This window comes from Arvicanthis niloticus, chromosome 24 (assembly GCF_011762505.2).
Source record: "Arvicanthis niloticus isolate mArvNil1 chromosome 24, mArvNil1.pat.X, whole genome shotgun sequence".
Lineage (NCBI taxonomy): Eukaryota > Metazoa > Chordata > Mammalia > Rodentia > Muridae > Arvicanthis > Arvicanthis niloticus.
The window spans coordinates 33777936-33921535 of record NC_133432.1 but is presented as its reverse complement, the minus strand read 5'-3'; the positions used below and the strand labels follow the sequence as shown (position 1 = coordinate 33921535).

At 44.8% G+C, this 143600-nt stretch overlaps 2 protein-coding genes across 7 annotated transcripts; both read left to right on the top strand.

The window, feature by feature from the left end:
- The first annotated feature begins 968 nt into the window (after positions 1-968).
- On the top strand, positions 969-13173 carry LOC143438070 (olfactory receptor 10AC1-like). Of its 2 annotated transcripts, none has more exons than XM_076923575.1 (5): positions 969-1085; positions 1415-1530; positions 4063-4183; positions 6936-7120; positions 10789-13173. In XM_076923575.1, exons 4-5 carry the CDS (start codon positions 7109-7111, stop codon positions 11251-11253), a joined length of 477 nt encoding a protein of 158 aa, XP_076779690.1. In that variant the 5' UTR covers positions 969-1085; positions 1415-1530; positions 4063-4183; positions 6936-7108; the 3' UTR covers positions 11254-13173. The 2 variants fall into 2 exon arrangements, with proteins under 2 accessions (XP_076779690.1, XP_076779689.1); XM_076923574.1 differs by having other exon boundaries at positions 10268-13173.
- A 25974-nt stretch (positions 13174-39147) lies between these two features.
- Positions 39148-136600, top strand: Rnf216 (ring finger protein 216). 5 transcript variants are annotated; one of them, XM_076923572.1, is made up of 17 exons: positions 39148-39310; positions 46033-46168; positions 52046-52176; positions 55126-55764; positions 57138-57214; positions 59450-59552; positions 61259-61423; positions 65982-66096; positions 66760-66899; positions 69150-69200; positions 70542-70679; positions 74204-74352; positions 74768-74846; positions 108944-109041; positions 116969-117191; positions 133870-133939; positions 134430-136600. In XM_076923572.1, the coding sequence occupies exons 2-17, from the start codon at positions 46102-46104 to the stop codon at positions 134732-134734; spliced, it is 2550 nt and encodes an 849-aa protein (XP_076779687.1). In that variant the 5' UTR covers positions 39148-39310; positions 46033-46101; the 3' UTR covers positions 134735-136600. The 5 variants fall into 5 exon arrangements, with proteins under 5 accessions (XP_076779687.1, XP_076779684.1, XP_076779688.1 ...); XM_076923569.1 differs by having other exon boundaries at positions 39171-39310; positions 54955-55764; XM_076923570.1 differs by having other exon boundaries at positions 39236-39375; positions 54955-55764.
- The last annotated feature ends 7000 nt before the right edge of the window (positions 136601-143600 follow it).

Below are 143600 nucleotides of genomic sequence, written 5' to 3'. Positions count from 1 at the left end.
CACACACACACACACACACAGTCTCTCACTGAAGCTGGAGCTCTCTGGTTGGATTAGGCAGGCTGCCCAGAAACCACCAGGGATCCTCCTGTCTCTGCTTCCCCTGGGATTACAAGTTGTGCTGCTGTGCCTAGTTTTTTACACAAATTCTAGACCATCAGGCTCAGATGGTTGTGTGTGCAGCAAGCCTGGGCTGGGTCCAGCCCTCCAGCCCTTTGTGACTTCTTATTTGAACTCAGGCTTCCCCAGAGGATGCTAGCCAGTGGATAGATGTCTAACCATTACTTACTGAGGATTTGTTACAGTCTGTGTAGCTCTGAATGCCCTGGAATTCACTCTGTAGACCAGGTTGGCCTCAGACTCAGAGATACACCTGAATCTGCCACCCACATGCTGGGATCAAAGGCCACCACCCAGCCTTTGACATTACTCTTAGCCAAGGTCTTCTAAACCATGAGACTCCTGACCACTTCTGAGTTCAAACTTTTGGCAAAATTTATAAAAATTTGAACATAGAAGTAGGGAGTTTTCTTTCCTTTCTCCAGGGAGCTTCTTCTCAAAGTGCTCTGGGCTACTCATTCCTCTGGGGTCCAGTCTCTGCCATCCATTCCTATTGTCATCACTGCTGGGAGACCCTTCCTGTCTCCTTGGACCAGAAGTTTCAGGCTCTCCCAAGATACTAAGTTCTGGTTTCCCATGTTCCTCTCCCTCCAATCCCTCAAGCGTCCTCCTTCTGAGACCCCAATACTCCTCAGACATCACAGTGGGGGACAGGAGGTACTAACGAGACTCTGGGGCTTTAGCTCAAGCTAGACCCTTAAGTGGGCCCTGGGAAACCCATTAAGCATCTCTTTCCTGACTTGGAGCAAGAATCTTGTCCCTGTTTTGGAAGAAGTTGGAATATCAGGGGAGTCAGAAGGTGGGGCGTGATGGGTCAGCCTGCTTCTGTTTCTACAAAAGCCTTCCATGATTGATACTGTTGTTTTATCATTTTTGCTGGCATTATTTTTGGTTATATTTGTTTGATATAGACTTTGAAGAATAAGAACATTTCCAGATGGGAAAATGATATTCTGATGTCAGAGGCACGTGCATGAGATCTGGGAGAGACTGAGGATCAGGATGTAATCATGCTATTGGAAAACTTGCCAATGAAGACTGAGGCAGAACACGGGGGCAGGAGAGAATTTGAAAAGTAGCTGTGGTGACTCTGTGTTGTGTTGGATGGGGCTTAGCCTTCTAGCCTGGATCCAAAGTGAGAAGTCTACGTGGGACTTCTCACTGCTGCCAGGGTCGATATGTGGACAGAGGACTGGCCAAGCAGAATGCTAGGAGATAGAAGGTTGCAATTCAGGGGCTTGGGGCTGGGTATCTTCTCAGGTTAATATTCCATACTCTGGTCATTCTTGTCCAGGGATGGCAGGGGAGGAGCCAGAGAAGATGGCTCTCTGCAGAGTGTGACTGCCAGGGGTTGAAGCAAAGCTTCCAGAGGAATTTTCCAATAGAAATCCATGCTTCGTGAATTCCATGGTAAACTCTATTCTCTCTCCCTCTTCCCTCTTCCCTAGTTCACCTTTTCCCTCCCTCCCAAACCCCTCTCTCTCTCTCTCTCTCTCTCTCTCTCTCTCTCTCTCTCTCTCTAACTTCTCTCATTTTGAATTTCTTCTCTGCCTCCCTAGTTCATCTTTCTCAGCCCCCACCTCTTCTATGTCTTTTTCTTTTTCTCTTTCTCTTTTCTTAATCTCTTTAGCTTTTCCCTCTGAAATATTCATGTCTCCTCCCTCTTGTCTTTTCCTCTCAAATTTCTCTTCTGTCTTTTGGTCTCCCTCCTTTCTCCCAATCTCTCCTCCATTTCTCTCTCACATGCACACATGTCCTTTTCCTACCAGACTGTCTGTCTGTCTCTCAATATCTCCTCTTTCTTCTCCCATACACCTCTCTCTCTCTCTCTCTCTCTCTCTCTCTCTCTCTCTCTGTCTCTCCCATCCTGCTTTCAAAGCCCAGAGTCTTCTGAGCCCCCTGATTGGGCTGCTCCATCAAAGGCACCTGGCTCCATCCCTCCTTTGCGTGCCATGCTTTGTGAGCAGGCATACCCTGCCTCACATCCAGCCCCCAGTCTTCCAATTCTGCATCTCTTTTGTCTCCCTGTGTACCTCAAAGTTCTTTGCTTTATTTCATTTTCTCCTAGGTAGATGGAGACATACAGACGTATGAGAGAGATACAGAGTGAGTGCAGCAAGTCCTCCCTCCCCCCAGTATCAGCATCAGGAATAACACTAGGGCAAGGAAAAGCTGTGTGTCTTCCCTTTGATAAGTCACCCTCTCTGGTCTCATCTTCCTTATCTACAAATCAGTAATAATGTCTATTACATAATTGTCTTGCAGCATCATAAGCTGTGACAGTGTAGGAAGGGATACTGTGCAAAGACAGTGCTTAAAACAACTGTCACTTGTACATTGTGACCGCTCAGTAGCGTCAGTGACTTCATTTGCATTAATGGCTGCTGTTCTCATTTTGTTCCATCCTGCCCATCAGTGTTTATAGTGAAAGTGAAAACATGGCCACTGAGGAGTAAGTCGGAAGTGATGTCAAGACCCAGGAAGGCATGGAACCGTAGGGATGGGAGTGAGAGACAAGGGCCAGAGTCTGTGTGCAGGTGTGTGTGAGCATGTGCGAGCGAGTATGTGTGTGTGTGTGCAAGTTGTGTGTGTGTGTGCAAATGTGTACGTGCGTGTGTGTGCAAGCATATGTGTGTACATGTGTGTGTGCATGTGTGTGCAAGCATATGTGTGTACATGTGTGTGTGCATGTGTGTGTGCATGTGTGTGCAAGCATATGTGTGTACATGTGTGTGTGCATGTGTGTGTGCATGTGTGTGCAAGCATATGTGTGTACATTGCATGTGTGTGCATGTGTGTGTGTGCCAGATTGTGAATGTGGTAGTCAGAGGACAAAAGGTCAGTCCTCACCTTTCACCTTACTTTGTGGTTGGGTCTCTATTGCTGACCACTGCATACAGCAGGCTGGCTGGACAGCCATCTCCTATATGTTCTCCTGTACCCAACTCCCATCTCCCTACAGAAGCACAGTTACAAACGAATCACTACTGTGTCTGACTTTTACACGGGATCTGGGGAATTGAACTTGGGCTTACACAGCAAGTGCTTTACCCATCTCCTTTTTCCAGGGCTGGAGTATTAAATGCATAAGGGTCTTGGTGTCAAGGCAACCAGAGTCTGGATATGTTAAAAGCCCCTGCCCTGCGTCCTGCTCTCTTCCACACCTTGCTCCATCTGTCCAGATAAATATTTGCGTGTGAAATGTGGCGTGTGGATATGCGGTGGGCAGGGAACCAGGGGACAACCAATCACATCTTGATGTGTCTGCCTTGTTCGTTCTTTTTCATTTGTTTTTTTGTTTTTGTTTTTGTTTTTGTTTTTGTTTTTGGTTTTGGTTTTGGTTTTGGTTTTGGCTTTGGTTTTGGTTTTTCGAGACAGGGTTTCTCTGTGTAGTCCTGGCTGTCCTGGAACTCACTCTGTAGACCAGGCTGGCCTCGAACTTAGAAATCCGCCTGCCTCTGCCTCCAAAGTGCTGGGATTAAAGGCGTGCACCACCACTGCTCGGCTCTTTTTCATTTGTTTAGAAGACAAGACTTCACTACACATCCCTGGCTGGTCTGGAATTCATTATACAGACAAAGTTGGCCACAAACTCACAGAAATCCTCCTGCCTCTGTCTCCCAAGGGCTGGGATTAAAGGTGTATCCTGCCATGCCCGACGTTTCTTTTTAACTTTTATATTTATTTGTTTGTGTGTATGTGTGCACGCATGTGTGCCTGCTTGCGTGTGTGTATGTGTGTGTGTGTGTGTGTGTGTGTGAGCAAATGCACAAGGCACAGGTGGCAGTCAGAGAACAACTTCAGAGAGTCAGTTCTGTCCTGTAAACGGGTCCCCGGGATTGGACTCAGGTTGGCTGACTTGGTGGCAAAGTGTCTTTACCCCCTAAGTCACCTTACCAGCCCTGTTTGTTTATTTAATCCACTGGCACTTCCTAACTGTAGGGACCCTTCTTGCCGGGTGCATCACATACATCATTTAAAACCATCACTGCCACCACCCTGTGAGCGAGGATGCTGCTGGTGTCTGAGAAGATGCAGCTCTCATCGTGATCTCTGATGCCTGGTAAGTGTGACCTCAACTAAATTGTAGGTGAGCCCCAGTGTCTCATCAGACCCCTCGGGTGAGGAACCTGGCACCTAGGGGAGAAATGTGACTTGGGTAACATGACACATCACATCAGAGGGCTAAGGACTTGGCTCAGTTGATAGAGTGCTTGCCTTGTGTGCACAGGAGCTAGGCAGCAGCACAAGCCTGTCCTGCCAGCACTCAGGAAGGAAGAGGTACAAGGATCCTCAGCTATGTGGTGAGTTCTAGGCTAGCCTGGGCTACACGGGACCCTGTTTCAACAACAGCAACAACAGCAACAACAACATACCACATCAAAGACCAAAGCGCTGACTCTAGTTCCAGAGCTCAGTTACTTGAGGCTACGCCAGAACATTCCAGAGCTTACTGTTACCTGAGGCTACCCCAGAGCAAAACGCAGTATGCACAAATACACATGTTCAGACAGCTACACACATTGGGATCCCTCGTAAGTGACTTTGTTTGCTTTTTACATGTATTTTTATTCATGTGTGCACACGCATACATATTCGTGTTTACATGCATGCCCTAGGTGGGGGACTCGGTTCTCTTCCTTCTACCATGTGGGTCCTAGGGACTGATCTTGGATCATCAGGTGTGGCAGTAAGTGCCTTTACCAGCCTAGCCCCCTCACTGGCTCAAAAGAGCCTTTGGATTAGTTTCATTGGTCAAAAACCCTTCTAATATCTGTTCAAAACTCACCATGTTATGCCCAGGTTAACACTCCCATCCCGCCCTGCTAATGGGCTTCTCTTTCTACATCGAGCTAATGTCTTCCCCCTTTTTTTCTTTGCTGTGGTGTTGACAATCAACTCAAAGCTTCACACGTTAGACCTGTGTTCTACCACTGAGCAACAATCCAAGCTTATGATTATTATTGTTTTTTGAAATGTATAGCTACTATATAGCCCTGGCTGACCTAGAGCTGGCTCTGTAGACCAGTTCTGTGCCCTCGAACTCACAGAGATCCACTTGCTTCTGACTTCTGAGTACTGGGATTAGTCTGTGCCACCATACTAGGCTTTATTTTTATTTTTTCAAGATGATGATGATGATGATGATGATGATGATGATGATGATGATAGTTAGCCAGTTGGTTGGTTAGTTAGTTAGTTAGTTAGTTAGTTAGTGAAACTGAGATCGGGCCTCATTATGGAATCCAAGCAAACCTGTCAAACTCAAGGTCCTCCTGGCTCAGCTGGAATTGTAGGCATGTGCCATGCCACATGCCTTAGCTTTGTTCAAGAACTCTTGAAAAAAACCAAAATGTCTTTTAAACTTTATTTTTAACAGATAAATAAAAACACAAAATCAGAGAGATGGCTCAGTGGTTAAGAGCACTGGTTGCTCTTCCAGAAAAGCTGGCTCACATGGTGGCTATCAGCCATCTCTAACTCCAGTATTAGGGGATTCTGTGCCCTCTTCTGGCTTCCTTGGGCACACCATGTATGTAGTGCATTAGATGTGACATAGGCAGAACACTCACATGGCTAAAACAAAAATCTTTATTAAAATGTAAAAAGGTATGCTTCAGCGGTGGTGCATACCTCTAATCCCAGCATTTAACAGGCAGAGGCAGAGAGGCAGAGAGGCAGAGAGGCAGAGAGGCAGAGAGGCAGAGAGGCAGAGAGGCAGAGAGGCAGAGAGGCAGAGAGGCAGAGAGGCAGAGAGGCAGAGAGGCAGAGAGGCAGAGAGGCAGGCAGACAGGCAGAGAGGCAGAGAGGCAGAGAGGCAGAGAGGCAGAGAGGCAGAGAGGCAGAGAGGCAGACAGGCAGACAGGCAGACAGGCAGACAGGCAGACAGGCAGACAGGCAGACAGGCAGACAGGCAGACAGGCAGACAGGCAGGCAGGCAGGCAGGCAGGCAGGCAGGCAGGCAGGCAGGCAGGCAGGCAGACAGGCAGACAGGCAGACAGGCAGGCAGGCAGGCAGGCAGGCAGGCAGGCAGGCAGGCAGGCAGGCAGGCAGGCAGACAGGCAGACAGGCAGACAGGCAGACAGGCAGACAGGCAGACAGGCAGACAGGCAGACAGGCAGACAGGCAGACAGGCAGACAGGCAGACAGGCAGACAGGCAGACAGGCAGACAGGCAGGCAGGCAGGCAGGCAGGCAGGCAGGCAGGCAGGCAGGCAGGCAGGCAGGCAGACAGGCAGACAGGCAGACAGGCAGACAGGCAGGCAGGCAGGCAGGCAGGCAGGCAGGCAGGCAGGCAGGCAGGCAGACAGGCAGACAGGCAGACAGGCAGACAGGCAGACAGGCAGACAGGCAGACAGGCAGACAGGCAGAGGCAGAGGCAGGTGGATCTGTGACTTTGAGGCTAGCCTGGTCCAAGACAGGAGCAAGTTCCAGGACAGCCAGGGCTACACAGAGAAGTCCTGACTTGAAAAACCAACACACACACACACACACACAAACACACACGCATACACACACACATATATGTGACTGTTTATAGCTGGGCAGTCGTGGTGCATGCATGCTCAGCACTCAGGGAAGCAAAAGCAAGTGAGTCTCTGAATTTGAGCCAGCCTGATCTACAGTGTGAGTTCCAGGATAGCCAGGGCTACAGAGAAACCCTGTCTCAAAAAGACCAAAAAAAAAAAAATTAAAAATAATTTTAAAAAAAGGTTTATTTTGAAAATGAAAAGATTCCCACAAACTCAACTTCTTATAGCGCCACAAAAAATAGCAACATATGAGAGACATAAAAGCCTGACTCTCGTTTTGCAGAGTGGACTCTGACTGAGCGTGGGAGGACTGACCTCATGATTCCCTGTGTGGCTGAGCTCTACAACATGACCTTAGTCCACCACGAGCCTCCTGTGAGGACAGGGACCAGTGGCTGAGGACGGGGACAGCTGCGGTGATGGTGGGGCTTCACCTCAGCCTGCTCTCCCGGTCTCATGGCGGAGAAGGTAGGTGGGTGAGCATTCAGAAAGTGTCCTGGGTCCCATCTGAAGCATCACATACACACACACACACACACACACACACACACACACAATGACAATCATTGTGATGATAGTGATGATGATGATGATGGTGATGATGATGATGGTGATGAAGATATTGAAGGAAAACGTTAAGGTGTGAAGGGTAAGAAGAGGGAGGAGGGGAAATGCATGCCATAGTTGACATGACCTTTGGTAGCTGAGTGTGGAAATGGACCAGTTCTAACAGTCCGGGGAGGTATCGGATAGGAAAGTGATGAGTTGACCATCCCAGCTGAGTCTAATAGTCAGTCACAGGACGTGCCAAGTGGAACAATTGCTGTGAGGAAGGGCGAGCCCAGGGGCGCTCTCTCTGAGATTCCAGGGTTGGAAACTCAGGTCGGGATGATAACTAAGGGCAAGTAGGGGTGGCAAGGAAATGTGTGGGGACTGAGGACCAAGTAACGGGTCCCTTGTACATTCAGTAATTCAGCAATTAATGCAGACAGCTCAGATTGTCCATCCTAGAACACTGAGGTTAATGGTGGTGTTGTCATGGCAACTGTAGCTTCAGAGCCTGACACCCAGCCTGCCTGGGGACAGGCATACAGGTACAGCCTTGGAGTTGAAAAGAGCTTTTCAAGATGCTATAGAGGTTTTTGTGTTTGTGCTCATTTTGTTTTGTCAGTGCTGGGGGTGGCATCCAGGGCTTCATGCCTGCTACTCTACCACTGAGCCACACCCCAGCCCCTCACTGGGGGATTCTAGGCAAGGGCTCTACCACTGAGCCACACCCCAGCCCCTCACTGGGGGATTCTAGGCAGGGGCTCTACCACTGAGCCACACCCAGCCCCTCACTGGGGGATTCTAGGCAGGGGCTCTACCACTGAGCCACACCCCAGCCCCTCACTGGGGGATTCTAGGCAGGGGCTCTACCACTGAGCCACACCCCATCCCCTCACTGGGGGATTCTAGGCAGGGGCTCTACCACTGAGCCACACCCCAGCCCCTCACTGTGGGATTCTAGGCAGGGGCTCCACCACTGAGCCACACCCCAGCCCCTCACTGGGGGTTCTAGGCAGGGGCTCCATCACTGAGCCACACCCCAGCCCCTCACTGGGGGATTCTAGGCAGGGGCTCTACCACTGAGCCACACCCCAGCCCCTCACTGTGGGATTCTAGGCAGGGGCTCTACCACTGAGCCACACCCCAGCCCCTCACTGTGGGATTCTAGGCAGGGGCTCTACCACTGAGCCACACCCCAGCCCCTCACTGTGGGATTCTAGGCAGGGGCTCTACCACTGAGACACACCCCAGCCCCTCACTGTGGGATTCTAGGCAGGGGCTCTACCACTGAGCCACACCCCAGCCCCTCACTGTGGGATTCTAGGCAGGGGCTCTACCACTGAGCCACACCCCAGCCCCTCACTGTGGGATTCTAGGCAGGGGCTCTACCACTGAGCCACACCCCAGCCCCTCACTGTGGGATTCTAGGCAGGGGCTCTACCACTGAGCCACACCCCACCCCCTTACTGTGGGATTCTAGGCAGGGGCTCTACCACTGAGCCACACCCCAGCCCCTCACTGGGGGATTCTAGACTGTGGGATTCTAGGCAGGGGCTCTACCACTGAGCCACACCCCAGCCCCTCACTGTGGGATTCTAGGCAGGGGCTCTACCACTGAGCTACGCCCCAGCCCCTCACTGGGGGAGTCTAAATGTTGATTCTGTACTGATCTTGATAAAAATTCACTATAGTTGGTGCTGTGAAGTCATTAGAAGGACAGTCAAGTGTGGTGGTGCACATCTATAAACCTAGCACTTGGAAGGCTGATGCAGGAGGATCATGAGTCTGAAACCTGCCCAAGCTACATACAGAGACTTTACCTCAAGGAAAAAATTAATCTAGAGATAACTCAGTCACCAAAGTACTTGCTTGCAAGCATGAGGACCTGAGTTTGAGTCCCAGCAGTCACATTAAAAAGCCAGGCATGGTGCCACATGTCCACAAGGCCCAGCATGGAAGGACCCCCGGGGCACACTGGCCAGCTAGGTTAGCAGAGTTTCCAAGCCCCAGGTTCAGTGAGGGACCCTGTCTTAAAACTTGACAAAGAGGGATTGAGGAAGTCACCTGTTATAGACGTGTGGTCCCCACACAGCCATGCATACATACATGTATGCGTGTGTGCATACAAATACATACACACCAACTTTAAATTGTGATGTTGTAAAAGAATTGTATTGGGAGTGAAAGGACCCATGAGGGCCTTGTGATTATCCAGGAGATAGAAATGAAGATGACAAGAGGAGAAGGAAGTGTGGTAAGAGATCCCACTGGCAGGGCACACCTCCTCATTAATACTTTTTAAAAAAGATTTATTAATTTACTTATTTTATGTATATGATTGTTCTATCTATACACACACACATACACACACACCTGCATGCCAGAAGAGGGCGTCTGATCTCAGTATCCATAGTTGTGAGCCACTATGTGGTTGCTGGGAATTGAACTCAGGACCCATCTGGAAGAGCAGCCAGTGCTCTCAACCGCTGAGCCATCTCTCCAGCCCCTTCTCATTATACTTGAAGGTGCTCTCGCATTGATCCAGGACTACTTATCTCCAGTTCTGGTCATCTCTGTGTCCAGAAGAAGGGACGTTTGCCTTGAAACCCATGAGTCAGGTCCAGTAGGACCAGAGGGGATTTCACATGTGAGTGGAAAGGCTTAGGATGCCTTCAAACACAAAAAGTGTGGAGCGAAGAGGCAACCTCCGTCCGGACACAGGCTTACTACCCACTGTGGCTCAGTTCATGAACACAGGGCTATCGCTCATAAAGACCTTTGGCTGTTCTCAGGTGACCCAAGTTCTGTTGCCTGCACCATCACTGGGCACTTCACAACCACCTGTCACTCCCTCTCTGGGGGTTCCAGTGCCATCTTCTGACGCCCACGGGTCATACTAACACGTAGATATACACAATACAAATTAGTAATAAAATGAACCATCATAAGCGTGGGTTATAGAGACCTGACACAGCATCAGTGGGTCCAGGAAAAGGAAGGAGGGCACCTGGGTGTTGGGAGGAAGGTGTCCACCATGATGCTTCTCTCTGACTTGTTCCCCACCAGGCCCCACCTTGAGCCACTGGTCTGAGCCCAACTGGACGGTGCCACAGGAGTTTGTTATCCTAGGCTTCTCAGGGTGGCCCCCGGGCCTCCGAGTGCTACTATTCTCTCTGCTCTTGCCACTCTACTTGGCCACCCTGGCTGGGAACCTGCTCATTCTGGGCCTGGCCCTGGCAGAACCCACCCTGCACACACCCATGTACTTTTTCCTGGGCTCACTGTCTGCAGTAGAGGTAGCCTACACACTGGTACTCACCCCACGAATGCTGGCTGGCTTCCTTCTGCCTCCTGGTGGCCAGGCGGTGGCACCCTCCACCTGTGCTGCCCAGATGGGTCTATTCGTGGCTCTGGGTGGCTCTGAGTGCCTGCTGCTAGCGGCCATGGCCTTGGACCGCTACCTGGCTATCTGCCGGCCTCTCTACTACCCTCAGCTCATGACCTCCGGGCTCTGCTGGGCCCTTCTAGCTTGCTGCTGTTTGGGTGGCTCGATCCTAGCCTTAGGCCTTACCACTGTTATATTCCAGCTGCCTTTCTGCCACGGTGGCCTCGTCAATCACGTCTTCTGTGATCTCCCGGCTGTGTTGGTGCTGGCCTGTGGGAACCGGGAGCTTCAGGAACACGTGTTACTGGCAGCCTGCATGCTTCTGCTGGTGCTGCCTCTAATCCTTATCTTGCTGTCCTACACCAGGGTTCTGGTGGTCATCTTGGGGGTGGGGGATAGCGCGGGCCGCCGCAAGGCCTTCAACACAGTGGCATCCCATCTCACGGTGGCCGTGCTCCACTACGGCTGCGCCACAGCCATGTACGCCAGACCCCTGAGCAGCCGCTCCCTGGAAGAAGATAAGCTGGTGTCGCTCATCTACATAAACCTCACACCACTGCTGTACCCAGCCATCTACACACTGCGCAACCGGGACATGCAGGGCGCCCTCCAACGTGTGGTCAGCCAGAGAACGATGGGGGCGGTCCAGCAAGCTGATCTTGTCTAGAGGTGGATGCCAGGTGGTATTAGAGCCACTGATGGAAATCACACCACTCCAGAGCTATCGTCCACAGCTGCCCCATCACCTGCCTGATGTAAGCTTATAATAGCATCCAAAGACCTCCAAACTGAACCAGCAGGCTAGCAGTGTTCCCACTCCCATTTAGAACGACATAGCTCTTTGTTGTGGGGGGATATCCTGTAAACTGTGATGTTCAACAGTACCTCAGGTCTATGTTCACTGGATGCTGGTGGCAGCTGCTGTCCAAGATGTGACAGACAAAAAATGATAGGGGGAACCAGGAGTGGAAGCTCACACCTGTAACTCTAGCCCTCAGCAGGCAGGGGCAGGAGGACGGAAAATCCAGGGCCAAGCTGAGCTTGCACAGGAAGACAGTGTCTGAAAAACATGACAAAAGAAAAGAAACTCCAAATAGTTGGAGGAGTTGGGGGTGGCTTATACCTGTGGAGCCAAAGTCCAAGGTCCTCCTCATAGTTAAGTGGTGTGCTGGAGGCTAGCATGGGGCACATGAATCCCCATCTTAAAAATACAGAAAAGGCCGGGCTGTGGTTGGCGCACACCTTGAGTCCCAGCACCGAAGAGGTAGAGGTAGGTGGATCTCTGTGAATTCAGCCTGGTCTACAGAGCAAATTCTGGGACAGCCAAGGCCACGCAGAGAACCTTTGTCTTAAAGAAAATAAAACAAAATAAAAATAGAAAGGGCCAGCCAGGTATGGAGGGCCATACCTTCAATGCCAGCGCTGGGGAGGCAGAAACAAGTAGATCCTAAGTTGGAGGCCAGCCTGGTCTACATAGTAAGTTCCAGCCAGAGATATATAGTAAAATCCTGTCTGAAAAAAAAAATTGTTTAAAAAAATAGAGAAGTCAAGCACGGTGATGCACGCCTTTAAGCCCAGTACTTTCTGGGGAGGCAGAGGCAGGTGGACCTCTGTGAGTTCAAGGCCAGCCTAGTCTACAATGAGAGTTCTAGGGCAACCAGCACTACACAGAGAAACCCTGTCCTGAAAAAAAAAAAAAAAATAAAGACAGAAAAAAGAAGGAGAAGGAAGGAGGGAGGGCGTGAAAAAAAGAAAATTAGTAAAATTCAATCTTTTAAATGTCATTAGAGCTTACCAAAGGTAACCTAGGGGTAAACCCAACTTCTGCTTTGATGCTCTAAGTCCGAGTCAAATAGTAGCTTTTAAATAAATGCATAAAAACACATAGAGGCATCCTTTGCACTATGAAAAGTAGAAATAAGTACCCACAAATGTGGGGCAATGAGAGGACTCAGTGGGTCTCACAACTTGAGTTCAATCCTCTGGACCCATGCAGAGATAAAGATAACTCATCCCACAATGTTATCTGACCTCTACAAACCCACCAGAGCACGCACACCCCTCCTGACACCATGTACACATATGTGCAATGATAATATATCTTTTTTTAACTATCTGCAAATGTCGATTAACTATAAATAACCTATGGTATATTTATGGAATATTCAGGTCTTGTATTTGTGACCCACTAATAAACTACTATTGTCAGAAACAAACACAAATGTCAACACAAACGTAACACCGACTCTATTAAAACAAGACACAGGGTGTACACCAAAGGATACCATGCAGGTGAAAGACAGGGACGATCCTCTGAAAATGACTGGCGTCCAGAGACTGGTGGAATACCCGGGTTGGCAAGGGATGTATCAGAAATGTTGCCTGGGTCCTGGGGCTGCTACTTTTCTTGGTTTGGGCCAGCAAGATAGCTCAGTAGATGAAGGTGCCTGCTGTCAATCCTGAAGACCTGAGTTCAATACAGGTACAGCAAGTGGTGGAAGGAGAGAACCATTTTCTAAAAGTTGTCCTCTGATCTCTATACATTCACCCCACCCCTCAATGAATAAATACAATTTTTAAAACTTTATCCAAATGCACACTGACGATGTATGCATCACACCGTATGCAAACAAGCTAAGCTGATTATGGCTGTTTGAGCAGAGCGATCCTTCCTACACCATCCACTGCTCAAACTGTCTTGTGTCCCTGGTACCCACTTGGCTCCATCCTGTGCAGATCCGTGTATTGTCCGTGATGCCCTCTTTCCCTTCTGCTACATCTATTGTCATCTAAAATCAGTCTTAGGGCTGGGGAGATGGTCCAGTCAGTAAAATGCCTGCTGTGTAATCTTGAAGACCTGAAGAAACGGATCCTGAGAACTCAATGGTCAACGGCTCCACACTCAGTGAGAGAGCCTGTCACAAACACTAATGTGGAGGGGGTAGTAGATGGCTCAGGGAGGAAAGGCGTTTTCCACACAACTCAGTTTGATTGCAACATACACACACACACACACACACACACACACACACACACTGATAGTAATTAAATTTAAATTTAAAGTATTTATCAGACTGTGTGTAGGTATGTGCTTGTACGTGCAAGTACCCACAGAAGCCAGAAGAAGGCGGTAGGTTGGAGGCCCTGGAGCTGGAGTTATAAGCCGTTGTGAGCCACCTGATTTGGGTGCTGGGAATTGAACTTGACCCCTCCGCAAGAGCAGTATGCATTCTTTTTCTTAATATTTGTTTGTTTGTTCGTTTGTTTATATTTTATGTTTATGGGTATTTTACCTGCATATATGTCTGTGTACCACGTTTACACAGTGCCTGAAAAGTACAGAAGAAGGCATCATATCTCCAGGAACGAGAGTTACAGACAGTTGTGAGCTGCCATTTGGGTTCTAGGAACCAAACCTGGGTCCTCCAGGAGCAGTCAGTGCTCTAAAGTGCTGAGCCATCTCTTTAGCCTTTATTTATTTATTTATCTTTTAAAGGGGGCAAGCTACTGAAGAAGATATCCTACATCAACCTCTTGTCTCTATAGATGCATGGGAAAGCATGTCTGCACATATATACAAATAAAATAAAAATAAAACAAAATAATAATAAACTGTAAACTGGACTTGATAGTTGATTGGTTTGTTTATTTATTTATTTATTTATTTCATGTGTGTGGGTACACTGTAGCTGTCTTCAGACACACCAGAAGAGGGCATCAGATCCCATTACAGATGTTTGTGAGCCACCATGTAGTTGCTGGGAACTGAACTCAGGACCTCTGGAAGAGCAGTCAATACTCTTAACCACTGAGCTATCTCTCCAGCCCAGTTGATTGGTTTTTGTCGTATGGCTTGCTTTTGAGACAAGGCCTTTCTGTGGAGCCCAGGGTGACCTTAGACTTACAGTCTTCTTCCTCAGCCTTCTGTGTTTTCAATGTCCACAGTTAACAAGATAACCTTTATAGTTAAGGATGTCCCATATAAATATGGATGAGCAAGATAGCTCAGCGCGTACTAAACGGTGCTTGCCTTCCAAGCTGACCGTGAGTTTGATTCCTCAGAGCCATGGTGGAAGGAGAGAACCTGATGCCACAAAGTGTCCTCTGACCTATTTCACAGGCCAGGGTGCACATGCATCTGCATGCTTGCACAAATGCACCCACGTAAATAAATAATAGATAAAACTTTGAAAATATGCCACTCAGGGCTGAGGAGATAGCACAGAGGTAAGAGCACTTGCTGCTCTTTCTGAGGAACCCAGTAAGGTTGCCCACACCACAGGGCTGTAACTGCCTGTAATTCCAGATCCAGAGAATCTGATGACATCTTCTGGCTGACAAGGGTACATGCACTCACATGCACTCGCATGCACTCACATGCACGTAGCCAGCCACACACACATGCAAATAAATTTTATGTATTATCCATTTCAAATATATATTACATAATGTACTAAAATTATTATAAAAAATCCAGGTGCAGGGCTTCCACCTGCCTTAAACCATTTATGTTCCAGGATGAAAGTCACACACAGCCTTATATTTTAAAATACACCTTAGGCAGCACACTAGCTGGGCAGCTGCCTACCCTCCATGCTGTTAGAATCTACCTTCTATCCATAACCCAAGTTATTACTTACTATGTTTTATCTGGGCTGCTCATAGCTCCAACCAGGCAGCCCTCTGGGCCCCGTTCTCTTGGCCCCGAGCCCATGGTGGCTCTCCTTTCTCTTCTCCTACACTTCTTCTCTGTCCTATAGTGGCTTCTCTCTTCTCTCTTTCCGCTCCCTCATGGTCCCAAGCCCAGGAAAACCTGAACCCTGCCGATGTCTCTTCTCCCCAGCTATTGGCTGGTGGCATCTTTATCAATCAGAATTAACTGGGAGCAGATCCCTCTGTGTCTTATGTGCAGACTCTCTTGTCTTTGGGGCAAACAGTTTTGGGGGATCCAACTTAGCATTAGACCAACCCACTACAACATATATTACTATATATATATATATATATATATATATATATATATATATATATATATATATATATCACATCATTAGTCTCATTATGCTGACTAGGATGTGTTCTGCCTAACTCTCCAGAATGACAGGATGCACATCATCTGGGTGGATGCTGGCCTTAGAGTTGTTGCTGAGGGCACACAGGTCTGCATCCCTGGCTGGGCTGTGCCCACTGAAACTGACCTCCTGTCATGTTTATCTGCCTTTGGATCCCTGTTATGGATTCAGGGGTGTGACCTGGCTTAAAGTCTATACTGGTACATTCCCACTGTGTCACCCAAGAACAGAGTCTCAAACATGAGAGAAACGAGTTCCTGTGACCACAGCACTCCTGTTTCCTCTGTCGGCACTGCGCATAAAGCCCACTTTGCTGCAGACCTCCCCACGTGGGTCCCATGAGTAGGGCTGCTGTCTGGCAGAAAGAAGAGTTCTAGTTGTGGAGATTCTTGTAAAACAATTTAAACATAAATTCATAAAACACCTTATTGGTTGGTCCTTTCTTTAAGAATTCCATACATGCATACCAAGTGGTACATGCCTTTAATCTCAGCACTTGGGAGGCAGAGGCAGGACTGTTTTGACACCAGCCTGGTCTACAGAGTGAGTGAGTTCTAGGACAGCCAAAGCTACACAGAGAAACCCTGTCTCAAAAAACCAATCAAACAAAATTTAAAAATAAGTAAAATTCTACATATTATATATACATATTAATACATACACAATATGTATTAATTATGTCTACCGCCACTCTTCCCTCCTAAAGCAGTAGTTCTTATGGTACAAACTGCTTCTAGCACAACCAGTGGTGGCTTTTCAATAAGTAGCGGGAAATCCCCCGGGCAGCTTCTCACTGACCACAGAGATAAGATAAATCTAAGGCAGGAAAACTGTGGTTAGTGGTTTTCTTCACGGGCTCCCAGAAGCAGAGAAAATGAACCAGATCTGGCGGTGAGCTGTTTCCCCACATCTAAAACACAACCCAGGTAAGGTTTTGCTTGTTGCAGAACTGGGGATTGATCCTCTGGCCTTGCCTAAAACTACAGCAGCCCCCCTCCTCAAGTTCTTTGTAAATATTTTAATTAGGCTTGATGGGCATCTACCTGTCTCTGTCTCCAGTGGTGGAATTACAGACAGGCAGCCACTCGTGGCTTTTTAGGTAAACATGTTGAGGGTTCAAACTCAGGGCCTCATGTCTGTGCAAAGCAAATGCTTTTCTCTGCTTGAGCCACCATCTCCGCAGCCTGCTCACCTGCCCTTTTAAAGCCAGAAATGACAGATACACCTCACGAGGCCATCGGTGACCTCTGCAGCTCTTGGGCTATAACCCGTCTTGACCAGCTACTGACTAATTTACTTTCGGTTCTTTTTGTATGTGTAGATGTGGGTTGCGGGATGTTCACGTGTGCATGTCTCTGAGCGGGTGTAAAGGCATGTGCGTGTGCATATCTGAGATCCAGGGTAGACACCAGGCTTCTTCCTGAATCTCTTTTCACCTTAGTTTTTGAGACAGGTTTCACTATCCCGGAGCTCATCACTTTGTGTAGATGGCTGGCCAGTGAGCTTCAGGAACACCCCTGTGTACCCAGATGACAGGTGCACACTGCACCCTGCTGGAGAACAAACCTCAGATCTGCAGGTGGGGCGTGAGGATGCCCACCTTTAATCCCAGCACTTGGGAGGCAGAGGCAGGCAGATTTCTGAGTTCGAGGCCAGCCTGGTCTACAGAGTGAGTTCCAGGACAGCCAGGGCTACACAGAGAAACCCTGTCTCAAAAACAAAATAAAACAAAACAAAAAAAACCAAAATAAAATAAAAAATAAAATGTATAAAATGTACAAAAACTCTTGGTTCATTGTCCGTAAAAGTAGTAGAAACAAAAAAGAACTTAAAATATGTGTGAGGTCTTAGACATTAAACAGCCCTGTTCTCAAAAATAAACTCAAGAAACATCAGGTACACATTAATGTCATTTTATATTTATAATTCATTTATTTGTGTATATGTGTGTGCCCGTGCATGTGAACATGCATGCCACAGCTCATGCATGGTGGTCAGGTGTAGGAGGCACAGCTGAGAGAAAGCTTTGGAGGAACCAGACTCCTTAAACATGAAGGGAAGAAAATGTCTGACGCCCTTTCCCCAGAAGGCTGGGGTGCTTGTTTTACAGCCTGTAATCTTTTGCTATTCTGTGGAGCCAGCCTTCCTGGATCCCCCAACATACCAGGCATTGTTTAGACCCTTATCCTGAGCTGTGTCTCCCAATGAACGGAGCCCATCCTTAGGAGAGAGTCCCATGTGCTCTGCAGCCTCCATCAATACAATCCAGCCAGATGCTGTTACAAGTCCTTCCTCCCTAGGCCCTAGCCCTGAGCTCTGATTATCAGGCAATACAACTCGTTCTTAAAGGTCACAGGGGCTTTGCTCCTTTGTAAGGGAATTTAGATGTATCTAGGCCTAAAGCTTTGTTGTGGTAGCTGTCACATGGCCATCTCTTTCCAAAGTTTTACTGTGCTTAAACGTGTAAGACAAATAAACCATGAAGTCAGTCAGACTCAGAGTTTTGACCTTGATAAAATGATGCTGACCTGAGTTTCATTCCTTTCATCCTGCAGATTGTTTCTCTGTCAACTGTGAGGCTTGCACAGTTCCTGACAGTCAGGAGAAAACTGTAGGAGTTGGTTCTCTTCTTATGACTGGGGCTCAAATTCAGGTAGTCAGGCTAGGTTGCAAACACCTTTACCCACTGAGTCATCTTACCAGTCCCCATTTCACACTTTTAAAGGAATGTCTTAAATCTTTATCAGAGTCAGGATCTCCACATGTATGCATAGCTTATTCAGGTAGTATGTTGGTTCTTAGTAATTTACAAAATATTAGTATTTCTAAAATAGTGTCCTAATTAATTTTGAATGTGTTGTATTAAATGATTTCTTAACGTCAAAATGCTAAGGGCCAGAGACATGACACAGTAGTTAAGAGTACTGGCTCTCTTGCAGAAGACACAGGTTCAATTCCCAGCCCCACTCAAAGTCTGTAACTCCAGTTTCATGGGATCTGTCTCCCTCTTCTGGTAACTGAGGGCACTTTGCGTGCGTATGGTGCCCAGACATACATGGAGGCAAAGCACCTATACACATTAATTTTTTGGAGGGGGTGGGGGGGTGAGACAGGGTTTCTGCCATCCTAGAACTCACCCTATAGACCAGGCTGGTCTTGATCTCACAGAGAGACACCTGCCTTTTACTCCTGGCTGCTGGAATTAAAGGCTGTGCCACCACGGCCCAGCTGACATAATTTTTTTAATTGTAAAAACTATATTTGAAGTTATCCTATTTTTCTTGGCCAAGAATAAGTTTATGTTTGCCTCCCCTGATACTTTTGTTTGATGTTTCTTATTTGAGGCACTCTTGTTCCATCACCCAAGCTACCCTGGAACTCACTCTGTAGCCCAGGCTAGCCTGGAACTCAAGAGTCTCTTCCCTGAGTCTCTCTGACTTAATGATTGTGCAAGTGGATAGAATTCAACTTCCATGGGCTACATGTCTGGTTTGTCTGTTTCTATTAGTTTTAAAAACAAACCAATTATATTTATTAATCTCCAACTTGTTCTAAGAGTTTCTTTTATTTGGACACCGTTGGGGTCTGGAAGTCAGTGCTCAAACCATTTGTACATCAATCTCATTTAAGAGAAAGTTGAGACAGGGTTTTTCTGTGTAGCCTTGACCATCCCAGAACTCATTATGTAGACCAGGCTGGCCTTTTGCCTCTGCCTCCTGAGTACTAGGATTAAAGGCATGCACCACTAACTCCTGGCCCCACTATCCTATCACCTCACCTGCAGGCCACTAGCATCTCGCAGGCATTCCAGCACAAAAGATTATCAGTCCTTAAGGGATGTCTGCTCCATCTCTTTAGTCTCTTTAGTCCTCACAGGGGACCTGTGTAGCTACCACTCAGCTCCGAGCATTCTAATAACTGAGACAGCGTGGTTCATTTCTGGGATGGCAAAAACACAGAGCCACCAGGTTAGAGCTGCTACACGCTCACACAATAACCCCATATTCCATCACTGGAGATGCCAACAGAGAAGGCAGAGCTGCTAGAGAACAGCTTCCCAGGAGAGCTCTGGTCCACGGCAGTTCGGCACCGTTTGGCCTGTCTGTAAAACAATAGGATGTTTTTGTTGGGGTTCTGAAACTTGCCATGCAAATTGTATGTATAATCATATCTCAGTTAAGCAAGAATAGTTTATTGAATGCACACCATAACACTGGACATCCACACATGAGCTCGTACTTAGGTGCAGGAAGTGCAGCCCAGTGGTTAGCTCCAACTCGAGCCATTTTAGACATAACAGTTCATATTGACCTTTAATTTGATGGGTCCTACGTGAAGCTTTGTGGAATTTTTTAAAGATGAGCAAACTTCACACAGAACGTTCAGAACAGACAGAACAAAACAGGGTATGTGGTCATCATGTCCTTGAGCCAAGTCACTTCTCTGTGTCAATGACTTGGCATGACCGGAAGGCATGTTACAGCAATATGAAATAGCTGGCAGACATGGAACAAAATGGCTACAGTGACTCTGGAGGCTGGCGGGGTGGGGTGGGGTGGGGCGTGGGATGGAGAGCAGGCCATAACAGTTTTGACATGTGATCAGCCTCCTGTGAAGTACTCTGAAGTCACTCAGTTGGTAGAGCATTTGCTTAGCATGTAGGACACACTGAGGTTAATCCCTGGCACTCAATAAATGAGTGTAATAATAGCACCCCTGAAGTGGAGGAAGGAGGATCAAGAGTTCAAGGTTATCCTTGACTGCAAAGTAACTGGAGGCTAGCCTGGGCTACTTGAGATCCTGTCCCTAAAATTTTTAAAGGAGACCATCTTTGTCTTGTATACATACCTGGTGACTTCTTCGTCTCTCCACATGGGACATAAGGGGACAGTGTAGGTGAATACTTCGGTGTGCATTTTCTGAAAATGAAGACATTCTACCACAGCACTGTGACCCAAAGCAAGATCTCAGCATGGAACACCGCGTGAAGAAGCCTACCCTGGGACCCCAGTCACATCTCACTAAGTACCCTGATAGTATCCTTCCTGAGTAAGGGAAATATCACATCCCAGACAGCACTGCTTTTCCTGTATCTCTGATCCCTGTACCTTTGACCTCCATTTTTGTCTTTTGAGCTATCTGCATTTAAAAGAATTACGGATTACTCATTTTACACTTATATTCTTCAATTTAGGTTGATACTCTATTATAATTAGACTCAGATAATACACTTGCATCTCTTTTCTTTCTCTTTTTTTCCAAGACGTTTCACTGTGTAACCTTGGCTGTCCTAGAACTTACTCTGTAGACCAGGCTGGCCTTGAACTCACAGAGATCCGCCTGCCTCTGCCTCCCAAGTGCTGAGATTAAAGATGCAGGCTACCACTGCCTAGCACATCTGGGATTTTTAAAAACCTCTTCTACTGTGTCTTTAATTCTCTTTCTAAAATTTCCAGCTTATATCTGCTTCTAACACTTGATATTTTTGCAAAAGGCTGAGAAGTGATATGCACATGTCTTTATTTAGTTAGTTACTATTTGAAAATGTTTTTTTAATCTAATCTGATAATATTAACTTATCTCATATACTTAAAGCCCTGGGTTGGACTGTCTAGAACCACAAGAAAGAAAGGAGAAGAAAAAGGAAGAGGAGACACAAGGAGGGAGAGAAATAAGAGGTGGAGAGAGCAAGAAATGGAGGTAAGGAAGAGACAGCATGGTGCTGTTCTACGCCCATCCTTGGTCAAACCTTGTCATACCAAACAAACAGAGCCAAATCCCCACCCCACCCCCATCACGCTCCACCTTGACCGCGCACCTGTCTTTGCCTTAAATGACCAGCATACATGGGCTTCAGAGGTGGCTCAGTGGTTAAGAGCAGTGTCTGCTCTTCCAAAGGACCTGGGTTTGACTCCCAGCATGGACATGATGGCTCAAATCCATCTGTAACTCCTGTCCCAGGGTATCCCACATCATCTTCTGCCCTCCGAGGGCACCGCGTGTGGTACACAGACATGCCTGCGGGCAGAACACCCATACACGTAAAAGGAAAAGAATACTATACAGTATAGGCGACTGAGGAACTGAATCAACCGCATTTCGCCCCTGGGAGGCACTTTAAGACTTTAGCTAGGTTAGGTTTCTGTTTAGAGTAAAGTTAAGTTTCTGTTTCTCTGAATTGGGCTGTGCCCCGCCCCTGTCAACACAGATCCGTAATAACTGTTTTAGGAGGATTTCTTTAACTGCCCTGCTCTTGCTTCTGTAACCATGCTTGCCTGTAAAACCCCCCACCTTGCGGTTCTGCCCTATAAAAGAGGCTTGAGAAATTGTTCTCCTGAGCCCTGCCTCAGACCGAGACAGCGGCAGATTTGGCTCTCGGGTGTGCACACGAAAGCTTCCTTTGATCTGGCCATGATTACAGGTTTGTGGTCTTTCTCCTCAAGTCTGTGTGATTAACACGACCGTCCCCCCTCCCGCCCCCCCCCCCCCTGCTGTTCATCTCAATCTAGCAGATGAAGCTCGCTTACACTGCCCACTACCGCTGGCTTTACAGATCCCAGATCCATCTTCCTATTCCCTTGTTGTCCTCTCAGATCTACCTGCCACACGTCTACCCTGATTTAAATTCAAATATACAGACGTCACTCTCCTGAAGAGCGGAGCCGCAGGCTCTGCGTTTACTGCTGACTGCAAGATGGGGTCAGCAGCAGCCAGGAAAGATTGTGGACGAAAGGAGCATTCTCTAAAAGGATGGGTCCACGGCCTTTCCTTAGCGGCCCCTTCTCCTCATGGATATCCAGCCATAGGAGTATTCAGGAGTAGCGTTCACGTGCCCGGATGGACTCCGAAGCTACAAGTGAAGGGATAGATCCTTGGGAAAGAGGGAGTGATATCTGGGCAGTTTTCTGAAGTTTGTACTGTCATAAAACCTGTGGACCGTGGGCTCTGAGGAGGAAGAGCTGAAGGAGAGACGGTCCCTATACCAGCTGCATCACTCAATCCGGACCGGGCACAACACAGCCAGCTCTGCAGCAGCCGGCAATCAGCAACCGTACTCTGCACAACCAGAGAGCAGAACTGTGCTTCTGGGAGCAAATGGGATAGCAGTTGCCTGGAGTCCAGAAGTGTGCACTTGGAGTCGGACCCCTGAAAACAAGCCTTAGAGGGCCCCCTCACAGTACGTGAAGAAAATACAACTCCCCAAGGTCACCGCGGCACATTGCGGCAACGCACTTCCGGTCATCAATGATACTTTTTTTGCTTACAACCTCGGGGGTCCCCATTATAAGATCCGGTCCCCCATCCCTGTTAGCTGTGTGACCTGATCAAAAGACTCTTTCATGGTACTCCTGGTCCCGGAAGTTGTGATGTTCCACATGGATACCATGCAGACTGGCCCCGGAGAATTAGCTGTAAAAAGATCTGAACACTAGGGGGTAGTAGAGCCGACTGAAAGGGCTAATCCAAAGTTACCGTTCTCAGACTTCCTAATGCTGCAACCCTTTAATACAGTTCTGTGATCTCATGCTGTGATCTCTAACCATAAAATTATTTCGTTGCTACTTCATAACTGTAATTTTGTTACCGTTATGAATCATAATGTAAATATGTTTTCCTAGGCAACCCTTGTGAAATGACGACCCCTTGAGGGAAACCCTGTGAACCACAAGTTAAGAACCACTGGTCTAGAGCACTTAATGCTTTGCAGAAGACCTGGGTTCAATTGTCATTCAAAACTTCAGTTCCAGGGGATCCTATGACCTCTGTAGACACTGGGTAACATGTGGTGTATGTACATGCATACATACATGTGGGGAGCTGACAGAAGGCGGCTATCATCCTTGCAGCCATCTTGAGCCATATACCCTGAAAAGAGACTAGATTACATCAGCCTGCAACAGCTGAGCACACTCTGATAACATCTTGCTTTAGATACCCAGGATTTTCCCTTGGGTGTGTGAGACTTAAAGGTGTATGGCTTAAGGGCGTGACTTAGAGATCAGATTTAGAGACAAGACCTAAGGGCATGGTTAAAGGTGTGACTTAGAAGCATGACTTAGAAGTGAGACATATAAAAGGTGAGAGGCAGGCAGGAGAGTTCAGAACAATTTGGAGTATCAGAGAATCAGACACTTGAGAGAGTACACTTAGAACTAGGAATTAGGTTAGACAGTACAACTTAGAGTATATCTTGGAACTAGGAATTAGGCATTGAGGAATAAGGATTATTAGGCACTAGGCACTTGGAGGAAGAACTTGGAATTGGACATTAGGCACTTAGCACTTGGAAGAAGTAACTTGGAACTTGGAGGCACTAAGGACTAGGAGCAAAAGACTAGGAACTCAAGACTTGGACTTGGAGAGAAGAAGAGAGACTGAAGAATAAATGGGATTGAATCACACTCTGCCTTGTCTCCATTCCTCAAGTCCATCCTCATTCTCTCTCTTGCTGAACCCCGACCCGCAGACCAGAGCTGCTTGGGGTAGTAACAAGTTAGTCCCCAAGGCTTTTGGCAGTGCAGGTCCCAACACTGACAGAACAGTCAGAGACATTTTGGCCCCCAAACGTGGGGTAGTGCAGTTCTCAACATTTCTGGCCCCCAAATGTGGGGCAACTTGGGCCGCAACACATACATACATACATACACACACACACACACACACACACACACACACACACAATAAAAAATAATTTTTCCAGGACATCCAGAACCACAAAGGATGACCATGAAGAGGAAAGCGGGGAGGAAGGAAGTACAGAGAGAGGAAGCAGGATGGGTGAACAGATGGACGCAGACTGAGTGCAGGAGTGTTGGTAATCCCAGCGCACAGGAAGCTGATGCAGTTACATCTGGAGTACCTGGCCAACTTTGTAAGAAATAAGTTGAGGAAAATGAAGACTCTATTTTAAATAAATACAAAAGAATAAATGAAAAAGTTAGATGAATTAAAATAAAGAAACCGAGTCATAGGCTTTAAAAGACGTATTCAGAGCTCATAGGAAAAATAAAACATAATATGCTTCAATGACAAAAGACAGCGGGAACAAACATGAATACATGCCTGTTCTCGGATAGATTTAACTTCCTGAGGACATCCATCTTCTCTGGATGCATCAATAAACCTGTTATGAGCTCAATAAAAATACTGTTCATTTCTCTCGTCTTCAAGTTCGAGACAAGCTGAGTATCACTTGAGAAAATATTAAGGGAAGCCAGGCAAGTCTTGAAAGGCAGTGGGTGGCCATATATTGAGACATATTTTAAGCTTTTGTCATTAAAGCGAGACACTGTCATTTGCAGACGCCACAGGGAAGCAGGGGGGAAAAAGCAAATCTAGAAATAGAACCAGACACAGATGCAAAGCCAGCATGCAGTACAGACAGCACCTCAAGCCAGAAAGCCGGATGAAGGACTCCAGTGTATGATGGCTGGATAGCTGGCTGCAGCAAAATGACATCTAGTCTTTGTCCCATCCAGCTGATACATTTGAAATGAACCAAAGATTAAAATGGGGAAAGAAAAAAGAAAAGAAACCAGAGGCTGGAGAAGTAGGTCAGCATTTAAGAGAGTTTGCTGCTCTTGAAGAGGCCCCAAATTTTATTCCATACCTACAGTTAAGTGGCTCACAATGCCTGTCACTCCAGCTTGAGGGCATCTCACCTCCTCTTCTGGCCTCCTCTGGGACTTGTGCTCACATGCACATACCCACACATACACTTAATTAAAAGGTTTTTTTTAAACTTAAAAAATAAAACCATATAAAGAGAAAAGCAGCAGGGCAGTGGTGGCACACACCTTTAATCCTAGCACTCAAGAGGCAGAGGCAGGTGGATCTCTGTGATTGAGGCCAGCCTGGACTACAGATTGAGTTCCAGGACAGCCAGGACTACACAGAGAAATCCTGTCTCAAAAAACCATACCAAACGGAAAAACAACAAATAAAAAACAAAACAAAAAACAAAGAGAAAAACAAATATGTAGAAATTCTCCTACAATTTGTAACAGAGAAAAGTTCTTTTTGTTTGTTTTAATGTATTTAAATACAGCTGTCTTCAGATGCTCCAGAAGAGGGTCTCAGCCCCATTACAGACAGTTGTGAGTTGCCGAGAATTGAACTCAGGCCCTGAGGGAGGGTAGTCCAGTGCTCTTAACCTTTAAGCCATCTCTCCAGCCCTAGAGAAAGAGTTTTCTTTTTATTGTTGTTTTCTTTGAGACGTGGCCTCACATTTCCAAGGCTGACCTTGAGCACTTCTGTGTAGTTAAGGATGACTTTGAGTTGCCAGGCAGTGGTGGTGCACGCCTTTAATCCCAGCACTTGGGAGGCAGAGGCAGGCGGATTTCTGAGTTCGAGGCCAGGACTACACAGAGAAACCCTGTCTCGAAAAACCAAAAAAAAAAAACAAAAAAAACAAAAACAAACAAAAAAAACAAAAACAAAAACAAAAAAACAAAAAAAGAGAGGTCTTAGCTCACAACAGACACAAAACAAAACAAAAACAAATTAATTAACCAAAAAATACCAATGTTTACCTATGGCTCATGGGAGCACACAAGCAAACACACACACACCTATTTCTGTAACCCACTTCTGTACTCAGGAGCCAGAAACAGGAGATTGTGAGAGCTGGGCTATCCTGGGCTACCAAATGGAAAGCCAGCCTAAATAAGTAAATGCCAAAGACAAACATAAGGATAAGAGAGAAGAGGAAAAGATGAACTGACCAAGGGCCAGCAAGATGGCTCAGTGGGTAAAGATGTTTGCTGCCAAGCCTAAGGATCTGAGGTCTATCCCTGGAAACCATAGTAGCAGGAGAAAACCAACTTCCCTAGGGTGTCTTCTGACCATCACAAGCTCACACAGACATGTACATGCACACCACATACATACCCTCAAAACAAATAATAAAGAGAAATCTGTGGCAAAGCCACTCCTGACAGAAAAGGTGAGGATGTCAGTAATTGCCTTAGCAACAGAACATGCTGTGCATTTGAATCATCTCATCCCCATGGCAACGCAGAATCACAGTCCTTTGGAGCCAGGTAGCAACAGTGCCTGTTTAGGCCAACCTCTTAGATGAAAACAAGAACTGAAACAAACCAAGACAGACCTGCCTCCCCTCCCCCCATGGCTTTCAAAGCCTGTTATTCCTTTGGAAATACAATGAAATGTTGATACAAAAAAAAGATGAACACGGGAGTAAACACTTCACTGACTCTGTCTCTTGCCTGACCAGTACTGGTTAGGCCTGGCTTTTAGGTGGGTGCTGGGAATTGAACTCAGGCTGCAGTAAATGGTCTATCCACTGAACCACTTCCCAACCCCCACTTTGCTGATTCTTCAGCTAACTTAAATCTATAGCTTGATTAGGAACAAAGGAGTTTGTTTGCTTGCTTGCATGTGTTTGTTGATTGACAGAGGAGAAGCAAGCTTGTCAGGGATGAGTGGGGAAGTGTTAGTATTGGAAACCACAGAGCAAGAACCCCTGACTCATTTCTCCCTGAACACAAACAAGGTTCCACCTTTCTCTGTATGGAAGATGTCAGGCAAGGCAAAGTGTGCTTCCTCCTATCAGCTCGAATTAAGAATTGTAATAGGAAAATATTTTCTCTGCAATCAAGACACTAACCTGTGGCCTGGAAGCAGGTCAGGTGTTTGTTTGGTTATTTACTTACTTAATTACTTATTTATTTTGAGACAGTAGCCCCAGCTAGCCTGGAACTTGCTATGTAGACCAGGCTAGTTCAGAATTCACAAAGACCCAGCAGGACTTGCCCTCTGTGGGCTGGTGGGGTAACATTCTTGGAAATCACCACCTTGTTCTGAAAGGGTTAAAAATTTTCAAAAACTCCTAGCAGGCTGAGCAGAACCAAGAGTGCAGGTCAGCTTGGTTGTGAGCTCTGTGTTTCAGGAACTTGGCTGACCACAAGATTACAAATAGGCTCTTAGAAAATAGCCTATACAAAATGTTCCCCATGACTGTTCCTTGGACCCTGTTACAAACTGAATAATGAGCTGGGACTTTCCACAGGTGCTCTCCAATAACCGTCCTTCACTCCCCCTGGGTTGTGGTTTCCCCCCTGAGTTGTGGTTTTTGGCTTTAAATTCTCTCTGTCTCCAAAGCCCAAGGGTCAAACCCACTGCCCCTGTGTGGGTCATGGGTCTTGACCTCAACATGTTGATTGAAATATACCTCTTGCTGATTGCATCAAGTTTGGTGTCTTGGGAGTTATTGGGTGGCCTCGAATTCCTGAGGCTTGGGTGAGGTCCTCCCTTTGTGGGGGCCTTACAGTTCCAACAAGCAAGATGGTGAACATGCTGGAAGCTTACTCAGCCAAAATTTGTTAGAGGCCTGAGGCAGGAGAGACACCCAGAAAATTGACAGTCACACTCACCTGAGCAGAAACTCTGACCACAGGCAGGAAAACCTGATGAGTTTTAAGACAAGTTGCTGGAGTGAACACTACCCTAAGGGGTCCTGGCTGCTGGGCTCAGGACTATCTTGTGATGTGGTGTAGCTGCCTGCGGCCACGGGTCAACTAGATTCACCTGAAGGGGGGCTGGGAATGACGAAAAGGGACAGAGGGCAAGAAAAGATGAAGCCAAGACAAAGTTCTCTAATCAAGGCTCCAAGATTTAAAGTTCAGCTTCCAATTTAAAGGGAAAGGCCCCACCAAAACCCCTTCTGGTTTAAGCCCTAGATGGGTGGGATAATCCATAATCCATTCTTGGCCACGGCCAGAGATATCTCAAGGCAAGCTCAGGGGTAGTTCTTCTTCTAAATTCCATGCAGCCAAGGTAGGTAACTCCACCTAGATCCTATCATTTGGTCTGTTGTGGTAAACAAGGTCTTTCAAGCTTGCTCAAGGTTGGGGGAATGGCACAAGGTGGAACCTCTGGGAGCTGAAGCAGGGTCAGACAATGAGATGCAGATCGGGGGGCGCTGGGATGGGGGAAGCCCTCCTGAGTCTACAGGTGGGAAGGACATTACAGAGCACCTGTTCTCAAAGCACTCTGCTCTCAGGACTGGCTGACCATGCCCGCTGACTGTGCCTAACCTGCAGGGCTTTAATCAGAACCCTCATATACCTGGAGAAAGGAGGGAGGGGGAGAAGCACAAACCCATTGTCATACACCCCCACCCCCTTTACTCCCAAGCCATCCATCTCCTCTGTGATGGCCGCCACCACTGTCCATAACTGACATCGGAATATAACTTTTTGGTCTTCCAATAAGGACCAGCAGGTCTTCCAGAATCCTCCAGGCCTTAGGTGTCATATTGGGACTGTGGAGTCACCCAACCTCATGGTTAGGTGTTCCTAACCTCTCCAGACTGCAGACTGCAATTGTTGGACTAGCCTGAATCAAGTAAGCCAATCTAATAAGCCAATTTCAGCTGCTATTCCAGCCACCTGTTGTGAAGCTTTTGCTCCACTATTGTCGTCTCAAACTTGATGGAAGCATCAGCCAAATTAAACTATCTCTTTTATAAGGTCGAGTGGTGATGGTGCCCGCTTTTCATCCCAGCACTTGGGAGGCAGAAGGAGGTGGATCTCTGAGTTTGAGGCCAGTCTGGTCTATAGAGTGAGTTGCAGGACAGCCAGGGATACACAGAGAAACCTTGTCTTAAAAAAAAATGAACAACCAAAAAAAAAAAAAAAAAAATGCTGGGCAGCGCACACCTTTAATCCCAGCACTTGGGAGGCAGAGGCAGGCGGATTTCTGAGTTCGAGGGCAGCCTGGTCTACAGAGTGAGTTCCAGGACAGCCAGGGCTACACAGAGAAACCCTGTCTCGAAAAAACAACAACAACAACAAAAAATGAACAAAAAAAAATTTTTTAAGTTGCCTTGGTTATGATGTCTTATCACATCAAAAGAAAAATGACTGAGACACTGGGTCTCTTTGTCTCCATGTGGCTTCTTACTATGCATGAGGCTTTTCCTGGCCTTTAATTCTTTTTTTTTTTTTTTTTTTAATTTTTGTGTGGGTGCATAATGTCTGCATGTAGATGTGCATGTGTGTGTACACATGCATGCAGAGCAGAGGTCAGAGGTCAAATGGCAAGTGTCTTCCTCATTTTTTTCTTCAATTTCCTTACTACATTGTGAGTGTGTGTGTGTGTGTGTGTGTGTGTGTGAGAGAGAGAGAGAGAGAGAGAGAGAGAGAGAGAGAGAGAGAGAGAGAGAGTCAGCAAGCAAACTTGTGAGAACAAAGGAGCTGGTTCTTTTTCAACTTTGTTGGTCCCAAAAGTCACGAGGTTTAGTAGCAATCACCTCTATCCCACTGAACCATCCCCCTAGCCCCTACCTTGTCTCTCACTGAACATTGAGATCCAGGGATCCTCCTGTCTCTGCCCTACTGCCACCCCCATGTTAGCATAGGTTACACACCACACCTGGCTTTTTTTTTTTTTTTTTTGGTGTTTTGTTTTGTTGTTTTGTTTTCAAGACAGGGTTTCTCTGTGTAGCCTTGGCTGTCCTGGAACTCACTCTGTAGACCAGGCTGGCTCAGAACTCAGAAATCCGCCTGCCTCTGCCTCCCAAGTGCTGGGATTAGAGGCCTGTGCCACCACTGCCCGGCTGCTTTTTTTCTTTTGATTATCTGTTTTTAAGATGGAGAAGTGGTTCTCTATGTAACCTTGGCTATCTTGGAGCTTGCTTGCAGACCAGGCTAGCCTCCAGCTCAGAGATCTGCCCACCTGTCTCCCAATTGCTAGGATTAAAGGTGTGTACCACCACTGCCAGCCACATGGGCTGTTGTTGTTGGGTTGTTTTGTTTTATTTTAACATGGATGCTGGGGATCACACTGGGTGCTTTGTGTTTATGTGGGAGGCATTTTACTGACGGAGCCACCTTCCCAGATCTGTACACTTAGCTTCTTGACATAGAACCAAAAATATGCCAAAGAGACAAAGTTGCCCTTACTTCATGGGGCCCAGCCTTGGAAGTAGCATGATATCCCTTTCATTGCCTTCTACCAGACCAGGCTAGCCACAAGTCAAGCCCAGGCTCAAGTGGAGGGAAGTAAACACTATCACTTAGTGGAAGTGTAGCAAAAGTCACTTTGTTAACTGCTGAGTCATGGGAGAGGAGTGGCCCCCAGGGGAAGGGAGTTCTTGTAAGAATCTGGTGACATCATTTGTCCCTCTGAACAGCTGACTCTACTCTGAGAAGACAGCCCACAGAACTTCTGCTCTGCTGCAGTGCAGACATGTATGCTTAGACCCAGAACAAACGATGCCCTTTATTCCCAGTTAACTGGAGCATGAAAGAAATCGAGACAAATTATAAGAAGATTTGATTTGTTTTTTACTTTCAAAAAAATGGGATATTAAAGAGCAGGTAGGGGGAAGTGGGCCTGTGAGCCGGCTCAGAGCACAGGCACTTGCTGCCAAGCCTGATGACCTGAGTTCCATCCCCTGAGACCCACATTGTAGGAAAGAACTCATTCCTGCAAGTTGTCTTTTGGGTTATATGTATGTGTTACCACACTCATTCACACACACACACACACACACACACACACACACACACTTAAAAGGCAGAAGAACAAATAGAGCTAAGTGGTAGTGTACTTGTCTATAATACACAAGGCTCTTCATTCTATTCCTGACACCACAAAAGGGAGGGGAAGTGGTGCTGGTTCAGTGGTTAAGAGCACCTGTGGCTCTTGCAGAGGACCTGTGTTCGATTCCCAGCACCCACGTGATGGCTCACAGCTGTGTGTAACTCCAGTTCCAGGGGATCCAATGCCCTTTTCTGGCCTCCAAGAGCACTAGGCAGACACTGTGCATGTGCACACAGGCAAAATAATTATACATCACAAAATGTTAGAAAAAAATTAAAATTTAGTTAAAAGTAGCAGTTTGGAAACCAGTATAATGACCCCTCTATATTCTTAGTTTTTAAAGTTTTATTTTATGTGAGTGAGCACTGTGCCTGCATGTAAGTCTGTCCACCACCTGTGTACCTGATGTCCATAGAAGCCAGAAGAGGATGTCAGATCTCCTGGAAATGGAGTTACAGAAGACTGTGAGCCACTGTATGGGTGCTGGAAAAACCCAGGTCCTCTGAAAAAGCAGCAAGTGTTCTTAACTGCAGAGCCATCTTTCTAGTTCCACTCCTAATTTTTAAAAACTCAGAAGTTATCATCAGGGGGTAGGGAGCTGCCTCAGTAGCTAAGAGTGGAAAATGACAGAAAAAAAAAAAAAAAGATGTCTGATGTTGACCTCTGGCCGCCACACATACCTATGGGCACATATGCTGTAACAAAACAGAAATAAATCATTGAAAAATGAAAATCATCTCATTATGTACAAATGTGAGTGGTTAAAAGGAGCTTGCTATTATAACAAAATCAGAACACTTCTTTCATCTTAGTCTCCCTGGAGTTAGGAACAGAAGCCAAACACAGATGTAGTCTAACAAAAGATGATACTGAAAAGTATAGAAAATTCTTTAAAAGGTATAGAAAGTTTTCTCTATGCCCCCTAGAGCTAAGCCAAGAATGTAGGCCAGCTGGTTCTAGCTAACCACAAAGGAAGATGCAAGTCATCTGGGTGGTTCCAGGAACTAGCTGACCACAAGATAAATGGTTGAACAAGATTACATTCTTGAGAAAAATGTGCATACAGGGTGTTTTCCTCATAACCGACTGAATAATGGGCTGGGACTTTTCACTGTTTTTATGATGTTCTCTTGTTTACCCCCTCACCCCCCTGGTTTGTGGTTTTACCCTTTATAAAGTCCTCCTCTCCCCAGGCCGCTTTGTCAATTCCTCTGCTCCTGCATGAGTTATGAGTTGACCATCAGCCAGCTGATTCCCAGATTAAAGCCTCTTGCTGTTTGCATCTAGACTGGTGTCTTGTGAGTTATTGGGTGGCCGTGACATCCCGAGACTTGAGTGAGGGTCTCCCCTCTTGGGGGGGCGGTCTTTCAATACCAGAAGGCTTAGCTGGGGAGTGGTGGCACACACCTCTAATCCCAATACTTGTAAGGCTGAGGCAGGCAGATCTTTGAGTTTTAGGCCAGCCTGATCTACAGAGTGAGTTCCACAGAGAAATCCTGTCTCAAAAAGACAAAACCAAACCAAGCCAACAACCAGACAAACAAACAAAAAAACAAAAGGGGAGGAAAAACAAAGAAAATCTGATTCCAGGGCTGGCAAGATGGCTCAGTGTAGAGGTTGATGAAGTGTAGAGGTCTGATCCCTGAGACCCACATACAGGATGGAGGAACTGACTTCTGCAAGTTGTCCTCTGAACTGCGAGAATGCACACACACACATTAAATAAATAAGCAAAATGTAAGTTGAAGCCAGATCCTATCAGCTCTTTCTACTCTGAAAACTCTGAGTTTTCTCTGAGAGAGCTGAGAGGGAGCTCTGGCCAGGAACATAACCAAATACTTATTTCTTATGTATAACCTAATCACAGTAGCTTTGTTGAAATGCCGACAGATTTCACAAGATGCCAGCAAGTCACATCTGTTGCCACCCTGCTGTCTTAGCAATGAATCCAAGTAATGGGAAGTGGTCAAGCTTGCAAGGTAGATGGAAATCTCAGATTCTAATCCTTCCCAGAAAGCTCAGATGTTGTCATTGGAAGCAAATACAGCTGTTCCGATAGAAGACATGTTGACAAAAAAAAAAAAGTTGGAATTGGCATAGTTTATCATAGTTGTTTTCTTCCCTCTAGAACCATGTGTCTTGGGGAAAAATTAGTTCCTTGCACAACTCAGATGATAAGTGCCCAAATCCTTTTCTCCAGAAACCATTGTGTTTTGTGACTACTTCCTCTCCAGGTTTTTTTTTTTTTTGTTTTTTTTTGTTTTTGTTTTTGTTTTTTTTTTTTTTTTTTTTTTTGGGTTTTATGTGATGAAACACTCTGATCAAAAGCAACCCAAGGAGTAAGGGTTTACTTTAGCTCACCAGGTTACAGTCCATCAGAGCAGGGAAATCACATGATAGAAACTTTAAAAGAAACCAGTCATGGGCGGGGGGAGACAGGAGATCAGCAGTTAGGAGCACTTACAGCTCTTCAAAGGACTGGGGTTCAGTTCCCAGCACCCATGTTAAGTGGTCCACAACTGCCTGAGACTCTGGTCCAGGGGAGCCGATACTCTCCTGCATTCCTTAAGTACCAGTCCTCATGGATAGTCACACATATGTACATAATTTCTTAAAAAGTCATACACATCCACAGTCAAGGACAGAGACAAATCAAGACATGTATGCACAGAGCTCAGCTTGATTTCTCCTCTTTTGGAACTTTTTGTTTTGTTTTGTTTTTGGTTTTGTTTTTTGTGTTTTTTTGTTTTTTGTTTTTTTTGAGACAGGGTTTCTCTTGTGTAGCCCTGGCTGTCCTGGAACTCACTCTGTAGACCAGGCTGGCCTTGAACTCAGAAATCCGCCTGACTCTGCCTCCCAAGTGTTGGGATTAAAGGCGTGCACCACCACTGCCCAGCTTGGAATTTATTTTTTAATGTGTATGCATGTGTGTCTCTGTATGTACAATGTATGGCACATATGTGGAGATGTTTTAGAAGCTAGAAGAAGGCTTCGAATCCCTGGAGTTACAGGCAGATCTGGGCTACCAGACATGGATGCTGGAAATGGGACTTGGGTCCTCTATGAGAGCTTTGAGCACTATTATCCCATGAGACATCTGTCCCCACCCTCCTTTTCTATACAGTTCAGGACCTGAGCTCAGGTAATGGTGCTGCCTGCAGTTGGCTAGGTCTTTCCACATCAATTCTGCAATCAAGACATGCCTCCAGGCCAACCTGATCCAGACAATTTCTCACTGAGATCATACATGTGTATAATGGTTCTTATTCCTTCCTTTCCTCATTGCCCCCCTTTCTCCCTTAAAATGTCTTTCTTCTCCGTGAGTCTCCCTTTTAACCTCCATGTATTTTTTTTTTAATGTGTGACCTTCCGAGTTTAACTAGAATTGTTGTATGACTTTAGGTAAGAGGTTATTTACAGGAGTGTGGTCAACTTATCAGTGGCTACACCACCGAAGACAATTATAACCTTTCCCTCGGTTACGATTAACTGAGACCCAGTCTCTTGGCCAGTATGTTTCAGAGACCTTCCTGTCTGTACCTAGATGGAGTTACAGATGTTGTTGCTCAGCCTTTGCTGGGTGCTGGGGAACTAGTAGACACATTAAGGGCCGAGCCAACCCTCCAGCCTCTGATCCCAGTCCTGATTGTGTGCGGTAGTTTTGTGGGTTTGTGATTTGTTGAAACTGATAGAAAGTACATTTCATCTGGATGCTGTGTTCTGTATATAAATTATACCTTAATAACATCAATTTTCTTTTGTGTGTGTGTGATAATGGGCCAGAATGGCAGAAAATTGCTGCTTCTGAAAGCAGATCCAGTCTGGGTCTAGTTTCCTCTGTGACAAGAACCAAAGAGCCTCCCTCTGCATTAAGCAGACAACAATGCTCTTAGGAGCAGGGAAGGGCACACACTGGACTAATGGCAGCCCTGTACTACCGAGACTGCTTTTATAGGCTGAATAAACATTGATGTGAAAGGGAAGAGAGGTGAAATTGGGGAGCACTGAGGAGCTGGGGAGATGGCTCAATCAGTGGAAATGTAATCAAGGCTCCCCCTAATAACCGCAGGTATTAGCATTACAGTGTGTCAAGGAGAACAGCCCCAGAAGGTGTCAATACCTAAAAGCATTATCTACCTCCCTTAAGAGCATGGGTCAGGAGGATGAGCCCATCAGGCCCCATATCCTTTGCTATGGTTTGGACTGTAAATGTCCCCTAAGGCCCATGTGTTAAAGATTTGGTTCCTAGGGTGGTGCTACTGACATGCAGAATTAATTATTAATATTTTTTAAATTATTAGTATCTTATACTTGGTGACAAAATACCTTAAGAGGGGAAGGATTTTTTTTTTTTTGTTTTGTTTTTTTGTTTTTTCGAGACAGGGTTTCTCTGTGTAGTCCTGGCTGTCCTGGAGCTCACTCTATAGACCAGGCTGGCCTCGAACTCAGAAATCCGCCTGCCTCTGCCTCCCAAGTGTTGGGATTAAAGGCGTGTGCCACCACTGCCCGGCTGAGGGGAAAGATTTTTAAAACATATTATTTTTCTTTTATTCACATATATGTGTTTGTATGTCCATGTTCATGCAGGTACCCACCGAGGCCACAAGAGGATGTCAGCCTAGTCTCCAACCGGTACTTCTCTTTTTAACTCATTATGTCCAAGTACAATTGGGTAACACTGCAGTTCCTTCTTCCCCCCAGCTTTTTTTTTTTTTGTTTTTTTTTGTTTTTTTTTTTGTTTTTTGAGACAGGGTTTCTCTGTGTAGCCCTGATTGTCCTGGAACTCACTCTGTAGACCAGGCTGGCCTTGAACTCAGAAATCTGCCTGCCTCTGCCTTCCAAGTGCTGGGATTAAAGGCGTGCGCCGCCACCACCCGGCATTTCCCTCAGCTTCTTGTTTGCTTTGTGTTCCCATCATTTTAAAATGTTATACAGTCTCCCTTTGGGGATACAGTTCAGATCCTGACCTGGCTGCCTCTCTGTGTGCTCAGAAAATAAAGCTTTTGTTTTTAAATGTTTGTATCTGAAGTGAGTTTTTTTGGCCTCCACCTGGAACCAGACAGTAAGGTCCCCATCCTTTACCTCTTCCTTTTTTGTTTCCTGGCCCTAAGGTGAGCAATTTGCTCTGCCACCACTGTCATTTGGATCACCAATCAGAGAGCAAGGATATGATCGGCCTGATCTTAGATTGAAACCTGGAAAACTGAAAGCCTATATTAACCTTTTTTCTTTTTCTTTTTGTTTTTGTTTGTTTTTGTTTTGTTTTGTTTTGTTTTGTTTTGTTTTTCGAGACAGGGTTTCTCTGTGTAGCCCTGGCTGTCCTGGAACTCACTCTGTAGACCAGGCTGGCCTCGACTCAGAAATCCACCTGCCTCTGCCTCCCAAGTGCTGGGATTAAAGGCGTGGGCCACCACTGCCTGGCACCTCTTTTTCTTTATAAGATGATTTAAGTATTTTGTTATACCAACAAAAAGCTGAATAACATACCTTTTGGCTTTTTAATTGTTTGTTTTGTGCCTTTTGTTTGATTGGTTGGTTGACTTTTTTCAGACAGTCTTACTCTGTAACCCTGACTGGTCTAAAACTCCTAGTACAGACCAGGCTGGTCTTTTAACTTATGGTAATCCTCTTACTTCTGCTCCTGAACCCGGGTTCACAGGTATGTTGTTGTTTAACAGTTTCTTCCTAGATTTAAATAGTTTATCCTGCAGAAAAGCTCCCTAAACAGAAAGGCAAACAATTCAAAGAGCTTAGGAAGTCCTCGAAACTGACCAGATTCAGTTAGGTCCTTCCCTGCCAGAGTAAGCAATAAAAGCTGAGAATTCCTCTTAGAGAAGCAGAGACTAAGCTGCAAAGAAGAGTCTCAGATGAACAAAGCTACAAATAAAGATTCTTGAGACCAGATCAGCTTCCTAGAAGAAGCAGAAACCAAACAAGCTGCCAGGAAGAAGTTTAAACCAATGGAGGCACCTGGAAAGGACACTCTGAAACCTGGTGAGCTGCCTGCAGGCTGTGCAGTGTGCTCCAGGTTCCCAGCTTTGTGAGCTGTCACCCATGCTGGGGTGGGCTTTGGTGATGCCGCTGTCTTTGAGTCATTTCTCCTCTTGTAAGTGACCCCTCACCCACATTCCTGCAGGTAACCTCAATAAAATTCACTGGTTCACCAAGATGGACTTTGGTGGTATCTGTACTTTGGTCTGCCATAGGCTCCTTATCTGGGGGGAAGTAGATGTGTGGTGTTGTGTCTTTCCAGGAAAAGTTTTGTCACATAATGTATGTGCCACCCATAACATATTAACCACCCCTGTTTTACTGTGTTTTCCCAGAATCTCTCTCCCAGTTATGGTGATATATGCCTACAACCTAGAAATCCCAGCACTTGGGAGAAAGTTGGAGGCTAACCTGAGCTACCTAGCTAGATGCTGTCAAAACAATAGCAATAAAAAAGTAACAACTGTATCCTAGAAGCATGACCATAGGCCCTGTTACCCTCCTCCTTACACCACTGTTGGCAAGTCTTCTCTTCTGGTATGGTCTGACTATGCACTCTAAAAGTTCATGCATTCAAACTTATTCCCCAGTTCTGTATGTTATTGGTATTTGGAAATGGAGCTTTTGTGGTTTGTTCGATGAGGTCATGAAGGTGGGGCTCTCACAATGACACTAGTGGCTTTATAAACAGGAAGAGACACCCAGGCTAGCACACATACTCTTGGATAATGCAATGCCTTCTGTTATTTTATGATTCAGTAAGGAGTTTCTCTTCTGATTCATACCACATGCTAGCCTTTGGACTTCGCAGCAAGATCACAAGGACAGGCTAAGCTATGTAGTGAATTCAAGGCCACTCTAAATAACCTAGTGAGATCTTGTCTCAGAATTTAAATAAAAGTGAAAAAGAGGACTGGAAATGTAACACAGTGGTTGACAGCTTGCCTAGCATGTGTGAGGCCCTGGGTTCAATCTCAGAAACACACACACACACACACACACACACACAAGCACATCACACACAGTGCCTTAGGGTTTTTTTTGTTTTGTTTTGTTTTTCGAGACAGGGTTTCTCTGTATAGCCCAGGCTGTCCTGGAACTCACTCTGTAGACCAGGCTAGCCTTGAACTCAGAAATCCACCTGTCTCTGCCTCCCAAGTGCTGGGATTAAAGGCGTGCCCCCGTGTTTTTTTATTTAAAAAAAATTTTTTGAGACAGGATTTCTCTGTGTAGCTCTGGCTATACTGAACTTACTCTGTAGATCAGGCTAACCTTGAACTCATAGCTCTACCTGCCTCTGCCTCCCAAGTGCTGGGATTAAAGGTTTGGGCCAGTATTGCCTGGCTGAAAAAATTTTAATTTCTATTTTTTATTTTGATTTTATGTGTATCCGTGTTTTGCCTGCATGTATACTGGTGCACAACTTGCATGCTTGGTGCCCACAGAGACCAGAAGAGATTGTCGGGTATCTTCTAGAACTGAAATTAACGATCACTGTGAGCTGCAATGAAGGTTCCATAAATTAAATCTGGGTCACTGCTGTTAACCACTGAGCCAGCTCTCCAACCTTGATTTAACAGAGCTTGAACTGAATTTAAGAATGCTTTATTCTTCACCAAATACCTTTGGAGGAGAGTTGGGTCATCTTACTTGTCTCACCCAGTACACAACACCACCCCAAGAAGGGACAGATAAGTGGTTAATCGGTTGATTTCATGGCTAGCTGGCCTGGTGAGGATACAGTGACCATGGAGTTCAGCTGTTCTTTTGTCTTCCCGCAGCAAGGAGGAGTCAAGGCTCTGCAGTTGTGGCGCCTAGATGGAGGCCGGCTAGGCCCCCATCTCTATGGTCTCGCTCTCCAGGTCCCTCCTCCCCGGCCGTCCGCATCCCTCTATGGTTCTTCCTGTCATTAGTCGGGAGGGGGCGCTGCGCGCAGGCGCGAGGTGAACGCAGTGGCGAGGCCGGAAGGAACGCAGTAGCGACCTCGGCGGCGGCGGCGGCAGCAGCAGCAGCAGCAGCAGCAGCAGCAGCGGCGGCGGCAGCGGCAGCGGCAGCGGCAGCGGCGGGGAAGCTTTCAAGCGGCTGTTTCAGGTGACTTGAGATTGAACTCCGGGGCGTCGTGCCGCGCTGGCGGAGCCGGGCTAGCTGCGTGGCGAGTACGTGGGCGCGCGCGCGTGGTCCCCCGTGGCTGCGGGTCGAGCGAGGAGAGTGGCCTCCCGCCGGGGCGCCACTGGGGTGGGGGCGGGGGCTGAGGGGGACGCGTTTGCGAGCCCCGGGGGTCCGTGGAGCCGCGCAGGGGGTGTCGGGAGGGGAGCGACGCAGACGACCGCTGGCCTGCCGGCTCCCCTCCCGCCACTTAAGGAAGTTTCTCCGGCCGGCCTGCTGCACGGGGGGCGTCGAGCCGCAGAGAGACGGTTTGCTGGCGGCTCGCTCTGGTGGCCGCGCTCCCCACCGCGGCCTGGAGAAGCGGAAGAGGCGACCGACTGTTGACTTTGAACTCCAGCCCGGGCCAGTTTGGGCCCCTTGGAGTCCGAGTTGACGCCTGTCATCCCAGTCAGAGCCCCGGAGCAAAGGGGACTCGAAACTCCTGCAGTCGGCAGTCCTGGTGCGCGGTGGGTGAGAGCGCTCCCGTGGCGCGTGGCGCCCTGGGTGAGCGGCAAGATCCACGCTCGAGTGGACCCTTGTGGGGCTCATGGATCATCCCAAACTTCCTGCCTCCCTCTAAAGGGTGCAGTGACCTGGGATCCTCTCCTCCATTGGTTAAGTGTCTAGGCAGCCATCTCCGCTGGGGTTTGTCTTGGATTTTCTTTTCTTTTCTTTTCTTTTCTTTTCTTTTCTTTTCTTTTCTTTTCTTTCTTCCTTCCTTCCTTTCTTTCTTTCTTTCTTTCTTTCTTTCTTTCTTTTTTATTTAAAAAAGGAATTTTTCTGCATAGCCGAGGCTAGCCTGAAACCTGAAAAGTGGCCAAGGTTGGCCCAAGGGACATCCAGCCCTGGTATTGGCCACCATGTCCCGCCACTGTGTTGTTATTGCTATTTTAAGATAGAGTCTAACTGTAGCCCTTGCTGGACTAGAATTTAGATGTCTGCTTGCCTCTTCTTCCTGATTGTAGGGATTAAAGGCGTGTGACACCTTGCTCGACATTTTTCTCCTACTCACCAGCTGCTCTACCCCTGAGTGCCACACATTACCCTTGCTGGATTTTTGTTTGGTTTGAGCTGGTTGTTTGGCTGAGACTAATGGATTTATTAGGTTTTCATACAGAGCAAGGGTAAAAGATTATGTATGGGAGCTTGTGTGCTCCTGAAATATCTGCATCTGGGCCAAGTTTTACCCCCACCCTGGATGGTGACCCTATGAAAGCTCCGCCTGCTTGTTATTTTAACGTATACAGAGAAGGGGCTTATCTCTGCCTTTGCTTGAAGGGAGGGACAGTATTTTTATGACCTTAGTTTAGTTAGCTTATCAGAATTAAAAAGTAGCCAAGCTTTGCATTCTGTTTGTATCCAAATAAACTGTCTAGAGGGTAGAGAAGGATGGTAAACTTGAAGAAATGGCTGAGGCTCTTGAGCCTGGTTTTTGGACACCTGTGGGCCTGTTGCCTTGGCGACTTTAGACTTTTATCTAAAAAGGACAAGAGCAGCTGGTAAAAAGCTCTCCAGGAGAACTCTAATCAAGTTGTGGCTCAGGGAGATTGAAAGTTTATGAAATCTGCTGAGTGTTTACTAACTACAGTGTGAGGTAATGCTTTCTGTGTTTATTGTACTCTAGGCTTTACCATATTCCAGATCCTTCCAGACATATGAATTCTCATTTTGTTGTCACTTTATCTGTACAAAATTATCCTGTCTGTCTATGTGAGACAGGGTTGCTCTGTGTTTCAGAGCCTTGGCTGTCCTGGACTCCCTTTGTAGACCAGACTGGCTTCAAAATCACACAAATACTCCTACCTCTACCTCCTGAGCAGGGGCTATTCTTCCAGAGGACTTAGGTTCAATTTCCAACACCCACATGGCAGCTCACAAATGTCAGTTACTGCATTTTCAGGGGATCCTGTACCTTTACACAGACACAGATGCGGGCAAAACACCAATATACATAAGTAAAAATAAATCATTAAAGAAACATTTAATGTGTGTATGGACACTTGAGGAGAACTTTTGGAAGTCAGTTTTCTTCTACCATGTGGGTTCCAGACGTGCTGCTCAGACTGTCAGTTGGGTTTGGCAGCCAGTGCCCTTAACCTATTGAGTTAATTCACCAGTCTTAGCTGCACAAAACTTAGTGCTGAGTGCTAGATATAACTCTTCTTTGTCCTGTCAATGCTGGAGGCCTCTGATAGCTTCTGTGGGGGATGGAGGAGGTGTTGAAAAACAACTTGATACAAAGGTTCAGGGCTGGTTCTAGAACTCAGTTACACAATTTTTGATATTTTTTAATTACATTTATTCTCTGACAATTTCATGTATAATGTATTAATGACTCTTACCCCATTAACCCCCCCCACACACACACACAGACACTTCCCATTCCCACAGTCACGACTTTTTGTTTGTTTTGTAATCCACTGAGTTTAACCAGGGCCATTTACATAAGCATGGGTGGAAGCTATCCAATGGTTAGATTTTTTTCCATTAATTTATTTATTACATCCCTTTATATTCCGATCTCTGCCCTCCTCTCCTCTTAGTGCCCCCCTCACACAGCCTATTGCCTCATTCCCCTCTCCCCTTCACCCCTGAGAAGGGGGAGGTTCCTCCCAAGGAACCAACCCACCCTGGCACATCAAGTCACTGCAGGACTAGATATATCCTCTGTCACTGAGGCCAGACAAGACAGCCCAGTTAGGGGAGCAGTATCCACATTGAGGCCACAGAGTCAGGGTAAGCGCCCATTCCAGTTGTCAAGAGACCTCCATGAAGACAAGCTGCATACCTGCTGCATATAGAGTAGGGATTAGGTACAACCTTTGTAAGCATTTTAGTTGCTGGTTCAGTCTCTGGGAGTCCCCAAGGGTCCCAGTTAGTTGACTCTATATTGGTCTTCTTGTGGAGTCTGTATCCCCTCCACGTTCCTCAATCCTTCCTCTAACTCACAAGACTCCCTGAACTCTGCCTAGTGTTTGACTGTAGGACTCTGCATATGTTTCAGTCGTCTGCTAGGTGGAGTCTCTCAGAGGACAGTTATAGTTACACAGTTCTTGCCCCTAATTATCCTGCTGTACATTCACAGTGTCTTTTAGATCAGCTTCTTGGTGCCTTGCCTCCAGGCTTTGGAAGCTTTAAATAAGGTGTGGTGTTGTGCATTTGGAACTTAAGTCCCAGCAGAAGATGTTAATGTTAAGTATGGTTTCCTAGATAGTCGAGTTGAAATGACCATATGGTATTTGAGGGACTGAGAGATGTTTTTGTGAATGAACATGGAGCCAGGGGCACTTAAGGGATGCTCAGGAAAGGTTTTTCTTTGAGGAAGTGGAGGATTGGGGGATGAACAGAGGTAATTCGGCTAAAGAGAGGCAGTCTCACTAAGAGAATCCATCCTGAGATGAGTATAGTGAAAGTTTGGTCTGATCAAGGGACTAACTCATTTTGCTAGAGAGGGGCAAAAGAAGTATCAGGTGACACTACTTAGGTCAGCAAAAGTCTGATAAAGTATGTTTTTTGTACTATGGTAAGGACTTGGGGGCTGTCATGGTGACATGTGTACTTTAAAAAACAGCCAAACATGATGGTACATGTCTTTAATACCAGCAGAGCCCAGTGTGGTCTACATAGTGAGTTCAGGTCAGTAAGGGCTACTTAGTAAGGCCTTGTCTGGAAAGCAAACAAAAACAACCCTCAGTGCTGTATGACGAGGTCAAAGTATGGAGCCTAGAAGGCAGGATTTGAGCTAAAAGTAAGAAACAAAGTGGGATAAGCTCCTAGACATGGATTTGTAAGATCTTTGAGGGTTAGGGCTGTAGCTCAGGTGTATGGCACAGCAAGTCCAGCACTGTACCCCACCATCAAAAACAAATCAAAGGTGTGAATGATAGTGTGTTTACTTACCTGCTCCCATTTCAGAATCTATTTTCTAAGAGCTAAGAAAAATCTTAGCATTTTATGTTCATTTTTTTTCTAAAACAGTTTCTTGTAGTGCAGACCGGCCTCAAACTCACAATGTCTCCCAGGATGACAGTGAACAGTATACTGTTCATTCCGTCTCTCCTGAGTGCTGGAATCAAAGATCTGCACCACCAACCAGGTTTATGTGGTACTTGGAGTCGACCTCAGGGCTTCCTGGCTGTCAGGCAGCAAGCACTCTGAGTGAGAGCCACAGCCCCCAGCCTTAGGTTAAGTTCTAAAGCTAACTTTGGCTGCAGGACTCTGCGTCTGCAGCAGCAGCAGTAGCAGCAGCAGCAGCGCTTCCATAGCTGGTCTGGATTTGGGTTCTCAGCACCCATGTGGGGCCCATAAACCTCTGTAATTCTAGTTCCAGGGTTTTCGGTGCCTCCTTTGAGCGTCTATAGGCACTAGGTACATATAATACATATACAAATATGCAGACAAACATTTGTATGCATAAAATAAAAATAAGTGAACCTTTACAAAATATTTAGCTAACTAACCTGAGTGAATTTAGTTTTTGGTGTGAATCCTAGTGTAGAAAAACATTGATAGTAGGATTTCTAGATTTTATTTAAACTGCTTAAACTCATTATCTACAAACTAATATTTATAAGTATGAATGTTATTGTACCTTAATTATTTCATTTTGTCTGTGTATTAAAATTAATATACTGTATTTTTAAAATTCTGAACTCATCATCTTGTTTGTTCTTAAGGGCTTCGCCTTTCTGCTGCAGCCTGGTCTCAGCATCTAGGTCAACTTAGACTCTTTTCTTTCTCTTGCCCTGACAGCCAGTTCAAAATCCCACTGATTCCGTTCTCAGTGCCTTGTGCTCCCACCCCCTTACATACCATTATCTCTAGTTCAGGCTTGACTGGCTCTTGTTTGCTGAGTTTCCTGGCACAAAATGTCCCTACTTTTCCCCATTGCAGCAAAGCTGATTTTCCTTATGTGTAGCTGTCATTGTTCTGTTTCCCATTGACTGGAAAATATAATTTGAACTCCAGTTCAGCTTCCTATCAGCGGCACAAACTACCCCCAAAAAGACTTAACACCACAGTTTAATCTGTTGACAGGAGTGTGCATTTGTTTTGAGTCTGAGTCTTGACATGTAGGTCAGGCTGAAGTTGCTGTGATCCTCCAGCTTCTACATCCAGGATGCTAGAATTATAGGGAAGCACCACCACATCCAGCTTTTTTACAGTCTAGAGATTAAAGAGGGCTCACCTAGCACACATTGTCAGCCAGGATGGCCAGGATGGCCACGATGGGATGACCAACAACTCCTGAGATGGTTTCTTCACTCACATGCCTTGTCAGAGGTTAGAGACTGCTGGAAAGTTTGGGTTTTACTGTCTGTAGTGCTGGGGGTGACTCCAACTGACCATGCAGGCTTCTTAGGAGATCTTGGCTCCCAGATCTGTAGTTAAAAGATCCTATGCTCTTAAAGCTAAGATAGACTCTGGTACAGAACTCAAAAGTGGTTGGCTTTACTAAACTGTCCCTGTCTGTCTGTCCTGTCAATGTGTATATACAATGACATGAGCAAATAATTGACGGTACAGTTGGACCCATTGCCAACTCAATCTGTCTCTGCCGGTGCATGTAATTGACTCATGTAGTAGATTACCCCTTTAAGCTCCGGAACACTTCTGTTGCCCCTCCACCCCCCAAAAAGTTGCTTCATGTTATTTGTGGTCACCTTTCCTTCCACAAAGCAGCTTTTGACTTTCTGTCATTATAAATTAGTCTCTCTAGCTAGTCAGACCTGTAATCTCAGGTTTCAGAATGTGTTTCAGAAATGAGATTGAAGGATTGCTATGAGTTCAACGTCTACATTGGGTACTGAGTGAAGCCCTGTCTCAAAAAGAAAAAACAAACAAAAAAACCTACATAGTGGTACACACCTTTAATCCCAGCACTTAGGAGACAGAGTTAGGAGAATCTCTTAAGTTGAAAGCCATACAGGGATACATGGTGAGACTCCGCCTTCAAAAACAATTTTTTAAGCCAAAATAGAGGTGTATATTTTTGTATGTAATGGGGGTGTAGTTCAGTGGTAGAGAGATTTCTTGTCTAACACATGCAAGGCCTTGAATTCTCTAACATTGCAGTTTGTCAGTCAGTAATTTTAAAATTCAAAGTTTGTTATGACACCATCTGATTTTATTAAAACACTTAAGTAGTAAAATTTAGTCACATTGTGAAACTACTGTAGCATGCAGGATGTGGTGGGGCATGCCTTTAATCCCAGACTGGTTTATAAAGAAAGTTCCAGGATAGCCTGGGCTACACAGAAAAACCCTGTCTCAACCACCATCACCACCGGAGGAGGAAGGATGGACGAACAGACTATAATGCAAAATTATTTTCATTATATTTTTTGGTACTAAAGAGTGAACCTAGACTCTTATTCCTACTAAGAATTCTGAGCTCTATCCAAACTCTGTGGTCATCCTGCCTCAACCACCCAATTGGAAGGATATTAGGTCTGTACTTTATATGTTTTTTGTTTGGTTGGTTGGTTGGTTTTTTTGTGCTTGAAGACAGGGTTTCTCTGTGTAGCTCTGGCTGTTCTAGAACTTGCTAATAGACAAGGCTGGCCTTAAGAGATCGCCTGTCTCTGCCTTCCAAATGCTAGGACTACAGATGTGTACACCACTGCCTGGCTTGTGCTGCCCCTGGTAATGCTGTCTATTCTTCTCAGACCCTGCAGAACAGATGAGCACTATGTTTGGATACTAGCAATCACATATGTTTATATCTGAATTCAAAAATGGCAGAGGGAAACAACAAAGAGGAGGTCATTCACTTGAACAACTTTCACTGCCACCGGGGAAAGGGTAAGTTGCTTGTCCTTTCTCCCTTTACCCAGTGCTTTTTCTTCAGTGTGGTGGCAGCATCTTCTTTGAAATGAAGCTGTTTTGTACCATTTATTAGCCAGAGAGTGATTCCACTGTTAAGATTGTTGGGCATAAAGTGTCAAACTAGAGTTATGTCAAATAATGATACATGTAGCATAAATGAAATGTAATGACTCAGCTATCATACTGTAGGGATTTGCTTGTGCAAGTTTTTGAGGGAATGGCGATCACACAGGAGCACCTGGGGGTGTGACAAATTGAAAATACCATCAGCAGTGCTAAGCATTCTTGCACTTACAATACTTCATTTCTGTTCTTTTTTTTTTGCTATAAAATTCTGGCTTAGCCTTGTTGCTAATGTTAGGACATAGTTGTTTTATAGCCCTTAAAATATAGCCCTTAAAACTTTGACAAGTTTGTTCATTTGCAAAGAGCAGAGTCCTGCATTCCCATAGCATTCCTAAATGTATGTGAAATTTTCTATCAAATTTGAATGTATATTTATTTACACTTGGTCTGAAGGGAAAAAAAAAGTCATATTGGTGAATAAAGAGAGTTCTTATATTTGCTTCTCATGAATACAAATTCCTTGAAGAGGCTAAGCTAGTTTTGTTTTTTTCTTGATATTTTGTAGTTGTGAAGATGATTTTTTTTTCCTAGTATGAAATAAGTCATATAATTGCCTCCAGTATGTTCGAAGTCTAAGAAACTTTGTTAAGTAAATTTAGGGGCAACAGAATCTTGCAAACTATACAAGTTACAGGTACAAAAGAAATACTGAGTTTATGATTTTGTTAATATTGTATTACAGCTTGGTAGTGATAGCTTGTTGTGATTCAGAAAGTTAGAAATCTTAGTTGTGATTTATACATACACATGCTCATTTCTGACTTTTGTATATACATATTGAATTAATGTTAGAATTTTTTAATTGAGCCTTAAATATAATTGAACAGAATTTCCTTCCAAAACTACTAGGCCAGATGTGGTGGCACATGCTTTAATCCCAGCACTCAGGAGGCAGAACCAGTTAAATCTCTGTCAGTTTAAGGCCAGCCTGGTCTGCATAGAGAGTTCCCGAACAGACAAAGCTACACAGTGAGACTCTGTCTTAAAAAAACTAGATAGATAGAGCTACTTCCTTTTGGAAAATTATTCACTTTGAAGTGTATTTTTTGTTCGACAATTATAAACATGTTATATACAGCGTGAGGATGTTTGTCAGATATGTAGAGTTGGTTTATGTCAGCTGCATTAACAAATTTACTGTGCCAATCTCTTAAGAGTTCTGAAAAATGAACACACAACCTTAGAATTGTGACCATGCCATTTCTGCCCCTATGACGAATCTGCTGTGCCTCACTCCATTTTGACCTCAGGAGGCCACGAATCGTGTTACTATTCAGTTTCCTATAAACAGAACCATAGTACTCTTTTTTTTTTTTTTTTTTTTCTGGTAGAATTCTTTTGCCCAGCATATTGGAATTAAGGAATTAAGACATAAATCATAAAAATTTATGTCTTAATTATAATAATAATAATTAATTTTTTTAATTTTTTATTTATTTATTTATTTTTTTGGTTTTTTTTTTTTTTTTTTTTTTTTTTTTTTTTTTTGGTTTTTCAAGACAGGGTTTCTCTGTATAGCCCTGGCTGTCCTGGAACTCACTCTGTAGACCAGGCTGGCCTTGAACTCAGAAATCCGCCTGCCTCTGCCTCCCAAGTGCTGGGATTAAATGCATGCTCCACCACCGCCCGGCTTAATTATAATTATAAAATTAAATTTTATAATTAATTAATTAAAATTATAAATTTTATAATTAAAATTATAAAATTGTTTTAAGATTGATTGATTGATTGATTGATTGATATTTTATTTATATGTTTGGATGTTTTGTCTGCATGTATGACTGCATGACAGAAGAGAGCATTAAATCCTATTATAGACAGTTATGAGCCTGGGAGTGCTGGGAATTGAACTCCAGACCACTGGAAGAGTTGCCAGTGCTCTTAACCACTGAGCCACCTCTCCAGCCCAAGTTCTTATTAAAAATCCTTGTATATGTGAAAGATAAGAATAGACTTCAGGCTGGGCAGTGGTAGCACACATATTTAATTCCAGAGACAGGCAGATCTCTGAGTTTAAGACCAGTGTGGTCTCCAGAGTAAGTTCCAGGACAGTCAAGGATATACATAGAAACCCTGTCTCACAAAACATAACAAAAGACTTCAGACTAACCCAAAGGAAATCCATGTTTTAGAGAAAACATAAGGCATAAAAATGTGTATGTATTCTGTATCAAAGCTGGGGAAATAGGAGTACAAGTCAGAGATTGGGGAATGTTAAGGTCCAAACAGCAGACCATGTATCTCTATTGCATCAACTTAGCACTACAGTGTTTCCTAAGATTGAACATATGCTTACCCTGTGACTCAGCAGTTCCATTCCTAGAATGTTCCCAACTGAAATGAGCACCTCAAAGCATGTGCATAACAGCAGTATTCAAAATAACCCATATTAGCACCAACTCAGATGTCCATCAAAGAAAGAATGAATTATTTATGATATTCTCACAGTGCAGATTCATATGCAGCAAAGAGAATGTCATCACAGCAGTATGGATGTATCCCAATCATGTGATTTACAAGGAAGTGAGACTAAGAGGAATCCCAACCAACCAAAATTCAACCCAAGAGTTAGAAGGTTCTCCCTTTGAGGAGGATAGAGGGCAGTGATGGAAGAGGCACAAGAAGGCTGCTAATGGTCTAGAAATATTTCCTGAGGTTGTCAAAGTTACATGGTCATTTTGTGACTATTCATGGAGTTAAACCCTTGATTTGTAGTGTTTGCTTGCTTAGAACACAATGGGCTCCATACTAGTGGGAACTACCATGTAAGACCTTGTCTAAAAGGAGAAACAGACATAAAAACAAAGTTAGGGCTAGGGGTAGATCTCAGTGATGGTGGTCCTGCCTAGCACTCACCGAAAGCTCTGCAACCCTGCGAGATGCCTCAGTGAGGACAACTGCTTGCTGAGCAGGACCTGAGTTTGGTTTCTCCTCTCAGTCCCCCAGAATCCACATAAAGCCAAAAATGATAGTACGTGTCTCTAATCCTGGCGGTTCTACAGCAAGATGGGAGATGGAGACAGGAGAATGTCTAGAAGCTTGCTGGCCAGCTAATCTGGTGTATACAGCGATGAACAAGAGATCTTGGGCAAGGAGGAGGCAGGGACTAATAACATCTGATGTTGTCCTGTGCCATAATACATGTGTCCTGGTGTCACTTGCACACGAACTCCTGTGCTAATGTATACCACAAAGATTAATTTATTTTTAGGGCCAGGCATGGCAGTATGTTCCTAGCGCTGGGGATTTGGAGGCAGATCTCACTGGCTAGTCAGTGTGGCTGAATCAGAGTTCCAGGTTTAATGAGTGACTGTCTTCAGAAAATAACATGAAGAGTAATTGAAGATGATACCTGATATTCCACCTTTGGCCTTCACACATAGTGCTTGTGGGACTTCACAATCAAATTCAAAACAACGAAACAAACAAACAAAAAAAAAAACCCACCTTTTTTTTTTTTTTTTTTTAAGAAAACAATAACAGATAGGATTCAAACACAGTGGGGAAAGGTTGATCCACACGAGCCCACAAAGAGAGAGCAATAACTATTGTCAGCCCTCTTCGTCTTCAGAACTGGATCTTTGGGTTTAACTAGTTGTAGTTACATATAACTTTAATTTTTCAAACCTTATTTTTAATGATGGTTCTTAGATGCTTTAACCTCCCTTGTAGCCCACCACCCACCAGAGGTAGTGGAAAAGAAAGGATGTGGGGGGAAGGGACCTGTTTAGAAAGATTCTTTGGAGCAACTCCAATCTATTTTGTCTGGAAATTGGCAGCTCGATCCATTCACCTACAGCACCTCACAGATACACCAGCAGTCGAGTTTGGTAGAGTCGGGTTAGGAACAACAGTGACACTACCTAACAGAGACAGCCAGGCCTCAGCCACAGCTGAGTCAGCAGGAGAGACCAACAGGTATAACTAAGAGAAGTTCTCAGTTGTGCCTCTCTCAGGGAAGCGAAGATCAGTGAAGACATGAGACCCACAAGTGTTACACAGCTAGCTGTATCAGCAAGCCAAAGTCTGTCTTCGTCACTCCGTGGAGTCCTATTTATACCCTCCGAACATCCCGTATCCTCCACGTGCCTTGCCTCTGCATGGCTCTTGCCTCAGTATGTGCATCCACAAGTTTGCAGAAGCAGCAAGAAACTGTAGCACACCACCAGAAGTTTTTGGGGGTGTTTTCTCTCTATGGCGTCCCAACAAATGCAGCTCAACTATGCAATATAAGACAGACCAATATATGCATGTCATTAGCAAAGAATCCATCACGTGTCCTTTCACATGCTTGCTTTAGCAGAACATCCTCTCTCCTGTGTCTGCTTCAGCAAAATGCTCCTTTACGAGTCTGCCTTAGCCCTTCACATCTGTGTCCACTTTAAGGAAATCTTCCTTCACATGTTTGCCCCGACAAAACACCATCCAACCGATTTTTCCAAAGAATCCCTAAGTTTTCACTTCAGTTACATTTAAAAGGAGAACAGGTAGAGCTGGAGAGATGGCTCGGTGGTTAAGAGCACTGACTGCTCTTCCAGAGGTCCTGAGTACAAATCCCAGTAAACACATGGTGGCTCACAACTATCTGTAATGGGATCTGGTACCTTCTGGCCTGCAGGCATACATGCAGTCAGAATGCTGTATACATAATAAATAAGTCTTTTTTTTTTTTTTTTTTTTTTTTTAAGGTAGATCATTTCTTTAAAAAAAAAAAAAAAAATGAGAGCAGGCAAGTTAAATTGCCCAGTGTCAGAGATGCCAGGTGATTGCTCTCTGTAGATGCTGAGTGTTTGATTCAGATGGAAATGTTTGCTTAAGTAGTTTCTGTGGAAAGGAAGCTGATTTTTAAATCTTAAGTGAGTATATTACTATTTTTGAGTGATGATTCTTTCAGATGTAGTTGTTTAAATTAACAAACCAGTCTCATTTCTACAAGGAACAAACATGGGGAGGCTAAGAAACTGGCAGTTCTATAACAGTGTTATAATAAAATAATTTCATTTGAAAAAATTTTACAATTGACCTGAGGACATAGCTCATTCAGAAGACTTGGTTTTGTGTTTGTTTTTTGAGGCAAAGTCTCCCTCAGGTTGGCTTCTATATCTTTCTATGCTTAGAGGATGGCCTTGAACTCCTGATCTTCCTAGTGCTAGAATCTGAGGCATGCACCAAGGTACCCAACTAAAGAGATTCTTATGCACAGATTAAATGGCCCACATTTCTAATGCTTGAGAAGCTGAATGAAGTGGAAAATTGTCAGATCTTAGTCTGGTCTGGTCTGGTCTTCATAGTCCCAAGCCAGCCAGTCATAAAAGAAAAACAAACAAAAAACTCTTCAGATTTCTCCCACCTACCATAAGAAAAGGTTGATACATCTTGAGCATTTTGCCTGCCATCTCTCAAAGTTATTGGCAGAATCAACATGAAAACAGTTCTTACTGTTTGACTCTGTGTGTGTGCACTTAATTTTTTTTGTTGTTTTGTTTTTTTGTTTTTTTGTTTTTTTCGAGACAGGGTTTCTCTGTGTAGTCCTGGCTGTCCTGGAACAACTCCCTCTGTAGACCAGACTGGCCGCCTGCCTCTGCCTCCCAAGTGCTGGGATTAAAGGCGTGGGCCACCACTGCCCAGCTGTGTGTGCACTTAGGTGATTAGTTAACTGTTAAGGCTTGGCCAACTGAATAAGCTCCTGCTCCCCCCACAGTGATGATGTTTTCTACCTCCCTGTAGAGTGGATGGCTGTCAGAGAGGGGCCCATCACCATATCTGACTCTTCTGATGAGGAAGGGATTCCAATGCTGGTTACCCCGGCTACTGAGCAACAGGAAGACGACCTGGATGATGATGTCATCCTGACAGAAGTGAGTGTTTTCAAACTGCCCATAATGAAAACAGCCTGTTCCCATCTGTCTCTTGTGTCTTAGCTTTAACGCTCCATGTGGTCTGTGCCCTTTGTCTGTTAACACATTTGCAATTAAACTGTATTATATATAATGTGCTTTACTATAATATAGAACTTAATTCCTTTATAAAAGTTCTCAGTCATCTGTACTCCCACTTACGCTATTCTTTATAGTTTTTTTTTTTTTGGTTTTTCGAGACAGGGTTTCTCTGTGTAGCCCTGGCTGTCCTGGAACTCACTCTGTAGACCAGGCTGGCCTCGAACTCAGAAATCCGCCTGCCTCTGCCTCCCAAGTGCTGGGATTAAAGGCGTGCGCCACCACTGCCCAGCTATCAAGGCTATCATTTTTATGAACTTGGTGCTGGCTTTTTAAAAATAGTTTGAGTTTTATTTCTTTATAGTTTTGAATATATAAATAGAAAAGTTTAAAGCCTATTTTTTTTTTTTGCTTCTGTAGATTTTCCAGTTTCTTTTTCTATTTTGATTATTTTAGTTCCCCTTTGTCTTTTTCTTTTTCTTTTTTCTTTTCTCTTTCTTTTAAGGCAGGATCTCATTATATAGTTGGGTTGACCCGGAGCATGTCATGTAGAGTAGGCTGGCCAAGCAGTAACAGACTGGCCTAGCTGTGTTCTGAGTTGAGGAGTGTGTACTACTACACTGAGCACTTCTGTCTTCTTGATTGATAAACTAATCATTGTGTCCAATTCCTTTCTTCTTTTTAGTAATTTTTCTTAAGATTATTTTTAATTTGTATGTGTTTGTCTGTGAGGATGAATGCCACATGTGTGCAAGTGCCCTTGACCAAAAGAGGGCATCAGATGACATTTGTAAGCTGTCTGATGTGGGTGCTGAGAACCAAACTGGTCTTTTGGAAGAACAGCAAGTGCTGTTTAACAGCCGAGCCATCTTTCCAGTTCATTCTCTTGGTTTTATTTATTTTCTTCACCCAAGAAACAACCTGAAATTTACCTAGTGGTGCTTGCGTTTGTTTTCTGCTTTGGTAGTTTAGCTCTGCTTTACCATGCTTGACACCCTTCCTTTCTTAGGTGGTTCCTTTTCTGCTTTAGCTTTTCATTGTGTGTTCAGCCTCCTTTTTTCTTTTTCAAGACAGGGTTTCTCACTAGATCAAGCAGACCTCTAACTCCCAGAGATCTGCCTGCCTCTGCCTCCTGCATGCTAGGATTAAAGACTTGCACACACAGCCGCATGTTTTTATTACACCTCATTATAACTTAATGACTTCAAGCATATTGTGCATGCTTTTAGATCACATAAATGGTTTCAGTGTAAATTGAGAATTTTGCAGGTATCTTGTTTATGTATACAACCAATAATGGTCTTTTGAATTGTAGCTTTTGAGTAGTTATTCTGTGAACATTCATGTAAATGTTTGTGTGTTGTTGAGGCCCAAGCTCGAGTCCCTGTTCGGGTGCCAAAATAAATGTTGCAGCCCAGGCAAAATGTTGAGGCCCGGGCCGACCCACGTTTGGGCGGCCACTGTATCCCGGCCCAAGCTGCTGCTCCGGTCTGCGGGTCGGGGTTCAGCAAGAGTGAGGGTGAGGGCAGACTCAGAGAATGGAGACCAGACAGGGTGTGATTCAATCCCGTTTATTCTTCAGTCTCTCTTCCTCTCTAAGTGTCTCCTGTCTGATTCTCCCTCTATAGTCTCAATCTCTACTGTCTGCCTCTGCCTTTTATATGTCTTACTTCTAAGCCACGCCTCTAAGTTACACCTTTAATCATGCCCTTAGGTCTTGTCTCTAACTCTGATCTCTATACTTCTAAGTCATACTCTTAAGTCACACACCTTTAATCTCACACACCTTTAATCTCACACACCTTTAATCTCAAGGTATCTAAACCAAGATTATCAGAGTGTGCTCAGCTGTTGTAGGCTATTGTAATCCAAGTCTCATGTCAGGGTATATGGCTCAAGATGGCTGCAAAGCTGATAGCCGCTTTCTGCTAAAAGTCGGCCCCCAACAGTGTGTGACTATTTTATTTTTATTTGTGTATACCAAGAAGTAGAGTCACTGCCTCACTTAGAAACTGTTGTATCCTGTCAGCAGCTATACTATTTTACACTCTCATTGGCTTCTAATTTACTCTATGTTCTTACCTATGCATGTTTGTTTGTATGAGTGTGTGAACCAATGTGAGGGTCCATTTATTTACATGCACATGTGGAAATCTTAGGGGATTGCTGTTTTTTTCTCTTGTTCTCTACCTACTTTTTTGAGGCAGCATCTGTTAGTGAACCCAAAACTCCCCATTTTGGCTAGATTGACCAGCCAGGAGGCCATTGCAGTCTACATGTCTCTGCCTCCTTGACATTGGAATCACACATGCACTGTCCCACCTAGCGTTTTGTCTGTGTACTGAACGTTAAACTCAAGCCCTTGTGCTTATGTATCACTAACTGATGAGCTGTCTTTCTAGCCTCTATTTTGGATATAATCAATTTTCAATATTAAAGTAAACGTGAGTGGTATTTATGATGTTGCACACCTTTAATCCCAGCACCTAGAAGGCAGAGGCAGGCGTATCTCTGAATTCAAGGCCAGCCAGGAGTGTGGCATGAGACCCTCCCTACCTTAAAATAAAGATGGGATAGTTGTTTCCCTTAGGATGCTTCTGGTTTTGTTTCTTTTCTATCTTTTCACTATAAGTCCAGAAGCAGGCATAGATACAGGAAGGACACTGAGTTTTTATTATTAAAATTTCATTTTTTTCTTAGACACATAAACCTCAGACATCCCGGCCCAATCTCATCAAACCAGCTGCCCAGTGGCAAGATCTGAACAGATTGGGAGAAGAAAGGCCTAGAAAACCTAGAGCAGACTTTGAAGCAGATATCCACAGCTATTTTTCCTTTTGTAACAAGTCATTGTTTGATTCTGGGGCACAGGATGATTCTGAGGATGAGTATGGTGGATTTCTGAATCTTGAGAGTGGCAAAAAAGAAGGAGAAGCCAAACCTGGACCAAGCAGTAAGCAAACAGCAGATAATATTGTCAACCCCATATTGGAGCAGAAAGTCATTATATTGGGAGAAAATGGTCTTCTTTTCCCAGAAATTGAGCCTTTGGAAGTGCAGAACCAATCATCTGAAGACTCAGAGACAGATCTCTTATCAAATCCTGGAGAGCCAGCTGCCTCAGGAGATGACCAGCTCATTGAAGAAGAGTACTGGCTTGACCATCCGTACTTCCAGTCTCTGAACCCACAGCCTCAGGAAAGAACAAACAAGCGTGTGCCCCAAGAGCGACATTCTGAATCAGAATTGGGCCCAATGTTTTTCCGCCATGATTTCCCAGAGCCAGCTTTTCCAAGGCCAGAACCCCAGCAGGAGGGGATTCCAGGTCCTGCTTCTCCACAGCCAGCCCATCCTCTAGGAGAGCTTGAAGACCAGCAGTTAGCAATTGATGAAGACCCTGGGCCAGCCTTCCCCCTGCCAGGAGCTCAGGAGGCCAATTTGGCAAACATGTGGGGACAAGAAGCTGCTGAGGTAGATCAAGAACTCATCCCACTATTAGTGAAAGAAACGGTATGTTTAATTCTTTTTATTAAATAATGCTACTAATACTGATACTAAGAAGTACATATCTAGGGTGAAAGACAGGAATCCAGGTAGCTATACAACCTTCAATCCAGCCTGTGAACTCTACCTCCAGGAAAGGCTCTTGGCGCTAGCTCCCTAATGCTGGCATTATTGTAAACTCCTGTTTGTCAAAGGCCTTATGTCCCTGTTTATTGGATTTCCTAGTTCTGGGCCATCTAATACAGCAGCCAGTAGCTCCTGTGGGTATTATAAATCTCTGCTAACTGAATAAAGTAACATTCTGTTTTCAGTGCATCAGTCATCTTAATAGTTATCAATGCTTCTGTAAGATACCTGCAATAGAGAGAAAGCAGGCCTTTGTTTTCTGAAGCTAGCTGCTGTTTGCCTTCCCTGAGTCTCTTAACCTTCATTTGCCAGGTCTTTTTATTTGACCCTGTGGGGTGTAAGCTTGAAGGCAGGCACAGGGATTGTGCCTTTCTTATCTCTGGCCTGTATACTCAGTATTTGTAGGAAGGATGGAGAGTGCAGCTATTGAATGAGACAGGATAGATGACCTCTACAGGCCTTTGTAGGTCTCATCCATGCCCTCTGATCTGGGAACTAGGAACTGATATTGATTGATAGATATATATGAGATTTATTTTTATGTTATGTACATTGGTGTTTTCCCTGCATGTATGTCTGTGTGAAGGTGTTGGATCCCCTGGAACTAGAGTAATAGTTGTAAGCTGCCATGTGGGTGATGAGAATTGAACCTGGAACCTCTGGAAAAGCAGCCAGTGCCTTTAACTTGACCCTCCTCTCCAGCCAGCCTATCTATCTAGATATCTTTCTGTCTGTCTGTCTGTCTGTCTGTCTGTCTGTCTATCTATCTATCTATCTATCTATCTATCTATCTATCTATCTATCTAATAGTTGTTGTTGTTTTAAAACAGTGTTTTCTCTGTGTAGCCCTGGCTGTCCTAGAACTCATTCTGTAGACCAGGCTGGCCTTAGATTCAGAGATCCACTTGCCTCTGCCTCTAAAGTGCTAAGTAAAGCCAAGCACAGAGCTGCTGTCCAACCATTCTCAGGTCTTTAGGCATTTTGTATACTTTCTGCCATTTGGTTTTTATTGCCTTTTTTTTTCTTTTTCTTTTCTTTTCTTTTTTTTTTTTGGTTTTTCGAGACAGGGTTTCTCTGTGTAGCCCTGGCTGTCCTGGAACTCACTCTGTAGACCAGGCTGGCCTCGAACTCAGAAATCCGCCTGCCTCTGCCTCCCAAGTGCTGGGATTAAAGGCGTGTGCCACCACCGCCCGGCTTTATTGCCTTCTAAAAGCATTCTAAGGAACAAACAATTAATATTTGCTCCTTTCTAGGAAGCAAGATTTCCAGATGTAGCAAATGGATATGTTGAAGAGATAATTCATCTGAAAAATTACTATGATTTGAATGTGTAAGTATTCTACCTGCCTGCTTTCCCTGTCTCTCTCTTTCTTTGTCTTAATTAGGGTTTCATTGCCATGAAGAGACACCATGACCACAGCAACTCTTATAATTGGGGCTGACAGTACAGTTTCAGAGGTGTAGTCCATTATCATCATGGCAGGAGGTAGACATGGTATTGGAGGAGTTGAGAATTCTTTATCTTGATCCTCAGTCAGCAAGAGAGACTATTACTGGCCATAGTTTGAGCATAGGAGACCTCAGAGCCCACCCACAGTCATACACTTCCTCCAACAAGGCTACACCTCCTAATAGTGGTACTCCCTATAGGCCAAGCATTCTTTTCTTTTTTTTTTTTTTTTTTTTTTTTTTTTGGTTTTTGGTTTTTGGAGACAGGGTTTCTCTGTGTAGCCCTGGCTGTCCTGGAACTCACTCTGTAGACCAGGCTAGCCTCAAACTCAGAAATCCGCCTGCCTCTGCCTCCCAAGTGCTGGGATTAAAGGCGTGCACCACCACCGCCTGGCTAGGCCAAGCATTCAAACACATGACTCTATGGGGGCCATTCCTATTCAAACCACCACACTCCCTCTTTCTCTTTTTGGGGGTAAAACATAGCTAACATTTTGGCCATTTTTGAGCATACAGTTGAATGGAATTAAACACATTTCTCATTACTGTTAGCTCTCTCAACTGTTGATCTCCCGAAGTCATCTTATCTTCTGAAACCACCCTCTATCCATTGAACACTTCACTTCCTCATCCCCTTCCCAGCCTCAAAGCTCACCATTCTTTTAGTCTCAGGGAATTTGAATAAGTATGAAATCATACAGCCTTTGTTCTTTTATGACTGAACAGACTGGGAAAAGAAAGACCCTGAAGTAGACTTTGGAGAGATGTGTGCAGCTGGTTTTTATGCCTCTTTAATGATTATGGTTTTTGATTTGCTTTTTGAGGCAAGATCTTACTGTGTAGCCCTGATTGGCCCGGAACTCAGCTGCCTCTGGCTCCTGAATACTGGGATTAACAGTATATGCCACTATATCTAGCTTCTCATTGTCCCCAACACACGATCCCCCTGTAGGTCCTCTCACTGGCACCTTGATGAGAAGAGGATCCTAGAAAGGGACTTCTTTTCTTTGTTCTCTCTGCCATACTGTTAGAGGACACATTACTGACATTGGACAAGAAAGGGAACGGGTGGGAGGTTTAAGAGAAGGGATTCTACACATCCACCATGACAAGGACAGGAGAAACACACAGGAAACCTTAACTTCCTGTGAGCTGACACTTTCTGGTACTGAGCCCCACCCAGGCCAACCTCACCACTGACTGCTGTGCCGACTTCGGTCCAGCCTTCTGATTTGGCTTAGTTACTGAGTGAAGAGCCTGGATAGTTGACTTTGCGTGAGTCTCCACACTTGATACATCGTCATGGGTTAGTTTATGCTATCTTATCTTAGATTTGAAGTATTTCAAGAGTGAATAGAGAAAACCTGATGGGTTTGTTATGAAGAGAATCTGTCCTAGAAGACATGGTCTGCTAATCAGTCTTGGAGTTAGCTAATAAGCTGAGACTGACACACTAGCTAGAAGCTTGCTTTACCACACGATGCAAAGGACATTGATGTTTTGGAGTTCATTTATTTGCTCAGCAATGAAACCTCATAGCAAATGTGTTTGATTATGAGTGTGAATACACACTTACTTGTGTTTATATATGCTCATAGTTTTCTTGAAGAATGGCTACTTTCCTTCTATACTCTCGTTCCATGCAGTTTTAAGTGGTACTCTTTACTGTGTCTTCCTCGTGAAGGTAAAGCTCAGCGGAGTCTGCATTTGTCAGTGTGCTCAGTATTTTTGTTTTGTTTGAGCTAGAGTCTTACTGTGCTGGGGTTATGTTTGTGTGTCACAACATCTAGCAAAGTGAAATCAGAGGACTAATGTCGTTGTCTTTATTATTTGCTAGTTTTTCATTCATCTTCCCTCCCCCAAGTTGAAAGAGTGTCAAGTTTGAGATTCTCCTGCTTCAACCTTCTGAATGTAGGGATTACAGGAATGTACCATCACTGGTACATCTTAATTCTTTGATAATTTAGTTGTCATGTGTCTCTAGAGACATTCCTCCTCTTTCTCTCTCTCTCTCTCTCTCACACACACACACACACACACACAAGTATTTTATGATTCAGTGAGCAAGGATGGGATTTGGAAAGTACTATGTAACACTGTATGGGTCTTTTTGCAGACTTTGTAATTTTCTTCTGGAAAATCCAGATTATCCAAAGAGAGAAGACCGAATAATTATCCACCCCAGCAGCAGCCTGCTTGCCAGCCAGGATGACGTGAAGGCAAGTATCCCTGTAGCTTTGCCACTTGGACCTGCTCTGCTGCTGCCTTCCTTGTCATCCTGACAGCAGCAGAGTGCTGTTAGCACAGGGCTTTAAAGGCAAGGAGGGAGAATGCATTTCATGATGTTTGCAGATTCCCTGAAGACACCTTTTTCTAATCTTCCCATTCCCATGAAGAATTAAGCAAATCCTCATTCCTTTAATCCTACACAGCAAGTTAAGGGAGAAGAATTAGTCAAGATTATTTGTGTTGTTCTAATAGTTTATCTTTTTTTTTTTTTTAAAGAATTATTTATTGTATGTATATGAGTATACTGTAACTGTCCTCAAACATACCAGAAGAGGGCACCAGATTTCATTACAGATGGTTGTGAGTCACCATGTGGTTGCTGGGAATTGAACTCAGGACCTCTGGAAGAGCAGTCAGTGCTCTTAACCATTGAGCCATCTCTCCAAGCCAGTTTGTTTTTCTTAATGTTTTATAATTGTGAATTTATATAAAAATTGAATACTTCACATTAATTGTTGGTATACCTACTACTAGTACTGTTAAAGTTTTCATGTAGCTACTCTCCTGTACCTCTGTCTCTTATTGCCATTTATTAGAATACTTTTTATCTTAAATTACAAAAGCATTACTGCATTTCCCTTTCTTCAGCCTGCAGATAGCCATTCTTTTTGTTAAAGATTTATTATGTACAATGTTTTGCCTGCATATATGCCTACGTGCCAGAAGAGGGCGTCTGATCTCATTATAGATGGTTGTGAAGCCACTATGTGGTTACTGGGAACTGCTCTCAACCTCGGAGCCATCTCTCCAGCCCACAAATAGCTATTCTTAAAAGATTTGTGTTCAACCCATTGAACCAAATCCCTTATCAAAATAGCAAAAGTTTCAAGACTTTAATAATTAGTCCATGTGATCTACGCTAATGTCAAGTATGTTTGTGGTAAAATCCTCCACTCCCAGGTGATTTCTTAATGTGGAGCCTCTGCTGGCTTTGCCCTCACCTAAACCACCATCACCAGCACTCACCCCCGCCTCAGCCTTCTAGTGCCAGAATGAACAGATATGTACCTTTTCTTCACTTTTGTTTAGTCTGGTCACCCTACAGAGTAATTATGAGCCCAAACAAGATTCTTTCTCTTAATACATACTTTTTTTAAAGATTTGGTTGGTTGATTGGTTGCTTTGCTTTGCTTTGCTTTGCTTTGCTTTGCTTTGCTTTGCTTTTTTCAAGACAGGGTTTCTCTGGGTAGCCCTACCTGTCTTAGAACTAGGTCTGGAGACCAGGCTGGCTTCGAGCTCACAGAGACCTACTAGCCTTTTGTCTCCTGAGTGCTGGGATTAAAGATGTGCGCCATCACTACTCATCTTATTTGTTATTTTTTGTGGGGTGGGGACTCTGTGTGTGTGTGTGTGTGTGTGTGTGTGTGTGTGTGTGTGTGTGTGTGTACACGCACGCGAGCGCACCATGGTGTATATACAGGTCCATGGGGACCAAAAGATAGCCTTGGATTCTCTGAAACTGAGGTTACAGGTAGCTATGAGTTACCTGAGGTATGTCGTATTAATCAGACCCAGCTTCTCTGGAAGAACAGCAAATGTTCTTAACTGTTGAGGCCTTCTAGTCAGTTTCCATCAGCCTCCTTGTAAATGAGTATGGCATCTCACCTCTAACTTTATGCTTTTTGTCTCATTTCAGTTGCCTAAAGTAGACTTTTTTGACTATTCCAAACTGACTCCACTTGACCAGCGCTGCTTCATCCAAGCTGCTGACCTCTTGATGGCTGATTTCAAGATGCTGAGCAGCCAGGACATAAAGTGGGCCCTGCATGAGCTCAAAGGACACTATGCAATCACCCGAAAGGTGCACCCTGGGGCTTCTTTTTGGGGTCATTCCTTGATTCTCCTGAAGAGTCAGGAGAGGTACAGATTACAGAGATTGTGGTGGCTTGTGATGGCAAAGCTTCACAGTTTGTCAGGGGAAGTAGCTGCTGATTAGGAATCACTGAGTGAGAAGTGCTACTTAGAAGCAGGAAATCTTAAGTCTCTGTAAGGCTCTGTGGGATGATGTTTGTTCTGTGAAAAGCTGGGTCCTTGCTGTGTGACTACTTGTTTCATAGTTTGTTCCATTATACCAAGCTCCAAGTTAAGAGTCTTTGATTGGTAAGTCTTTTTATTTGTAGGTTCTCAGCGTCTCCTTCCTGCTTTATTTTTTTTCTTGAAGTTTGTTGAAGAAAAAGAGTTATTTATCCTATAGGTTTCAAGAGTCTGGATTTTTGTAATCTGTATCTCTGGATGTTATTATCTGGTCCCTTTATCCCCTGCATTTTCTCTAAAATTGTAGATCTTGTATCTGATAAAACTTAGGGGAGATTAGTTTTCCCCCCTGAATTTAAATACACCACCATCTGAGATTTGAGCAGTGTCAGGTAGACACCGAGCTTCAGTTTCTTGCAGTATAGAAAGTACATCCCTTAAAAAAAAAACAAACAAACTAGCTATGATCTGGTACCTGGCTTATGTGGTTTCAGTAAGCTACTTAACATACTTTATGCCTGTAATTCCAGTCCCAGGGGATCTGGTACCCTCTTCTGGCCTCTGAGGGCAGTGCATGCACATGGTGCACAGACATGAGTGTAGGGAGAACCTCCATAAACACAACATAAAAGTAAGCCTTTTATGTAGTTTTAAAGTGGCAGGCTGAGGTTGCTTCTGCTCTCTTGAGGCAGCTCAATTCTTTGATCTGCTTTGCAGCATTTGCCTTCGTGATTTGAGCACGGCTTGTGTTTAATCAATTATTTTGAAACCTGTTTTCAGTTCTCTCATTGTGATAAGAGCTCTTACACATAAACACATCTCCTTTTTTGAGACAGTCTTGCTGTGTAGCCTGGAACTTGTATAGACTGACTGTCTTGACATTCCTCTGCGTCTACCTCCCAAATGCTGGGGTTAAAGGAGTGTACCACCTCACCCTGCTTGCTTGCTTTTAGGGAGAGAGAGCTCACTGTGTAGCTCTGGCTTGCCTGAAATTTGCTTCTAGACCAGGCTGGCTTCAAACAGATTCTCCTGCCACTGCCTCTGAAGTACTGGGATTAAACCTGGCTCACACACCCTTTTTTATACATGTACTTTTTAGAAAATTTCTTTTTTTCAGGATTTACTTTGGGAATACATTTGCTGTTAAGACAGGTGGTGTTCTTTCTTGAGTTTTCAGGGGTTTTGTAGTTAAAATTAAGGGGGCAATGGCAGCAGGCTAGATGCATTCTTCAGCAAGTTCAGAGGCCAGAAGGCAAAAACCAGGAGCTTTTTTTGGGGGGAGTGAGGGAGCATTACTGGAAGGCACTATCCACTCTGGGGAATCTCAGTTAATTTCCCCTCAAATTTCTTCCAGGAAATACCCTTATATATCTGTTCAGAGGCTTTTTGGTGGTAGTGTTGATTTTAGATTCAACCAAGATCGACCATGACAACTTCCTTGTTTTGCATACTCAGGCCTATGAACTTCACCAGCTTGAAATTTTGATTTTCTTTTCAGTTGTTCTGCTGTAATGTGACTATCGTTCAGTTTGTTCGTTGCTTGCTCATGCACCAGGAATATCAAAAGAACATGTAAACCCTTTAATAGAGCAGGCCATCATTTAATCTATTCTATAAGTTGGTCTCTCTCCTGGTGTCCATTCCCCAGGCTTCATAGGTTTCTTCTGTCGTGTGGCTTTAATAGTCATCCTGGTTTCTGCAGGAGTGCCATGTCCCCACCTTTACCTGTCCTCTCTACAAGACTCAGGGCTCTTCCTGTCCCCTGGATTCCAAGGCATCGTCATGCCCATTGCACCATCCCTCATTCATCCCCCCCCCGCCCCCCTGCAGAGACCTCCCATATAGCCTCCTTTAGCTTGAAACTCAAAATCCTCCTGCCTCAGCAGCCCTCGGCCCCAAGTGCTAAAAATACAGGTGTACACCACTAACCTTCTGGCTATCTCTCTTTCTCTCTTTTTTTTTCTTTTCCTTTTCCTCTTCTTTCTTCCTTTCTTTCTTTTCTTTTTCTTCTTCTTTTTTTTTTTTTTTAGATCTTCTAGGTATTTCTTAAGGTAACTTTGGCCTTTGTTTTCAAAGGTTTCAAAAACCTTAGTAGACTGACTGACTGACTGACTGACTTAGAATTATTACATGAGTGGATGTTTAATTTATAAATGTAAATAAACTGAGAAAAAAGATTAGACAACTAAAGGAATATTTTTGAGCTCCTACCATTCCTAGGCAGGTCTTTTTGACTCTTTACTTACTAGAGTGCACCAACCAGGCTGATCCTTAAGATCTGGGAATCAGTAGAACAAGAAGCTAGGGGTTAGAGTGGAGCTCAGTGGGAAACTGTTGGCCTGCCTTGTACAAGGTCCTATGTTCCATCTCCCGCACTATTGAAGAAGGAAGAAAGAAAAATAGGACACAGAGTAGCTTCCTTCCAAAGAGCTTTTGGTCTGTTTGGGGCACTGTGGTAAGTGCTCCAAAGGCAAGTAAATAAAGAGAGCTGGGACAGACATAAGGACATTTACAGCAGAGCCTTGATGGAAAGATACTTCCCCACAGCCTCAGAGGCAGGAAAGTAACCCGTGTGCCTTGGAGCACAGTGCTCACAAGGCAATCTGATTATATCTGGTCTATAAAGTTAGGCAGGCATTTTGCCAAGTGTAATAGAAGTACTGATCACTAACACAACTGTTACAGTGAGAACTTGGAGACTCCTTTAACTGTATGACATTTTAAAAGATAATGGTTTCCTGACAAGTACTGAAAGTTCATTTTAAGTGGGACTTTCTCAGTGCTATGCAAAACCAGTATGTAAGTGGAATAACAATCCGCTTAGGGCTCCAGGCTAGAACTTCTTCCCTCTCTTCAACCCCAAGCCAGTGCACCACCACTCAGGATCTCTGAGCTCAACTTCCAAATAACACCTCTGCTTTAATGACTGAATCTTTAATTAAAAAAAGAAAAAAGTGTATGAGTGTTTTCCTGCATATGTTTCTGTGCACCACATGTTTACCTGGTCCCTGTAGAGGCCAGAAGAAGGTGTCAGATTTGTTGCAGCCAGAGTTATAGACAGTTGTGAGCCTCCATGTGGGTGCTGTAAATCAAATCCAGGTCCTCTAAGAACAGCCATTGTTCTTAACTGCTAAGGCATCTTTCCAGCACCTGAGTACTAGATTGTGACTTTAAGGTTAGTGCATTCGGATTTGGAAATTTCAGAAGGAAGAAATAGATTGGAAAGTCCACACCCAGAGAAGGTGATTAGACAGATAGCATGATGGATGTTACCCTTAGTGGGCTTTGAGGTTCTCCAGATCTGAAGGAGGTAGCATTGTCAAAGAAGGGAGCACCAATTCCTAGGCTGTACTGTCAACAAATCTAGCCTTTTTGAGGTTTGACTTGGGCTAGCCCTTCCTCTAGAAACCTATGCAACATTAGAAATGACATGAAGCAGAGAAGCAAACAAATAATTATGCTCTCATGACTGAGATATACTCTGAAAGAAGAAAAATACAGTATGTTTATAGAGGACTTAACAGTAGGCTTAGAAGAATGTAGTATTGCTAGAGGAAGGAAAACTCAAAAAAAAAGAAAAGAAAAAGAAAACAGGCTTGTAAGGAAAGAGGAAGATGCCACTCTAATGAGTAGCATTTGTGAGACAGCCAAATATTACATGTTTGAGTAGACAGAAAAGGTTAGAAAAATGGCTAGAGATGGGATTTTGAGAGTTACCAGTTTTCAGAAGGCAAACCTGCATTGAGATCCTAGGGTATATTTGTAGAGTGGACTCACAACGTGGGGGAGGGAGGGCCTGAAAGGAATGGGGAAGGATGAATGGGAGCTTTAGCACATGCCTGTTTCCAGAGAGATCAGGGAGTGAAGAACTCATGTGGAAGGGTGTGTTTGCCTCCTTGTTAGTGTATGGGCTGAATAGAAGTTGGGGTGGAAGCCTGGCTTCTTAATTTTGTTCATGCCCCTGGAAGAGTATGGGGTGAACTAACATCTGTTGGCTTTTTGACCACAAAGAGGTAAAGGGGTGAGGCTAAGAGTTGAAAGAGGAATGCGGTCTTTTTAAGTGCTGTTAGGCAAGATCTAAGGTTTGGGAAGGAAGGAATCAGAAACTGGTTTAAGGACTTGAGGCTGCAGCACACAGTATAGAGCCTTGGTGTGTAAGGAAGGAAGCTTAGTGGGGCTTAGCAGGGACTGCTACCAAAAACACCGTAGGCTGCTCACAAGTATATTACGGGTGGATATGCTTTCATTTCTTTGCACCACCTTTTAATCTGTTAGAAAGCTTTTTGGTGGCGTCACACTAGGCATTGTGAGGGAAGATGACGTGCAAAGATTGCCTCCTGTTTACTTGTTCTTATGATGGTAACCTTTCCCTTCTCAATTTTTAGGCCTTTTCCGATGCCATTAAAAAATGGCAGGAGCTGTCACCTGAAGCCAGTGGAAAACGGAAAAAGAGGAAAGAAATGAATCAGTATTCTTTCATAGATTTCAAATTTGAACAAGGTAAAGGGAAGCTGAATGTTGGTGATAACATGTAAAGTTGAATTCTAGTATCTTCTTTCTTGAGGTCTCTGAAGTGGGGCTCATTATAGCCTGGAGTTTACAGAAGCTGGACAGGCATAAGATTAACTGATGTGCTGTGGATCACAATGAATAAACAGTAGCTCCAGTCGTTGGTTCCCCCTTCCCTAGGTACCTGAGAGCAGATGGATGTGTGCAGTAGGAAATACTATGTATAGACTAACAAGAAATGCTGATCACGGACAGACCTTGCTTCTGAGATGTCAGAATTAGTTATATACTTGCTTGTCAGATTGACCAATAAAAAGACACAGGCCATTCTAGTTGTATCTGTAATAGTTCAAAACTGTAATGCCACTATCCTTGTAAGGCTTATGAGGTATGTGCTCACAGTGCAGTGCTGCCAGAACAGGACAGAGAGGCTTTACAGTTGGTGCTCACAAAGAAAAATGAGGAAGGAAAAAAGTTTTACCAAAGATTAAGCATGGTGAAGCATGTAGTCTCCGGTGGCAAGATGAGTTGTGGGAACCTATAGTGTCCTGCTACAGGGCTGGGGGAGTGCTAAGTTGTTGATGACAGCATGGTTGGCCTGGATTCCTAGTGAGTAGTTGTCCCTGTAATTTCACTTTGTGATATGTCTTCTAGGTAACATTAAAATAGAAAAGAGGATGTTCTTTCTGGAAAACAAGCGTCGACACTGCAGGTCCTATGACCAGCAGGCCCTCCTTCCAGCTGTGCAGCAGGAGCAGGAATTCTACGAGCAGAAGATGAAAGAGATGGCAGAGGTAGGAAGCTGTGCTCCTATCTGGGAATATGGTGCGGGCTTCTAGTTTGCTCCCTGTTAAGAGTGTGGTACATGGCTGGCTTTATGAGTTCAAGCCCCTTAAGTCTAACACTGAAAGCTAAAGCAGGAGAGTCTTATGTTGGACGGTTAGGGTCCAGGCTGGTATTGATGCTTAGAAATCCTCCTGCCTCAATACTCCCAACTGCTTAGGTTAGATGCATGAGCCACCACAAAAAACCAAAAATAAATAAATAAATAAATAAATAAATAAATAAATTTAGAAATAATAAAAATTAAAAAATAAATTTAAAAAAGTGAAAAGAAAAACTACTTTCACATGGAAATATCTTTGATATTCCAAGCAGTCCAAGGTAATGTTTGTTGCTGTTTTCCGGCAAATTTAGAAGTAATTCTGTGAAACAAAATGAGAAGTCCAGGAGTACTCCTACACCATCCAGACATAAAAACATATCCTGAAAAGAGGTACTTGTCAGCTGAGTTGAGAATAGCTGAATCAACATATTCCTCCTCTTTTTTTGTGGGGGGGGGGGTGAGGGGGGTTTGTTTTGGTTTGGGTTTTTGTTTGTTTGTTTGTTTTTTCAAGACAGGGTTTCTCTGTGTAGCCCTGGCTTTCCTAGAACTCTCTCTGTAGACCAGGCTGGCCTCGAACTCAGAAATCTGCCTGCCTCTGCCTCCCAAGTGCTGGGATTAAAGGCATGTGCCACCGCCACCCAGCAACAGGGTCCCTAGTTATCCTGGAGGCTGCCAACTAAGTAAGGTTCTCCGATCAATGAGTTCCTGTCTCCTGGGTCCTACAACTGAGATTACAAGCACACCCCTCCTTAATTAACCTCTACCACCACAGAACATAGAAGAAAACAACTGACAGACAAATTACTGATTCATTAAAATTGAGTATTTGGATATATACTCTCTCAAAATGAAGTGGTGATTATATGTGTGTGTGTGTGTGTGTATATATACATATATACACATATATATATATACATATATATACATATATGTATATATATATATACACACACACATATATATGTATATGTGTATATATAATGTACCTCAAGTAGACATGAAAGTGTCTAAAGAAAGTGTTCATCTTGATTTATCTATCACAGAATCACATTTGTTAATACCACCATGGGAGATTGCAGAGATAGCTCAAGGACTTTGGCTCAATTCCCAGCACCCACATGATAGCTCACAACTGTCTGTAACTCCAGTCCCAGGGCATCTGATAACTTTCTCTGGCCCTCTATGGGCACCAGACACACACGCATTGTACACAGACATGCATATAGGAAAAATACCTATACATATAAAGTTAAATTTAAAATCGCAGAGCTAACCAAAAAAATGATTTTTAAAATGGAGGATTATCTGTTAGCCATTATTAACTTTATATCTGAATTGTCCTTCTGACCAGTGGCAGGCAGCCCCTTTGTCCTAATCCGGTAGTCTCTGACTACATCTTTGCTTTCTGGCATGGTGAAGTGGTCTGGTTTCTCTGGTCTTGTCTTAGTAACCCTTCTGTTGTTACTTCTATAATAAGGAAGGGTTTTATCTGGTTTATATTATTACCATATAACCATTCATCATCATGGAAGTCATGACAGGAACTAAAAACAGGGCAGGATTCTGGAGGCAGGAGCTGAAGCAGAGTCAAGGTAGGTGCTGCTTACTGGCCTGCTTCTCATGGCATACATACTCAGTCTGCTTTCTTGTAGAATCCAGGAGCACAAGCCCGGGGATGGCACCACCCACAATGAGCTGGGGCCTTCCCCATCAAATCACTAGTTACATAGTGAATTACTGGTCTACATAGAAAGTTCTAGGACAGCCAGGCAAGGACTACATAGAGAAGTCTGTCTGGGGGAAAAAAAAAATGACTGTTGAGTTCACACCACCTGCCTCCTTCACAGTCAGGTATTTTCCGTCTGCAGCAATACACAAATGCTGTTTGTTTCCCAACTTAACCTGCAAATTGTGTTATCAAACTTCTTGGTTTTGGCCCACTTAGCTTTCTGTTTGCTTATGCTGTTCTGTGCTACTCCAGAGTCTTTTGTATTGGTATGTTCCTGTATGCACTCTGTAGATTTATGCCCTGGTAGCTTTTTCATCTACTAAACAACGTTACCTGAAGCGATATCTTTAATGGTGTGCATGGATGAAATCCATGCTGATGGTTTCCTTCTGCATTTGTATCTGAATGTGTGATTCTTTTGTTCTTCAGCATGAAGACTTTTTGCTTGCCCTGCAGATGAATGAAGAACAGTATCAAAAGGTATTTTGAAATTTTAACAAGTTAATTTATTCTGGTTTTCTCATTTGGCCTTTTGAAAGCAAACTTTTTGAATATAAAATCACGTGTTGACTTGTCAGTTTGCAGTAGAGAAAGCTGTCTCTCTACAAGACCAAAAGCGGAACAAAGGATAGAGATGATGTTCTTAAAGAGCATGATCAGAAACCCACAGTGTGAAAGTGTTCTATGTGCTCGGCCCTTTAAATGACCCTATGTTCTTCAGTGACAGTTGGCCTTTGGACTTCTGGGAACAAGAGAGGCTATAAAATCGAGCAGAGGCTGAGGGGAGGAGGGAGAAAGGAGACGGAGTGAGTTGTATTAGTATGCAGAAGTCCAGGAGACAGAAGGGTAGGTCGGAAAAGAAGGAGGAAGGTTGAGTTGGGCTAGAAAAGAGCAGAGAGAAAATGAGAGACAGTTGGAAGTGAACTGGGCTAGCAGACTGTGAAGACAGTTGGTGAAGGAGAAGCTGAGCTGAGCCAGAGAAGATATTGTTTGGAGACCGATAAAAGAAAAGCCCATGAAGAGCCCACAAACAAAATAGCTATATAAATTTATAGAGACAAAAAAATTATAAAACAAAAGTGACATTTTTACATTTTAAAATTTTTACTTTTTCCCCCCCAAAAGCTACAGAAATTTACTAGTTAGTTTTAGATGGAAATGTAGAACTCAGATTTTCGATATGTAGCCATGGGCCAGGGGTTTCTATGCTGTATCTGCCAACTTGCTTAGTGGCCTTTTCAAGCATACTGAGAGTGAGCAGGCTGCTGACTGGCTCTGTCTCATCAGTGAACCCCGACATCAGGTGCATGTAAGGATGTGACTTAAATTGCTTTCCTCAAGTCTCTTAACCAAAAGCAAGGGCTGGCTTTGAAAAGAGGAGCAAAGTCCAGCTTTAGCAAGCCTCTGGGCTAATGTGTCCTGCTGTTAGCCTTTTTATAGTCACGTCGGCATCTATTGGATGCCACACCACTGTCTGTAGCTATGGTGTAGTGTTATACTGATATCCTGAATTAGGCTTATATATTTTTTTATTTACCTACTTTTTGAGACAAGATCTTACTCCATAGGCCTGGTTGGCCTCAAACTTTAGTTTCCCCTTTCTCAGTGTCTTAGTACTGTTGTTCTCATACATACATTGCCATGGCACCCAGTTTCTGAGCTAGGTTTAGACAGCAATAACATTGTTTGTTATTTGGAGTCTCATAGGAGGTGATGTTGACCTCATTGTGTGTCTGGGGCAAGGAAGCATGTAAGGCTATAGATGAGACCTCAGTTCTTGAAGGTGGTTCTAGGGGTATTAACATATCTTGTGGCTTACAGGATGGCCAGCTGATTGAATGCCGCTGCTGCTATGGAGAGTTTCCATTTGAGGAGCTGACACAATGCACTGATGCTCACTTGTTCTGCAAAGAATGTCTCATCAGATATGCCCAGGAAGCAGTGTTTGGATCTGGAAAGGTAAGTGTGTGGCACACAAATAGGAAAAGTGACCATGCTTATGAACAGATACACTTGTGTGGCAGCACAGTTCTACTAATATGCTAATGTATGCATGACTTGATTTGTGTCATGTTGGTTTTGAGTACAGTAGGTTTCCTGACTCACTCATGCCCCGTGTCTAGTTCCCAGGGCTCCTTCCTGTCTCAGCACTCACCTTGCTGAGCACAGTTAGATAAAGGGTGAGCTCAGGACGAAGCTTTATTTGGTTGGAGAATATGAAAGTGCTTTAGCATTTTTTCACATACTTTAAAACGGTTTTATAGCTGCTTTAAAAAGACACGATAAATCTAAGATCATATTTCTTTGTCCAAAGTCCATTTTACTCAACACCAACAAAGTAATATTAAAAGGAACTGTGTATTATTTGTATTATTTTGTATCTTCTAGCAACCATAGCAAAGTAAAAGTGAGCCACGGGAACAGGCCTGTAATACAGCTGTATATTAGACCCAGGCAGGAGGGTCATAAGTTCAACCTGAGCAATTTGGTGAGACTATCTGGAAGGAAAACTAAGTAAAGTAGGAGGACTAGGGCTGTAGCTTAGCAGTAGAGGGTTTGTTTGCCTAACATGTTTAAGGCCCTGGATCCCCCAGTACTGACAAAGAAGTGAAAGAAGAGAAGAGACAGGAAAAAAAAGACTAACATAGTGATTCCGAACATGGCCATGGCCTTTTATTTTTACAGATTTTCACACGTGGTACTATATTTGCATCTCACGCATACCCAATCCGTCCAGCCTCTCCTATACCTATTATTCCTTAAATTTTTGGCCTGTCATTCTTTAATTGTGTGTGTGTGTGTGTGTGTGTGTGTGTACAAATATTATCTGCTAAGTTAATGTTATATATGTGTGTTTAAGGGGTTATCCCTAGAGAAAATTGATTCTCTGTCAGCAGCCCCTTACATGAACCTCTGAATTTCGGGGTAGGACCTCATGAAATTTCTCCCATCTATGTTGGCATGGTGAATTTTTCTGACAGTTTCCATGTCAACTATAGAAGATGGTATCTTGCAGCTGACATCTGGTACTGACTTGTACTCTGACTCTTAGAACCTTTCCACATCTTTTGTGATGTTTCTTTTGCCTTAGATTAGGGGTTGTGTAACAGATGTATCATTTAGGACTGAGTACCCTAGGGTCAGTTGTTCTCTGCATTTTGACCAGCTATGTCATGTCTGTCTCCTGTAAAAAGACTTTTTTTTTGGTGGAGGATTAGAGGTACAAGGTATAAGGATAAATATTTAGAATGTAATTTGGAATTATGCTGGTTCAGTCAAGTGGCAGTAGTAAGTTTTCCTCTGGTGTCCATGGCCTTACCAAATATAGGTAGTAGTAGTTTTCAGTATCAGACATAAATTCTCTCCTGTGGAACTGGCCTTAAGTCCAATTAGATGGCTCTTGGTTATCCCTAGGGTAAAGATACCTCTGTTGCACCTTCGAGAGCAACTTTTGTTGTCTTTTTTGTCATTGTTGTCATAGGCATTACTCCTGGTAGGACTATTGATTGCTTTTTTTTCCTGGGCAGCTTGCATAGCTCCATCAGATACTATGAAACCAGTCTTCAGGAGGAGGGTTCCAGGTCTGATCCAGCTAGATTCCCCCAAGTCTTCTGCCATAGTGTGTGGTCTTCAGCAACTCACTCTGTAGACCAGGCCAGCCTTGAACTCAGAAATCCGCCTGCCTCTGCCTCCAAAGTGCTGGGATTAAAGGCATACGCCACTACTGCCTAGCTGTCCTTTGAATTTTTAAGGAGTCTTTATTACATGGATAAGATTGAAGTATCAACAATTTATAGAAATTGCATTAGATAAGAGCCTGATAGACTAGGAAAGCCACCAAAGCTATTCAGATCCTTCCTGGCCTCTCTGTGGTATGACCCCATTTGAAATTGAAGGTCTTAGTGTGCAGTCACGTATCAAGTTCAGAGTATTGCTTTATGGCTGGCTCCAATACAAAAGACAGGAAAGAATTATATATATATATAGTTTTTTTGGACTGTGGCTTGAAGAGAAATTTTGTGGCCTGCCTTGGGGAGGAAAAAAGAACAGTTGTAAGAGGGTCATGAAAGGGTCAAAGGGACTGTTTTCTCAGGCTGACAGTACCCAGCATTATAGCAAATGATTGTCTCTCAACTATATCACTCAGAAGTTGGTTTGAAGGTGCCCTAGTACTAAGGACAAAAGGTCAAATACTTTAACCTTACTGTTCTAGTCACTGAGGAAGTAATGGGGGCCATGGGAACCATGATTGAAAAATCAAAATATATATACAGTTTGGAAGAGACCAAAGAGGACTCACAGCTAGAAGCCATGTGGGATCCTAGAACAAGAAAGGCATAAGGAGAAAACCTGGTGAAATCATCTGCCTCAGCTTCTTCCCCTGGAAAAGGAAGATGCTCGGGGGATTATTGGGAGCATGAAGTAAAGTCGTTTCCATGTGTTCACTTTGGGAACTACCCTATTCCTCAGATGTCTAGCATGGTCTCTCCCCTCCCCCCCCCCCTTTTTTTTTTTTTTTTTTTCCATTTTTGGTTTTTAAGAAACACAGGATTTCTCTGTGTAATAATCTTAGTAATGATGTGTTTGAAAGCTTTTTTGAGCTGTGGCATGTAGGCCAAATGGTGACTTTTTAGTGCCTGAGTAGTTAGTGTTTCATGTTGTGATCCTCCAACGACATTCTCAGGCATTTTCACTGGATGTGGACATGAAATGGCCTTCATCCCAGCCAGAACTGAGTGGGAGGATGAGATGGGGCATTGCTTTTCCATGTGCAAAGTCTGCTTCAGGTCTGCACTCGAAGCCACACTTGAGCTCTGCTGGCCCTGTGCCTTTTTCCTTTCTATTGTTTTCCATCCAGAGAGAGTCAGAGTAGAAGCAGGAACCACCACGCTCCCCCATTTCATATATAGTCCCCACCCTGACCCTCCCCTCCCAGAGGCTCTCCCACTTTGCAGACTCTACAAGGGAAGGAGCTTACTACAGACCCTGAAGCCAGCTTCTTCCAGCTCACTGAGCTGTGTCACCTTAGCCGCTGGTGTTCCTTCTTTATAGATTATAGTTGGGCTGCTGGAGGTCTTCTGAGAGGACCAAAGAAGGCCGTTATGCTCTTACTTACGACTTCCTAGTTTAAAGAGTGACTTCTTGTCGGAGGTCTTTGCAACCTCCATATCTGTGTTCTTGTCCCTTCCCCCCCCCCTTTTTTTTTCTAAAGATTTAATTTATTTATTTATTTATTTACTTGAGTACACTGTAGCTATCTTCAGGCACATCAGAAGAGGGTATCAGATCCCACTACAGATGGTTGTGAGCCACCATGTGGTTGCTGGGAACTGAACTCAGGACCTCTGGAAGAGCAGCTACTGCTCTTAACCACTGAGCCATCTCTCCAGCCCCATCCCTTCCCTTGAAAGGTGTGTTTGACATACTTTCCTCCTTGTTATTCTGAATCCCTGGTTAACTTACTTATGCTTACTTTATTCTAGTCGGAACTCAGCTGTATGGAAGGCAGCTGCACATGTTCCTTCCCAACCAGTGAACTGGAGAAGGTGCTCCCCCAGACCATTCTGTACAAATACTATGAACGGAAAGCTGAAGAAGAAGTCGCCGCAGCCTATGCCGATGAGCTTGTCCGGTGAGTTCAGAGTTACTCACTCTCCACAGTAAAGTCTGCTTTACCAGGCAAGAAGACTCTGTCTGGCTCTTCTAGTACTTCTTACTAAGAAATGAAACAATCAGTTTATAGTGAAAACATCTATCTATAGAATCTATCTATACATCTTACTCATTACCTAATATTCTAGCCTGTAGCTAGGAATCTAGGAATCCCTGAGAGCTGGAGGTATGCAGTTGGCGGTAAATCCGGACTTTGGGCTAGCCTCTGTGTTTTCCGTGTCAATGCAAGTGTAGGAGGCAGCTCAGGCTATGGTGTAGTGATAACTAAGGGATGCAGAGGACTGTCCGCCTTGCTGAGCCCCCTCTCTGGGTAGCACAATCCTCTGAGACACACTTTAGCCAACTAGAATGATGCTTCTTTCCTGCTATTCCAGGTGTCCCTCCTGCAGTTTCCCTGCTCTGTTGGACAGCGATGTGAAGAGGTTCAGCTGCCCCAACCCACGCTGCCGAAAGGTGAGGAAGGCGGTGGGGGCTTCTAGCACGTTGCTTGAGTTGTGGCTTGCACTATCTGGGTGGCCCCTGTTGGTTCTATGGTCTGCATTCTGATGCATGAGAAGTGTTTGCTTCTTTTCATGAAGCAAGATTTGTGATGGTGGTTGGCATAGTTACAGAGATGAAATTACTTATGGAATTCCAGTTGCAGAGCTCAGGATTTTTCATCTCTGTAATTTTATAAAGACAGATGCTGTGATACAAAATGTGTTTTCTTCTGCTGTGCTATACATTTTGCTTGTTCTTTCCCTGTCCTGTGCTCAAATACAGCACATACACACACACATACCCTTCCTATAACTTTGAAAAGTCCAAGTGACACTTTTTTGATTAAAAGCTAAGCACCATGTTAGCATCTGTGTCACATCTGGTAGTTTTTTCACTTGAGTTTTCTCTCATAAGAATCAGTCGTTTCAGGAGAGGCCCGAGCTGTGCAGTGGCCTCACTGCTGAAAGTGTGCTTCTTCCCCTTTAGTGAGACTTTCACTTTGAATAAGGATGTGTTAAAATAAACCATTTAGGGGCTTCTCGTGGCTAGTGCCTTCCCTGAAGAGGACAGGTGTGTTTTAGGGCATTTTATAACACTACATGATCAGAGGTAAGTATTTCCTTGTTGTGGCGACAGTGAAAAAAACTCTGAAATAAAGGTTAGAGAAGACTCTAATCAACTAAAACTGTACACCATTGCTTTAATAGGAATATTTCTCTGTGAAACCTGTATGCATCCTTAGAGTTGATGTTAGAGTTGATGTAGCCATTTTGTAAGTTGTCCCCATTCAGGTTGTTGCTGTACCAGTTGTCCTAACAGTTCTGTTCTCTTGGAATAGAAAGGCATAGTAAGATGTCCCTGTGGGTGTCTGAGGTGTCAGGCACTAGAACACTCGAGCAGGTGACACCTGAGCTAAGACACAGAAAGAAAACATAACTAAATGGAGTTATGCATTGCATTCTGAGTGAGGGAGAGGTAATAACTGCTAAGAGATGTCTCAGCAGGTAAGATGCCTCACTAGCTGCTATTCTAGAGGATCTGGGTTCAATTTAAGAGAGAGGGGTAGGGAGGAAGAGAGAGAAAAAGAGGAGACCGAGTGTGGTGATGGTTCATACCTTTTATCCCAGCACTCAGGAGGCAGAAGCAAGCAGATAACATCTCAGAGTTCAAGGCCAGACTCATCTCTATAGCAAGTTATACTTGAGCCAGTAGTAGTTTGAATCAGGACAGATGAAAATAAGATATCTGCTTATACAACATTTTGCTTATGGCTAGCAGTTCATAATAGACTTCACATCATGTGTTCTCAGTTTTTGCAAAGGACAGCCATTTAGTTTACTTTGTGTTCCCCTACTAAGATGGATATAAGCCATGATACACGCACGCACGCTCTGGTACTACTAAGATTCAGGTTTCTCTCAGCAACAGTTTCAGATCCCAAGGATCAGAACTGGCTTGGAATCTAGAGAAGCGGAACAGGCTTAGAATGGTCCCAGGTCAGGGTTGTATAGTATATGTATATGGAATGTGAGTATGGCAAGGTGTGGTGAGTCTTCTGCTTTGATACACTGCATCAGTGATGTAATGGGAATCTCAGAAGATTTCAGCAGGAAAAAAAGTTGATGTTGCTTTGAACATGTAGGGATTTCAAGATAGAAGTGAAGTATCTAGACTGTGTGTTTGCCCAGTGCCTACCAGTAGGGTTCTCAGTGCACATCTGCAAAGTGACTGGGTCACCCAGTCTGAAGAGACTGAGGTTGGAGAAGGAACTGGGAATCTGGAGTTTGATGCAGTTTTGAAAGGACAGTGGCCCAGTGGATAGCTGGTTACTGTGCAAATGTTGGATGGTTCTATTCATCTTACTTACAGTACCCACATACTGTAAGAAGAGCTGCAGCATAGGGTATCATAGCTCCCGGGACCATGTGCTTCAGAATTTAACCTTTACCTATAGATAATGCCACTCATGCTCTAGGTTCTTTTTCTGCTCTTGGAGGAAAGGGTCTGTGGGAGATACAATACAAACCAAACCTATAATAGAATGCAGAGAGGTATCCTTGCTAGGCTGTTTTGTGTGAACTGTGGAACAGTTGCCACTAGATGGCACTAGTATTCCACAAGAAAAGTGCCTTCTCCCTCTTGGGTGTTTCCAAAATAGATGTGTCAGCACAACTCTGTCTTGTAAGCAGAATTGACAAAATTCTTTCACGTTAGTGCTAAAGCAAACTACCGTGTGCATTCAGATTTCACAGCAGAGACGGCTGTACTATTAGGACATCTGCCATTTCCTTTGTGCTTGCCCCAATTTTATAGGTGGCATCCTTTCTCTTAAACAAGATGGCTGAACTACCAGTTAATCCTTGAGGATTTTGCATGTGTAAAAAGTGAGCCTTGAGTTAATTTTGTACTATGTAAGACCAAAGGCATCTGCTTTCTCATTGCAGTATTTGCCAGTAAGCTGCACTGCAGCTGGAGTTTCAGGAAGCTGTCACTCTGAGATAAGGCTTTGATAGTGATGCAGTATCTAAAAGAGGCTTGGTGCCCAGAATCCCTGAGGACTGAGATCTGAGACTGTCTTGTGTGAACTAGGCAGGCTCTCGTGGATGTGTTGGGATGTGTGTCTGGGCCTTCATTTCCCCAGTGTGCTCTCAAAGCATTCATCAGCATGATTCAGCATGTTGCGTCCAGCGGTGGTTTAGTGTGTGTTTGATACGGAAAGGAAGAAGGTAAATTTTGGCAGGTTCTGTGATGGTTTCCAATATTCTATGGAATATTTTTTCTTAGGTTCAGATATTTCCCTGATAAATTTCTTTCTACCCTCTTAGATCCACAAGTCTGCTTTCTATTCCACGGTACACATAGAGCTTTCTAAGATATTGGCCAGAATAATGAGGTCTAGATTCACCAGTCCACAGTAAGCGAGGACTAAGGAAGGAAAGACAGCCAGTGTAGAGAGTTGTATGAAAATAACATGAAGAAGATCTTGTTTGGATTCTTTCTGTGGACACTGAGAAGGTGAATCAGTTGTGCAATCAGTCATCCATCTCTGCCCAAGATCACTTGAGTTTGGCTTATTTGTCAGTTTCCACCCACACACCCTCTTCCTTGCTTTTTTTTTTTTTTTTTTTATAATTGTCAGGCTCTATTCCATCCTCTGTTGTAGCCTTCAGTGCTCATAACTCTAATGTCTGAAATGTTACCAAAATTTACATCTGCACTAACCAGCTTGTTGGTTTTCTTTAAAAAAATAAATAAATAAATAAGAAGAGAAAGCAGGAATCTGCAGCTGCCTGCAGTAGCTGAGTGTCTGTGTGAGAGAATGTAAATTATCCAGCTGTCATTGCCAAGACAACTCCAGCTGTGGTACCAGGCCATTGGCACTTACTGGCCACATACTAATGGAGGAACTTAGCTAGTCTGCTGACTCCTGGACTAAACCAAGCCTTGACATTATCCAGAGATGGTGAAGCTTGGTTTTCATGTTTCTTCTCTCAGGGAGGACCTTTAAATCAGGAAGTTACAGTGACAAGAACCAGAAGTCTTGGTGACAAAAAGACTGTTATGCCTGTAGGTGAAGGCTCACTCGCTGGAATAAAATATGTTCTATGTTATTGGTGTCAGAAAAGAAGGAGTTAGAATAGGAAGTCCTTGTTATGGATGTGGCCTGCTCTTCCTGCAGGTTCCAGAGAGAGCCTGCTGAAGAGCTTCAGGGCTCTACTACTGTGGTGTTACTGTGCTTTCTGTGTGTTCATTATGGGTGGAACAGAGCGCTTGACTCACTGCTGGTCACTACAAAGAGACTGCTAAGTGGCCACTGAAGGGTGACATTGGGTGATGTACAGTGGTAGAGCTGGAACCCCAACGGAAAGCCCAGGGTGTACCCCCAAGGCCATAACATGATTATCAGACATGCAACCACCAGCACAGTAGCAAAGGGTTTCAGAGTTGCACTGGTTTTGCTCAAATATTTTTGTCAAATTCCACTTTTAAATTCCCTCTAGCAGTCATTAGAAAGGTAGCTCAGTACTTAACAGCACTTGCTGCTCTTTCAGAGAACCTGGGTTCAGCTCCTGATGCACCTTTGAACTGTCTGTAATTCCAGTTCTAGTGATCTGATGCCACCTTCTGGCCTCCATGAGCACCAAGCACACACACAGTGTACATGCATATACTGCAGGCAAGATACTTCTGTGCATAAAGTAAAATTAATCCTCTGTAAGAACAGGACCGTACATCTGTTCTTTATCAGTTTCTTGACCCTGGAATGATATTTGACAGATACACATAAGTGTGTCTGCTAACTGTAAATGACTCTTAGCCAGAGAACAGGCGTTTGTGTTTCCAAGAGGGAAAAATGCACCAGTGTGTAATACTGCTTACCTCACATCCCCATCTTCTTACTATTAATTAAATAAATCCACATTTGCTGTTATTTGCAGTGACTGCCTAAAAGGGAGAAAGATAATACCCTATACAGGAGAAGAAAGTATAAATTAAACTTTTGTTATTCCCACACCCCCTTAGCCCTAAAGGAAGTTTCCATTTTTATATTTCACCTGCCTTTTCCTATCTAGAACCATCTATACAAGCTCAGCAATCAGCAAGAAATCTTCCTGCCCCAGGGATCTAGTAGCCGTTCTCCTGAGCTTTGATTATTTGCCCACTTCCCCAGGAACTGGCATCTCTCTGGTACTTAATTTTTCAAACCCATGAATTAGCTTGAGATGATGGTTAAAGTGTTACCACTTCCCAGGAGACAGATCACAGAACCTCTGTTCCAGTCAGTCAACAAAGCATATCTTTTTCCTCTGTCAGCACTGCACAGCACAAGTCCTTTTGGCATGCTTTCTTGGTAAGCTATCTGTTTTGAGAGTTGTCTGGAAGACTGTTAGTGATACAGAAGTTAGTATTCGTTGATGGAGTTCTGTGGGTTCAGCCCTGTATCCTGGGTTCTTGTGAGGGTATGGAAAGGCAAGCTCATGGCTGCAGAAAAAGGGAAGCACATTGTTTATCGTGAGGGGCTTAGATTCCAGTTCCTCCCCTTCCTAGAATTGTGATGTACACTAAATATTCCTCTGACCACATTTCCATTATCTGTAAAATGAAAACTTTGCACAGCACTAAGAAAAACAAATGATATAATATAGACGCTAACGTCCAGTGTCTGGCGCTTTATGTAGTGCCTGTGAGTTTGAGGGGCCAGTGAGAGACAAGCCCAGTAATGAGAGGAATTCTTAGAAAGTTGGGCCTTCTTCCTGGTTTTTTGTACAGGTTACTGCCATGAGGAAGTTACTTCCCATTAGGAAGCAAATGTCTCATCACTCACCTTGTATTTAAAATTGGGTTCAAAACACTCATTTCTAATCAGCTTTCAGTCTGTAGCAACATAAAAGGGATAGGGTAGTCTGGGTTTAGTTTTGAGTCAGGGACTCTTTATATACTCACCTTGAACTCACCTCAGCCTCCTAATGCTAGGATTACAGGCCTGTGTTACCAGAATTGAGGAAGACTCCGCGGACTAGGCATATTATATAGCTCAGTAGTAAAATGTTTCCCCAGTACGGGTAAACCAACACCGTAAAGGGGGAAAAAAGGAAGGGTAGATGTGATTCCTACCTACCTACCCCCACCAACCTAAATTATCCGGGCTCCAAGAAGGCACGGTATGCCCAGGGACAGCTTTTTCCTGAAGAAGGCTGCCTGTGGCCTGCTGCTGTCACTGATGTCTGTCCTGTCCCTAGCTTTGCTCTGCCCTCTCTTGCATGGCTCAATTGTTTCCCCACTGGTGTCCAGAGGAATTGGAATTTCAGGGCCTGATGTCCAGAGAGGTATAGGAAGGACCAAAAAGAAAAGTTCACAGCATACTTTGGTGGAGAACTCAGAATTAGTTACCAAAAAGATAAAATGTGTTTGTGTGGCTTGTTGGTCACATTTTCTTTTAAACTTAATGGAAGGCCCTGACCTTTACTTGAAGTTCAGGCTTCTTCTGCCCCACAGTGGGAGGCCTGCAAATCAGGCTGCTACTCTCACCTTCTGCTGTCCTTGGAGCAGGACATACCTGCTACCTCTTGTTTTCACTATGGGCTACTTAGAGAAAAAGCCTGGATTTTTATCGGGTCTTTGGCTGTGTGGTCACTGGCTTGGCTTTCCAGACTCATCACAGCCCTGTCCCATTTGCATATTCCTTCGGGATCATAAACTTCTAGGGGCATCTTTTTAGAAACCACACATTAATTTGCTTAGCCACTTTTTATGTTTTGCTAAAGTTATTTAATGGAGCTTTTCTGTGCTTATGGCTTCACTGAAAGAAAAATGTGTTGATTTTTTTTTTTTTTTTTTGAAAAAACCCTCAAAAATTTCTATCAGCAAACTGTCTTTATAAACAATGATTTAACCCATCTTATCTTCACACTAAATGTGAATTACCAGGTATCAGCACTTTAATTTGTTTTAGTGATCTCATTGCGATGTCCTTGAGCAAGGGCTCTGTATGTGAGAGTGCGCATGTGCAGAGAGGGTGCCAAAGAGAACATGAAGAACATGAACGATCAGGTCCCTCCTCTGCATTCTCAGCACAGAGCACTGCAGGGTTTCCTGCTTTGCCAGGTAAAAGAGATATTGTTGCTATGGCAATACCAGAGGCAGGAAGCTCCCCAATCCTGGATGGGCTGTGTATATCAAGGCAGAGGACATGGGAGGAAAGTGATAGCAAAAAGATAGGAGAGCATTTACTGAGCAAAATGGGTACAACTCAGAGACCATAGGTGCTCCTCCTGGATTTTGCATTTACTCTGAATTCAGGGTTCTTTCCCAGTTGCAGTGTGGTAGCCATGAAATGGAAATGGCCTTTGACCCTTTAGTCCTCCATGAATTAGAGACAGAAAACAGAGTAGGAACAACTGCTACTCACTAGCCCCCACATGCTCTGTGACCTTTCCGTAGGCCACAGTTAAAATACAGCATATCTCTGGCCTGCTACCTCATTCTGAGCAGGGTCAGCTATCCTGGCCTGGAAAACCTCACTGCCCACAACAGGGGACGGTGCTAGTTTCTTTGAAACTGCATTGCACTGTGTGCTCTGTGTCTGCACTGTATGGTAATGAACCCTGTGATGACTTGGTAACCTTGGTAACTCAGAGTAGTAGTAGAGAGAAACAGACTCTCATCTGCTGAGGTCAGGGCCCGGAGTACAAAAAAAACAAAGAAAGACACAGTTAGTGGGGCAGCGCCTCTGTTAACCCAGTATATGTAGTCATGGCTCCCTGACTTGGGAGCTTGACACCATCCTCAGGCTAAAGTCCAGATACATATCTGATGGAGCTCTCCCCTAGTGAGTGTGAGCGACTTTATGCTTTCTTTCAAGCCACACAGCAGCAGGTGATATCGATGGGAGTCAAACCTAGAGCTTCTAGTTGCTCTTTGTATATGCCTGGGAAGGTTTTATTGTTTTAGTTTTCAGAGTCTTTATCTTTTGGAGATAGTCACTAAAATGTTTATAAATGAACCAAGTAGTCTGGAACTTATTTGTTTCATGACTGTACAGTAGGGGATGGAAGAAGATGAAGGGGCCAGATAGCTGGGATTGGCCAAGTTAATTGGCTGGGTGCATGGACTTCTTTATATTATTTACCTTTCCTTACCAGTTGTTGCTAAGTGTTGCAGGTGTAGCTCTGTGGTAGATCACTTACCTAGCCATGTCCAAGGACCTGGGTTCAAGTATAAGAACTGAATAAAACACCAAGTAAACAATTCCATGTCCTCCATTTTGTTATGCCTGCTTTGCTTTGCATCCCTCACAGGGAATGGAACTACCTTCCTAAACGGCTTGTCCTCAGGTTCAAATCAGTACTTTTCTGAGATGAAATTGGTTATAGGAAAATGGCAGCAACTGACTGTGCTAGGGCAAATGGCTCATCATCCTGAAAGAAGAGGGTTCTGTGTCAAGATTCTACAAGAGTCTGTTCTTTGATCAGTACCTGAGAGGTGGAGCAGGTGGAACCTCTCAGAGCTACACACATGGAATTCATGCTGGCCCAAAGGGCGTTAGTGTGGACAGCAGAGAGGCTGCTTGGAAAGACTGTGCATTAGGTGTGGCCTCCTCTTCCTCCTTCCTTTCTTACTCCTGTAGGCTCTGATGTGACCACACTGACTGTTCCATCTCCATGACAACTTGCATGCAGGCTATTCTATCTGAAGACCAGATAAATTTTTGAGTATCCTTCCAGCCCAGATTTAATGGTTCTTAGAAAGCTGCGATTGGCATTTGCTTTTCAAAAAGAAACAGACTAAGTCTCTCAGATTAAATCCCAGTAGCCTCATAAAAGTAGTTTTTTCTCCCAGATTTATTTCCCATCAGAGGTTCATATGAAAAACATTTTGGCTTCAAAAGGTCCCTGAAGTTGATCCAGATTCTAGCCCAAAGCAAGTAAAATATTACAGTTTCTTTATCTTTGACTAAAGCTTGTCTTTTTGCCTTCCTCTCCTTTCCTGTCAGACTAAAACCACTTCTGGTTTCCACTGTCCTCTCAGAAACTTGAATCTTTCTCCTTACCCTATGGAAGCCTCCCCTTTACCTCCAGACCAGGGCTTGAGCTCTCTTCCAGGGCTGCCTTGCCACTTGTTACCTAGACCGGCAGAGCTGCTCCCCTTCTGCACAGAGGCAGTGGAGCACCACAGTTACAACAGCTGTGTTGGGAGGAATGCTGTAGGCCAACTTATCTAGACAACAGTGGGAGATAGTTGGACTCTCAGGAAGAAAAGATCACCAGGGTTTGTCACACTGAGGAAAACACTATGTGTGAGTTACATCTTGGCCTGACTATGCTACAGTAAGATCTAATGGGTGGAGACAGAATTTTACTATGGGGCCAGAGAATTATGTGAGCTGAGCTGTATTCAGAGTCAGCCAATAGACCAGTATGGCCACAGTGGAAGGAAGTACAATTAGGCAGAAAAATAAACTCCAGATCATGAACTATTACAGCTTTCACCTTGGATTCATGGTGCTTTAGAGGGAACCTTTAACTCTGAGAGGAAGTAGCAGATAGAGATCCTCAGGGAACCTTGTCAGAGCCTGAGGACACATGGTCTTGTAATCCTAGATAAATCTTTTTTGTTAACAAAGCTCTGAGTATTTACATGGGTAGTTCCCAGTTCCCAGGAGGCTGAGATGGGAGTGGCTTGGGGGAGTTGTTGGGTTTGGGATTGTTGGGGGTTTTTTGGGTTTTTTTGTTTGTTTGTTTTTGTTTGTTTGTTTGTTTGTTTGAGACAGGATTTCTCTGTGTATCTCTGGCTGTCCTGGAACTCACTCTGTAGACCAGGCTGGCCTCGAGCTACCTGCCTCTGCCTCCCAAGTGCTGGGATTAAAGGTGTGCACCACCATTGCCAGGCAGCACCAGTCTTTTGGAGTTTGGTTAAACTGGAGGTGGCCAAGTAGAGTGGCTTTGGGCCGTACAGGCCAGTCCACGTCTGTCTGGGATATAGACTCCACATTGGTGTAGTTGTCACTGAAGAAGATTCCTGGGCAGTTGGTGTGTCCCTACAGTTTGACAGGCCAGCTCCCCCCCCCCCCCCCCAACTTGGGAACTTTAAATGTGGAAGAAACTGTGCAAGCATCACATTTGTGTGCTCCCTACCCCCATTTTAAAGGCTTGTTTTCCAGCTGAAAGCATGTTGTATAAGCTTAATTTCTCTCACTCAGATAAGCTTAATTTCCCTAACTCTTGATGTGCCTACAGAGAATTGCCTAATTCTTCTTTTGCAATGTGTATCTGCAGCTGGGAAGCCTGCTTTTTTTCTGCAGGCCTCTTGACAGAAATGCAAACAGTTTAAGGCCCTCTATTGCAAACTACTGCTTTATCAGCAGAAAGGCCTGGGACATTACTTTGCTTTCATGGGGTAGACTTATCTGCAGTGGGTGGCTGCTTTCTTAGCCCTCTGTCATGTGAGGTTACCTCCCTGCCAGACTCCAGTCTCAGTAGCTTGTGCCCAAGGTACATGGATCAAGTGATTGGAACTCAAACCTCTGGGCATCTCTACTTAGACCTTTCACATAAAGCAAGACTTTTTTTCATGCCTTGTATTATAAAAAGAACATTTCCACAAAACCAACACTCACTACTCCTCAGAAATGGCATGTCCATTCACAGGCAAAGTAAGAGAGGGTACCTCCAGCAGTTGGCCAGGCCTGTCTTCTTCCTTAGCAGATGCCTGGTATGTACCATCTAGCCAAGGGTGACTGAAGGAAGAACATTATTCTTTGGCTGACAAAACCACAACAAATGACAGCTTTCCCTTCTGTCATCTCTGGGCCCCAATGCTGGGCAAGTAATTCATTTTTCTACCATAAAAGGGCAATGAGATTTTTCTGTAGCGACCATGCCTGCTGCATCATGGGAAGAAAGCAGAGACAGGCAAGGGGTGCTACTTTGATTAGTCCTGGTCTTGCTTAGTTCAGGCTCCAGCATGAGAGTAGAGGCAGTAGGAAGACGGGTCTGTTTATTCTCTTCCTGCAGTAGGACTCAAACTCTGCCCAAGTATGTATTGTTGACATTTGGTTCTCATGGCTTATAATGGTAGATACCCGGTTTTTAAAAGAGACCTGGAAGATCCCATATGTCAGATACTCTCAGTGCTCTTAGCCGGGATAATGAAGGTTTTAATTGGTGAGTTTCTGTTAATCACTTCAAGCCTTTGGAAAGGATAAAATCTGTGTAAAGTGTTATCCGTTAAAACCCTAGGATCTTGTCAGTGATAATAAATAATTATTAGAATCAATATACAATTAATAAAGAGTAAATGCTCATGCCAGATTAGGTCGGGCACATCTGCAGCCTTAGCACTTAGGTCAAGGCAAAGGCTATCAAGGAGTTTTAGGAACCTAAGGCTACATGAAACCCTTAGCTGGGGCTGGAGAGATGCCTCAGTGGTTAAGAGCAGATTACTCTTCTAGAGGTCCTGAGTTGGATTCCCAGCAACCACATGGTGGCTCCCAACTATCTCTAATTGGATCCAGTGCCCTCTTCTAGTTTGTCTGAAGACAGCCACAGTGTACTCATAAATAAAATAAATAAATCTTAAAAAATATTTCAAAAAAAGAAGGAAAGAAACCCTTAGCTATTTTGACACCATTATAATACTTTGAATGAGAATGGAAGGCTGGCTTAGTGCCCAAGAGCATGTACTGCTCTTGTAGAGAACCTAAGTTCGATTCCCAGCACCCACGTCAGGCGGCTCACAAACATCTGTAGCTCCAGGGGGAGTCCCATACCTCTGACCCCCACAGTCACAGTACACACATATACATTAAAGTTAGTAAAAGAAATACTTTTAATAAAGTACTTTTGAGATAATTGTTGTGAAGTTTCTGCTCTATGCTCCCCAGCCAGAGGACTAGCTTAAGCTAAGCAAGTGTCAAAGCAAACAAACAAACAAACCTGCTTCAGCCAGCACAAGGGTTTCTTTTTTAAAGATCTGCACATGGCTTTGTCTTTTAAACCTCCATTCTGACTGGTTTCACAGCGGAAGCTGGAGCTGAGTGGAACACATTCTTAAGTGAATAAAGGTCAGCCAAGAATCTTGCTGATCCAGAAATTTGGGAGGAGAGCAAAGCTCTCCAAAGTTGCGTGTTATTACCCAGATAGTGCTGGTTGGGTCTATTCAACTGGCTCTCATTCAGAAATGAATCACAAGTCATTCCTGAAAGAGAGAGTCATTGAAGAGGCTGGAACAAGTTTGGTGGGAGTAAAGTATCACTAACCTAGACCTAAGACTAGCTTGAAGCCTCTGTTCTGTCCGGTGGAGCAGATGGATTGAGTAGCCTGAAAGTGGAGGCTTCACAGAGCTTTGTTATTTGTTTTCTCTTTAAGACTTTCCTCTATTCCTTCTCACTAGCCCTGCCTGAGGCTTTGCATAAGCCAGCTCTTGATACTTTTCATCTATTAAATTGCTGATTAATGTGATAGCTCTGGCTTATCTCAAGACCTGTGCTGCTCTGGGAATGCACAAGAGGGTAGGTGGCACATTTCAGTGGTCCACGTGGTCTGCTTCTGGAAGCTTTTGGAAGCAGTGATTTCTCCACTCTCTCCCCATCTCACTATATATCCCAGGCTGGCATCAAGCTTGTGTGTGCTGTCCTGCTCCTCCACTTGAGTAATGAGATCATAAGTATCTGCTACCACACACCTAGCCTTTTGGGAACCATCACCCCCCTTTATTTTATTTTTTTATTTTAGGTCAACCACAGCAAGAAAAATTATTAATTCTGATTAAGTCTAATTTTTAAGCTTGATTTCTCAAGCAAATAGCATTTCCTTCTGGTACTGATACTCTTTCCCCATCCGTCACTGTCTCTGCATGCCTGTACATCCTGATCATGTGGCGACTACTTAAGAGATACCAGCCAGCTTGTTTCCTAATTTGGTTACGGTATGCTCCAAGCAGTCTTGCCTAACCTTAGAAAAACACAAACACAAGGAATAGATCCCACAGAGCAGAGGGGAATTTCCTCTTATCAAACCCACAGTTCCCTTCTTACTTCCTCTACAAAGAAGAAGTAACATTTTGAAGAGGTGGTTGCTCTCTCTAAAGTTCCCTCTTGAAGCTTGGCTGCTGCTTCCTCATCCTTAATTCTTCCTAAGTTTAAGTTTAATTTTATTCTTAAGGACCTCCATTTTCAAGACCAAAGTTAATGATACATACCTGAAATCCCAGCACTGAGGAGTTAGAGGCAGGAAGAATTTGAGGCCAACCTGGCTGCATAATGACCTTGTTAAAACAAAAAGAAGGGGGTGAAGGGAAGAGGGAATGATCCATTTTCTCTTGGGATAGTTATGAACAGAGAACATGTAGGTGCATTAATGCTATGGCAGATGGTAGGCAGGAGGCAGCAAACTTCCTACAAGAAGCAAAAGAGTAAATATTATCATAAAAGTAACTAGATTGCAAGTAAACTAAGTAGGGGAAGGTCAGATGTGGCCAGCATCTAGCTGCCTTCAGTACACACTAAGGGAGAGAACAAGGACTAGGGTGATGGGTGCAGCATGCTAGTGTCGGGTCTTGGAAAGAGACCAGACAGCTTGTGGCAATCCAAGTCTCCCTGGGAGTTTTCAGGCACACACTGTTCCTGCAAGGGAAGGCTGACCACCTTGGCTGCTCTCCTCCAGGATGCACTGGTAGGGCAGCCATCTCTCATGGCTGACTATCAAACAGAAGGAAGGTGGACGCTGACGGCACACAGCTTATTTAACAGGACTCATGTGAGAAGAGCTCAGCTGCTGGGTGCTGGGGGCCAGAAGGAAGGGGTCATTATCTGCAGGTTCAAATATTTAAGTCTTTAAAAGTAAATCTGTGAGGGCTCGGGGTGTAGCTCAGCAGCCAGTCACTTGCCTGGACTTAGGGTCTTACACTGAAAAAGAAAGGAAGGAGAAGGGGAAAAACTGTTTATTCAGGCACATTTTTAAAGCTTAGTATGGGCCAAGATTGTATCTGCATTCTTCTATCAGTTTCTACAGTGTATGCTTCATGGAATTTTTTACATAGTTTTCTACAAGGTCAGGACAGAAATACATGCTAATGCTACAGATTTTAAAAATGCACATTTTGAAAGTGTTTTTGCTTTTGTCCAGGCCTTCTTAGCATACATATTTAATTACAAGGCATGAGGATTAATGGGGCTTTGAATATTTAAAGCTCTTCTCCTGAGATTCATTTGATTTAATTACTCCTGAGATAGGCATTTGCTTCCCATTTGGATGGGAGTGTAAGAGGAAAGGGGAGGAAGCAGTGACTTCTGACAGGCTCAGCTCTGGGCTTTTTCCTTCCCCAGAGCGCCCACTCTCTAGCTTTCAGCATGCATCTCTCTCTCTGTCTGGGGAGGAGAGGAAAGGGTGAATGAAGAGTGCCTTTATGGGGTTCCTCTCATAGCACGGTTTGCTACAGCACTAGTGCTTAGTGTGCATGCCCTGGCCCTGGGGAAGTGGGCAATAGAACAGTTTCTCTAGCCCCATGTCTTCTTTCCCTGTTGCTGCGATAAAAAATAATCCCAACCTAAGAAAGAGTTTTATCTGCTTGCAGTTGGAGGGTCAGTCCATCATGGCGGGTAAGACAAGTTGGTGAGAGCTTGAAGGAGCTGTTCACATTGTACTTAGAAAGCTAAGCATGATGAGTGCTTGCTCTGTTCAGCTTCTTCTAGGACTCCAGCCTAGTGCCACCCACTATCTCAATTCATGTAACCAAGGTAATCCCCCACAGTCATGGCCAGAGGCCCATCCCAGGTAGTTCTAGACTGTCAAGTTGACAGTTAATGCTAACCCCTTGCTCTCCCAAAGGCGAGTGCTGGTGTCATAGAGAAGGGACTAACTTTTTCCCAGTTCATTTCTGTCTTTCATTGTCCCTCTGTCTGTAGTGGTGTAACCATGGGGAACAAAGCAGCCAGAGGTCCACTGTGACATGAGCAGCCAGTAGCCAATACATAGGGCTGGGGAAAGCAGAGGACTGGGCAGGAGAGCCAGTGCTTTCCAGTGCTATGGCTCACAATCCATAAGAGACTCCAGGTACCTTGTCACTTGGAGACCTATGCTTTGGAAAACCAGGCCCATAGTTGCTGAACCTTTGCCCTATTCAGTCCCATGTCCTCTTGAACTGCCCAAAGGCCTATGTGGTAAAGAAGCCTCAACCCTTCGCAAACTTGTCTGTGTACCAGAGCTTCTTGCCCTCTTGGAGAACCTTGTAATTTACCTGACTTAGAGAATGTCTAGGAGCACATGTATTCAGAAAACGCCACATCAGGAATCTTTGATCCCAGCTTTCTGGAAAGAATCATTTGAATTTGAAGCCAGCATGGTCAACATAAAGAGTTCTCGGCCAGTCAACTTGACAGTGAGACCCTGCCTCAATAACAAAGGTTTAATAATGTGGCTGGTTTACTGCGTCCTCCTGTGTCTACCTCAGCAATAATGAGACTTATCTTTCCGTTTATTAGAGGGCAGAAGCCACAGAAGTTTTAGTTTTTCTTTCCATTCATGAGGTGCCTTCAACAGCAATGGATGCCCACTGAAGCAGGGGCTATGGCTGCTCAGATAGCTGTGCAGTGCCTTTCTCTGTGTAGCGTGTGAGGAAAGCACTAGCTATGGACTGGAGCCATGACATAGGCCTGTGAGTTCATCTGCTGCCCAGAATCTTGGAAAGTGCGGGTGGTACCTCTTAGTCCCCAGGACTCCTCTCTTCTTCACAAAAAGGCTTCCACAAAGCCCAGCCACAGATGCATGTGCTGTGCCAGAGCCCGGGGGCAGCTTTGTTGCTTCTTTGTTCTGCTCATGTCTCAGTCTACTTATCCTCACGTCAACCTGGTCTGCCTTCTCATCTGACCTAACTGTGACAGAATGGCACTGCCTGTAAATACAAGCAGTGCAGATCCCAGTCCTCTGCAGGAGCTGGAATGCAGTCTTGTTGGTTTCTTCTCCGATATAGCTAATAGGTTGGGAACTGCTTAGTGATCAAAAACATGGGTTGACTACAACCCTGTCCCCATAATAAGCTCGGAGCTTATCTACTGCTATGCTGTTGTATTATTCTAGACTACTTAATGGGAACACCAAGGTCCTAAGTTAAGAGCACACTTAAGGTGTAGGAGGAGCTAAGGTGGGAGGAGTAAGGAGAGGAAGAAGAAAAGGAAGAGGAGGAATGAGGTGAGAGGGAAAGAGATGTAGGAGCGATCGAGAGCCACGCAGGTATGGAGAGCAGTCCCAGGAACAACTTATATTTAGGTTAACTAATTGGGAAATGTCTCTAATTGTATGGACATATTGTTATTGAGCATTACCAAACATATAAAGCCTTTGATTAATATTTAAGCTTTAGAGTCTCATTTTCTACCAGGCCCGTGTGGATGGTGGGATGGTCTGGGTGCAGTCCAGGTTTGTAGAGACAGCATGGAAGATTGGCAGAGCCATCTCCCACTCTGGCGTCTCGTGGGTGGCAGGGCCAATGTCTCTGGCAGCTTGAGCAGACGACATAAGCAGTGGTGATATACTGCCGCCACTCGTGGCTGCAGGCCTAGGCTAGTCGGGAACATGAGGGCTGATTAAGAAAAGCATGATTGAATGCTGCCGATTTTAAATATCTCCCACAACATTAAGGTAGTACTAGAGAATTTCTTTGTGCACATTCATTCAAATGTTACGGTGGTTAAGTTTGGTGTGTCCTGTGTGTGCAGCTACATGTACAGACAGATACATAACATTTTCCTATTTAATCTTTGTGCTAATCATGCTAAGATTTTGTTTTTCCTGATGGTGGTGTTATATGTTCTTGTGTATCTTCAGTCTGTTTTTCAAACTGCTGTTAGAATATTTCTTTAAAGAAAGGCTAGGAGCTGACTAGAATCACAAAGATTGGGAAAGATTACAGTCCAGGGTTGCCATGTCAGTCCAGGTCTGAAGTGGTGCTGGCTTCTGACCTGGGCACAAATAAGGGATCTGAGATGTATGTAGGGATGGAATAGGAAGAGCTAGCTAGTAGATGTGGTGTTGGGGCTGAAGGAAAAAGAAGCATTAGGGCAGTTCACTTGAAAGCTGGGTTGTAGCCTTTGGTGATCCAGAGGAGAGAACAGTTTTGAGGAGAAACCAGCATACCAGAAACTTAGTTTCAAGCTGTATTGGTGTACCTGTTGGAATCTACCCAAAAGTGTTAAGTATTCATTGAGCTCTAGAGTAGGCCTCAAACTCCAGAGAGAGGTATACACTAGCTCTGTCCCATCTGAACAGACACAGACATAAGGGGGCAAGCCATGTTCTTTGCAGAGGCTCAAAATGAAGTAACCCTAACTCTGGTACATACAAGAACCACCATAGCAGTAACCTTCTTGTTAAACATAAAGGCCTTTGAGAGCAGGGTAGGGGACTAAGGAGGAGCCGTTTTTAAAAAACAAACAAAAAAACCATGTTGTGTAGAGCCCTGGGGTGGGAAACCTCAGTCACTGTGGTGGTGGGTGGTATGCCCTTATGAAGAATGTAGACAGCTTCCTGTGAGCAACATCAAGGATCTGGACCATAGAAATGACAGGATCAGTCTTAGTTATTATTTTTTTTAATTACCTGATAGCAATTTGATGGAAAAACTTAATCCAATTTGATGGATTAAGAGACTTTTGGAGACCTGCACAAGGTCCCCATTTCTTATAAAGACCTTTGTTCTTAGTGGGAACTGTGAAGCTACATTTCTCAATTGCCCTGAGACTCTAGCTGCTCAGTAGAAAGACTGATCAGAAGGTTCCCAAGTTGCTAGAGTAAGGCTGGCTTTGTCATCCAAGCATGCTATCCTGACTACTGGAGTCAGTCCTACCATAGTAACTGTCCTTACTCCCATGAGAACAGTTATGGACAATGTCAGCAGACTACCAAAGGCCTCCTGTCAGTAGTCAACACCTGTGCCTCCACCTTTCTTCCCTCACCCCTTCCTAAAACAGTGCATTCCCCAGGCAGATTCCATAGCAAGGATATTCCATCTTGCTTGTTTGATTCCAGGGTCTTAATTTTGTGGTCCATTGCCATAGCTCCAGAACACAGTCTTTATCAAGTGCTCATCTCATGAACTCTTAGACTCCAGAAACAGAAGGCAGGAAGACTTTCAAGGGCTCCCTGATTAGCTTTCCTGCTGCCAGTGTCCTTTGCCAAGTTTCCCATGGTACACCAGCATCCTGGTTAGCTCATCATATCTTTGCATTATGTCAGTGTCCACCCATCACCTACCCACTTCTGGAGCCGATTTGCCCCAAATTATGGCACTAAATGGAGTATTGCAGGTCCTTTGTTCCAAACCTTTGGCAAGGACTGGCTGAGGTCCTGTTGCCTGTGATTGAATGACCTTCCCTGGCACCTTGAATTTCAGCTACAGTTAGTTCTTCCTTGACCAGGCAAGGACTGTAGCAATCCCTGAAGAGGAATGAAGACTGATGGCTTCTGTTCAGACCTAAGCCATTCCTTAGGAGATGGCTGTCACTGTTCCTCTCATTGTCCCAGTCTTTCTGCTCTACTCAGTAATCTGTAAGGTACTGTCTTACAGTTTAGCATGATGCTGCATTTCTGTAATCCCAGCACTGAGGAAGCAGAGGCAGGCGAATCTCTAAGTTAGAGGCCAGCTTGCTCCTACATAGTTAGTTCCAGGAGCTACATAGTTTTTTTAAAAAAACAGACAGAAAGATACTATCTTCCTGTGGCACTGGTAAATTTCCATGCTGCTCTCTCATTGTCTGAGTTGTTGGGGGAAGTCATTGATGAAGTAGCTCTTGCTATATTTAGTTCTGTGTTGTTTGATCTGCAGACCTATTTGCAGTTCTTTGGTCCTCTTGCTGTGCCCTTCTAGAAGTTTCTTTCTGACTTTAAGTCATGTGGTCTAGTTCTCTCTTTCTTTCTTGGTGGGCTGGGTCTGTCCAGAAACAATCTGTTCCCATCTATATGAAGAGTGGCCTCTCCAGCTCATGACATTGAGCAGGGTCACTGTACTAGGAGAGCAGAAGGCCCAGGAGCCCAGGCTAGCATGCATGGTGACAGCAGCAACTGTCCAACAACAAATAGCATTTCTTAGTCTCTGCTGGGGGCAGCCATTCTGCTGAGTGTTGATCAGCTCATTTTATTCGTCTGCTTACTCAGTCGGGGCTGCTGCTTATTTGGTGGCTAAGGATCACTAGGCTCGGGCCCAGACTAAGTGAGCCGTAGAGTCTGTCCTGCAGGATGAGGTTGTTGCATTGTGTTTGGCAAGATGGTGATGCCCCTTGGTTTTTAATGATAGTTAACTTTGTTTTTTGTTTTTTCTTTAAGCCTAACACAAACTTTATTCTTCTGGAGTCCCATTATAAAATGTAAATAAAATGTTTATCTTTCAGAAAATACCATAGAAAGTATATTAGCACTATAAAGCTGTCTTGCCTGTTTCAGTGTGTTTGAGCATTGAGAATCAGGGGAGCGCTTCAGAGGTGGTGGCAACAGGAAGTTGTTTTGTGTTTTTTTGTTTTTGTTTTTTAAATCTAAGGAAGAGTTGACAGTTACTAAAAGCAGCCAGCAGAGGGCCTTGGAGCCTAATAAACCTACATTCCAGGATAAGCCTGGCTTTCACAAGTCCCTGCAACCAGTGACCAGCAGTTCTCACTTGCGAAGAAACAGCAGTACCACAGAGAAGATAGGTGCACATAAGAAACATGTGCAGGAGAAGATAAACAAGAAAGGTGGAAAGGGAGGCAGATTCCAGAGGACTCAGTCCAGATGCGAAGTATAAGCATGAAAAGCAGGCAGGGGAACAGTTAGGTGAACGTGGCTCTGAACATGCTGCTCTTAGTATAATCTGCCAGAAGCTAGCTTACATATATGTAGTGGCTCTGCATGTCTTCCCTCTATCATTTTTCTGCCTGTCTCTCTCTCGGGGGGGGGGGGGGGCAGCTTGAGACAACACCAAGAAAGTTTTTTAAAAAACAATTAAAAAAACATGGTTCTCTGAGTAGCAATAACAATCTTCAAAGGGGAGAGAGAACAACCTGTTCTTTTATCTTTAATGACAGCATGTGTCATTGCCCACGCTGTTCACAGAGCAAAGGGTAGAACTTCCTAATGAAAGATGGCCAAGGTCTGGAGAGATGATTCAATGGTTAAACGTATTGGCCGTTCTTCCAGAGGATCCAGGTTCAATTCCCAGCACCCACATGGCTACCTAAAACCACCTATAACTACAGTCACGGGAGATCTGACTCCTCCTTCTGACCTCCATGGGCACCACACACACATAGTGCACAGACATGCAGGCAAAATACTCACACATATAAAATAGAATAAAAATAAAATCTCAAAAACAATTTTTTTTTTTTTTTTGAGGAAGGTGATGTTCTTTGCTTGAGACTGAGCAGCCTCCAGATGAAGGGCATCTACATCTACTTTGACTTTTTTGACCATATCAGTAGAAAGTGAACTCTGGATCATTAAACTGGATGTTGTGTCACAGGCTTGTAATCTCAGTACTCAGAAAGCTATAGTGTGAGGATTGTGAGTTTGAGATCGGCCTGTCTCAGAACGGAAGCAGAGGAATGGCATTATTACTATAAGCCATACACACAAATCTCTTATAGGATGTGTATAAATCTCTTATAGCCTGTAGAGTATATTACTGAGATCGGGCCTGTGTTCCTTAAAATCATTTCGTGTGTCTTGGTTTTGTTATGATTTCTACCCATAGGAAATAATGGACTTGGATGATATTATATCCGCACCCCTGGTCCCACATGGGCCCACACCTGTTCAAAGGCCCAAGGCCAGCCTGTAATTAGAAGCATGGGACAATGGCTGGAGAGGAAGTGCCTGAACCTTGAGGCCAGTGACTTGTGTGTGTGTCATGGCTCAACTGTACCAGGTGTTTAGGGGTCTTTTCTTTCCTTCCCAGTTGTTAGGCCAGAATAGGGCCTCAGATGGGGACAGACAGACAGATATATACCTCCCTTCCCCCCCCCCCTCTCTCTCTCTCTTTCTCTCTCTCTTTCTCTCTCTCTCTCTCTCTCTCTCTCTCTCTCTCTCTCTGTGTGTGTGTGTGTGTGTGTGTGTGTGTGTGTGTGTATTCCCCTACACCTTTTCAGGTGGTCTTTTGTGTTCCAAGAGCTGCTTGGGAAGGCAGGGGTTAGCTAAACAGCTGAGCATTAGGACGGGACAAGGAAACTGAAGAGTAGCCTTGAGCACAGCCTTAATTGCTGCCAGGAGGTACTGCCACTTTTCTGCTGATAGAGCTTCACTTGGTTTGGAACCTTACCATTTACACCTACTGTTAGACTCATACTTCCATCTTTAAGGTCAAATAAAAGGTTAAAGTATATGTCATTGAGAAACAGAATCTCTTTGAAATGGGAAGAACTCACTAAGGGGCACCCAGGCCTCACCTGCATTGGTTTGGATGAAGAAGGATGTGAGTCACAAAGAGGACATGCTGCCACTTGGGTATCCGAGGTAGTGTATTGTGGGAACAGGCTGGTGTCCTTAACCCTGTAGGGAGGCCAAGCAATCAAAGTGGAGCAGGAGAACATTCTCTGGAATGGTGCAAATGTAGGAGAGTCTTGAGGCTAGGTAAGGGCTGCAGCAAAGTGCCATGTATGTCCATAGCAGCTCTGTGTGTATGTGTACACTCAGAGCCATGCTATTCAGGTCTGCCAGAAAGTCCCTAGGACTCTATAAAGTGCATATCCACAGATGGTAACCTAGGCCTCTATGCATATGTACCCTGGGTCCTACCAAATGTATTTGTTCCTCACTAGTAATATATAGCATTGTAGTTACCTACAACACATGAAACCAGATTTCACACAAAAAATGCCCAGTTTCTAAATCTTTTAACTTTAGAAAATGGAAATGGATCCTGCCTGGTAGCTGCTGGCCATGCATGTTGTTACAGATTATCAATTGCTGTTGCTGCTTTCCCATACAGGCATTTTGAATTGATGCATGTTGATGTAGACACTGCTTTGCTAAAAGTCAAGAGACAGAGTCTTGATCACCTTTAATTTCTACTTCTCAACTGTGTCTGACTTACTTGAATTAAATAAGTGCTGAAATAGGTACTTAATCACACTAAGTACCAAAACTACAGATTTAATTCAACATAAATTCTGTGAACTCTGGAACCTTCTCTGTCCTCAAAACATGATCCACAGTCAATTGTTGTTGAGGTAAGTCAGCCAGATAAATTCTGTTGTCAGGCACCACGTTAGATGTGTAGTGTTACTCTGAAGTCTGGACGCCTTGGCTTTCTACTTCACTTAACACACATAGCCCTCCCCCTCATCATAGCATTTTTTTGTAGGCTGGGATTATTTGCTATAAACATCAGTGGAGACCAGAGTAACTTCCAATCTCAAAATTGATACTTTGAAGCAAACATGTTTAGAGGCAGCTGCTTCCTGGAAGCCTGTGCTCACACAAATGGAAAACAATTGCCATCTATCTTGGGTTTGGGAGGATTTACTAATAATCTCTACAGGTAACTTTCTGTCATTACCAAAATTGTGACAGAGTATCTTCCACATGGTTCAGGACTGGAAGACATAATACATGAAGCAAGGAGCCCAGCTTCTCGACCTTACCACCCTTCAGCTGCCACTCAGGGCCCTAGCCATATCTTTTCTCAAAGCTTTAAAGGCTAGAAATCCAAAATAAGGGGTTGGTTGTCCCCTTGGTTGCCAGGTTGTCCCTTTCCCTAGCCAAGACAGGTTTTCTCTGTGTAGCCCAGGCTGGCCTCAAACTCAGAGATCTACCTGGCTCAAGCCAAGATTTAAAATAAATATATATATTATATTTTAATTACAGGTATTTATATGGCAATGTACACATGAGTGCAGGTACTCACAGAGGCCAGAAGAAGGTGTCATATCATCAGGACCTGGAGTTATAAGTGGTTGTGAGCTACCTGATATGAGTGCTAGAACTGAATTCTGGTCCTTAATCATTAAGCTGTCATTCCCCACCCTGAAGCTATCTTTTTTACTTTTTGAGGTTGCTCAGGCAGGTTTTGACTTTGAGATACTCTTCCACTCCAGCTGGTCATTGCTCTTATATGTGCCTCCCTGGTATCTTATTTTGTGTCCTGATTTGTCTTCTCATGGGAATATAGCTGGACTGGATTAGGGCCACTGTGCCAGACTCATTTTAACTTTGTACCTTTTTGTGTATGTCAGGCAGAGTATTGAACCCAAAGTCTTGAACATACTTAATACACACTCACTGAGCTATATCCCTTGTACTTTAAGGGTCCAGTCTCCAAATATATTCATGCTCTCAGATACTGGAGTTCAAAGCTATAGGGACACGCACAGTTTGGTCCCTTGACATCTACAAACCAAGATTTTATCTGTTTGTGGTTGGGAAACAACATAAAGCTAGCATGATTATATTTAGGGCTACAGTTGAGCCAGAGGAAGCTATAATACATCAGCACCTTTCCTGACTCTGTTTGTGCTTCAGCCTTTACACAGGGACACAGCAGAGCTGCTGAGCCTGAGTGGCATTTAGCCAGGGCTGTGGGCAAGAGTGACACTGTTCTTGGTGACACCTTATCCTGTTGTCCATCTGTGTCATTCTGAGCTATTGCTGTAGGGAAAAAATAAGGATGAAAACAAAGAGACTGGCAAAGGGGTCTGCAGAGTCACTCTGAGCCTTCTCCCCTGAGGAAAGACTCAACACAGGCTCTGTTTGTGACAACAGTTTATAGCCCAAATGGGCCTGGAGTTTACTATATAGACCAGGCTAGCCTGGAACTCATGTTAATCCCCATGCCTCAGCTCCCAAGTCCTAAGCTTGGTCTATATTAGAGTTCCAGAACAGCTAAGACTACATAGGGAAGCCTTGTCTTTTTTTTTTTTTTTTTTTTTTTTTTTTTTTGCCAGGCATGACCATGTACACATTTATTACTCAGGCCAGCCAGAGCTACATAATACTGTGCAGTGGTGACATATGCTTTTGATCCCAATACCAGGAAGGCAGAGCTCTTTGAGACCTGGCTAGACTACATCGTGAGTTCAGGAAAGCTAAAGCTATACAGTTAGATTATATCTCAACAATAAAAATAATAAAATCAAATCAAGGTCTTGCTGTTAACTCAGTAGACTTAACGGGTGAAAGTTTATGAGCATTGCATGAATAAACTAGAGATGAACTATCTCTAGCCACTTTTGAGAAGCAGATCTCAAAAGAGAATAAGCTAGCAGCCCATCAGGCTTGCTGTTGGTACTGAATTGCCAGAGAGGTAAAGACTTAGCTGTCAGAGGGGCAGAGCCAGACCAGTCCATGAAGTCAGAGTTGAGGACAGCCTGCTGAGTCAGGAGCTGTTCCGTCACCGGTGCCTGTGCTGCCCAGAAGGTAGCAGAGCCAAGACAGAGAACTCCAGCTTGTCCCCATGGCTAAAGCCTGAGCTCCTCACATATGCACATTCTGTTTCTGTTCCTCTGGAGATTGGGCAGCAGATGGGGGTGGGGGGGACTTGAACCTCAAAAATAAAGTGGAAAGAAAACCAGTGGGACTTTCCCGTTCACAGCCCCAAAATACACCTGAATCAGGACTCAGAGCCCGTGACTGCAGAACATAACTGTTTATCATTTCTGCCTCCAGTCTGTTCACCCAGGATGGGGAATAGTAAATATACTTCATAAAACACACCTATCTGACTGTGTGTCTCAGGGAACAGCAAGAGAGAGAAACTTGGGCAAGTGAGATAGCTCAGCAGGTAAAAGCACTTGCTACAAAAACCCAAGAACCCATGAGAAAAAGTGGGATGCAATGGTAAGTGTCTGTACTCACCATGCTCCTGCGGCAAGAGACAAGACACAGGGGAGACTCAAAGCTAGTGGGCCACCTAGCCTGGGGACACAGTGCAGCAGAAACAAGACCATCTTCAAAAAAGGTAGAAGAGACAACCCCTGAAAGTTTTCCTCTAAACTTTGCATGTTTGTGGCATATCACCCATACATCACACTCAGATCACACCCACACGAAAAGGAAAGTAGAGGGGTTTTTGTTTGTTTGGTTTTGGTTTGGCTTGGGTTTTTTTGTTTGGTTGGTTGGTTGGTTTTTTGTTTTGTTTTGTTACGTTGCTTTTTTGAGATGGGGTTTTCAGTATAACAGAGCCATGGTCATCCTGGACTGGATTTGTATACCAGGCTGGTATCCCACTCACAAGATATCCTCCTGCCTCTGCCTCCCAAATGCTGAGATTAAAGTCATGCACCACCACGGCTGGCATTGAGATTTCATTTTCTTAAGGCTCAAAAGAAAAAGTTGAGTGGGGATCATGGTCAGGTAACAGGAGAGCAGGCTCAGCCAGGACAGTCTTCTTTTCCAAAGACCAGTTCTTAAAGATTGTCAGTAGAAAAAGTAAGATGGGGTGTGGGCCTTCACGATGCACACAGGGTTAGTGTGGTGGGCAGGGCGAGAGTAGCCCAGGCAGATGAGTAAGGAGAAACTCATGTTATACACATTTCCAAGAACTAGTTCTTCTATCCCATGTTCTTCCAGAAATCAATAGCATATCAAAAAGTTAGGAAACCTGCAGCTACCAGTTTTATATTTGGATTTTTCAGCCTAAATACAGACAGAAGTTCACCTGTATCAGTAGGATAGTTGTTAGTTAATATATCCCAGTTAGATGTCTATCTAGCAGTGCCTTGTTTTACGTTTTGTAAGTTGGAGCTGCAGCTAATTTATTTTCTTACCTTACGTGACTGCTGCAGCTCTAACTCATCCAGGATCACAGAGTGTGTCCCAGAATGGCCAGTTAGTTCTCTTTGTGTCTGTGGCTGCTCAGGAAGCTCTGTTCTAGCAGGGCTTTGGGTCATACCATTCTCTCTGCCCAGAACACTGACTGACACACACACACACACACACACACACACACACACACACACACACACACACACACACCCCTACCTACCTGTTGGTAGAGTGCTTAACTGGCATGCACACAGCCTTGCTTCCTATCACCAGTACCACAGAAACTGGGTGTCGTGGCACTTACCTGTAATCTTAGCACTCTGGAGTAGAGACAGGGATTATCTTTGGCTAAGTAGTTCAAAGCCAGACATATGAGACCCTTGTCTCATAAAATAAGCAAAACACTCTTCTCCGTGAGCCTTTTTAGAGAAGGAAGATCCTTATTGTGAAAAATTGAGTTAATGAAATGTTTTGAGTGAAGTCACTAGTGGCCATGTTGTAGGGCTATTTTGTGAGCAACACTGATTCCCTCAAAGGTAACTGACCTGAGTCTGCATCTCTTGATTTACCTAATCATACAGGACAACTTACTACACAGACCCGCATGAGAGGTTGACATGCCACTCGCTGTTACTGTCAAGATACTATCTCATTAATGGTTTCCTATTTAGTATTTTTTAAAAGATTTATTTATTTTCTATTTATGTGAGTACACTGCAACCGTCTTCAAACACATACTAGAAGAGTGCATTGGATCCCATTACAAATGGTTGTGAGCCACCATGTGGTTGCTGGGAATTGAACTCAGGACCTCTAGAAGAGCAGTCAGTGCTCTTAACCACTGAGCCATCTCACCAGCTCCTTCCTGTTTAGTCTTAATGTTTAGATTTTGTTCTGTTTTGCTTTGACAGTGTTGTGAACATAGACCCTAAGAAATTGTTATAAGCCTATTCATACCTGGGCACTAGGTCCAGGAAAACCAATGCATTTCTAGAACATTACTCACGTTGAGTGTTGGTTAAAACCAATAAAACAGCTCCCAGCCAAGTACACTGAAAGGGTATCTACATCTTCCTTCTCCCCAAGATGTCAGGATATGCCCATATCCTTGCAGCCAGAGGCCAATGTATAGGCTCTCCCTACCTTCACCAAAGTGGGAAATGGAAACATGCAGGTTGAGAAGGGTCAGTCAGATCAAGCTGCTATTGTGTGTGCCTTTCTCATCCCCACACTGAGCAAGACCCTAAGCTGACCAGGTGGTGGAAACTTCAGGTAGTCATCCTCCAGCCCAACTCTGATTTTCTAAATCTATTCCCCTTAAACTCTAAACATTCTGTATGTTCTTAGATATGTATCTTGATAGAATATGTATCTTCTCAGCTTGTGTGGGGGCTTTTTTTTTTTTTTTTTTTTAAGAAGGATGGAATGTGCTGTGGTTATTTGTTTCTTTTGTCCATTACACTGTTGGGGTTAGCATGACTTTAGTATGGACTGTAGGCTGCCTTCTAATATAGGCTGTAGACTACTGTGACTTGTTCCAGAGTGGTGCCTGTTTGCAAACATAAGTAAAAGGCCTGGATCATCTTTCTCCTTCTGGATTATGATAGTGGAAGCTGATCAGGGCAAGCTGAGTTTGCTGGCTTCTCCTGCCAGGCCTAGATTCGCAGCAGGCTCTGGGAATCACAGAGTAGCCTAGGCATTGAGCAGAAGCAGGCTTTGTGGTTTTTTTCTCGAGTTTAAAGTTTTTGTTATTAGTTAGGTCCTTCGATTCCTACCACACCCCTGCTCCTTTGCTGCAGTTAAGCCTGTGTTCCTGTCTGCTGTTCATGCAGAATTATTCTACTTTCTCTCAGTGATCACAGTGATTTCTCAGTATGTGAATGAGCCTCAGCCAGGTGGTAGTGAGATCCAGGACAGCCAAAGCACAGAGAAACCCTGTCTCCAATGAATGAATGAATGAATGAATGAATGAATGGTGATCCACTGATCATAATCTTGTGGAATGATTTTATAACCCACCAAAGTGTTACAGTTTTTAAAATCATAACTACAATGACTTTGAGTCTGCCAACTCCAGCTATGTGGAGCCTATGTCATAAGCGGATGCCTTTAAAAGGGCCTGAGTCATGACCTCTGCCCTCCTGCCGTTTCAAGACTATGAGGACTGAACCCTTGGGTACCATGCAGAGGTGAGCAAGGCCTCAGTCTAGTGGAGGTTTGGCAAGCCTGAGAGTATTCCCCCTTGAAAGGGCAGCCACCAGACAGAGGTTCTTTAGAATTAGCTTATACATTCAGAGTTACTATGGAGAGACTCTACCCTCTGCTTATTCTGGGTCCTAGCCAGTCTTTAGTTATCACCTGCCAGACCCAGGCACCCTCATGCCCTACATCCCCTACTTGATTCTCTTGACTAGTCATCTCCCTTCTCCCAGTTTCCCAAACACCACAAAATATACCACCTTGGCCTCTGTACACCTTCACTTCAATACAGGTCTTCCCTGCCACCTACCTCATGACTGTGAACTTCAGCCCTCTACCCTAGTCCTCACAACCTTCCTTCCTGAATCTATCTCCCTTAATACATATAATGCTGTCTTATTTGTATTTCACTTACAATCCCCCTCCAGTGTAACTTCCTGGCAGGCACAAGATTCTTCATATTCCCCAGATTAGGACCTGTAGTGCCTAGAAGGAACTCGGATGGATGTCTAAGCTTCTATGCCCAGGTGTTGTAAATCATCTGCTAAAGGGCCTCAGAAAAACCAGACTCAGTAATTGGTGGATTTGACTTGAAGTCAGTTCTGATAAAGGCAAACTGAACTGTTATTAATGCCAGGAAGGCTTTGCCAGCCACTTTAACTCGGACCCCTGATCCCAGCCATACAGAAGGAAGCTGTCCCTGTGATGCTGATATCACTAGAAGAGCCAGTCTCTTAAAGTAGGGTAGATGGAAACCAGATTGCTCTTACAATCTTCTGTTCCTAGAGGGCAGCATTGGGGCAGAAACCCAGATCTTCCTGAAAGAGGTGCTTGACTTTCTTGTCTTATGGGGAGTGATGCCGAGTGGTTCCTTTCCTGAGGAAAAACAGGGCAGTGTCTATTTAGTGCACACATTCTTTAGCTTTAGTGTGTGTTAATAGAATTTCTAAGAGAAATCCTTTACTTCAGAAGCCTTTTTGTTAGAAGCTAAAGATCATTCTAAGAGTCTCAGCACTTAGCTGGCCACACCCAGGTTGAAGTTCTGAGAGATGGTTTGTATTGAAACAGGAAAAAACCCCTGCATGCAGAGTGCAACTTCTGGAAAGGTGTGAGGTGGTTGTCAAGTACCGCTTTTTAGAAAGAGTGGGAGAAGAGCAGGGACATAGAACCTGTAACTTGGGAAGTTGGGGCTTGATACAAGGCCAGCCTGGGCTACAGTGAGACCTATTCTTAAGTAAATAAATAGGTGCTGGAGAGATGGCTAAGAGCGCTGACTGCTCTTCCAGAGGTTCTGAGTTCAATTCCCAGCAACCACATGGTGGCTCACAACCATCTGTAATAGGATCAGATGCCCTCTTCTGGTGTGTCTGAGGACAGTGATGGTGTACTCACATACATAAATAAAATCTTTTAAATAAATAATGAGAGATAATAATGATAATAAAAAACTTGACCATACCAGGTGGTGGTGGTTCATGCCTTTAGTCCCAGCACTCAGGAGGCAGAGGCCAGCCTGGTCCTCAGAGTGAGTTCCAGGATAGCCAGGGCTACTTGGAGAAACCCTGTCTTAAAAAACCCAAGAGAGGGAAAGGAAGCGGAGAAATGCTGTAATAGTGTGTAAGCCAAACACCCCAAGAATTCAGGGGAAAGGAATGTCTTTTTTCTAGGTCATCAAGGTTTCCCAGACTCTCTGGTATTTGAAACAGCTATTCCATGGGTAGATGTAGAGGATCTGGACACTGGCAAGAGGCTGTGGGCCTTGGCCACAGGTGTTGGCCGGCCAGCCAGTCCTCCAGACGCCTCATTCCAGGTCTGGATCGCACCTCAGTTTCTCTTCCATTCTCTGTGTATGCAACAACTTTCCCAGATAACCTCAGGGTCAAGCAGCAATGCCCTCCCTTGCCTGGCCTGACCTCATTATACTCAGTTCTCAGGGGGACCCCAAGACCTGATAATGGCCCACCACCCTAGAGGAAGATTCTCTCAGCCCTTTGCAGATGCCCTGACAGATGGATTAGCATTCAGTAGCACTGGAATTAAAAGACAAGAATGGCTGAGTGAAGAGTGTTTCCATTCCTTTCAACACAAAAATCATCTCCATTTCGAATATCACCCTGAACCAGAACTTTGACCCAATTTATGATAGTAAATAATCACCAGCAAATCCTGACAGCTGGGCACAGTGTCACATGTCTTAAAGTCCCAGGACTCAGGAGGCAGACACAAGGACTGTGAGCTATAGGCTAGTCTGTGCCATATGGTGAGACTCCCAAATCACAAAAATAAAAAATCCTAATGGTCAGAGTCCTAGCCACTCTTGCAGGACAATTGATGAGTATTCACAGGAAGGGTCCAGGGTTGTTCAGTCATGAGGAGTGACTGGCTGATCCTTGGCTCTAGTGTGGGACATCGTTGAGCCTGTCTTTGTACATGCTTCTTTCTATTGCCCCACCAGATGTGCAGAGTCGCCAAAGGTGGGAAGAACAGCAGGCTCTATGATGATCTTAAAAAAGAAAAATAGCTTCAGATTTGATCCCATTCCATCCTGTTGTTCACTGGGTCATTCTCAGCTCTCATGGCTTCCTGTGTCTTCACACTCTTTAAATCAGTATCCTTCTAGATAGATCTCTTGGCATGTCATAAAGCCCATGTGACTTTGGGGGTGAGGGTATGGGTGGGGAGGACTGGAATCTTTCTCAGCTGGAGGACTCAGGTGGCCTGTGGTCCCTAAAGTTGACTAAGCATTAGTGAAGTCTCATGTTTCACCTGGAGGCCTCAGGGAATTGATAATCACATCCATGGTGGCTTTTGAGTGCCTCAAATGACAGCAGAGAGATGGAGTTTCTCATACTGGATTTAGCCCTGTTGCCCTATAGTTGGGTCCGCAACTTCATTTCTCCTGGCAAGCAAGTTGAAAGATTAAGCTGGAACAATCAACCAAAAACAAGAGAGCAGTTTGCCTGGTGTTCTGACTCTGAGATAGGCTTGAAGACAGGGCAGTAGAATCTGAATGCCCAGAACACAGGCAGCAGCCACAGTGGCCTCATTGGTTTGTCTTTTGATGTTGTTTTAGGGACAGAACCTTGGTATATACATAATACATACTGCCCTTGAACTTGCTATATAATCCAACCTGTCTTCGAATTGATGACAATCATCCTGTGTGTGTGTGTCTGTCTGTCTGTCTGTCTAAGTGCATGGGAGTCTAAAGATCAGTCCCTAGTGGTATTCCTACATATTGCTTTTTTTTTTACAATGGGCTCTCTCTTGTTGAAGGCTTGCTGATTACAGTGGGCTGGCTGGACATAAAGCCTCCAGGATCAACCTGCCCCTTCCTTTCCAGAATTAAGATTACATGCACCTTTTACCATGCCTGGCTTTTTTTTTTTTTTTTTTTTTTTTTTTTTTTAAATGTAGGGTCTAAGGATCAAACTCAGATCCTAATTAGCAACTGTGCAATCCTGGCCACCTGTGGTTTTTATATTATGTGACATCTTAGGATTTCAAGGGTCCACTGCCCAGTAAGACTTAGGCAGCAGGCTCCTAATGACATAAAAGGCAGCAGCTGGTAGCAGCTTCTTTAATGAGTTGCCTGGGTTAGCCTGCACCTGTGTCCCCTTCACCTAACTTCCTCCTGGGCTGAAATCACCAGGAAAGGGATGGGCTGAAATGCTCATGCCTGGCTAGGTGGGCATGTTCTGTGCATCATGTTGGTAGGTTACTTTTGTGAGGGTGTTCTGCCCTCCAACACAGCCTCTTGCATCTCTCATTCTCCCCAGTTAAAGAACATGATTGTCTTTACAGTACTGAAGCTTCTTGGAGTTGAGGAACAAAGCCTAGCTGAGCTTGGGAGAAAAGAATTACAGTTTAGTACACACTATTTAGAGATGATGCAGAGAGCTCCACACAGTAATTCTGCCCAGCCTACTCTGTGTTTGTCTTATTTTAATTGTGGGTTTCAGTGTCTGGCTACAGTGCTTCTTCAGAATACAATCGAGGTTTATTCTATGGGACCCCTGGGTCCTTCACTGTGAAGAAATACAACGGACATTCTGACCACTATGATACTTAATTTGAGTCAGAGGACTTCTCTCTAAGCCACATGAACCATGGGCTTCAGTGTGGACAGGCAGTTTTGTGGGCTTAGGCAACTTAGTGGGGTTTCTTTACTTAAGAAGTCAGGCCATGATTTAATGACTGACTCACCAGGACCGCTCAGAAGTACTGCTGTTCTGCCTTCTATTGTTTCCAAGCTGCTGTTTGTGGTGGGCGGCTCTGTTGGTTTTGTTAGGAAGATAGGATCCAAATACCAGCTCATCTATTTTCCAGCTGTTGTTTATGCCACTTTCCTGGAACAATTACAAGGTCTCTTTCTTTCTTTCTTTCTTTCTTTCTTTCTTTCTTTCTTTCTTTTTGGTGTTTTTGGTTGGTTGGTTGGTTTTGTTTAAAGATGGGGTAGCTCTGGTTGTCCTGGAACTCTATATATGGGTCAGGCTGGCTTTGAGAGATCCACTTGCCTCTGCCTCGTGAGTGCCGGAATTAAAGGCATATGATACATGCCTGGCCACACAGTGTTTTTTAAGAACACTTTTCTGCAACTACAAAACTATTGTTTTTAAATACTCTTCTGATTTATCTCTGTGTTCTGAATGAAATGGCAGCAGTGGAGAGAGAGACCATCTCCATTCCTTGGAAGCAATGACACTGAGATGTGTCCTATCCCAGGAACTCATCTTTCCCCCAACACCATTGATTGTAGCCTTTGGGCCTCATTCCGCTAAAAAACAAGCATGTTCCAGACTTCCATAGCTAGGAGGTAGGCCTGGAAGTTCATGAGCCAGCTAGCTTGGAGTATGCAACAGTGAACAGCAAGAGAGACCCTATCTCAACAAGATGAGAGGCGGGTTTGTCCTCTGAACTCTATACACACATGCTCACTTCTGTGCAGTGGTAGTGTCTATACTTCAGTTACCATCTTAGGCCTAAGGAAATGTTTCTAGAATTGCCTTGAAGCTCTAGTATAGCTGAGCAGCATCTGCCTTGCCCTCTCCCTACCAATTGATTCCTTAACACCACCAGATCAGTCTGCCTCCTACCACCCAAGTTAGGTCAGTGTTGTAGTTACTAATATATTCTTTTGCCCACATCAGAGAAAAAAAAAAAAAAAAAGTGTTCTTGGAGCCTACTCACATACTCAGACCTGCTGAGCTGGCTTTCTCAAGTTTCTTCCATGTTAGTCAACTTTCAACTTCTCTACAAGGTCTCATGGACCTCCATGGTTTAGGCCTGCCTTCTTCTCCTGGCTGGATGGCCATACTAGCTCCCAAACCTGTTCTTTTTTCTCCTCCCAGATTATTTTGTGTTCATAAGTGTTCTGCCTGCATGCATATAGCAGTGCCACATGGTATGGCTGCAGAGGTCAGAAGGTATTGAATCCCCTGGAACTGTAGTTATAGAAAGTTATAGGCCGTCTGTCATGTGGGTGCTGGGAACTGAAGCAATAGGTGCTTTTTTTTCCCTCCTTTGATTTTTAGAGACAGGTCTGTGTAGCCCTGGCTGTCCTAGAACTCACTCTATAGACCATGCTGGCCTCAAACTCGAGATCCACCTGCCTCTGCATCCTGAGTGCTGGGATTAAAGTTGTCTTTGGAATACTTCAGTGTCTTCTCCCTCTGATCTGTTTCCCACCAAGAATGCTCTAATAAAAGTCACAAATCTGCTCATGTTGCCTCTATGCTTTCTGATGCTCTGGTTTCAAGATGAAACTGTTAATTAGGTCTCACAAGACTCTACATGAACTGGCCATGCTGGCCTAACTAGGCCTGCTTACATCATCTGTACAAGCAACAGTACCCAACAGCCCAACTTTGTCTATCTTCAGCCTCTACCCTCTGGCCAGAATGCTGTTTTCTCCAGTTATTTCTTCAAGTGTCCCCTGCCTCCTTAGACAAGGCCAGAGCCCAGTCAGCGGAAACACACCATCTTCTTGTGCTATTCTGAACAGAATTGCAATTTTCACTTAGGCTCATGAACATTGGCTTAGTGTTCTTGTTATTAGTACAATATAGTTTCTGTAAAATAAAATAAAATAAAAGGCAATGATGTATAGCTACAAACATGCTCCCAAGGCAATCACTTTCCCAACTGAACTATCTCCCCAGCCCTGAGGTGATGACATTTCAGTTTGTATTTGTAATGAAGTGAGACCATTAAAGGTTGAATGAGAGGTGACAGAAAGAATGTCTTCCTCAGTTCCCCTTGGTCATCATATTCTAGACGATTCCTCACTTCTGTGTCAAGAGCCCTGTGTAGAAGAATTGTGGAAGGGTAAGATTCTAACAGACAAGCCCTGGGACAGCTCACAGTATTTTACAAGTCTGCATTCTGTCTACTACACTGTTTCTAGATGGCTCTTCAGCATTTCAGATCAAATGATGAGAGCAATGCTTTCTTTTAATGGAAAAGAGAAACTGGCCTGTGCCTTCTGAGCGTCTGCTGTTGCTCTGTCTTTAGAAACAGTTTTATTCATTGGGACAGCAGCACTCAGACTCTGAGTCCCAAAGGAGTACATTTTACAAGCATTTGTGAACAGGCTTGAGTGACACCCACTTACCAGGAACTGTTTTTGTATCTGTCTTTTGTCCTCAGGAGACCTGTAGGAAGTGTCAGGGACTCTGGAAAGAACACAACGGCCTCACCTGTGAAGAGCTAGCAGAAAAGGATGACATCAAGTACCGGACATCTATGTGAGTAATGTGCTGGCAGCTGAGCCTGCCAGGAGCAGAGGGTTCTGTGGCAGGTGTCAGCTCAAGCCACCCCTGCACAGGGGACTCCTAGGCAGGGCCCTAGTCTTTGTTTCCACCGCCCATAGCTATTCCAATGGTGTATGGTGTCTGTGGAAGGTCTGGCTTATATACACTCAGTAAAAATCAGCCATCTTTCTCCTTACTTTCTCCTTACTGTCTGTCTGGTCAGTAAGCAGGTAACAGATCTTATTGCACTGATGTTGCTTTTGCATGTTTCGGGATACAAGTGGCCTAAGATAGTGAGTAGAGTTGCCAACTTCCAGAAGGCAAAAGATTATCAGGCACTGTGTAGTACTCCCTGTGTGGCTGAGCAATTTCTAAATGTTAATATATGGTAAGACAGTCACCTAAGTGCTACAGAAGTCTGTTTCTCTCATAAAGATCCATTAGATCCCTTAGAGATCCAGGTCCTTTATCCTCTGACTGCTACTCCCTATGGTTGGTGTTATCCTCTACATGGTTGTGCTTGGGTCATTGCTACATTTTTACTTCATCATAGGTTATTAGTTAGGCAGGCAACTTTTCCTCAAATTGGAAGTAATGTAAAAGATGTATACTACATGGGGACAGCTGGCACTATATGTAGACTCTAGGTGGATGATTTCATGGCAGTCCTAAATATGGGGTTGGGGGTGTTTAGATGATGAAGTGGATCATGACAGTTGAAGCAGTTTACAGTCTCTAGGTCTGCATCCCGGGTAGGTCCCTTTGTCCTCACTTTGCAGCTGAAGCAACCCAAGTAGCTTGACCATTGTCACACAGGTAATAAGTGGTATAGGAGGAACTTGAACCCAGGCACATGGCTATGCTCTGTGTCATCATGACCCCAATGATGTACTTGGGGTTCCTTTCAAATGTATTTGAAGTTATGGACCTTGAGATGATGAAATTCTCAGAGTGAACTCATCTGATTGGGTGTTCTTGAACTGGAATATTTTCTGTGGAAGTAGTCAGAGATGCTATAACTGGACTTGAAAACATGAGAACTTGACCATGTGTTTTTCCCTTTAAAGATGTAGGGAGGGGCCCTTGGCCAAGGTTAAGTAAGGTAGCCCCTGAAAGTTAAGGGCAACCCTTAGCCTGCAGCCCCCAAAGAAAACCTTGACTCTCAACATCTAGGATCTAAATCTTGCCAACAGCCCTGCCATGTAGCCTGTAGACCATGAGTGTTTCTCAGAGTCTGTGGTGGTTTTAGAATAGAAACTCCATTCTCTGATAGTTTTAGGCACCTGAAGTATGTAGAACCTTCTCAGCTTCACGGTCCTCTAAAGCAACAGACCATAAAAGTGGACTGTCTAATGCAATGTCTGTCAGTTCCGGAATCCAAAAAATGCCTCTCAAGTATGCTTCACTGTGTGTGGAAGAGGGTGGAAGTTCACAGTACATACTTGCTTTTGGGAAGGCTTTCTTAATATAAACCTAGACCTGGCCTCCAGACTATCAGGGCTTTGTAGAGATGATACATGCCACTATCCCATATCAATGCATTCTAGACCACCTGCCACTTCTGTTCATCAGGTCAGATCTGTGTGTCACTTGAGTCACAGACTAGTCTATTGTCTTGGTGGGTGACAGATAAGATCCTTGTCAGCTGCTATTCTCTACCATTGGACAAAGGAATAAAAACAGTTTCCAGATCAGAAACTGTGTGCCAGTTGCCAGGAGCTGTTTATTGCTACAGTAAGAATAGCATCTGGAGCAGCAGCTGCAGTTATTCAATACCTGATGAGGCTTCAGCAGTGTACCTGGCACACTGCTCTCTTCAGCCCATTCTTCTCTACAGGCCACACAGAAATAAATAACCTGGGAAAACCAACATTCTAGAGCTTGAAGTCAGTGGTAACCGCAGTTTCTGAGATGCCTGTAGGAGTTGAGTACTGTTTTTAGGTAGCTTTAATTTTCCCTCCTCGCCATGTAGCCCTTTCTCAATTGACCCAGGGCATCCTGTGTGTTAACCAAGTAGCAAAAATAAGAAAGCTCACTGTGTAATGATAAGAGGCAGTGCTCTGTCTGGGTACCCTTGCAAGAAACTATTCAGAGCTGTGTATGGTGGCACAGGCCTCGGTAGCCTAAGGTATTAAGAGTACTATAAGTTTGAGTCTGTACTGACCCTGTTTCAAAATATAACACATACACACACATACACACACACACACACACACACACACACACACACACACATACACACACACCACTGTGTGGCAGGCTAGGACTATAGCTCCACTACAGAATACATGCCTGTGTTACATGAGGCTTCGGGTATAGTTGCATGTTCCTCCTGAAGGTTCATGTGCCAGAAGCTTTGCTTCTGATGTGGTGGGACCTTAAGAAGTGGGGTCTACCAGAGGGAAATTAGGTTATAGAGTGTGAGTGCACCTCTGGACAAGATTAATTTAGTTCTCACAAAACCAAGGTAGTCCCATCAGAACAGCTATTTAAAAAGAGTAAGCTTAACAACAACAAAAAATAATAAACTTCCAATGAGACTAGGATTTGTGGCACAGTGGGAGAGTACTTACCTAACATGCAGCGAGAGACAAGAGGGCTGCCTAGAGTTCATAACTAGCCTTGGGTACAAGTGAAAAGACAGTCCAAATAAGCTGAAAAAAATATTTACAAAACAAACAAACAAACAAAAAACCCTGTCTGCATTATGGTGCGTACCTGTGATATCCCAGCCATAGGGAGACAGAGGCAAAGAGAATGATGAATTCAAGGCCAGTCCTGCATAGACCCTGTCAACCAAAGAGGAGGGGAACCGTGTGATCTGTTCTGCCTGTCTCCCTGCTGCTGTGAACCACTCACCTCAAGATCCTCACCACAGCCAAGTAGATGCCATTGCTGTGTTCTTGAACTTTCAGAACTGTGAACAAAATAAACCTCTTTTTCTTTATTACAGCAATGGGAATCACCTAACATTGTAATGATGAAAGCTGTGATAGCTTTTTTAAAATGTTTTTATATGTACAGATGGCTTGCTTCTGTGTATGTGTATGTATGTGTGTACACACACACACCCAGGAGAGTCTGAAGAGGGCTTGGGATCTCCTAGAGCTGTAATTATTGATAGTTGTGACTCACAGTGTAGGTGCTGGGACTCAAACCCAGTGTCCTGCAATAACAAGTGCTGTTAACCACTGAGCCATTTCTCCAGCCCACGCTGCTTTTTCAAAATTCACTTTTCTCTATCTTGTGAAACTATGTAAGCCTCTGGCTGACAGCTCAGTTCATCGGTTGCTTAGACGTGAGGCCTGAGCGGGTGATCAGCACACGTCAGGTGTTCACAGTAGAAACACTGGTGAGGAAGCCCCAGCAGTTGTTCTGCCATCCTTGTCTGTCTGTTGATCTTGTTTAAGGCCCTTTATATTTTCAAGCAAATCTGTCCTTGGCACTGTTTGTTTCAGCCCAAAGGTCTTAACTCTTTCTTTTCATTTGCCACTGTCATCATTAACAGAATTTGGCAGTGATTCTGCAGTCCCCCAGTTGAAAGAACTCCAGACTGATCGGGTCCATAGAAGGTCTGCTTTTCACATGAGCTCACCATACAACCCAGCTGGTCCCAGACCACCCACAAGTCCTCCCGTCTCTGCCTCCCAAATGCTGGCTCAGCTCATCATCTTGGTGCCTTCTGACAGCTTGCAGAATACTTTCTGACATTGACTGCTTGTGCCCTCTTTGTATTCCCCCTAGCCTGGAGTAAGCTAGGTGTCACTGTCAGGACTTTGGTGTGATTTCACAAAGGAGCTGAGGTGCTTAGTGTCTGGCCCACACTTACATACATAAAGGCAAAACACTTAGTACACATAAAATAATGAATAAATTGAAGAAAATGATGAATCATATTTTTGAAGATTACTGAACTGACATTGTCCAATTGGGAAAATGGGGAGAAAAGAATAAAGAAAAGGCATGTGTAGACTCTAAGGGACCTATGGCCCATTATCTGGTATATTTCTATTAAGATGCTACAAAAGGGGCCAGAGAGAATACTTGAAGAAAGAATGACTGAAAACTGCTCAGATTTAAGAGACAGGAACCAGTGTTTTTAAAAGGTCTGAAACTGGGGCTAGAAAGATGGCTCAGTGGTTAAGAGAACTGGCTGTTCTTTCAGAAGTCCCAGGTTCAATTCCCACTTCCTACTGGGAAGCTCACAATTGTTCCAGGAGCTCTGATACCCTCACACAGACATACACCTATGCAAAACACCAATACACATGAAATAAAAATATATTGCTGGGCAGTAATGGTACACACCTTTAATCCCAGTACTTGGGAGGCAGAGGCAGGTGGATTTCTGAGTTCAAGGCCAGCCTGGTCTATAGAGTGAGTTCCAGGACAGCCAAGGCTATCCAGAGAAACCTTGTCTCAAAAAAAAACAAAACAAATAAACAAAAAAAAAAAAAAAAAAGAAAGAAAGAAAGAAAGAAAGAAAGAAAGAAAGAAAGAAAGAAAGAAAAGAAAAGAAAAAAAAAAGGTCTGAAACAAGACAGTGAGAGTCAAACTGCTAAAAACCAAGAAAAAATAGAGAAACAGGTTGGGTTGTCCGGGGCAGGTATTCATCTGTTAGCTGATTCTCAATTCTAGAAATTTAACCTTGGGCATTACACATGCCTGACAAGGGTTCTCCCCCAGAGCTAGTCTCAGCCCAATCATGAAACCACCAAGAGACTGCAGCCAAAAATAGATCATTTCAGTATATATTTCTTTAAGAAAATAAGCCAGGAGTCCTGGCAAAGTAGCTGTAAGGGTGGCTACCACCAAAATGATTGTTTGGTTTTGTTTCTGGGTGCAGGGGCGGATGAGTTATGTGTTATGTATGTATATATGCATCTTCATTAGTCACTCTCCATCTTTTTATAATTAAAAAATACTTTTATTTGGATGAGATAAATGTCTCAGCATTTAAGAACACACTGCTCTTTGTCCTATTGTTGTGACGAATCACCATGAACAAAGCAACTTGAGGAGGAAAGGGTTTATTTGCTTTACATTTCCATATTCATTCATCATCAAAGGAAGTCAGGAAAAACCCTGGAGGCAGGAGCTGGTGTGAAGGCTGTGAAGGCGTGCTGCTTACTGGCTTGCTCATCATGGCCTGCTCTCTTACTGAACTCAAGACCACCAGCCTAGGAATGGCAGCACCCACAGTGAGCTGGGTGCTCCTTCACAGATCATTAAATAAGAAAGTGCCCTACAGCTGCCTCTTAGAAAGGCATGGTGGCTCACTACCTTCCATTACTCAAGTCTATGGGGATCAGACTTTTTTCCCTAAACTTCATGGGCACCAGACATGCACATGGTGCACAAACATACTTATAAACAAAACACTTATATACAGAAGATTAAATAAATCATATTTTTAAAAAATGATGTGCAGGACATCTCTAATCCCAGCTTTAGGAGGCAGAGGCAGATGGATTTCTGTGATTTAGAGGTCAGCCTGGCCTACATACAAAATTCAAGGCCAGCCAGAACTATACAATGAGACCCTGTCTCTGGTTTTTTGAGACAGGGTTTCTCTATGTAGCTCTGGCTGTACTGGAACTTGCTCTATAGACCAGGCTGGCCTAGAGCTCAGAGATTTGCCTGTCTCTGCCTCTCAGGTTCTGAGATTAAAGGCCTGATGAGACCCTTTCTCTTAAAGGAAAAAAAATGCAGAGACATGGCTTATGATGATCAGAGAACAACTTTCAGTAATCACTTCTCTCCCTCTACCATCTGGGTCCCAGAGACTCAGGTCCTCAAGATTGGTGGCAATCGTAGCCACACTATGAGCCATCTTACCAGCACTTGGCCCCATTTTTTGAGGCATGGTTTCTCACTGAACCTAGAACTCAACTCATTCAGCAAGACTTATTTATTGACCAGCAAACCCCAGGGATCTTACTGTCTCCACCTCTCCAGTACTGAACTGACAGACATGCACTGCCACACTTGGCTTTTTTGTGGGTGCTGGGAATCTCAGTTCAAGTCCTTGTGCTTGAATATGGCAAGCACTTTACCAACTGAACTATCCTATTTCTTAAGCTTTTTCTTTTTTAAGAATTATAATACCAGCACTCAAGAGAAAGAGACAAGTCTCTATAAATTTGAAATCAGCCTTGTATACATAGGGAGTTATAGACCAGCCAGGACTGCAGAGTAAGTTTTTGGCAGGGAAAGAGAAGGTGTGGGGAGAGTAGGGAGAAGGAAACACCCAAGATTACATCCCATTGTCTTTGGATAGTAATGCACAAGTGGTGACAGACTCATGGGATGTCACTGGCTGTACAGAGGATGTCCCTTAGTCTTCCTGTTGAACATAAGGTCAGCAGACAGAGACAGCCTCAGCTTAGGCGGAAGAACATCCTGTGAGACTTTCCTGCCTAGTTCTCAATCTTCTTGCAAGACCACTCTAAAAAAAAAAAAGCAATCTTGGCTTCTCAGTTCCATGAGGCAGCACATTCTCACAGTGGCAGTCCATTTTTATATAGGCCCATTCTGGCCTTCTCTGTTTTGTTTTGGTGGTGGTGGTGGTGGTGGTGGTGGTGGTGGTGGTGGTGGTGGTGGTGGTTTTTTAGGACAGGGTTTCTCTGTGTAGCCCTGACTATCCTACAACTCAGTCTGTAGACCAGGTTGGCCTTGAACTCAGAAATCTGCCTGCCTCTGCATCCCAAGTGCTGAGACTAAAGGTTTGCACCACCACTACCCAGTAGCATCTTGAGTCTTAAAAAGCAACATCTTCACAGTTGCTCAGTAACTAAACGTGTGCTACTCTAAGCTGGCAGTAGTAATGAAGTCATTTTAAGTCTAGTCTCCTAGATACACTCAATCCTAGTACAGGAGGCAGACACAGATGGATTTCTGATTTTGAGGTCAGCCTAGGTTTTGTGACATCCTGATTCAAAAGATTAACTAGTTAAACTTGCTCTCCTATTCAGCAAAATTTAGAAATCATTTGTTCTTCTGTAACTTGAATGGAGTGTAGATTTTTCCCAAGCTAAAGTTGTGCTTGTCTCTATTTCAGGTCACTAGCAGATTGGGCCTTAGTAAATAGCAGCCAGTGTTGTATTGCACTGTACTGTTCTTAGGTACACAGTCTGGTGTCTGAGTGACAGACTGCTGCAGTGTGAATAGCTGAAGTGCAGGCAGTGGAAGCACTTGCTGCCTAGACTTGCCTTTAGATCACAGCACATCCTGCAGGACACCATCTCTAGTTCAACTTGTAGCTGGCCACCCTTTATCTCAATAGCAAATCTGTTTTGATCCTGCCTCCCTTCCTTCTGCCTTCAAGGCCCTCAGTGTAACAGAGAAAGGTGAAGGGTGTTGGTTTGTAGTTGGGAGCAGCAATACAAAATACCAACACAGTGAAGTTTCCTGGCAAAAGTAGTGTGCCCTCCTTATCAATTCAGATGCTTCTAGAAACAGTCTCCCTGTTTGAGAACCATAGGAGTGTGAGCTTGGGAAATATGCTCCTTCAACAGAGGAAATAGTGACTGACTGTAGGATTGCCCAGAGTATATAGGCTTGCTTTCCCAGGTCTTAAATCACTAGCTTTGCATAAGTTAGATTTGGTTTAGGAAGGAGCCAAGTTTCTTCTTCCTGTTGTCAACCCGTAGGAGTCCTAGAATGAAGAAATCGTTTTTCTGAACGTTGAGTGCCACACATTATGTCAAATGGCTCTATATCTCATCTGAATTCCAAAACTACCATTAGAATTTTATGCTCTCAATTTAAAAGTGAGGAAACTGGGTCTGCAGGCAGTTGGGAAATTTACCCAAGGTAGTACAGTTGATTAAAAAAAAAAAAAAAAAGTGCAGTAAATCTTAATTTTTTTTTTTTTGACCTCACCTTCCCTGCCAACTCCAATTGGTCTTTCTTTTCTCAGTGAAGAAAAAATGACTGCTGCTCGAATTAGAAAATGCCACAAGTGTGGGACTGGCCTCATCAAATCCGAGGGCTGCAACCGCATGTCTTGCCGCTGTGGTGCCCAGATGTGCTACCTCTGTCGAGTTTCTATCAACGGCTATGATCATTTCTGCCAGCATCCTCGGTCTCCAGGAGCCCCTTGCCCGGAATGTTCCAGGTGCTCCCTCTGGACCGACCCCACTGTGAGTAAATGCATGTCATTCCGTTTCCATAGTGCGTTTCTGTAGGGAGATACTTTGTGTCTACATGACAGGTTCAGACTCATGGGAACATACAAACAAATCACTACAGGGAGAACTGAGAATGTCATCAGAAAATACTCACCATGAAGTACAGAGTGTGGTGAGCATGCCCTGTAGCCATTCTCAGGAGGCTGAGATAGGAGAACGACTGAGAAAGAGAGGTGATCCCATCCGAAAAAGAGTCTTGTGGACAAATCACTTCAGTCCCTAGGGGATAAACATTTTTCTCTACCATCTGAAGTGTTGTGCAGAACAAGGTACAACACACTGGTGCCACCAAAGCCCCACAGCTCTCACTGGAAAGAGTGCTACAGAGTTCTGGGGAACCTACAGACAAACATGACTACACACCTCTAATCTCAGCACTCAGAGGATGAGACAGGAGGGTTGCAAGTTTAAGGCCAACCTGGGCTATGTAGAGGGACCCTATCCAGAAAATGTTTCAAAGGAAAGAAAAGCCAAATAAACGTTGTAATTCTAGGATACAGTATGTTGTAGAAATGCAAGGGTAGTTTAATATTAGCAGCTTTCTTAATGTAATTCACCATACTGATGCAGTTAGATGTTAACAGACTGAAGGGACTCAAAACCTTCATTAGTGATTTAAACTTTGAAAAACACCATCATTAGAGCACATGCCTAGCATGCAAGAGACCCTGCATTAAATTGCCAAAACTACAAAAAAATAATAGAAAAAGCCAGGTGCTGAAATAAACTACACACCTCTAATCTCAACACTTAGGAAGCACATGACAGGAAACCAGCCTGGTCTACAAAGCAAGTTGCAGGACAGCCAGGGCTACACAGAGAAACCCTGCCTCATAAAATAACAACAGCAACAATAGAGGGCTAGAGAAATGACTCAGCAGTTAGCATGTGCTGGTCTTACAGAGTACTTGTTCAGTTCCCAGCACCCAGGTGGATCCGATGATGCATCCTTCTGACTTGTGGGCATCAGGAACACTGTAACACAGGTTACAGATACAAATGCAGGCAAAACCATCACACACAAAGTCCTTTTTAAAAATTTTAATAATGCCAGACATGAGAATCTCAGTACTCCGGGAGGCAGAGCAGGCAGATCTCTGTGAGTTCAAGGTCAGCCTGGTCTACAAAGCAAGTTCTAGGACAGCCAGGGGGGCTATACAGAGAAACCCAGTCTCGTGGAGCAGGGAATTTAATAGTGTTGGAGAGCACCCATGCACCTGTACTCCACCACTGAGGAAGGAAAAGGAAATCAGAAGTTCAAGGACATCTTCAGCTACATACTGGTTCCAGGCCCTCCCTTAGGATTATGTGTGTGTGTGTGTGTGTGTGTGTGTGTGTGTACACACACCACAGGGAGACTAGAAAAATGGCTCTGCAGTTGAGATCACTGGCGACTCTTCAGAGGACTTATGCATGCCCAGCACCTATTTGTTGGCTCACTGCCTTCTGTAACTGTAGCTCTAGAGGTTTCTATACCATCTCTGGCCATGGAGAACACTCCACACCTGTGGTATACAAACATACATGCAGGCAAAACAACCATACACATAAAATAAGGAAATCTTTTTAAAAATAAAATGACCCTGTCTCAAAAAAAAAAAAAACCAGGTATCTATGTCAGTTCACATATATAATCCTAGTATTTAGGAGGCTGAGGGAAGAGGGTTGTCTGGACCACATAAAAGCCTATCGCAAAAGAACAAGATAAAACAGGTTGTGTTACCGAAGTGGTGACACATTTATTCATCAGCTTGGTTCAGCTTGGTTTTTGAGATGGGTCTCATAGCATAGGCTAGCCTCTACCTCTCAAGTGCTAGAATTATAGACGTGAGCCATTTCTTCATTCTTTCTTTATTATTATTTTTATTTTATTTTTGAGTGTTTGCCTGCACATATGTGTGTACACCACTTTTGTGCTTGGTGTCTGTTTGCCAAGGCTGGAAGAACATGTTAGCACCCATGCAACTGGAGTTACACACACTTATGAGCCGCCATGTCAGTACTAGGGGCTGAGTCCCAGCGGTATACCAGAGTAGCAGGGGCTCTTAACCACTGAGGCATCTCTGCAGGGTCCATTTCTTCACTTTTAACTAGGAAATGGTGGCAGAGCCAGTCTGTTGAGCAGCAATGCCCTAATAGAGTATGAAACAATGCTGCATGATTTTAGTTTCGGACTAGTCAAAGTGAGCGAGAAATAAATCTAGCAAAGCTAAGGAGCCATAGAAGAGGTGCGAGGCCAGCAGATGTAGCCCTCGGGGGCCAGAGAAGAGATAGGCGGCCCCATGATCACTGTGGCAAGTGAGGACGTCTGAGTGGCACTGGACATAGTGTGACCGGTCACATTGTCTGCTGTTGGGCTGGGGGTGGGAGGTTATACGTGGTATGCAATGCCTGTCCAAACAGTAAGAAAGACCCTACTTAGGATCAGACTAAGAAAAAAATTGATGGAACCAACTTCCAGGTTTTCCGCTGACATTCAAGCGTGCCCTGTGGCACACGCAGCTTACACATACAAATAAGTGAATAGTTTTGTTTTTTTAAGAAAATGTAAATTATCTTTGACAGAAGACACTACATACAAGATAAATGAAAAAACTGAAAGAGAGTTAATGATGTAGCTAATGAGGAAAGAGCGTGCTGCACAAAATTCAGTCCCCAGAACCTACCAAAAGGTGAAGGGAGAAACTGACCTGCACACCACACACACACACACACACACACACACACACACACACACACACACACTCACACACACACACAGTAATTACAACCTAAAAACAGGGAGATTCTTACAGCTTGTGCAATTCACCAAAGTGTTCTTATCTACAGTAAAATGACATAGTCAGTCAATAAATGTTGTAATATTAAAAATTATAAGCTGGGCACTTGGTAGCTTATGCATTTAATCCCAGCACTTGGGAGGCAGAGGCAGGCAGACCCCTGGGAATTTGAAGCCATCCTGGTCTACACAGTGAGTTCTAGGACTGTAACACAAGAGAAGACCTGTCTCTCAGGGAAAAAAAAAAAAGAAATTATTGACTTAGAACTAGAGAGATAACTCAGTTTTTAAGAGCACTGGCTTCTCTTCTGGCTCAGTTCCCAGCACCAACACAATGACTTATAGCCAGCTATAATTCCAGTCCCAGAGAGATCTGGCCTCTATGGGCACTGCCCACATGTAATGTCCATACATACATGTAGTCAAAACAGCCATATGCATAAATGATAAAAGTTTTTTTAAAAGAATTATCAACTTTGGAACTAGAGAAATGGCCCAGCAATTAAGAACATTTGATGCTCTTGTGGAAGATCCAGGTTTGGTTGGTCACACCGTCTGTAACTCCAGTCCTAGGGAATCTAGCTTCCTCCTTTGGACTTCATAGGCACCAAGAACTAGTGTAGTGCACAGACATACATGCAAACCACATATATATATAAATCAGTGTTTTAAACTTAGGTATAGGTAACAGCAAGCCTAAAAATGGTGTAAGATGCTCTAGTGAGACAGCTCGATGGATAAAGGAACTTGCTGCTGAGCCTGGTAACCTGAGTTTGATCCCAGGAGCTGTATGGTAGAAGAAGAAAACCAGCTCCACTAAGCTGTCCTCTGACTTCCACGGGTCATACACACAGTGAAAAATAGCAGTGATAACAATAATAAAATAACAAAGGCTAGTTGTGACTTTAGCTTCTCTCAGCTTATCTCCTCTTGCCCCGGGAAAGACAAATGTTCTGCTAGTGAGTTAACTTTGTTTACTTCCACTGGGAGAGATAGGTAAGAAAGTGAAGAGAGTTACAGGAAGCAGAAAAACCTGGGCAAAGCTGCCAGCTTTCTGCCTAACCACAGCCCATTGGTTATGGTAGTGACACCCCAACCTAATCACCTAGTATATATGATGGCATATTGCCTGTCAAAGTTTATTAAAGGATTGGGAAAGTGGGCGGGGCATGCACACTGAGCTACCATAACCTTTGTGGGGACAGCAGTGTACAGAGGGTGGTGTTGTTGTTGAGGTGGTTTCTCACTGTGCTGCCTGTGTGGCCTAGACCTTAGCTTAAGCCTCCCAAGTAACTGGGATTATGGCCACATGCATGTTCCCAGCAGAGTGGAAATTTCAATTTCAATTAATATGCTTATCAGTTCAGAAAGGCCTAGAAAATTGCTATGTACTACTTTTTTAAAGATGATGTATTTAGAACCACATTTTTAAATGCCCCAAACAAGATGTATGTCTTGTTTTATATATGCTCAGATTAGAACAATACCCCCAAAATGCGATATGTATGTCAGTTTTCTCCAAATATGGAAAATAATGTGAAAGAATGATGTGTAGAAAAAAAGAGTTATGGGTAGCTGGGACCACAGACCAATTGCCACAAGGCCAGCCGGCAACCAGGACTGAGGATTGTGAGCCAGCATGGCATGGGAAGGGTGTGGCCTATTTCAGGTGCTTCTTTCTACTTGGCACTTGCTGCTGGTCTCCTCAGGCTGCTTAGAGTTGCCACAGCTTTTTCCCACAGCCTTTTTCTGTCTCTGGTGTGAAAATGTACAGCATACAAGCCACAAGTAGCAGTTAGGTCACTACTGGCCACTCTGGCTATGGATAGGGTGGTCTTAAAGACTGGCTTGAGTCTATGTTAAAAAAAAAAAAAAATTCTCAGGCTGGAGAGGTGGCTCAGAGATTAAGGGCACTGACTGCTCTTCCAGAGGTAAATTCCCAGCAAGCACATGGTGACTCACAACCATCTGTAATGGGATCTGATGCCTTCTTCTGGTGTGTGTGTGAAGACAATAATTCATATGCATAAAAGGAAATTTTTTCTCAGAGCCACCTCAGTGGGAAAACAGTGATGCTCTGGGGGCTGGGTATGCCTACATCAGCAGTGCTTTGTCAGGAGCAGGTTTCTATGGCTCTTGTGCTAAGGTGAATGACCACCTCAGGAATTACCTGGTCATGCAGCTCACAACCCAGTGAGACCTCCAGCAGGGAGGTGAATCCAAGGGGGGGTCTATGGAACAAAGCGGAGATTCTGTGTGTAGAAAGTCTAGTTTTCCCAAATTGCTAGTTGTGGGGAGGCAGCCAGCCTACAGGGAAGGGATGGAAGGGGTATGCCTCAGGTACTTAGGTCCTTTGATGTGGTCTGGTCACTCTACCAGCTCCTGTCATTGCCTGTCTAGCTTGCAACAGGTTCAGGAGGAAATGGAGTCTTTTTCCTAAGCTGGGCTCTTTCTAGACCCCTACTCAGCTCTAGAAATAGCATTGTGTGGGCATTGCCACACGAGGTCAGGAGTTTAGCAGCCTGGGCTGAGCTTGTTCTCTCCCCCACACCTCTTCCCCCACATGAAATTCTGTTTTGCACCCTGTTTATCTTCCATAGCAGTTACCTGTCCCTGTTTTCTTGTTGAATTGCCATCTTATAGCCTGAGGAAGGAAGGTTCTGTAGCTTGAAAAGAAGGTCAGACAAATAGCAGTCCCTCTGATTTCCTCTGGACCATAGTGGAGATTTTGTTCTACTTGTCCCATTCCCATCAAACCAGGGATCAGCCTGGTTTCCTTGATTCTCACCAGGAGACGGATTGAATTCCCACCCAGCATCTGCTGAGTCCTCTGAGAACACAAAGCCATTCAGACTCACAAGAGACAAAGCTTGTACTGTCCTGCTCCCGACCTCGGCTTCATTAACCAGCAGGCCAGGAAGAAGCTCGAGTTGTCAGCAGAGAATTGTTCCTGCACAGCTTGGGATGAAGAGAAGTTTGAGCCCTTAATGACTAGAGGTAGTTTAGGAGCCTGAATGGACTCTGTGCTAAGGGCTTAGATGGCGAATAATAACTCTTTCTCTGTTTGCTACCACAAATACCTTGTAAGGAGCATGCCAGAAACAAGTCATGAAACAAACTGTCTTCTTTAGGAAGAAGGGAAAACAGGCGTGTTATGGGACAAGGGACACGGCTCAGTGGTACAGCGCTTGTGTAGCCTGTTGTACAAGGCCCTGCGTTTAAACCCCGGTGCTGCCCAAAAGAGGGTGAGGAGCAGGTATTGCTCTGCAGTGGAGAATTGTGCAGGGGCAGAACTGAGACCCAGAGTTGAATGCTGGTTGTCTGCACATGGCTGGGAATGGGGCAGCCAAGACCAGGAAGCTGTATCTGACTAGAGCTGTGTTCACAAGAGCATCATCACTTGGCAGGCTGCATTCTAGAAGACTGAGGTTGATGACATGCTCTTTAAATACCAACGTGAGCCCTGGGATGTAGCTCAGTGGTTGCCTAACATATGGAAGGCCCTGGGTTTAGCTCAGAGTACCACCCACTCCACCCCCAAAAGGCCAAAGAAAATAAGTAAAAGTTATTGGCATGGTAACGTGTGTTTTTAATCCCAGCTCTCAGAAGGCAGAGGTGGGCAGATCTCTCTCTGAGTTGAGGCTGGCCAAGAATAAAACTGAGAGAGAGAGAGAGAGAGAGAGAGAGAGAGAGAGAGAGAGAGAGAGAGAGAATGAATATGAGAGAATGAGAATTTTAAAAAACAACTTTTTGTAAATAATAATAATTACTATTTTATATATAGATAGATATATATTTGTAATGAAAATGGATTTTAAGAATCAGACATGATGGTTCCTTCATACCTGTATGAACTCAGCACTGAGGAGACAGAGAGGAGGATCACCATGAGCTAGAGACTGACCTGAGCTACAGTGTGACACACTTTCTCAGAGAGACCCCAAAATCACAAAGTCGGGGTTTTTCTTGGGTTTGGGTGTTGAGTTTGTATGGAGTTTATAGTGCTGGAGGTGGAATCCAAGGCCTGAGACCTGCCGAGCTAGCACGTTACCTCTGAGCTACAGCCTGAGCGCTTCCGGGCTTTTAGTTTGGGGGGTTGTTTTTTTGAAACAGAATCTCATTTGACATTCCTACTGCCTCGTCTCCCCAAGTGCTGGGATGACAGGTGTGAGCATCACACCAGACTTCTTTGAAAATATGTGTTTGGGACCTCTTCTGAGAAAGCACTGGCTTTCCTGCCAGCTCCTGGGGAGGACCACAGCACCAATGCACTGCTGTGGTGATGTGCTGAGGCACCGTCTGGTCCCGGGTCCACAGATGAGGCCTGTTAGTTGTTAATAAAGGAAACCAGTGACCAGCAGCTCAGCTTCTGTGCCCACTCAGGTCAGCTGTCCCCAGGTCCTGCCTTCTCCCCTCAGAGCCTGCAGCAGATTGGAGACTCTGGTTCTAGTAGTCCTCAGAAAGAGGACTAGGGGCTGCAGGAGTAGATTCCAGAAGATTGAAAAGAAAAAGAAACCCAGCAAGAGAGCTCTCTCATGCTTACACCTGGGAAAATGAATGCTTCGCCTCAGCACCCACCACCACTGCCCTGCTCAGATGGTCAGAACTGGGTTTACAGGAGGAGCATACCAGGAGCTAAACCCCGCTCTTCTACAAAAACTAAGCACTCTTAACCTCCAGGCCATCTCTCTAGCACCTCATCGTTTTCTACAAAAATCAAAAGGGCTTAGAATGTAGGTCAGTTGATAGAGTACTTACCTAGCATGTGTGACCTTCAATTCTGTTCTCTTCAGAACTGAGCATAGTGGGGTGTGTGTGTGTGTGTGTACACCGTCAGTCGACAGCTACACAGTGAGTCACAGGCAGCCCGGCTATTTAAAACCCTTGCCTCAGAAAAAAGAAAAGTGACCCTTCTTCCCCACCCCCATAATAGTGGTGACAGTTAGCCAGGGCCATGCCTGTTTGTTTTATCTTGTTTTGTTTTGTTTGAGACAGAGTCTTTATTATGTTACCCTGGCTGTCGTGGAACTTGCTGTGTAGACCAGGTCCACCTCAGACTCACAGAAATTCACCTGTCTCTGCCTCCTAACTGCTGGAATTAAAGCAGCAGCCCAGCTTTATTAAGCTGTTTTTCAATATTCTTGCTCTCTTACACCTGTCTCTGCACACAGGCCCTAGGCTTACAGAGTCCTTCTCACTTCCTTCTCTTTGGCCTAGAATCAGATAGTCTGACTGCAAGCATGTACAATAACTACCCATCAATCATGTGGTATAAAACCTCCCCCTTCTGAGCCTGCTAGTTGTGACCCGTGCCTTTAATCCCAGCACTCAGGAGCCAGAGACAGGTGAATTGCTGAGTTTGCAACCAGCCTGCATAGTCCAGGACAGCCAGGGCTACACAGAAAGACTGTCTAGAAAAAAACAAAACAAACCGACAAAGCTCCCCCTTCCTGTAAAATGTAAGAAAAGAGATTCTACTTTCTCCTCAGAGCCTCACAGTGTTACTGTCTGTCCTCTGCAGCACTGAAGTCTCTTACCGAAATAACAATCGGCCTTCGTGTCTCTCGAGAACCATTTTAAAACCTTCTAGCTGTGTATTGTGGCACATGCCTTTAATCCAGGCACTTGAGATGCAGAGGCAGGTGACTCTGAATTCGGGGCCAGCCTCATCTATATAGCAAGTTGTAGGACAGCTGGGACCCTGTCTAAAAAAAAAAAAAAAAAAAAAAAAAAAAAAACAGCAGCAGCAAAAAATCTTGTAGTCACCAGCTCTGAAAGCTGGCTCTGACTTTTGACTCACTGTCTTTAACCCCATTGTTTTTGTAGAACAATACAAAGAGGAGCATGGGAAGAGTGGGCACCATCATTTGAAGTATTTATGAAACTTCCTCACAGTACAACTCTTTTGGAATGTTGAGTGGGACTGACAGCATGGCAGCAAGGGGCATTAGTTTCCCGTTTTTGCAGATTAGTAAAACTATCCAGAATCCTAGATTTGTTAAAGCTGCAGTAAAAGCTCAGGTCTTCTGCCATAAGGCTTCTTCCACAAATAGATGTGCCCACAGGGTCTCCGTCCTAGGAACCAAGTAGGCTTTACAGTAGGGTGGGGACTCACTGGACACCTTGTCAGCTGAGCAAACTGCAGCTGGTAGGAGAGGCCTGCAGCTGCCCCTCCTGATGGACTATGAGGTCCTGCAGGACTCAGGCAGGGCAGGGCAGGTCCTTGTGGAGGAGTAATCTCAGTCAGAGGTGTTTGGGTGCTTGGCTCTGAGACTGAGAAGATGGCTGCTGAAGCTAGAGGCTGGTCTGGAGGCTGTGTAAGCTTTGCTCCACCTCAGCACATTTCTGTTTCCCTCCGCACAGCATGTGCCTCCCTAGCTGGGCTTTCCCCTCCATGCTACACCCCCCCCCCATTTCCTGTTGTAGGGAGACAGCTGGGGTGGGGGTTAGGGGCTGCTGTTCTCATCTCATGCAGTCCCACAACTGAGCTGGGAATAATTTGAAACTAAATCTCTAGCCCTTTGGAAGCCTTTCAGGAAATCCTTGCTAGTTTATTAACAACAGCTGTGGCCACACATGACCACAATCATGGGGGAAGGGGCTGGGTCAGGCAGCAGCAGGCTTGCCTGTCATCTTTCTAGGGGGAAAAAACACAGGAACCTGGCCAGCAGGCAAGCAGGTAGACTGGGTTTTGGGTTCATAGGGTCTTGGAAGGGAAGGTCGTAGCAAGAACAGCTCTGTGCCAGGTACTCAGGCATGCATCTTAAACCCACAAGCTGTGTCTGGCAATAGCTGTTAGGAGCTGACCTGCAAACCAGCCTCTGTCTCCACGCCACGAGTTGCAGTTTCTCTTCTGCAGCTCCTTTGTACAGATCCCACTGCATGGACAACTGTGGTGCTTGTGGTTCAGGGATTCTTTGCATTTCTGCTCTTAATGAAAACTACTCTGGTGATTTCTACCTTACTTCCTGTGAATTTCTAGAACAGAGGGGCCCTGCTTTCCCCCTCAAACTTTGGACCCAACTCCCCACCCACCTGCCAGCCCTGTAGCCTTGCATGTAAAACAAGCCTTTTCTGGTGCCTTCTGTGTCCTGCTGTACTCAGAGAACTCAAGGATGGGAAATAAAAGCTCTCCTGCCCTCCTCTTCTCCATTGAAAGCACTCTCCCAGGGATCTACTAGATGTGAGGCCCCACATTTCACTTTCATCTTTTGTCCTTGACCCTGCCTTGGGGTGCTCTGCCCACCCTGGGGTGCTTCCCATACTTCCTTCCCCATTCTCACCAAATTCCGGTGATCTAAGGCCTTGCTTCTTAAGATAGTTGTAGGTGTCAAAAAGGTACTTCATGATTCACTTCCATGACAGCCTGGTATGTCTTCACCCTCTCCTTAACACTTCCCTATCAGCTGTCCCTGAAAAGAACACAGACAAACTTCTTCAGGCCTATAGTGCTCTTCTAGAGCCCCGGGAGCCAGAGAGAGCATTGCTGGACTCCTCCCCACTGTTGCCTGTGACCAAGGCAGGCAGGTTGGGAGTGGGTGTCAAGATAGCCTGAGGCCTGTAGTGCCCTGGGATCTGCCCTTGAGTGCCCTCTGACTGACCCTGCCAGTCCCTGGGTGAGAATAAGGAGCTGTGGTGCAGCCTTTTGATGTGAAGTCTAGAATTTTCAAAGTCAAGCCAGAAAAGGGGGGGTGGGGGGAGCCCATTAGAAATGTACCAGAATGTTCTTAGGAGTTAGTTACTTCTGGTAGGTTTTTGGTTTTCATTTGTTGCTCAGATTGAGGATTTTGTTTGTTTCCTAGTTTATTGGATTTTGTTCATATTTTCAGAGCTGGAGATTAGACTCTGCTCACTCTGTACCCCACTGTGTTACTGAGCTAGACTCTGCTCACTCTGTACCCCACTGTGTTACTGAGCTAGACTCTGCTCACTCTGTACCCCACTGTGTTACTGAGCTAGACTCTGCTCACTCTGTACCCCACTGTGTTACTGAGCTAGACTCTGCACCTGAGCAGCTGTGTTGGTTACTGTGAACAAGACCTACTAGACTGTAAGACCTACTAGGGGACCTTCAGCTTGGGGCTTCAGACCCAGTCATGGGGTCTAATTCTAACTTACTCCTCAACCTGTTCTTTCAGAAAACTGTTGTACCAAGGAAATGAAGGTACTCTGATGACTAATGGTGACTGTCAACTTAGCACACCTGGGAGAGGGAGGGACCTGCAGCTGTGCAGCTGCCTCCATCAGGGTAACCTGTGGGCAGATACGTTTTAATGAATATATTCCCTTCCTCTTTCTTTCTTTCTTTCTTTCTTTCTTTCTTTCTTTCTTTCTTTCTTATTTATTTATTTATTTATTTTGATGCAAGGACTCACTGTGTGACTAGCCTGGAACTCACTGTGTATACCATATTGACCTCAAAATTATAGAGATCCACCCACCTCTGCCTCCCAGTGTTGGATTAAACCATGTACCACTGCACCCAACAAATACATATAGTACTATTTTAAAAGTTTCTTGAGATAGCGTCTCACTATAGAACCTGAAACCTGCTACGTAGAGCAGGCTGGCTGTCATTGCCTGGCTTTTTAATTACTATTGTTTATCTTTATTTTATGTATTTGACTGTTTTGTGTGCGTGGGAGGGGATTGGGGAGAAGGGGGTGAGAGGGCTGTGCTTCCTGTTCACTCAGAGAGAGTGAATCCCCTGGAACCAGAGTTAGAGATGGTTGTGAGCTGCCATGTAGATGCTGGAAACAGTATCTGTAAGGGCATCTAGTGATTTTAAACCAATGAGCCATCTCTCCCCTTCAGTTTTCAGTGTGTGTATGTTTGTGTACCCATGTGTTCAGGGACCCACAGAGGTATCAGGAGTCAGTAGGTCTGGATTACAGGTGGCTATGAGCCCCTCCTCCCACCGTGGGTGGGTACTGTGAACCAGACTGAGTAAGAGACACTTGTGCCCAGTGCATACAAACACCTTGGCCCTCCATGTCCAGGAACTCAACCAAACCATGAGTAAGGATATTTGAGAACAAGAAAAACAGCATTTTTTCAGAGCAAGGCAGAGCCTGAGTGAAGTAGACCTCTCACTTGTCAACCATGGTTCGTGTAGCCAAGTGCTCGGGGCTGTAAGGTTCCGGGACTACCTATATAGAACCTCAGTGTGCGCTGCGTTTAGGGATTCCTCAATTTCCTGTGCACTTGCCTGCGACGGCTCTGACGGAGGTAAGTCTTCAGTTGAGGGTCCCTCTTCCCAGGTGAGGCAAGTTACAACCAGAATTAGCCATCACAGAGCCCTTCACTTCTTTGGCACAATAATTTTCTGAAAGAACAGGCTAGGAGTAGGATTAGGGCTAGACCCCAACCTGGACCTGAAGCCCCAGAATTGTAGCTCTTATAGCCATACCCACTCCTGAACCCTGTGGCTGAGGCTGGACTCCAGCTTCCTGTAAGTGACTCAGCTGATCATTCCCAGCCTGCCATCCTCTTTCCTCTTTCCTCCAATTGTTCCTATTTCCAGCAGCCCCAGAGCAAGCCCTTTCCCAGTGTCCCTCACTCAGGTGGCCGAGACTGTCCCCCTAGGGCCTTCGCTGCTCCATTCCTGCCCTTTTCAGACCAAAGGGCAGGAATCAATCCTAAACCCCAGCCCTCCCTCCTTTTTTGAACAGTACAGATTTTTCTTCAGTTGTGATAAAGTGGCTATTAGGTAAAAATTTTATGTCTGCCTAGCCTGCCTTAGCTTGAGGAGCTTAAACTAAGGGAAACTGCGGTAGAGACCCCCCACCCAGAGAAGTAGGAGGTGACCAGGATACACATACTGCCTGGATGTAGACTTTTTTTCTCTTTAAAAAAAAAAAAATACTGTTAAAGTTGTTAACACAGCAAAAGCCATCTGACACAACTGTTTGCTCGGTGTTTTTTGTTTGGTTGGGTTTTGCCCAGGCTGCCCTGGAACTCACAGACCTTCCTCCATAAGGATGGGGATCACAGGTGGGCCTCGTGCCTTGCTTGTAGTTGAGACCTGAACTGTCTGACTGGCAGTTTACACAAAATTCCTCATAAATCATACCTGAGCACCATCGTTTTGGTAACAGTCAGACTCCCAGTCTGCTTCGGGGCAAATGGCCTTAAGGAACTTGGCACCACAGGGAGTGATCAAAACAAAGGAAGGCATGGGAGGGAAGGCTGGGTGACCGGGTCCTGTGCTCAGGTGCCCAGGTGCGGGTTAAGTTAAAATTTGGCTCACTCCCTTGCTAGTGCTGGGCAGATGGAGGGGAAGAAGGCCACCACAGTTGCAGTAGTCCATTACTGTGGACTTACCACAGGAAGCTTGAGATGGACGGGAGCCAGACAGCAGTGTGCAAGTGTCTTCATACTGCCATAAGCAGCCTAGAACCTTCTGTCCATGTTGCAGCCATCTGACAGACATAAGGTTCTGTCTAGACATTTCCACCTCAGAGCTTAAGCAATTGGTGAGAAGAATCATGGTTTCCAAGTCAGAGGTGCTGTGTTCGGGCTATGCCTTGTTCTGAACAGATGCTATTTTTTCCTCCCGTATATTTTCCACCCATATTAGTTAAATTCATGGATCCGGAAGGCCGGCTATATTACTCTTCCTAATTAAAATAGGGCTCTGAGGAGCCAAGATGGGCATCCAGTCAAGGTCTCTGCTCTGAAATTTCATAGCAAAAAGTCCATGGTAAAGAGCCGGCTATAACCTGTGCTCAGGACTGAGATGTAAGGGACCACACTGCTTCTGTCTTCACCTTTCCTATACCTTTCAGGACAGTGCACGGTGTGCAAGAACTGGTTCACAAGCTAAGGGGAGGGGGGCAAGTAACTCTGCCCTTAAGCTCTGTAGACCTGGGACACAGGGACATTCAGCATTCCTTAACTGGATGTTCTTCCTAGTCCAGTTCACCCAGTCAAGTATGAGCAGCTGGACCTCAGATGCTCTAAGGAAGTTAGAATGCACTGGGGGTGGCAGGGTGGAATTGTCTTTTAAAACTAGGGGATCGTGTGACCAAGGTTAGTCTCGGATTTACTGTGTAGCTAAAGACGACTCTGAACTCTGATTATCCTACCTCCATGTCCAAAGTGCTGGGGTTATAGCTATGCTTCATCACACCAGGCCTGGAATGTGTGATGTCTCATACCATCAGAAGCCTTATTTGTCTCCCTAGGAAGTACAGGTGACACCACATTTAGGTGTGCAGGGATGAAGTATGGTGATACAGTACTAACATTTACATTAATAAATGGTCAGTGGGGAGACCTCTTGCTTAACCTGAAGAAGCCACACAGAGGCTTGTGGTAGCTCATGCTTAGAATTCCAACACAGGAGGGTGAGATGGGCTACAACTTGTCTCAAGGAAAAAAAGCCATTGAGAGCTAGGGAGTAAGACCATGAAGCACTGGCTACTCTTCCAGAGGACCTGGGTTTGATTCTCAGCATTTACATGGCAGCTCACAGCCATCTGTAACTCTAGTTCCAGGGGACCCAGTGCCCCTTCTGACTTCTTTAGGCAACAGATACAAATATGATACACAGAAACTTATGCAGGCAAAACACTCAGACATATAAGAATAATCTGTAAAAGCTTGGCATGGTGGCTCACACCTTTAATCCTAACACTCAGGAGGCAGAAACCAGTTGGTGCTACCTAGCAAGTTCCATAACAACCAAGGCAACATAGACCCTGTTTCAAAAATAAATTAAGTCTTGAAACACCCACTGGAACATGTATTAAAGATATGTCACCATCTGTGCCCTTTTTTCTGCCTCTGAAGTCTGTGTCCTACCATTTCCTACTTTTCAGGTAAGCGCCTGCCTTGCGCTAAGTCACTGCCCTGTCTAATCCCTGCACCAGCCTCTTTAAGTATGACTTTGAGCATGGTTTCTCTGTGTGGTCCTGGCTGTTCCAGAAACTCTCTCTCCCTGCCTCTACCTCCCTAGTGCTTGGATTAAAGGCTACCCAGCAGCCTTGGGTTATCATACAGCAAATGTCATGCATCACCCAGCATTGTGTATGGGTCCACAGTGCTCCTCCCAGGCAGTGGACATGGGCATTATTTGTCAGTTTCTAAAATGCTTGGTGGGAACTGAACTTTTCTGTTCCTCCCTTTGTCTGTACACCTGGCCAGGTGTGACCACATCTGTTGACACACTAAGACAAGCAGTTAGAATTCTCTACTTTGAGAAAAGCTTAAGTCCTTTATCAAGGCAAGGGATGTGCTGCAAGTGACACACTCCATCTGGGTGGCTTTCTGTCTTGTGTGTCTGAAGTTTAGAGTTGGGCTTAACAGTAGTGTGTCACAGAGCAGCATGTGGGACAGGTCTAGTGAAATTCCTGACCTGGGGGACATGAGAGCCATGTGGTAAGATCACAGATTACTGCATGGCTCTGATCTGAGTCACCTGCAAAGCAGATGCACAGACTTCTCCAACAAGAGGTCCACGCTGGGGCCTTTGTCATTCACAGGCTGCACTGTAGCCTCTTGTTCATCTCAGAACTTTCTTGGGTCTCATAGATGCGCATTAGAGCACTGGTGGTACTTGCACTCAGGTGACTGAGGCAGGAGAATCACAAGTACCAAGCCAGCATGAACTACAGAGTAGAACCCTCTCTTGAGAAAAGAGGCTAGCAAGACCATACAGGTAGTAAAGGACCAACTTCTGCCAGTTGTCCTCTGACTCCACACAGGTGTCATAACATACATACACACACCTCAAATTAAATAATCAAATAAATGTAGCCGGGCGGTGGTGGCTCACGCCTTTAATCCCAGCACTTGGGAGGCAGAGGCAGGTGGATTTCTGAGTTCGAGGACAGCCAGGGCTACACAGAGAAACCCTGTCCTGGAAAAAAATAATAATAAAATAAATAAATAAATGTAATTTTTAAATTTAAAATGTTTTAAAACATTGTCAAAGGTAGGCTGGGTGACTTGGTCTAGAAAATCAGGCCAAGATTTTCTACTTGACTGAAACTTGCCCTCATCCCCATATTTTTTTTCTATCTTCAGACACCAGAAGAGGGCATTGGATCCCATTAAAATGGCTGTGAGCCACCATGTGGTTGCTGGCAGTTAAACTCAGGACCTCTGGAAGAGCAGTCAGTGCTTTTAACTGCTGACCTATCTCTCCAGCCCTTTTGGTTTCTTAAGATAGAGTCTCACTATGTAGCCTTCACTAGAACTCATTCTGGAGACAAGGCTACTCAAAAACCTCACAGAGATCCTCCTGCCTCTGCCTCTCAAGGGCAGAGATTAAAGAAGACATTGCACTACCACACCCAGCCCCAACAGTGAAGTCTTTTTGTCTCACTGTAAACTAAAGACCCACTTTGCAGGCTACTCTGGAGTGAGAGGAAGCATGGGTGATGGTTCTGACACAAGTCTGGTTCTCACTCCAAACACATGGAGGTACAGGTACGCCACAGGCACACACTCAGCCACTAGCAATATGCAGAATAACGATATGCAGAATACCTTTCTATCCCACGGAGGCCAAACCTTTGCTGCAGGGACACCACTTGAAGCCACAGGCAGCTTCCACTCAGTAGGCCCTACTGAGAGGTGAGTCCAAAAGCCTCCTGTGCCCAGAGCTGCAGCCTCAGGCTTTTAGCTTATCTGTCATCGGACGCCCTCTGCTTTCATGCAGCCTCAGAGCCCAGGCACAGACCTTCCCAGCACAGAGCCCTTGCCATTAGAAGGCCAGGCAGCTAGTAAGGGAAGAAGGTGCAGGAGATGGGAAGTGCTGTAATGGCGCATCGCCCTCAGCCCGTGGCTCTCACTACATGCTGCTGCCACTGGCTTGCTTACCCCTTGTTGCTGCTTCTGTTCTAGGAAGATGATGAAAAGCTGATTGAGGAAATCCAAAAGGAGGCTGAGGAGGAACAGAAAAGAAAGAATGGAGGCAAGTGTTCTTCCCAGACACAGATGAGGCATGGGGTGTCCCTGCGCCATGGGTTGGGTTTGGGCAGCCTTCATGGTGAAAGACTCCCAAGTGTGTATGTGAATTCTGGAGGCAAATAGAGGCCCGACTAAGGAGACTGGCTCACCACCATGGAGCATTCATGCAAGGGGGGACAGCAAGTCCCAGGGGAAGCATGCGGCCGCCCTCTGTAGGCTGTGGGAGTGACCATTGGGAAAGTATAGATTTCCCCTTTGGCATCTTGTTCTGATGACTAGTGGTGTCTTTTGTCTTGAATTTAACATTATCCAGCCTACTCTAAGCCACCACTTTTGGGCCCAGAGGAGCGCATCGTGAGGGTTAGAAGTAGTCCTGCCATGCTGGACTGCCCTAAAGGCTCCCAGGCCTTAGCAGAGTCAGCAGTGGCCTGCAGACAAGCATCTGTTGGCATTGGTTTGGTCTGTTAGTCTCACTGAATCCATCTTCCTTTCAGAGAACACCTTCAAACGCATCGGGCCCCCACTGGAGAAGCCAGTTGAGAAACTGCAGCGTGTAGAAGCCCTGCCTCGGCCTGTCCCACAGAACCTGCACCCTCAGATGCCACCCTATGCCTTTGTCCACCCACCCTTCCCCTTGCCACCTGTGCGGCCCGTGTTCAATAACTTCCCCATCAACATGGGTCCTGTGCCTGCGCCCTATGTACCACCCCTGCGCAACTATGACTTTGGCCACATTCATGTGCCCCTGGAGCACAACCTGCCCATGCACTTTGGCCCCCAACCACGGCATCGCTTCTGACACCCAAAGCTCTATCCAGCCGTGCTGAGTGCAGGAGGACCCAGTCTCATCCTCTGAGTAGGGATGGAGTCCTCAGTTCCCTCTTGAGGGTGGGCTCATGTCCTCCTGCTCTGACCTTTGCAAGGTCCACTGCTCCTTCAGGTCTGATGCCCTTTGGGTGCTGACTGTCACTGGGCCAGTAATAGGGCAACTTCTTAGTTCTGCCATCTTAGCAGCCAATACAGTGGCCCTGACCATGAAGCAAGCCCTCTAAGCATTTGCCATACTTCCTCCCCAGCAGACCACTGAAAGCCCAAGGGGAAATGGCCTGCCATCCCCAAGCCAGGGCTCTCTCCTTGTTGCCCAAGGCCCACTCAGGTCCAAGGACCTCCAAGAATCTTCTGTGGCTCAAGTTTTGTTCTGTTGTTATCTAAAGAAGTTGCTCCTATTCATGTAGTTTGAGCTAAAGTTTTTTGTGGTCTACTCATGTGTGTCCTTATCTGTGCAAAGTCAGGTTAAAAGTATTTCCCAAGGACTGCTGAGAGCCAGTAGTCCTGACACGACATCAAACAGAAGGGCCATTTTAGGAAGCTGTCATTTATTCCTGGGCTGCCCCTTTTCTTGGGGAGACCTCACTTGTCGTCAGCCTGAGATGAGCAGCTTCTTTCCTAAGGTGTTTGGGGGTTTCCCTAGCAGTGCAGATAACCTCATGGAGCTGCTGTGGGTGTCACAGCAGCTCTCCTGCCTGCTCTCCTGTCCCTCATTATTAGTTCACAGTGGATGCAGACAGGAGAGCTCCCAGCTCCAAGATAAGGAGAGCTGGCTTCCCTAGAGTGAGATGAGAATCCAAGCCTGCTAAGTCTTTGCCATGTTCCCACTGCCTGTGTCTCTCCTGTCCAGACCAGGTTTGTGTGCTCTCCTCCAGGGTTTGCTGAGCAGGACTGGCAGCAGGTTTCTCAGTTGTACTGGCTGTCCTTGTCCTCCCTTGTGGTGGGGGTATCCCATGTTCAGAGTGTACAGACGTAGAAGGGGGACGATGTCCCTGGGAAAAGGAAAGACTCCTTGAGGTGCCCATTGTCACTTGAGTGTGGGTGGGGCACACACAGTGACTCAGGAGCCCTGCCACGGGTCACCTGAACTGTGATACTAGTCTGAATGACAGTGCCTTGGAAAGATGGGCCACATGCTGCATGACAGGATCCTCCAAGTACCTTAACTGTTAGTGTATTCGTGTTCTCTGCACTTCTCCAGAGGCCCCACAGCAGGTGGTTACTCCAGGCACTGAGCAGGCCTCATGAGCAGCTAGACTGGGCTCCCGGTTCTAGCTTGACTCAGTACCCTATCACACTGTTCACCAAGAGGCCAGGTGGGGAAGACTGGCAGTTTCTGGGGTAACTGAAGAACAGGCCAGGCAGGTGCCACCAGACCTTGACACTTGGAGAGGTGAGGCCAGAGTCCTGTCCTTCAAAATATCAGTCTGTGGCTGCGGGGAAGCCTGCTACTGCCTGTCTCCATCCTGTGTGCCAGCAGGGCCAGGGGTTGAGGGGTGGGCCACCAGGGATCCCTAAGGCAGCTGCCACCTTAACCTCTAAGACCCAGACTGCTTCCTGGTTTGAGAAACTGCCTAGCTACTCCCAGTGTATTTGCCTTAAAACTGGAGAGAATCTAGTATTTGCACTTAGCAAAAGATTTTAAAGTTAAGAGTGCATGATCTCACTTTGTAAAAAAGAAAAAAAAAAAGAAAAAAAATGAAGTAGATGGTTAAAAGTTTTTCTTTACCTTTTGTTAGTAAAAAGTAGAAAAACCAAGTCTGTTTAAACTGCTGTGTAAAAAGACTGTATCATATATAACTTGAATTTTGTGTAAATAAATGTTTGTGAACGCCTCTCTTGGCTCTGTTTGTCCTCAGATCATAGGTCCTGGGAGCTCTTAGGTGCAGACAGGCACCATGCACCACTCCTCCAAGGAAGGACACAGAATTCCTAACGGCCCCAGCGTAGGCCAGAAAGAAAAGACCTCTTTCACCTGCCAGAGGAGAAACTTGGTGCCTTGGCTGCTGAGTCCCAAGTAGGACACAGTAAGAAATTATCTTAGCAGAGAGAGAGCCTTGAAGAAAGCACAGTCCTTGGAGGACCCGCCCCCTTCACAAATGTTCCACTGTAACATTAGGGAATAGCCTCTAATCCTGGGCTAGCCTCATCCAGCTGACGACCAAGAACACTGCTGTGAGTCTGGCATGGGTGTGCCTGGCCTGTCTGACTGGAAGGACTTGAACCCTCTGAAACCAGCTGCCTGCACTCCATAACAGCACACACCTTTACCACCACAGGGACAGTGGGACCTGCAGACCGAGGAGAACTAGGACAACACTCCAGTAAAACATTGGCTGCTTCCCAGCCTTTATTGTTTTTATTGGACTTGTTTCACATCTGAAAGTTTTTTGCTAAAGTAAAACTTGGGGACAAAATTTCTCTACATCCCCAGCTTCCAAAGTAGTCACTACCTACAGATTCCCTTAGTTGTCAGAGCATTCTGGAGCTGCTTCTGTATAGGTTACACATTACATCTGTGGTAGCTTAGGCTCCGCAGCTGGGTGGTGCCAGGAAAACTGGCCGTTCTCCCTTATAGGTAACCGTGGTACCTGGCACCCTCCCCAGGCCCCTACTGGCAGGTTCACACCCACCGCTGAGGCTTCAGGCCTTTGCTTTGAGTTTTTTGGGTTTCTCCCCTACTGCATATGCTTTCCTGGATACCATGCACTGAAGGAGTTGTTTATGACAGTCTCTCCAGCCCAGGCTGGCCTGTAATTCACAACGTAGATAGACCAAGACAACCTCAAATCTGCCTGCCTCTGCCTCTAGTGCTGGAATTGAAGGTGTGTGCCACCACGACCTACAACTTTGTTTTCTAATACTTCACTCTGTGGATTTACCCTATTTCACACAAACATTGCCCTAGTTAAAAATAAAAAATGAGTAAATCTAAGGGCCTCCAGTGTTGTTACCATTACACCCAAGACTCAGTAAACATCCTGTGCATAGTGGGTCACAGATGCTATCCAAAATGGACTACCTCTCAAACATGGAGAGTGGGGAACTTTGTAGCCCAGGCTAGCCTCAAAATCTTTTAAAAAGAGTTCCAGGCTGGCCTCAAACTTAAAATGCCCCTTCCTCTATGGCCCAAATGCTAGGATTGATAGCACCCCACACCTGGCCTACACAGATAGCACCTGCAGAAATACAAGGCTGTGAACACAAATGTGACTATGGAGATGCAGTCAGTCTGTTCTTCAGCTGGTTTCCCAGCTTTTATTGTGTTTTGTTTTTTGTTTTGGGGTTTAGGTTTTTGGGTTTTTAGGGTTGGTTTGGTTTTGTTTTTTTTGTTTTTATTTTTGAGACAGGGTTTCTCTGTATAACCCTGGCCATCCTGGAACTCACCCTGTAGACTGGACTGGCCTCAGACTCACAGAAATTCACCTGCCTCTGCCTCTGGGCATCTGGGATTAAAAGTGTGCACCAACACCACTGACCTGTTTTGGTTTTTTTTTTTTTTTTTTTTTTTTTTTTTTTTTGAAACAGGGTTTCTCTGTGTTGCCCTGACTCACTATGTAGATCTGCCAGCCTCTGCCTCCCAAGGGCTGTGATCAAAGGCATGCACCACCAGGTAAACCTTATTTTTTGAGACCTCACTGAGCCTAGATTTCACCAATTTAGATAGGCTGTCTAACTAGCAGGCCCCAGGAGGCCTGTTTCCTTCTTGTTAGTGCTTAGACTATGACATGCCTGCCCCTTGGCTGGGTTCGGTTTTGGTTTTTAGGTGAAACTTGAATCCTCATGCTTATGTAGCAAGCCCTTTGCTGACTGAACCATCTCTCCAGGCCTTCCGTGTAACATCTTTTGTTAGAGGAGGATGTATGTGGTTCTTGCTATGATACATATGCTTCTGGGGTTTTTTTTTTTTTCTTTTTGTTTTTTGTTTTTGTTTTGTCACTTTTTAGGGAGAGAGGAATGTCAAATTAGAATCTCCGTGAGAAGCCTGAGTTTGGAATCCTACCTTGGCCGTGTGCCAGTGTGCCCAGCTGCCTTTGGTGCACAGCATCACTATCCAGCAAGGGTTTCTCTCTCGGGGTGGCGGCCAAGCGCCAAGCACTCTGGTCTCGTGACCACTGGGGCAACAGTCACTGCCATAGTCCTGCGGGCTGCCTGAGTCTTCCTCAGGCTTTCTCTACCTCTACCAGGGGCTTTTGTTTTACTTACCTGGAAGGAACATGAGGAGAAGGGAAAATGAATCTCTCCTGTCATGCCCCGCCCATCCTGTCATGCCCCGCCCATCCCGTCATGCCCCGCCCATGCTCCACTGTGGTAGTCCTAGGATGTCTGTCACATTTGTCCAGCAAGGCCTCTAGGCCTTTGGAGCACAGGCTCTGAGACCTATCATTTGTCATTAAAGTAGGAATCAAGACGAATTCTAGCTGGCCATGGTGGGACAAGCCTTTAATCCCAGCACTTGGGAGGCAAAGAGTACAGATCTCTGTGACATCCAGACCAGCCTGGGCTACATAGTGAGATTTTCTATCTGACAAAAAAAAAAAAAAAAAGACAAAGACTGCATTCTGGGGTAAGTGTGAGCTTGTCCCTTAGGGTACAGCATTTGCCATGCCAACCTGACAGCCTAAGTTTGATCCCCAGAACCCATGTAGATGTGGATGTGGTTAGAGGTCCTCTGAGCTTCACTACACACTTAAAGCATATACTTACAGTAATAAAAACAAAATTAAGATTGTATCTTAGGTGGGCACAGTGCTTGTAATCCCAGCAAAGACAGACCTCTGTATTCAAGCCCAGCTTGGTTTTAGTAAATTCTAGGGCTACATAATGAGACTAGAGAGGGGAGTCCAATGACCTGAGTGAAATCCCCGGATCCCGTGGTGGGAGGTGAGAAACAACTCCTGAAAGTTGTCCTCTGATCTCCACACTTGCACCATGACACAAACAAACAACTCACATACACAGGCCTTATATACATACAACGTGATAAACTAAAAAATCTAACTTGCCACAAATCCCAACACTTGAGAGGCAGAAGCAGAGAGATCTCTGCATTTGAGGCCAGCCTGGCCATGTTGGTCTGTGTAACAAGTTGCAGAGCTAGCCAAGGCTATATACGGACTTTATTTCAAATGAACAAATGAGTAAAATCTTCAGGAGACTATGTCCTCTCCCTTGTACTGTGAGCATTCGGGGATGGCCTGGTGTGATCTCACAGGACAAAGGCACAGGGGTGTTGACTTGTGCTAGGAATGGAACCCAAGGCCTCACACATGCTGGGTAAACACTCAGCTGGGCTACACCCTCAGACCTCAAGGGAACGTTTGTAAACAGGGTAATGCACACCTTTAATCCCAGCACTCATAAAAGAACATTTGTAGAAGGTCCCCTGGCCTTCATGGCCACACGAGCCCACCTAACCTCTGAGGTACATTGATGGGCCTAAAGATATCCCTCTTCCTCCTTCATTTTGACAGGACACAGGGCTAACCAGGAAGCCCAGGACTTAATCAAAGCTGTCAGGGCCACAGGAGACCAAGGTGCTGGGTTCAGTCCTAGCCCTTGAACTCGTTCACCCTCTGTGGCACCAATGCTCCCATTAATAATGTCCTTAAGGATATTTTTCCAAACCCCCAAGAGACCATAAACACCCACTTGTCTCAGAAATACATCCTCAGCCCCAGGTCAGATAAGCTTAGGAAACACTATTTGGAAGAATCTATATAGTGGACATGGAATCATAGGCCTGTAAGTCTCAGTGCTTAGCAAGACAAACATGAGTTTGAAGTTAGCCTGGGCTGCATAGTAAGTTCAAGACTAGCCTGGGCTACATAGTAAGTTCAAGACTAGCCTAGGACACAGAATGTGGCCTTGTCTCAGAAAGAAGGGGAGAAAAGAAGGAGGGGAAGTAAGGAAAAAAGGAGGCCGGGCAGTGGTGGCACACGCCTTTAATCCCAGCACTTGGGAGGCAGAGGCAGGCGGATTTCTGAGTTCGAGGCCAGCCTGGTCTACAGAGTGAGTTCCAGGACAGCCAGGGTTACACAGAGAAACCCTGTCTCAAAAAAACCAAACAAACAAACAAACAAAAAAGGAAAAAAGGAGGGTACAGAGGGGTGGGAATTGAGTGCAAATGGTGGTTCATATCTGTGATCAAACACCATTGAACTAAAGGCCATGCTAGACTCCAGAGTGAATTCAAGGGTAGCCTAGAGACAACGTAGTGATACTGTGCCTCAGATGAAGAGGGAGGGGAAGGAGAGAGAAGGGACAGAGAAGAGTTAGAAAGACAGTGTTCTTAGTCCAGAAGGGAAGTCTATGAAATTATCTTGGTGAAGACACTGGGACCCACCAGAAGTCACGTGACAGTCGGCTCGGTGATTTTAGGATCATAAAGGCAGACGAAAGTTACTTTTGGCAGTGTCATAGTGTGCAAGTCCCTCTGGACAGCTAGAGTCTTAGTTTTCACATCAGCAAAACAGAGAGTTGCCTGGGTAGCCCTCTACCCACTTCCTGTTATCCTGGTACACAGATGTGAAGCTTCCAAAGTCAAAGATGCTCACTAGAAAGGTTTCCATTGCAATGGTCATTGGAGATCATTCCCAACCTACAAAGGGAAGCAACCCAGATGCAGGCATCACCGACACTTTACTCCACTATTGAGCCACGCCCCCAGCCCCTCACTGGGGGATTCTAGGAAGAGAAAGAGAAAAGTCACTTAATTGGAGAGAGGAAAACAAAACTGATCAGAGTAAAATTAAGGCTAGGCTAAGCAACTTAGTGAGACATTATCTGTTTCAAACAATAAGAGGGCTGGGGGTGTGTCTCACCCCCAGTGGTAGAATAGAGTGGTAGAGGGTCAGTGGTAGAGCCCCTGCCTAGAGTCCCCCAGTGAGGGGCTGGGGTGTGGCTCAGTGGTAGAGCCCCTGCCTAGAATCCCCCAGTGAGGGGCTGGGGTGTGGCTCAGTGGTAGAGCCCCTGCCTAGAATCCCCCAGTGAGGGGCTGGGGTGTGGCTCAGTGGTAGAGCCCCTGCCTAGAATCCCCCAATGAGAGGCTGGAGTGTGGCTCAGTGGTAGAGCCCCTGCCTAGAATCCCCAGTGAGGGGCTGGGGTGTGGCTCAGTGGTACAGCCCCTGCCTAGAATCCCCCAGTGAGGGGCTGGGGTGTGGCTCAGTGGTACAGCCCCTGCCTAGAATCCCCCAGTGAGGGGCTGGGGTGTGGCTCAGTGGTAGAGCCCTGCCTATGAGGGATGGGTGTGGCTCAGTGGTAGAGCCCCTGCCTAGAATCCCCCAATGAGGGGCTGGGGTGTGGCTCAGTGGTAGAAGGCTTACTTAGCATGACTGAAGTATTGGATTTAATCCTCTGCACGTGAAAAGCATTCTCTGTTCAGTTTTTAAATTTCAGTTTCTAAGCCTGTACTCACCAAACTCAAGAGCACTGTCCCTTACCTTTCTCTGCGAGGCTCCTCCCCTCCTATTGCCCTGGCTCAGGTGCTGTGCTGATTAGGTCCTGACCAGCAGCTCTTCAGAAAAGAGTATTGCCAAAGGGTTGTGGTTCTGTAAAATCTGAGAGACAAGAGCATTAGGAGTCCAAACCGAGCCTGGACTATACACTGATATATCAGAAAACCAAAAGCTAACCAAGCAGGCATGGTAGCACGTGCACCCAACACTCGGGAGGCAGAGGAAGATGGGTCTCTATAAGTTCAAGGCCAGCCTGGTTTACATGGTGAGTTTTAGGCAGCCAAGACTGCATATTTACTAGAAAAGCATTCTACCAACTGAACTACATCTCAGCTTGTTTGTTTTGAAACAGGATCTTTTATGTAGCCCAGGCTAACCTCAAACTCCAGAATCTCCTGCTTCAACTTCCCCTAGCACCACCAAGCCAGTTTTTTGTTTTGTTTTTGGTTTAGTTTGGTTTTTCATCTCTCTCTCTCTTTCTTTCTTTCTTTCTTTCTTTCTTTCTTTCTTTCTTTCTTTCTTTCTTTCTTCTAATCTGGTCACATTTATCAAAGTGTCAGTTGAGCCAGACATCACCCTCCAAGGAATTTCCTCAGACATTCACACAGAGGTCTGTGGACACAGCAGCTTGTACAGCCAAATTTGTATTAGTGATGAATGAGACTCGATGTCTGCGACAGGGAGTGGGGGATGTCGATAAGATGTGACATTCATCCACACACACAGGGTAGGGTGAAGGCACAGTGAGGCCTGTCTGTGCAGATAAGGAAAACGGACATTCGTTAGGTGACAACTCGGGAGCCCAGCTGTGGGGTGCGTGCTCGCCCATGTGAAGAAATAAACTGGGAAGTGCCAGCCATGGACTGTAAGACTGGACAGCCGCTGTGGGGACAACTATTATACTTCCTTAAAAAGTAGCCAGTTGAGGTGGCAAATGCCTTTAAGTCTCAGAACGACAGAGGCAGAGGCAAACAGATCCTCGGGTTTGGGTTTACAAAGCAAGTTCAAAGAAAGCCAGGCCTACACAGAGAAACCTGATCAAAAAAAAAAGATTAATTAATTAATTAAAAAAAAAAAAAAAAAAGCCGGGTCTGTGGCACATGCCTATAATACTGGCAGAACTCCAGAGGGCAGAGGCAGGAAGATTACCAAAGGTTTGTGGCCAGCCTGATCTACACAGAAAGTGACAGGTCAGCCAACCCTACACAGTGAGACCCAGTCTCAAGCAGCAGGGTTGGGAAGATGGCTCCGCTGGTAAAGGTGCCTTAAAAGCCATGTAGAGAGCCAGATGCTGTGGCGTGGATCTCAGAACTCAAGACAGGAGGCAGAGTCACAAGAGAATCACCCAGAAGCTCCCCCAGCCAGCTAGCATGGAAAACT

Coding starts and splice junctions, on each gene's coding strand:
- Rnf216 (XM_076923569.1), top strand. CDS start 46,102: ATGGCAGAGGGAAACAACAAAGAGGAGGTCATTCACTTGAACAACTTT. Junction 117,192..133,869: donor CCCTCTGGACCGACCCCACT/GTGAGTAAATGC, acceptor CTTCTGTTCTAG/GAAGATGATGAAAAGCTGAT. Junction 133,940..134,429: donor ACAGAAAAGAAAGAATGGAG/GCAAGTGTTCTT, acceptor TCTTCCTTTCAG/AGAACACCTTCAAACGCATC.
- LOC143438070 (XM_076923574.1), top strand. CDS start 7,072: ATGGTGGGGCTTCACCTCAGCCTGCTCTCCCGGTCTCATGGCGGAGAA. Junction 7,121..10,267: donor CCGGTCTCATGGCGGAGAAG/GTAGGTGGGTGA, acceptor GTTCCCCACCAG/GCCCCACCTTGAGCCACTGG.